This window comes from Filicampus tigris, chromosome 10, assembly GCF_054856515.1.
Source record: "Filicampus tigris isolate MCC_2025a chromosome 10, RoL_Ftig_1.0, whole genome shotgun sequence".
Classification (NCBI taxonomy): Eukaryota; Metazoa; Chordata; class Actinopteri; order Syngnathiformes; family Syngnathidae; genus Filicampus; species Filicampus tigris.
The window spans coordinates 11,994,177-12,112,112 of NC_141226.1; the positions used below are offsets into that span (position 1 = coordinate 11,994,177).

Sequence of the window (117,936 nt, forward strand, 5' to 3'; positions counted from 1 at the left end):
GCGTCGAGAAAAGGTGTCATTTTTCCTCAGCTGAAAGCATCGAAGTGTGTGCGCACAGCAGAAAGAGTGAGCGGCCTCTAATTTGCTGATCTCAGCTGATTGCGTTTTCCCGTCCAGACGGTAGACATTCCTGCAACCTGCGGCCGCAAGCATTGGGCCCCTCGCTTCCAGAAAACCTTGCTAGAGAAGCACATATAACACACACACACACACACACACGCACGCATACATACACAGGTGAAGATTTGTAAAGCTATGCGTTAAACCTCAGAAGTGTAAATTCAGACGGGCTAGATGATTCGAGCCAAGCCGTCAATTTGTCACTAAACAGTTCAGGTCGACGGATTCTCAGTAGAATTTAGTTGGAAATGCGACAAAAAAGGCCCACCGCAACACACGCCAAAATAAGGTCATTGCATTGAAATGATGAAGCAGTGAGAGGTGGATGTTTTGGCCATTTTATTTCTCAGTAATCCTCAGCAAATAAGGTAACAAAATTTTAAAATATGACGACTATTGCCGCAAAACACTCCGCAAAGATGGCCGACACGATACGATGAAAATGGGCGTGGCTTGATCACAATTTCAAAATTGCTGGTGAGTGCTGCCACAAGACACTTCACCAAGCTGGCCAACAAGCTCGGATGAAAATGATCAATCTTGCCAGATTATAATGTATGAACTATTTTGGCACATTTCATTGTGGCACGTAACTCAAAACACTCATACTATATATCAAATAATTTTTCCCCATTGTAAGGAACTGAAATGCCATTAATTCGTCCCAGCCTGATCCCCCCAAAAACTGTTTTGTAATGTGTTTTCAAATGAAACAAAGCACACTCTATAATGTTGCACTTTATGAAAACATACATTCATTCATTCATTCAATTGTGCTGCTCTTTCTGGTGTCCGCCCCTTGGGAGCAATATAAGACAAACATATGGAGATACTGTACTAGAAGCTCTGCTCATCTCTCTGCTTCTCAGTACGGCAGTGATATTAGTCATTCTTTGCAGAGGAGAAAGAATATATACCTGTAAGTATTATTACATGGTCCGTCTAAATGATTTGTCTAAATGTTGTGGAACCATTTGTGCTCAGATATCCGCTGTTTGAAGGGAACAACACCGCGACATGCATACCACAACCATTTGCCATCAAAACATTTGTACCTCAATTCAAAAGCAGATGTGAGCAATTTGGACATGTTATTATTGTCACACTAACTACAATGGAATTCAGTGGAATGCAGACCTCCGAAAAGGCCAACAATACCAAACTAATTTGGATTCTACATCATCATCGACACCATGCCTGACTTTTATTTTGTCACGTATTGTTAATAAATCAGGAAATTAAGATGAGAAATGCCCTAACTGTAATTTTTCATGTCATCTGGCATCACAATGAGAACACACAACGTCCTTGTTTGATGTAAAAATGATGTGCGACTTTCTTTTGGAACAAAATTGTACAACATTTCTCATGGGAACGGGCTCACGCCAGAATGTGAAACGTCAGGGTCTGCCATCATCATGGAGTCACATCCGTGTGTGTGACTCAGGCAGCTCCTTTCACCAAAACCTGTGTGGGTCAGACACAGACACACACACACACACACACACACACACACACACGCACACCCACAATGTCCAAGCACACACACATTTCAGCCGGACACCGACCATCATTTTTTCCAACACGAAGGTCCCAAAGGTTGCGGAAACAGCACCCCTGTGCTCCCCCCGCCTCCCTCCTCCATCCTTCATGTCCTCTGCTGCACGCTTACTATCAACAGGAAACATCTTTGGCGGCACAGGAAGTGTTACTCTCTAATTGGCCTGACGTGATTCGACAGGTTCTCGGCCAATAGGAGGGGGGCTTATTTTAGGAGGCGGTATAAAAGAGGCCTTCGGACAGCACAATGTTCTCACACTTTAGAGAAGAAGCATTAGTAAGCACATCTGCTTTCATTGCTGTTGTGAAAGCAAACTTTTGGACGGTGGTGGGAAGTAACAAAGTGTGTACACTTTTGTTACTGTGCCTAAACCTTAATATGGTTTGAGTCAAATTTGACCCATTTTGACGTTTGACAGTAATATAAACACCCTAGATGTCACTCTTTCACCCTGGAATTTGTTGACGCCTCCTAAAGTGATCCAAAATACACAAAACTATCTAAAAATGCCATTTTTTTCTACAGCTGCTACAAAGTTTGTGCACACCGTGTCTCTTCCAAGTCCACAGCTAAATCATGGTGGGATTCTTGAAACTGTAAAACTGTACATGCTACAACTTTATGTGTTTTATTATGGGACAGTGGTATCATTGTTCACGAGAGAGCTTGAAACTGTAAATTTTCCCGCCACATTTGCACAGATTCCCGCAGAAACATGCACCTGCTGGTCTTTGAAGGGCCATGGGGAAATCTTAAAGAGTCCAAGTCATGTACGTGTGTATTATTATGGGACAGTCCTGAGAAATGTCTGTGTACCCACCGCGTTTGCACGTTACTGCAGAAACATCCACCTGTTGGTCCTTGAAGGGTCATGGGGGAATCTCAAAACACTAAAAGACTCCAAATCATGTATGTGTGTTTTAGTAAGAAACAGTATTTGTGGGCTAATAGAAACAGTCCCGAGAACTGTCTGTGTTCACCCTTTACTTGCAGAAACAGCCGCCTGTTGGTCATTGCATCTTGAAAGAGTGAACGAGTAACAGAATCAGATGATCATAGATGAACATAAGGAGCACAAGTCATACAAAGGTCATAGGTGTCTTGAAACAGGTGTGACATCCACACCTGTAAAAGCAGGTACCTGCAAAAATACTCTTGCCCCTTTGTCCAAAACATCGATAAAGGATTGATCATCCATTCATTCATAATACACTTTGAACAGATCTCAAGTTTATCATTTGATCTAGACAATTATTATGAGGCTATTCTTGGTCTCAATCAAAACTGACTATATACAGTATACAGTATGTGTACATGGAAAAGTAAGAATATATAAGAGTTATGTAAGTAGATATTTCAAGTACCTATGGTTTATTTGTATAATTGAAAGTAAAAATATCTTTCTGTCCTTGCACTACATTTCAGAATCTGTACTCCCCCCACCTAAGGAGTTGAATCAGTACTTCTACATGTACCAGAGACTTGTTAAACACAACTATGTATTTCTACTTAGGTGCAGAGTGTGAGTACTTTTACCATCTTTTGGATTCCCACAACTTCCTCCTCACACGTTTTGAGGAGGCGTGAGAAGCCACCCGTGCAGTCCAGTCAGGCCACCATGCATCCACTCGTCAATCACACCGCAGTTAAAAGCAGAAAAAGACCCCGCAGAGGAGTTTTTTTTTTACTGTGTTATTACAGAAGTGGTCAGACGCCTCACACAGCTCCCCTTTTTTTTAATTGTTTGTCTTCACGGCCAAAAATATCATAACGGTGACGCTGTGTCGGAGCTCCCTGATTAGCGGCAGACAAAAGGAACGAGAGGGCCTCACAGGAAAGAGAACAATCAAAGCGCACATTCCAAGAAAAGCACGACACGCAACGCAACACGGCGGGGACACAAAGGCTTCACCGAGGAATGATATCAGCACGCTTGTGGCTGATTAAATCATAATGTCTCTGTTGGCATGAGGGAAGTAAAACACGATTACAGCATTTCACAAGCGGGCCTCTTAATCGGGGGATTCATCAAACAGGGCTCGATTGTTTTCCCCTAAATCTTAATTGAATACATTTTGGACAATGATTGTGTGAATAGCAGCAAGGTCCTCAAAGGCTGCTTGGATGAGTTTGGTTTAAAAAGTAAATATAATTAAAATAATAGAAAAAAAAAATATATATATATATATATTTTTTATTTTTTTATTTATTTTTTTAAATAGATGTATATTTTTATTTTCTTTTTTTGGGGAGGTATATTTAAAAATAAATAATTGTGAAATATTTGTATCTATTCTATTGATCATTTTGTCATTAAACTAACAATGAGTGCATACACATGACTATAAATGACATTTTGTGAATTAAAAAAAACCTAAATTAAAAATTAAAAGAAATATTCCGTTTGTACACTTCAGTGGTGCCTTTAGATAGGAGTTTCATTTGTTCCGTGTCTGTGCTCGTAATTCAAAACTCTTGTCTCAAATCTTTGAGGAAAATTATTGGACTTTATAAGAAATATACCATTATGGCATAAGTAATTAAATAGAATTTAAAAAGAAGTCAATAGTTTCTGTCACACTACATAAATTGAATGGCCTTTGTGCCATCTCTCTGGTGTGCCCACCTTGATCATCTGGGCCCAGTATGAGGCATACTGCTCAGTGAGATGGCTCAGCTTCTCTCAGCTCATCAGTATGGCAATAATATCATGTAAATAAATACATGATGTGTAATTGTCTTTGTTTTATGTTTAGTTTGACAGTGAACATCAACAGAGTTTGGCAGTAAACAGCTTTAAACCTCTTTTTTGAATAATTGATCACTATTTTATTCGTCAGTCAATCTTATTTGGGAAGAGTGTTAAGTTTGCTGCCACATACAACGTTCGTATCTCAAGTTTTAGCTGGTAAGTCAAAACAAAAACATTTTTTTAAATGAATTGGCCGTAGAGTGGATCGTATCTCGAAAAACATGTATGTCGAGTCACTCACGTCTCATACAATACAATAATTAATCATTCACATCCTAGTAGGTTTCATATATTACATTTCAAATGTTATCAAATAAAAGCATGCAAAATTCATATTATATTGAAAAGTATTTTAAAACTGTTTTTTTTTTATTATATATAGTATTTGGGAAATAATTCTATTGAATTTGAAAATGGACAATCCCAAAGCAGTTAGGATGAGATTTTTATTTTTGACTCCTCTCAAAAAGCATTCCACAAAGATGGCCGACATGCTACGAGGAAAATCCGGTATTAATTTGAATGCCGGGTTGTGGGCAAATTATTTTTTTTAGTCTCAGTACTTTTTTACCCGTCGAGTATCGTTTCCCTCAAATGTTACCAGTCCCCTTCCCCATGCGGTCACCACCTTTGACTAAACATATAATCACAAATCCAAATCTAAAAAAAAGCATCCCTGGATGAGAACAATTCCCCCCATAATTAGTGGGATTCTCCCACCAGGCCCCACCCCGCCATCCATCTCCATTACAGCCCCTCTATGATGATGAGGCTATTTCAGCATCGGGGTTTTAGGGGGGCTTCGCAAAATGTCTCCCATTCCTGCCGGAGCGTCGTCATGTGGCAGGTAAACGACAGGGTTTGGAGCAGCAACGTCGGTGGACGCGGTCACGCAAGCAGACGCTCAAGGAGATTTATTTCCAGCGGGATGACTTGTGGTGCATGTGTGGCTGCCTTTGCGACATCACATGATTCTGATCTGTATCCCCTCCACTAGGAGGGGAACGACTAAAGATTTTTTTGTAGTCTATAAAATGTGCTGAAAGTCGATTCCAAGTCGATGAATTGATGATGTCGCTGCTATTTTCGGATGAGTACAGCAGCCCCCAACCTTTTTTGCACCATGGACCAGTTTCATTGAAAGACATATTAATTAAATAATATTAGAAATAGTTAAAAACAAATAATTTAGAACTCACCATTTCGCTGAATCTAGTGGTTGTAAACAGTGGGATCTCGGTGTGATCTTGTGTTCCGTAATATAATGTGTTGTACGGCAGGACATCTTAGGTAAGCGCCACAATATTAAGCATTTTCTTTGTTTCGCTGTTTCTATTCCACTTCTGGTTGAGGTTATTTTTCAAGTGACTGTGATACCAGTGTCATTTTGTCATGATCACACACAGACATAATGTTTTGGCTAGGAAGACGGAACATCACTTTGCGCCACTGCCCTCGTTCCTCTGCGCTGGTCGGAATATATTAAGACTACCGGCGATCGGAACAGCTAAGCGAAGCTAAACGCTATCCTCATCCAAAACCAATTTATTTTTGTACTCTAGGGCTTGCGCAGATGTATGAAAATTGTTTCCCCTTGATGGTCAGACAGTTCGCTGCTCCGCGGATCGTGATATTCCGGCGACGGCAGCAGACGGACGTGTCGTAAATCCTCCGTAAATCGATCGGAGGGCGAGATGCCCAAAATACATGATTAACGGCTACTCAACCTCAAGCTTTAAACATTGATGCAGTGTAGTAAAATCAATGACTGGTCAACTAATTGCTTCAACCCCAAATTCGAGAAAACCTCGATTTATCAGACCGGAACCAACGAATCCTGCATTCAACGGTGAGAAAATTGTGTCCAGTACACTCAAAAAGCCCCTTTGTAGAGTGTCTTTGGCCGCATGTCATCACAGAGCCAGTAAATGGCGCTGTGGCCATCAACGGACTGGTCACATGCTTCCATCTTGCGCTGCTCTCTTGTCATAGGTATACCTGTACAGAAATTACAGTTGACTAGAGCAGGCTGAAAATCATGTCAATGTGGCAGCCATGTTAGTATGGGAGGGAGACCCTTCAAATGTAATAGAAATCATGGATGTTAGCTTAGCTTTATGGAAGGCATGCAACTCAAAACAAGCATGTTGTTTCAACATATTTATATAATGCATGTCATTATCCTCTCCCCAAAATTTTTCAAACAGTCGAGCGTTTACTTTGAAATATGTATTTACAATTTTGTACCGTACCGGGCATTTTTAGGCTAAGAAAAAAGTACAAGACAATAATTTTGTTCTCTATGAGTTTTCAGGCCATGAAAAAAGCACTTCCATGTAACGGAAAATTAGCTCTAACAGACGAGGCCTTCCCCCAATTAGTTCGTTAAATCGAGGTTTCGTTATATAGTACTTCTATCTGAGAACAGAGTGTGACTACTTCTGCCACCTCTGCTATGAACTGACAATTGAGACCTTTTTGCAATGTGTGCACAATATTGCAAACGCTTTACTTGCAGCAGAGAAGATCTGTGATTGCCTCCAGAGTGCACGCGGCACACCTCGGCTTGCGCGCACACATACACCACTCACCACATACCACACACACACATTTCAGGAAATAGTGGCCGAACTGCAGAGAAGATTCACTGTTCGAAAAACAGGAAGTGGTGAGCAGCTGCACGCGGCATCGGAGCGTAAAGAGTGGAGGACACCTGCATCTCAGCTTCCATTATGAGATGCACCATCCGCCACTCACGTCTTATTAAGTCTCAGAATGCGCTTCCTCAATGAGCGCATTAGAAAGTCGCCGCTCACAAACACAAAGGCCTTATCACGCAGGAATCTGCGAGGCGCGTAAAAAATGTCGAGCAGGTAGATTATCTTGGGATTATGCCTCTCCTCCAGGTGAAATGTGAAATGCGGCAGCTGCCATTTGGGGGGATCAAAGGGTTAGGGTTAAGTTAAACGCAACCCCATCCTATCGTTCCTCGCCTTGCCACCGGGTTGAAGTGCGCGACTTGAGCTTACCGGCATGCCAACACTCGCTGGAGAAGTTTAGATGGGAATGGAAGCAGGCGGGGCATGAATGAAGCGTCGTGACCCGAGGATAAAGCGGTCGTGACAGCTAGAGAAGATGGGAGGTGAATGGCACTTTTCAGACATCAAACTCGGAAAATTCCAAAAGTGCAATCAAACGCCGTTCTAAGTGAGAGTTCCCACTGGGATAGGGTCTAGAAATCAATACTGGATTCAAGACCGCTAGGAAATAGTTAAATTCCACTTAGCTCATGCGGTCCAACCTCAGTTCCCAAGCTAGCATTTGCTTTGATTGCATTTTCAACGTTGAATGCTGAATAAATAAAAGGAGCATGGTGAAATAGTGGTTAGCACGTCTGCCTAATCGTTCTGAGGTTCAGAGTTTGAATACGGCTCTCGGCCTTACTGTGTGAAGTTTGCATGCATGCTTATACTCAGGGTACTCTACCCACATTCCAAAAACATTTGATGTGAATTGAAGACGATACATTTTCCATTGGTGAGAATTAGAGATAGACCGATATGGTTTTTTAGGGCCAATACCGATACAAATTGCAGTAAAAATTGAAATATTTATGTCCAAATTTTGAATACTACAAACACAAACAATTGCCACACCGATGACTTGATCACCTTGGCTGGACGAAGCTCCAGAGCCACTTTCAAGCAACAGCTTGGGTTCCACCCAGAACTCCATGGAAGCCAGCCTTGCCATTGGCCCAGCAGGTGCGGTGAGGGCTGGCTCACTTGCATTAGACAGGCCCGCCCCGCCTCAAAACAGGCCAACTTCAACAAGGGTGTATCAAGTGTGACTATAACTAATGATCCTTAGGGTATTTGGACAAAGGCATGTCACAGACATGTTACTGAGAAACCTGTGACTGTTTTAAATTGGTAAGAAAAAACAACTCCTTTAGGGTACATCCCCCACACCTCTGTGCTGTAAAGTCAAATGATTGCACTCGGTGAGTTCATTTGCCCCAACTTTAAGTAATGTTCCAAAACGATCACCTACAAAATCAATGCCAGCTTATTATGGTTATCAACCATAGCGTTGTAACGTTCGTTATCAAACATGTTTAGGTTGGACCTCCAAGTAGAACATTTTAGACTTCAGAGCATCTCAAACACAGTGGTCAAGTTTGGGGAGGTGGCGGAGGGAGCGGGGTGGTGGTGCTTTCCAGTTTTACTTAGGTCAAAAAGTCAGGGACACTTTGACCTTCTAAGCAACCTGTGAGATACGCTCACAGCTGTGCGAATGACTGACATAGTTGTGTTGCATGAAAAACAGAGTTGTATGCATTCTAATCAAGCTGTCATTGTATCTAATCAAGTTTTCAGAAATGATAACAAGCATGACAAAGAGGGGACCATAAATCACGGTCCTGATCGACTTGGAGGAAGCCTGAAGAGAGACACGGGTTATTAAAGAGCAGCAGCAAGGAGTCCTCAGGGGACCGTCACAGCGACTTATCAGCCCCCCTCAGTTGAAGTGTTAAGTAGTGAAAGTAAATGCATCAATTAGCTGTGCATGCTACACCGACAGGCTTTTCTTCTCAATCTCGTGTGTGTGTGTGTGCACTCAAGCGAGAAAGCTGCAGCGATTTATTGTCAAATGTGTAATCAGGCCACATAACAAACTGACACGAGAGAGGAAATCACACTCTACTGATGCTACGTTAGCCACCGCACACGCCAGCTTCCTGCCACATCAGAATCCGAAACACCGCGTGCCGCCTTCCACGCCGCCATTCACGCAGCGCCGGATCTCGTTCACTGTTGCCGACCACTGATTGCGACCATTTTAGTCAGCGGTAGCTATGCATCGAGAGCCGCCCTTTAACTGATTTAACCGACCGAATGTCACTAAACAAGGTTGTTTTACTCCCAGAAATTGCTGACAGTTGATAGTGGTTCACGTTGATGACAAGAAAAACACGCTAAAACAAATCAAGATAGAAGCTAACACTGGCTCTGTGAAGCTGGCTAGCTCTATTTATACCACAGTTATTCAAAAGAAATAGACCTTTACAAACAACTAAGGCTCCTGTTCAGTAGAATGACATGGCTGTGTCCAAATTCCGTCTTTCACAGGCCGGATTTAACGGCAACATGAAGTAACTTCCGGCCCTCCTCGATCGCATGCCAGTGTCCAAATTCAGGCGGCCTTCAAATCCAGCCTTCATATCTGGCCTTCATTTCCATGGAGACGGTCCCTGAACAAAAGCTGCTTCCGAGCACACTACATTGCGCTGCTCTTCTTCTACGCTAGGCCTATCCAAATTTGCAACAGTTAATGCGGTCCACGGAGGCTACATGAGGAGGAGCCTTCGAAGAACCCAGCCTGTGAAGGGTCCTTGAGGACGCAGCCTACGAATTTGAACACAGCTGTACTGTAGTAGCATGACACAGTAGCATTTTGGCTAATGAGTCAACAACTGCATAGCATCATTTTGTTAGGCTGCTATCAAATCTCCCGTTTATTGTGAAAATTCTTGAAAAAGTCATGGCGCAACAGCTTAATGATTACATGGCTACTAGGAATCGATTTGAACTTCGTCAGCCAGGATTTGGAGCCGACCACTCTACTGCGACAGCTCTTCCTAAGTGACTAAGTAACTAACTTCTCCTAACATCTCATCGATACTACTCTTACTCAATCTTTGCGCTGCCTTGCTTTTGACACAGTCAATCATAACATATTAATAGAACACCTTGAAACGTGTGTTGGTATTTCAGGCTCAGCGCACTCTTGTCTTAATTCTTACCTCTGAGAGAGGTCGCACCATGTAATTCATGGCAATGTGATTTGTACGTTTTGTCCCGCTAGGATGGGTATTTGGACCTCTATTGTTTAGTATCTACATGCTTCCGCTAGGTGATATTATACGTAAAAATAGATCACTTTTCACTGTAATGCTGATGATACCCAATTATATATGACACTGGAAATAACAAACCCGCGTGATTGCTGTAATCTAGAGGCATGCCTTGCCGAGATTGAACATTGGATGTCTTTCAATTTTTTGCTTCTTAACTCAGCCTGATCATCCTGGAAGGGGGATTCCCCCATCTGCGGTCGCTTCTCAAGGTTTCTCATTTTTCCCCAGTTGTTTTTATTATTCGTTTTCCTTGCCCTCCTTTGGGTTAAAATCAGGGGATGTCATTCATATTTGTCAACTGCGGGTATGAGAAGCCCTTTGAGACTTTCTTGTGATTAAGGGCTATATAAATAAATGTCACTTGACTTGACTTGACTTGACTGAGCAACTGTGATGTCATTTTCAGTCGATAGTGAGTGAAAATGACGTGCGGGTGGTGGTATGCATGGTGAGCAGAGTGCGATCATACAAGTAAATAGCTTACCTTAGAGCAGATAAAATTGCACCCGTTAATTTTGATGGCTTCAAATAATTTTGTATACAGATTGCATATCTTTATCCAGAGCCTGTGTCAATCTAGAATCTGATAGCTGGATTTACATGATGGAAGCAGGTTTTTGATAGACGTCTGACGATGACTCCCTGATACTGAGTGCACTGAAGTAGATAGCATCATCTTTCTCACCCCGCACCCACCGCTAAATCATGGTATTTTACAACCTTTGGACAGGGTTGGGGGAGGTGGGGGTTGATGCGGCTGTGCTTCTTTGAGATAACATTAGCGATGTTCTGAGGAACCTGTCTGACCTTGTGGCTTCCATTCTGGAGCGACCGGCCCGGCAGACCTCGGCCGAGCGGCCTTCGGGGCACACTTGTCAATACCTCCGGATACGCAGAGGCCAACTTTATAGCTGTGTTATCTTAGATCAAAGGTAACATCAGTACATCAGAGCTCTAACAGATGCACTATTTGACCCATTTCCATTAAATGCTTGGGAGTTCTCTTTTTAGGGGTAGGAACACCATTCATTTTGAAGGAATAAAGACACTCTATTGAAGAAATAGCTGAGATCAAATGTAAGTCAGGTAAAACCAGCCAAATCAGAACTTCAGGGCTTAAACCCACCACTTAGCTCAACTGGTAAATGCTCGAAAATTTGGTTTTCTGAGCAACAGCATCAAGACAATTCAAGATAAAATCAGATGGAATCAGACAAAATCAGCTCTAACTGACACGCAACTTGACCCACCTCAACTAACGGGTTGGTATTTCTATTTCAGTGGAAGAATAATATTAATTTTGAATGAAAACCTGAGCTCAAAAGTAAAATCAGGAAAAATCAGCATGGCGGCACTGTAACAGACACACTACTCGACCCATCTCCATTGAATGCTTGGGGATTAACCACAGTATTTTGGGGCAAGAACGCTATTCGTTTTGAACAAATGAATGAGATGCAAGGTTAATTGGGCAAAATCAGCATGCCAGGGCTATTACAGACTCACTACTTGAACCCCTTCTGTCAAACGCTCAGGAATCATCTCTTTAGTTACAAGAATGCTATTCATTTTGAATTAAGACACTCTTTAGCTACAGCTACCATATCTGATAAAGTTAAGTCGGGTCAAATTAGATCAAATCAGCACATCTGAGCTGAGCTGTAACTTAACTGTCACGATTGAATCATATCCGTCTAGTTCTTGGGAATTCTCTTTTTTGGGGCAAAAATGCTATTCATCTTGAATGAAAAAAGACACTGTAGCTGTGGTTGCAGAGACCATAGTTAAAAGTAAAATGAGATAAAATCCTTCAAAATGAGCAGGTCAGCACTGTTACTTGGCTCATCTCTGGTAAACGTTTTATTGGAGTTCTTTTTTGGGGGCAGGGCAAGAACACAATTCATTTCAAACAAATTATGGCTCTATTACATATGCTATTGGTAAAATCCGGCTATATCAGGATGAATTAGCACTAGCTAGCTCTAACTGACACTACTTAACACATCTCCATTGAACGCTTAAAAATATCTTTTTCAGGACAGCAACACTGTTTATTTTGAAGGAATAAAGAGAGTCTTTGGCAGCAAAAGCCGAGATCAAAGTTAAAAGCAAATCAGCAGCACGTCGGGGTGCTTACATACTCAACATCTTCATGAAACACTTTCCCTCCCCGGGCAAGAACACAATTCATTTTGAATAAAGCTATTCTACAGCTTTGAGATCAAAGGTACGCATTTAGAACTGTACAAATAAACTTCCATTTCCCTCATGTTTCCATTCAGTTCTCCTTTTTTTAAGTCACAACAAGAAGACCGTGCCCCTCAAATTGGCCTCAAACACGGGGTCTCGTATTGAGCACAACATAACGCCATTGAGCGCGTAAAGCAGCAACAAGGCCTCTCTGACAGAGCGCAGTCCTGTGCAAACACACCAGTGCACTCAAGGAATCGTAACCAGGTGCAGGGGAGGAAATACCTGGAGCATTCCACACGGCAGGAATGTTTTTATTAGCCTCTTTTTATTTTTATTTTTTATTTTTTTTGCAAATGTCGCCATTCGGAGGTGTGTACACTATAAAGTGCACTGCAGGCCGGATCGCCCAATCAAGGGCATGCAACGGCTTCAATGGGGAACCTGTGTCCCGGGCCCTGGTGGCTTAAGCTATTTGGACAGCTGGCACAGTTTAGTTCGGCATGTTCAAATGTGGCCGTGAAAAGAAATATAACAGAATGGACTCCACTTTTATTGGACGCTGTCATTGCACTGCACTCAAGTTTGATCATAAATGACAGCTTTTTTTTTTTTTTTTTTTGATACAGTCACTTCGTTACTATTACACACAAAAATCAAAGCTGCATGTAGCAAAGAAGTGGCTCTTGAATCCTCATCTTTAAAGGGAATCCTTGAAATGATCATCAAACTTTGATGCCACGCTCCACCCGCATTAGATGTTGTAGGTAAGAATGATTTGCAATGTATTGCCGCCTATCCGTCTCGAATACCTGCTTCACTTTGAGGCTCATGTGGGCAAATTCCCTAGTAGGAGTTTGTCAAAGTATGTCAGAGCCCTGGAATTTGTCCATTCAAATCAAACTGAACGACTTTCTTTTCAATTTCAGGTGTGGGTCCTCGAGAATGTTTTGCAGCAAGTCATTAAACTTCACTGCCATGTTTCTGCTACACACAGAGATAAAAACTAAAATGTTTCTCTATTTAGCAGGGTAAAATTTGGTAAGAAATGAAAAAATGTCTAGGGGTAGTTTGTCTTTGAGGAACCCTTGGAAATTGCCAAAATAAACACAATATGGTCAATTTCCTGTGTCTCGTCAGGGATTGTTTCTAAAGACGTGTTTTGGGGTCTACTCCTGATAGATACCTCAACTAAATTTCATGCCACTAAATTAAACTGGCTTCAGGGGCTAAATTCTCCCAGAAATTCCACAGTATGCCTCAAACATAATTTTATACCAAAAAGACCTCAAATGGCTGCTTCAAAACAAAATGACAGACTTCCTGTATAATGTTTGAGCATGGGTTCTTGAGACTTTTTCGTGGGTTTACTCATGATACACACAGCGACCAAATGTCATGGTGCCAAATAAAACTGGCTTCGGAGCTGGCATTTTTGTCATTTTGGAGGGTTTTGTGTTTTAGCCTGTAACTCACTGAGCGGCGAAGTGTATGCGCATATAAGCAAATGTTTCTTGTCAGGGTTCGTTCAATGTTGCAAACATTTGCAAACACTTGCACACATTCGCTAGACATTCCCAAACAGCGTTAATGGCAAAGCCGGGCATTTTACTAAAATTTTCCAGTCAGTTTATTGCCTTGCGCCTGCAGCTGGGGTAGACTTCCGCCGTCCGTCTATTTGCCTTTTTGTCCGGCCGGAACAAATAGTAATCGCCTATAGGCAGGTCTGCCTATCATTTTAAACGGGCTTCCGCTTAGGTTTCCGTCTGCAAACTCCAAGCAATGTCCAGCTCTGGTTAATGGTCGCAAACAGTTGTTTTTCTTGTCGCCATCAAATTTTCAAATGTTCAAAATTTCTTTGCTACAGGAAAAACCGTTTGAGACCATTAAAATTGTTGGTGAACGTCTTTGCAACCGTTTATGATCTTGAACGAACCCTGACGACAAAACAACATTTGCTACATTCGCTGACACTGTTGCCTTTCTTTGTCAGGCTTGAGTCAGGAGTATCAGCTCCAAACCGTAGTAAGGGCGAAACTGACTGCAGTCAGCGTGGTAGACAGAAACAACGAGGTGTCAGGTTGCTTAGCATTTTACGAAAAATTGAGCATCTGTTATTCGTCTGCAGCGTGAGTACACTTCCGACATGCGTCATTCGCCTTTTTTTTCCAGGGGGGAAAAAAATAGTACCCGTTTCTTAAATTTAGCATCACCCATTTGTCATGCGTACATACTGAATGTAGTTCGAATATGACCTAGGAGTATTTTGTTATTGAAGGACACTTCAAATGGCCAAAATGACCCGTAAATGGCTGTTGCAAACCAAAATGGCAGACTTTCTATGTCATTTTAAGCATGGGTTCTTCACACATTTTTGCAGGTCTACTCATGATAGACAAGCGTAGCCTAGCATACAGCAACTGTACAATAACTTACACAGTGATGTGTTCAAAGACCTGTGTTTCAGAGAGAGAGAGAGAGAGAGAGAGGGAGAGGGAGAGGGAGAGAGTAGACCATTTCAAGACCCCAAGAAGCCGCCCACCCGTCTGCCAGTTCCGCTTTATCACATAAAAAGCGCCTTTCTTCTCACTTAGAAGAGAAAAAAAAAACATTTTTACAGTAAGTGGAGCTGTGTGTGCATTTGTGTGCGTGTGTGCGTGTGTGGGGGGTCGGTATGATTCCTAGTGTTAACAGCTAGTAAATTGGGGCCCCTGAAGTGCTTCACTGGCTCAATGATATCTGCACGCAAGCATCATTATTAGCAGCCACGCTTACCAGACAAGGTGCTGCATCCACAGTTTTCATCGTAGCTATTAACAGTTTTGATGGTATCTATCAATGGTTTTTATAGTCTCAGTTTTCTTTCGGCAGTTTTTACACACTAGTTTTTACCGTAGCGATCGTTTTTTTAAAATCATAAATATCGATGTTTCTTTACAGTATTATTTTTGTTAAGGGTTATCATGCATATTCACGTTTTTTGGGGGGTTTTCTTTTAGAGAGCCATTTTAAACAGGTGTGTTGCAGCAGGGAGAGATGGAAAACATGCAGTATAGGTGTCCTTGAGGACCGGACTTGGTAACCCCTGATCTAGACGTGTAATCTCATCTTTTATGGAATTATATAATATTTATCCATCTATCGGGCCATATTACTATTGGACCACCCTTCAAGGTGATAAAAATTCCTACTAGTACAAAATGTGAAAAGCAACAATTAGAAGGGTGTTACACATACAGTACACAATGTTAGTGTTGTATGCAGCACAATATAAATGATTAGCATGACTAAATGGCATACAGTGCTATAGGGATTTAATTGCACATAATTGTATTGTCTATGTGACAGTTTGTATACTGTATATAGTTAGAAAAAGGCCTGGGGCAATGCTGGTCTCACTGACAAGCCAGTCTGCTGTGAGCAGCTTTCATGATGGGATTTATGCAAATAAGCGCAATTAAGATAAAGGCTAGTTTCTGCTTGTTGGCGCTCATAGTGAAACTGTGCTCGTCTTTGGTGACATTAAAGAGCGACAGCGAGGCTTCCTTCAGAGAGTATCGGCATGTTACTTACGTCTTTTATCTACTCAAAAATTTTTAATTAGAAAGAAAAAAAAAAAAGGCCATTCCAGGGGGTAAATACAGAAGGCAATATGGAATTGCTCCCTGTAAACATTGTACATACAAACTGTATAGAATTCTGACTTTGTCATAATGAATTTATTTTGTTAGTTTTACGTAAGTAAAAAATATTCATTCATAATTACATAATGATTTGTTCCAATTTAAGTATGCAGGACCTAATTGTATTCTTATGTACAGATATGAAATTTATATATCTTCTATTAGGATTTGTGCAAAACTGAGGTGTCTAGGCCGACAATTAAGAGCCGACTTCAGGTCCCCATCCTGTCTGTTCAGAGTCTGTGTTTTCCCCCATTTTTTTTGTACCAAATGTTTTAGTGAAATTGGAGCGGTATTGGAATGTCAGACTGTTGGCACGTGCTTCATCTTTTAGGCTAAACATTCTCTTACTCCAAAGAGGAGGAGGAGGAGGAAGGGGGGGGGGGTACAAGAGGCTGAATGCTCTCATTCTCTGCCTGCGTTTGAATGTGGCCGCGTGCGAGCAGGAAAAGGAGCCAAACGTGCTTCCTGAGTGGGTCCGAGAAGGGGGAAATGGCTGTAATGAGCGAGGGGTGGGCGGATAAAAATAACTAGCTATATAAGCCCGAGCGTCGAGGCTCACTCGCTCTCAAACGCTCCATGCCCCTCGCTCCAGTCAAGATCCCGTATGCTCTCTCTCATACACACACGCACACACACACACTGATTTTCCATGGACGCTGTAGTAACGTAAGCAGGCCGGTCCCCCCGCCGAGGTGACGGAATGCTCCTTCTCGCAGACTTGACACAGACGTGATGCATGCTTGGCGTGAACCCCACGACAACAACAACATCGTCATGGAAATTGTGAGCCCTCCATCAAGTTTTCAACCTTCTTTTTGCGCCGATTCCTACAAGATGCTTCAATTGAAGTGGCGTCAAAATCACTTCACAAGTTTTAGGACACCCCTCTTAATAGAGGTGGGAGGTCAGGGGTCACTGAGGCCTTCTCTGCTAAAGACCATCAGCTACACTGACCGACATTTACAACCTAAATTCTAATTTGTTCCATGAAATGCAGTGCCAATGTACCGCTTCCAATAAATGCATGTTCGATTATTTTGGTCCAATCAGATTTCAGCTTCAAGCTGATGTCAGTTTGAGACCCACCGCGCAAAGCAGCCGAACCCGACTGGAATGGACTATTGCGATTTGATCCACCGCTGCCACAGAAAAGTGCAACCCTCTCTTGGGATTTGGGGCTCAGGCTGCTTTCGTTCGTTTTTTCTAACATAAAAATAATACAAATACATTAATATCATAAATAAAGTGCCAAACAACATCTCTGCAAGTTAAATTCATTAGTGGTTGAACTTGTGACTAGCCTAATTTTAAAGGGACATCAACCCTAAAACGTTCTTTATAATAATATGTTCTATTCCGGCCCAGTAGTTGAAACATGGCATTGTGATTAATATTGCGTTTGTGGAATACGAGTTGTGCAGTAAAATCCACTCCTATTCCACAAACGCAATATTAATTAGAAGGCCATGTTTAGACTCGCTCATAGAAGATATTCTTCCAAACAAACTAGGGATGCAACTAATCTATTGATTATTTTGGTGATTAATGAATGAATTGGATTAAAAAAAAAAAAAAAAAAAACATGTTTTAATTTCCATCCCTTTATTCAAAACCAGGACATTATTTCAAACTGAAAGTGCAGAAAACACAAAGAAAGTATGATTCAGTTACTGATTTGGTCCATAACGAAAGAAAATAGTCAAAAATACTGATCATTTTCCAAAGTAAAAGCAGATGTTTGACATTAATAAAAGAAAAAAAGATTCAACACAAAGATAATCAGGCTACTTTGATGGAGGACAACAGGAGAACATATAATCAGAGGCTGAATTATGAGGATGTGTACAATTTGAAACTCAACAAGGTCTGTAAATGGTTAACTGATCATCAAAAGTAGTCAATTAATTTGATCATTAGATAATCATTGCACCTCGAAAACAAACACAAATACAATTTAACAAAAGATCAAGTGTATCTAGCTATTCTTCAGTTCCTGACTGCAGATTTCTTTTTCCAAAATAGCAACTGATCAACATGAGCTGGCTACAAAGCTTTTCCCTGTGCGTTCAGCAGTACTAACAAATCTGACGGCATACTTGCGAGGGGAATGCATCGGTGCCGTACCGATGTTTTGCGTTTGTGAATGTAGCCCGCCGCACGCTATTGACTGTTAAGTGACAGTCAGTACTTGTGCTCTGCTACTTTCTTCTTAAAGTCTTATTGTACCACTTACTGGACCACAACGGGGGCTTGAGCATGCTGTTTTGTTGTCAACTGGCGTGACGCGACGTAACAGACAGACCAACTTGATCGAGCTATGAGTAACATTTTTATGAAATGTACTAAAACAAACACGCATGCACACACGCACCTCCATATAAAGTCTGCTGTTCTCAGATCAACTGTGCTATTTCCTAGTATTGATCAAATCGACTGATTGGCTTTCAAAATGATTTTAGACTGACAAACTGTATGTCATCTGAAAGGCCAACTTGCAGAGCACAGCCTCTTAAATATTTTCACTTCCTGCAGGTTGCCCAATACTTTTGTCAGTATAACTTTTTGGGGAAAATGTTGTTCTAAGGGGAGAGTTTCGTTGGCCGGTATGTCGGACGGTGAGTTGCGTAAGAACTCAATTAAAAATTTTACTTTTGAGAGGTCCAGGAACCTTTATGGTGGACATTTCAGCTCCAGGAAGTACATCTAAAGGTCAGAATTTGTTGCCAAGCAAGTCGGAAGTCATAAAATTAGCGACTTGAGTCGACTCGAGTCCAAGTCATGTGGTATGAGTCCACCACCTCTGGAGTTTAGTGGGAAAGAAAACAGAAGTTTGAGAGGTCCAAGAACCTTTGGAGCAAGTTTGTCATATCTCATTGGAACCTCTTAGTTCAGTAACTACAACTAAAGTTTGCTGGAACCTTTTCTGAACCTGTGACAACTTATAGGAAAGCCCACTGCACAAATAAAAGGGCCAAACAGGAATGTTGGGATGAGTTTGTTGTGGAAGAATGCCTTTGAAACACCTTTGGGATGAACTACAATGGATATAATTGAAACAAGCATCAAGAACTAAAATATTCCTGAGACTTTGGGTGGAAATGTGGAAAAGGTTGTGTGGAAGAGTTGGAGGAAGTCATAAAGGTCCATAAAAGGCATGTTTGGAGGAGTTTGGTGTGGAAGAACCCCCATGAAAAACGTTTCATTTTCACCCCCTGCTATGGCCAGGTGTCCCAATACCTTTGTCGAAGAAGTAATAGTACCCGTAACTTCGGTCAGCGACTTGAGGTCCATAAAATACTTGTACGAATGAGTTTGATTTCGAGCAGAGAGCGCGTTGGGCGGCCATCTGCCTCACCCAAATTCCTGAAAGCACGCCTCGGACAAATACAAAAAGCATTCGTGGGAAAGCGGGTGAACAAAGAAAACAACGCACCTCCAAGAAATGAACGGCTGCCGTGAAGAGCCGTCAGCGCCTTTGCGACTCGCTTATCCACGTGACAACGCGTTGATAGCGCGGACAAGTCAAAGGCTGTGCTTTTACAGTTGGGAAATATTAAAACACGCGCACACATGTATGCACACACAGACACATGTACAAATACAAAAACGTTCATTGAAAATACAAACCTCAGGAACAAAAAAATATAACAACAAAACCATTCAAAAGCAATACGAAATATTAGAAATATTTTATATTAGAAATAGTGATAGTAAACGGAAAATACAAAAATGTCTGACAAAAAAAAAAGAATTTATTACAAAAAAAAATCCAAAATTACAACAACAAAAACACATCAAACGCACGATACCAATTCATTACCATAAACAAAAGTATCAAAGAAATTTGAAAATAATACAAACTAATCGAAAATTATATACGGTAATTACTACTACAAAAAAACATTACACACATAGTCGTGTACCCCCCAACACACCCACACAGCCCCCCCTCCCACACACACACACGTGGGTTGCCCAACGACAAGACGATTGCGCAAAAGAGTGTTCGGGAAAGACATTCTCGGTATAGCTTCTGTAGAAATGTTGCTCATTGACCCTTTGCACGTTTGCAGCCATGGCTTCTGCTTTCTGCTGGGATGGCTGCACAGTGAAGGACGATCGGGTCAATAAGCCAAACTTGACACTCAATCCCTACAAGCTGTTTGTCTTGTTCCTAACCTCATGCATCTAGGCCGGTGCAAAAAAGAAAAAAATGCGAGAAAATGTCCAGGACGCATATATATATATATGTATATATATATATATATATATATACATACACACATATACATATATCCTCCGGGAACACCGGTTTCCTCCCATATTCCAAAGACATGCATGGTAAGTTGATTGGACTCTCTAAATTGCCCCTAGGTGTGATTGTGAGTGCGGATGTTTGTCTCTGTGTGCCCAGCGATTGGCTGGCAACCAGTTCAGGGTGTCCCCCGCCTACTGCCCAAAGACAGCTGGGATAGGCTCCAGCACGCCCCGCGACCCTTTTGAGGATAAGCAGTACAGATAATGGATGGATGGATATATATACATATATATATATATATATACATATATATATATACATATATATACACACATATATATATACATATATATACACACATATATATATACACACATATATATATACATATATATACACACATATATATACATACATATATATATATACATATATATATATACATATATATATATACATATATATATACACATACATATATATATACACACAATATTTGGAGGGGGAAAAAAAAATCTGAAAAAGATATCAGAAAATAAAACTAAATATATTTTAACTCATTCACTGACAAAGTCCAATTTTTTTTATCTTTTCACAGTCCAGACATTCAATGCCAGGAACTTGTTTTTTTTCAGACGTTAGGGTAAAAGAGAGTCTGAAAATGTCTGGCAGTGAATGATTTAAAAGCACCATTACAAAAAATGTCAGACGACAAATACAAAAACAACTGAACAAAATTGTAACATTAAAAAAACAAAACGAAAAACACAAAATATTGGATGAAAAAAAGAGAGAAATATTGGCCATGAACAGAAATATATTGGTTAAAAAAATGTATAAATAAATTGAAAAATAGCGCTCACCCTGGATCGTAACTTTATGCATCTGTAGGAGGAGCCTGGGAGTGCAGAAATATGAATTCTTCATCGGACATTTATGAGTGTTCTGACCTTTCCAAACACCTGACAAGAGGTTACCATAATTATGAACTGAGCAGCTGTTGAACTGACTAACAAAAGGAGTAAACACAAAATGAGTCATTATTAATGCTGTTTAAAAAGATTTGCGACTCATCGTTCAGCCATGCTACCGAACCACGTGCTGTTTCTCTGAGTGTTATGCAAAACAAAATGACAGAGGCACTTTCCATCATCTGATTTTACTGGATCCACGTGGAGTGATACGCTTTCCAATGAACACACGCACAGACAAACAAAGACACGCGCACACATACACACGCACACACCGAAAATGGTGTGGAAAGCTCACATGCTGATGGCTGAACATGACAGCTGGATGCTAGCTTGAGCTGTCCGTCTGTTTGCTTACATCATCACGCCGAGCGCTGACTTCTCTCAGCGCCGTGCAAAACTGAAAACCCCCTTCCCATCCTGACCGCAACCCCCCATCCCATGCTTGTGGAATAAGCCATTCAGAGGATCGACGGACGGATGCGCTATAACGGAGGCCTTTAAGCAACAAACATTTGGACACAGACAGTGGAGCAACACACATAGACACAAAGCATAATAATAACAGTCCTATACCATATTTTTGATTTGTATGAGCTAGCGGGCAAGACATGCTCTGTTGTAATATGATTTGCTGTGGCTGCAGCATCCAGACAGGAAAGTATCAATTGTCATTGCACTGCCCCCCAAGGTGGCCAAGGCGCGCAAACCAGAATGATCAGGACAATGTGCATTGAATTGAATGAGAAGCTGTGACAAAAAAACGCTAACTATTTTTAATTGTATTACATTATTTCATTTTTTTCATAAACTATAATATAAAAGAGAGACTTTTTTTCCATGATGAAAAAACATTGCAACATTTTTTTTCTGTTTAATGGGGTTCAGATTAATGGCATTTGCATTCATTTTAATGGGTAAATGTGATTTGAGATACAAGTGTTTTGAGTCACAACCGTGGTCACACAATAAATGAAATTCGTATTTCACGGCAATGCTGTACCATGTATTGTGCGTTACTTTTTTAAAATTTTGTAATATTTTAGATTAGATTTTGCAGGTGTACCTAATGAACTGGCCTGTACGGTCCTGTCTATCTAAAACAGAAAGGTAAAATAATCTGTTAATCTGACCAGTGTGTCACACAAAACATGCATTTCCACATTTTCATTGATATCATGTGTATCCCTACTGTATTGTGATATTTTTAAGTACTGGTATCAATATTTTGTCTAACTCATATATATTGTATACAGCTCTTAGCTGGTGTACTTAATGAAGTGGCCCATATCGTCTCTGTCCGACTGCCTGTCCAATGACAAGCATGCATCTCAAAAATGTGGGTTGATATCATGCATGTATCATACTACAAAAAGAAGTGATATGCATATTTATATAAATTGTATATATTTTAAACTACTGTACAAGTACACAGATCCCCACATTGATAAAACGTAAGAACTTCTCAAAGGTGTCAGTCAAAATTTAGCCAATGGGACACATTGTGGTTATCTGCTATCCGGTATTGCTAGCCTTTGTATTCATTAATTTCTTGATAAATCTTTATTACCTGTAGATTTTTTTTTAATGCGGTACTTCCATGAGATTGGGTAAGTGTACAAAAGAAGTGGCCCATAATCGTCACGTTACATGCCCAATGGGAAAAACACGCATTTCCAGATTGCAAAAAGATTTTTAAAAGTTCGTAGTTACACAGTAAAAATAAATAAGTCTACAGCTGTAACTCAACAATATTACACAAGCTCAAGGCTGTGTACTGCTATCACAACTACTAGTTTCGATCATGTTGAGAAAACACGCTCGAAAGCACAACTCGTTGCACTTGTGATGTAAATGTCATTTGGCCCCCGCTCCCCTTCCTCCCGTCATTAAAGAGACCACCTCCGGCCGCGCTATTAGCACCTGAATGGCATGTTACCTCAAATCGTATTTACATCGCGGCTGCTCTTTAGCACGCTGGCGCCTGTTTGGACAAGCCTGCTGGGTTACAACTCAACCAGCTTCCATTCGGGCTCACCACGCGCGCGCGCACGGTACCATGCGCATGAGACGCGTGGCCGTGCACGCGTACTCCCACCGGGCCACTTCATTAGGCACACCCACGGACAGATACGGGACATGTTTGATTCGGAAAATGTGTTGTGTCCATTTGGGAGCTGATTAAGGCAACAGTTACTAGAAACATCACTCCAAACTACACATTCATAATCATATACCTTTTAGTGGTCATATTTGCAAAATTACCGTATAATTATGGGACAAAACATAAGGCATCATGGTTATGTTTAATGTTGCGGTCGTGCATATACTGTGAACAACTCCTAATTTTTCTCTTCAGGACAAAATGTGAGCAAAACATGACATTGCCACGTTTATGATTGGTTGTGTTATTGCTGCTGAAACGATGCAATATTCCCCATAGGACGAATAAATGCAATTTTATACAGGTTCGAACTTTTGGCTAAGCTAATATTACAAACAAGAGTGTAAAATTTAAATTGTGGTCATCTAGCACCAAGCATTTCTGTTGTTTGTAAAGTCATACTTTCTTCATGCATTGAAAGTAATGCAGACCTGAACTTATGTGTGCGCGCCTACACTTATTCGAAATGTGCGTGGGCTTTTGAAAATGTTCAAATTTTCTTAAAAAGTGCATAAATCACAACGGTGATGTTCTGGCAGTACTGTTTTCTTCCCTGCGCCAAATTACGTAATCCTCTACGGTTGCTATATGAACCGCTTGTGTGTGTGTGTTTGACACTTTTTTTCCAGATCCAAAGTAGGCGTGGCCCGAGGAACGCGTGCGTCATTGCGCGTAGGCAGCCCCCACTCCCTCCCTAGCTCGCTTTTAAAGGAACCCCACTCTCTTCGTACACGGCGGCCTTCAGCACTGTAGTAGCGCGCGCGCGACTGGAAGAAGCGGCCCGAGAAAAGTTCCGCTTTATAAAGAGCTAAAATTACGCGACGTCGACGTGGTTTCCTGGGCGGCTAAGAAGACTTTCATAAAGAGCAGAGTACGGTGGGGGTGGAAACTCACTGCACTGAGAACACTTGTTGCGTGGCGGTGGAGCCACAGCCACTATATCGAGTAATCGAGGCGCACGGATTGCGCGCACCACTTTTGGAACTGAGTTATTTCAACAAGACGACACCAAAAACATGGCTTTATCGGGAGTGATGCTTCCTTCTTTCGCCACATTCACCAACCAAAGGGAGAAGAGCTGGGAAAACGTAAGTTAAATTGGAATATCCATTAAAAAAAAAAAAAAAGTTTTATAAAGTTGTAGCACATTTCAGCCTTCGTTAAAATGATAAATATTCTGTCTCGCAATCTATGTTACCGTCTCGTTGCATGACTATTCTACGTTTATTACGATGGAAGGTGTCTGAATGGCTTGTTTTGCCGTTCCAGAGGTGGAAATCAGAAAATGACAACAAGCTCCCCACCGGCAGCTGCTCCATGCTGGAGATGGTGCACGGCGTGGACAACCTATTCCCCAAGAAGGACGACGAGGATCTGAGCAACTACTTAGATCTGGATTTTATACTCGACGGAGCCTCAGCTTACGTGGCCCCGGCCGACCCCGGCGCGTACGCCGCGACGGACGCCGCTGTGCCCGCAGCCTTTCCGACCGGCGAGCACCGCTCGCCTCCTCCCCCGTACGGCGCCAGCAGCCTCATGACCGAGCTACTGCGCTGCGACGCCAGCTACGGAGTGACGCGCAACCCCCAACAAGCAGTGCAGGGCAGGTTTTATGCCACGCACTTCCCACGCCAGGACATCAAAGTTGAGCCCGCCATGGACAGTTACGGTCCAATGTTGGGCATGGTGCCCCAAAGCTGCAGCAAAATCAAGCAGGAGGGCAACGTTTCGTGTATGATGCCCTTCGAGCAGCCGCGTTTGGCCATCTCCCCGCGGGCTGCCAGCAGCAGCATGACGCCACCGCTCAGCCCGGACGAGCAGGTAGCGGCTTCGGACTTGTGCGCTCCTATGAGCTGCTTCGCCGGCCACAAGTACCACAACAACGCCTCCTTCCAGCAACAACAACAACAACAGCAGCAGCAGCAGCAGCAGCAGCAGCAGCAACACATGCACATGGCCTTCCACGGCACGCACCACCCGGCGTTCAGCGTTTACGACGATGCCTTGGGTCTGCAGCATGCCCCGCCGGGCGCGCAGAGGGCGATGCTGACGCCGCCCTCTTCGCCGCTGGAGCTGCTCGAGTCCAAACCCAAGCGCGGGCGCCGCACTTGGCCGCGCAAGCGCACCGCCACGCACACCTGCACATTCGCCGGATGCGGGAAGACGTACACCAAAAGCTCTCACCTCAAAGCTCACCTTCGGACGCATACGGGTAAGCTCACCTCAGCTTTTGCACGCTGCGTGATCACGCACGGTCATAACTCGCTCGTACCTTCCTCCCAGTGCAGGTTAATCAAGTTTTTCTTTCCCTTTGTCTTATCCTGACAGGTGAAAAGCCGTACCACTGCAGTTGGGAAGGTTGTGGCTGGAAGTTTGCACGCTCGGACGAGCTTACGCGTCACTTCCGCAAACATACCGGACACAGGCCCTTCCAGTGTCACCTGTGCGAGCGCGCCTTCTCCAGGTCTGACCACCTAGCGCTGCACATGAAGAGACACATGTAAAAGGAGCCTGGACGACAACAACAAAAGAGACTTGTTATGTGTGTGTGTGTGTTTTTTTATTTAAAGTGTTCTTCACATGACCAAAGGACCCCCCCCTCCCTTTTAAATCTATATAAATATTATTTTCTAATCATGTAGCTGGTACTACTTTGTTTATCTGAGAGCAGACCAATAAGGGGCTGGCCCTTGTACAGTGTATACTTACAACTGGAATGTCTTGGACACAAAAGTGCCTATGACTCTGCTACTGTTTAAACAACTCATGGTGACAACTATCACCACTTAGTAGACAATCATGTTGACAGGAGTGAAATGCACGCATAGTGTATAGACAATGTTTTTCTCCAAAGAAAACTGCCTCCAAGGATGAATTGAACAGCCCCTTCTGTACACTATCAGGGCTTGACGTCCTGTGCATTATTTTCTACTTAAAGTTATATAAATATGTACATGGATTTTATACTGTCAAATGTGTATTTATTGTAAATATTAAAAACAATGAAACTCAACATCCTCTCTGGCTTTGACTCTTTCCCTCCAAATAGCTTTTTCTATGGACCTGCAAGCCATCATGGCAGTGGCACTTAAGTGGGTTATACATGTTGCCATTGTGTAAGCACTTTAATTTTAAAATATGAGCACTTGATTTCCACTGCTGTGATGTTTTGCAGCTGCAAAAGGCGCGCACACACAAGCTGCAGCCACTTGCGGGATTTAGCCTATAAATACAAACACTCCATCTCTGTAATTACAGAGGGAGCCCGGAGCCGTCTGGACAAGGAGAGGGGGGTACAAGGCAAAAGCCTCATCAGGGAGCCCTTCTTCCACTCCAATTTCTGATGCCTCCCAATTATAGTCGCACATCAAAAAGGCCTCTTAATGCTACAATTACACAGTGCACTTTGAAACGCTGCTGAGTCCAGCGCATGCGATGTCTGCGCGGTGCGTGATGGTGTCATTTCAGACCAACTTCGCAAGCGTTAAGTGCACGCAAGCAGGGTACCAATTAGTATTTGGACAATGACAGAGTTGTCATGATTTTTCTTTTGGCCTTGATACGCCACCACGACAGATTTGAAATAAAACAAATCAATTTGGCATTGAAGGGTAGACTTTGAGCTTTCAATTAGGAAGTTAAAAAAAAAAAAAAAAGAGGAATGAGCCATTTTACATTGAGCATTTGGGTTTAGTTAGCATCTTAGGGGCCCAAGGTTGAGGCCCTCAACATCAGTGTTCCGCACTGACATTTTGTTTTATTTTCACCTCAACACTTTGTCTTTTGGAACCTGTTCAAGTTAAACGACATCTGAAGTTACCATAACCATTTTTCTATGCTCCCCCTGTGAATATTTATAACCAAAGACATTTTACATTACGATCGTCTATTAGCAAATGAAAAGTATGAATTTTAGATCACTCTATTTCCCGAGCTACATAAAATCTTCAAACTCCTTCTTGAAGATTTCTATCAACAAGTGAATAAACACTCTTTCAAGTAATAGATATGAACAATAATCAACATTTAGTTCACCATTTCCACCGCTTTGAAACTTACCTTTTGGTGATGCAAAGCCTCAATTGTATCACACTCCACTTCTCCAAAGCATTCTCATGGGGTGACCCTGACAACAACAGTGCTACACCCCACATATTAGCATCTTGCTCTCGTCACTGTCGGTAACTCACATTCGGTGTCTTTGTGTAAAAGATTGCAACCTTTCGTACTTTCAATAAACTGCTTGCTTTCTTCTCTACTTCTCTTTTTTCCCCTTTAACTACACTTCATAGTCACAAACCTCGCCAGCAAGTTTATTTTGCCATCGTCTTTCTGAATCAAGTCGGCATATGCGCAGCAAAATGTAGCAGTCGATTGTCTGAAAAGGGAAGGGCTAACCTCAAAATAATCAGGATAGTTTAAGCATTTAATGTGGTTTCAAGCATGTGAATTAAGACTAAAACAATGACTTTAAAATCGAAGAAACCCTTATTCATCAATTTCCATGAGACATTTGCGAATCCCTTGTCCACTCCTGTTTCCTGCAGGAGTTCAAAAGTATTCAAAGTGCTAAGATTGTAACTAAGTACGTTTAATACATTGATGGAAACCCTTTGACAGACTTTTTGTAGCAATCAATTGAAACCTGGGCAGACAGTAAGGCTCAATATTAGCAGCCAGACAATGCCCATTCCAGCAAACCTGCTCCGCCGCATGATGTGGTATGCCTTGGATCTGTTCCTTCTCCATCATTTTGATACAAGTTGATTTGTCCTTCTTCTGTCCAAAGTATCTGATGCCACAAAATTTATTTGATGTTTTCTGGCAGTCTAACCTGGCTTTCCTGTTTTTCAATGTTACCAGTGGTTTGCACTCTTTTGTAAACCCTCTATTAACATTCACAAAGGCGCCTCTTCATTGTAGATGCAGTAAATTTGATCTCTGCATTTAACACATCCCAGAGGAGCAGTGGGAAGCAACCGTGTCGAACCCCGGGCACCGAATCCGAATCTTGCGCCTGTGGTGTGGTCACTGGGACTGACTGGAAACTGACAGATGTTTTTTGGTTTCGCGGAAAACCGGAGAAACCGGAAACTCCACATAGAAAGGTTGAAGTAAGGTGTTAAGCTTGGTCCGAGGTAAAATTAAACAAGAGAAAAACAGGTCCCGGGTAAATTCATATAGTCACCAAAAATAAACTCAAATTACAGGGGAACATTTTACACTGATAGCTGGTTAAGAGAAAAAAAAAAAAGTCAAACATTTTCTTCACAATAATAAATTCTACGCAGCACCACTAGTCTAAACTTGGTATTCTGATTAATATTGTGTTCGTGGAATATGAATTAAGCAGCAAAATTCTCTCATTTTTATCCATCTAAGGGGGCGGCCATTTTGCCACTTGCTGTAGACTGAAAATGACATCAGTTGCTCAGGGCTCAGGTAACGACCAGAGATGGTCATTTTACTAAATTTTGCTGGTCCGTCATTCGTCATCAGCCAGGGTAGCCATCGGTCATTTGTCAGTCCGTCATTTTTTGTGTCAAACTGAATTGTAATCATCAGTCCGTCAAAAAACGGGCATCCACCAGTGATGGACTAACGGTCCATCAATGACGGACGCGGTTAGCGACCATTACGTTGACAGAAAACCCACTTCAGTCATTCGTCAGTCCGTGATTTTTAAACGATATTCCATCATTCATCAATCGTCTGACGGAATGCGCACCTCTGGTAGTGGCCGATCACAGCTCAGCTTGTGAACGTCACATGACCAAACAGAACACAGGTGAGCCAGTCGTTACCTGTGCCCTGAGCAAATGTGATGTCAGTTAAAGTCAACAGCAAGTAGCAAAATGTCTGACCCCTGAAATGGATTAAACACAGATTGATTGAGCTGCTTGATTCATATCCCACGAATGCAATGTTAATCAGAATACTGTGTTGAGGCTAAAGGGGGTGCATAGATCATATTGTAAAATATTTGTTTTTACTTACTTTACTTAGCAAAAGGGTAATGTTACGCAACCAATTTTAGGCCCAATTGCTATCCATTGCATGAGAACACCAGCTAAGCTAGTGAGGCTAGCGTCATTATGGCCGTTGTGACGTTTGTAGGCCCATTAATTTTGAATGATTGCAATAGTTAACACAGCTAGCCTGCTCCTTAAATGGTACTTTTCATCGAGTGTTTGTCAGTCTTGCATGGTAGTTTTGTGAAACCTCTTAAAAGTTTCAAGTCCACACATCAATCATATTGTTATTGTGGTGGAGTTTGTATGCAGTGGCAGTGCAATGACTATGCATTGACTAAATATCGTGTCTGCAGTACAACATCAAAAGGAGAAGGCCACTCACTCAGTTGTTTTGCATGTCAGTCTCATCCATTCCAAGATGTACCAGCTGGCCTGGAGTAGGACTGTACTATTCTGAAAGAACAAGACATTGTTCATATTAAAAAAGAGGGAAGTGCTCACAGGGTCCAAAAATATCTCAAGTGGTCGATGCAAATGTGTCGCTCTCATTTCACTTTTTTCTTTAGTTCCAATATGAAATCGTTGATGTGCACTTGGGCAACAAAATTGTGCTTTCACTCAAAAGCAATATTAAATAGCAGATTTATTATTAACGCGATAAACGTGACCTTCTTCCAGCATTAAATAAATCAGTTTCAAATTTCATTAGTTATCACATACATGTATGTATGTATATATTGATATGTTGATAGGTCAAGGAATTAACACCCTTATGTGCCAAATCATTGATTAGTGTCAAGAGCTTCAGAGGCATTGTTTTCAACATTGTCGAAAAAAAAAAAAGATTTCAAATAAACATGAACAGAAAAGGTAACCTTGTAACAGCGGTAGTGTGTAGCCCTTGAGATTAAAGTGATGAGAATCGGTGTAACAGTACCAGTGGTTTTACAAAATTTTTAGACGCAATAAAAAATGTATTAAAAAAAAATGAAGACAGTTTGGATTAGTGCTTCTTCATATAACTGACATTTCAGCTGCACTTTTAGGACTAAAAGGCAAGCAAATTGGCAAACAATCATTGCTGCTTTGGATTTAAGGCATTAAATAACAGATGCAAAGGCACAAATACATAGTGCAATGGCATTAAAAGGGGGAAAAAAAACAAAACGGTCACAATCTGATTATCCCAGTAAGAACACATACACGGGCCACTTCATTAGATACACCGGCACAATCTAGTGAGGTCCAATACAACAGCGGTATCGAAAATTGTGTCCCCACAAAACCAATAATGGCCACTTTTGATTGACAGTGTCAGAGTATTCATGCAGCAATGTGCTTAGAATTGAGGTTAGATCTTGCACTGGTAAAGGTGACAAAAATATGAGGACCTCTCAGAATACCACTGTAAAACATTTTGGAAACTACTCTTTTATTGGATCTCACCAAGAATGTGATTAAGTGTCATGTAACAATACGGTTCAAGTGGAAAGTGGAATATCTGACGCAAACAAGGAACCATCTTCGGTCATTAAACAGGAATTAAAAATTGTTGATTACATGCATTTCACACCCATTCATACCATTGCTTATAAATACAATAAAACAGTTTAAAAAAAAAAAAAAAGAAAAAAGGTTAGTTTCTGTGCAGGCTTTGGAATAAGGCAGCGTCTAGTACCCATCTGCTTCGTGTTTTCCCCTAAATCGCTACGTTGTGTCCAGATGAAGCCACATTTGACATCAAGAGGATCCATCCTGGCCATGATTATAGTTGCCTTGTCGTTTGGGAGCAATGAACATAGATTACATGCTAAATGTGGAGTCATTTGAGGCCAGCGCACGGTGGGGGCGTCACTGGGCTCATGCACAAAAAGGAGGGGGGGGGGGGTGCTTTTGGGAGTGTGGTTGGTGACAGTGCAAACGTCTGCAGGAAGGGCGCTTTTAGGTAGTGGGCTTGTGGGTGGGCTCTCAGGAGCTGGGAGCGTCGGCCCGGCTGAGCGCGATGGCCAGCTCCAGGTCCTGTTGTTCCTGGAGCCGCAGTCTCCGCAACCGGTCGTGCTCCTCGCGCTCGCTCTCCCGCTTGGCCCACTCCAGCTGCTGGCTTTCACTTCCAAACTGCAGGAGCCAAACAACGAGAGGTTAGCCGCGGAAACGAAGCAGAGGCTGAAAAGGCAAAGCTGACCCGGGGACAGGACTGAACACTGGATGCAAATTTGGCAGAAAAAGGACATCCAAAACACGGAACAGAATCGGAGGACGTTTAAATTGACGATACAGCAAAAAGCGAAGACATACAGCTGATAAAAGCACACCAGATGTTGCCCCGTGTACATGCCAACTCGAGAACATTTGTTTTGAACGGCTCGTGTTTGTGATCACGGCACATGCAAAAGCTTGGAGGCAGACTGTCTGACCGACCTTACCTGGTCATCTTCACATCCTGGCAGAAACATTAGAAACAAAACAAGACCTTTGACAACTCTTCATGCTGACACAAAGGGGGGAAAATGTTCATGAGAAAAAACAAAACAAAAATCAGAAGACAAAAGACAAGGCTGCCATGCATTATAATGCCGCTCAAAAACACTGAGTGCAATTAAGCACTTAAAGTTGACATGCAAGTCCCTTTTAGACACTTTAGATGCAAGATCCTGAGAAAAATGGGATGGATTAAGCTCACGTAAGCCACGTTTCCACCAAGCGTTGAGGCTCACCAACAGAATAGGGACCGTAAAACCCGGCTTCGCACGTCAGCTACAAAAAAACCAGCATGAAAACTTCTGAAGAAGTAGCCCACGAGGTCTATGGGACACCTGTTAAATCATTCAAATGTTTCCTTGTTGCAGTACACGTTTCCATGTTAGTGTTTTGGTATCAAAATTTGGGGTATACTTCAGGGTCTATTTATTATATAGGCTATATTCACTTTTAGACTTTTTTACAAGTCCCTTTTAGGGGAATGCCTATGTACAGACATTCTGAATATTAGATAAGTGACAAGAGCCAAACCTGCCTCATGATTTAAACAAATAAAGTGCAGCTCAGCCTATGGCTAGTTGGGCAGCACATCACTTGTTAACTCATTGGACACAGCATCACCCAAATGTGAATATCAGTGCGGCAAAGCATCCTGATTGATGTCTCCTCTGTGAGTGAAGTAAACTCACGAAACAAACACCAGAACTGTACTGCTTGGTGGAATCATAGACCGGACGGGATGGGAGCGTCAAGGTGCCCAGGTCAGACATGCAGGCGTTGATTCTCCTCCATAACAAACACAGACAATAAACAAGATGCGGCAAAGTCGCGCGCAGTGCTCCGGAGATGGTTAACGACGCCGGGCGGCCATCTTTTCAAACAATGGCAAAGCCGGTCCTCGGGCTCATGCAAAAAACCACAAACTTACAGAGGCAGGACCATCTGTGGGAGCTCTACCCGAGTCTGCCGGAGCAAAAGAGAGGACACTTGACACTCTGCTCTGGGGCGGCACTTTAAATCCAGATGTGCAATACTGCGTTACACAATTCTGACAGGAAGCAAAGTGCGGCGAGCTGACAGCAAGCACAAGCAAAAAAAACAACAGTCAGCGAGGGTTCGAATGAAAAGTGAATCAAGTAGATGAATTGCAACATTCTGAAAATCTGCGCCTGAAAAATACTGGTAGGCATTTAAGAAAAAAAAAAAAAAAAAAAGGGCTTATGTAGATAGCCTAAAGCAGCGAATCAGTCCTGCTTAAATAGAAAATGAATAAATGGATGTTCCTCTGATCACATTTTTGGGCCTTGGCAGATTTCTTTCTTGTCCCACGCCCCAACAATGCAGAGGGAAAAAGGCCATCTTGATCATTTGAGAGAAGACTATTATGAGTATTCTTTACAGTGGAACATCCAAACAGTTGCATGATGTCCCAAAATACTTAAATACTAAACAGACGCCATCTCAGTAAGCAAGCATCCAAAGGATTAACTACGCAAGTGTGTTTTGATATTTTCTGTTGCTCAAAATTCCAGTAACATATCTAAAAAAGTTTATGTTAAAATGCCGGAACAGTTGAAGACTTCAGGAGTTTGAGCTTGGAACCAGATGAATTCACTCCACATTGGGGGAAAAATTGGTTTGAACAGAGTGCGTTCAACTTAGGAGGTTGCCCTGTATTTATTATTAGTGGCCTACTATATTTTTTGTCGCCCACGACTTTGGGGCTCTCACTTCCCCATCGCGTACGAGGCCACGCACACCTCTGCCACTCTGCGTGGTCAAGCAAAAGGGAACGGCAACTTTCTCACGCTGCCACTTCTGCTTAAAAGCACAACTGCGAGGTCACAGCGGAAGGGCAGCCATGGGTACAGCCAAGGGTTTTGCATGACTAACACACACACACGCGCACACAGACACAGTGTGTGTGATTCTTAGACTTATCAAAGTGTTTAAAAATACATTTGCACAATTTCACCATTTAAAACCGTTCCCAGGTGTAAAGAAAATACGCTAAGGATCAATGAATTACAGGACACTGCCCCCATTTATTTTTTTCCCCCGCTAAACTTAGCCTGTTTTGAGGAGGCGGTCCTGTTTTATACAGATGAGCCACCTCTCACCTTGCACCCCCTCTACTGCCAGGCCAGCATTGAGAAAAGCTTTCGTTAACCAGTGGCACAATTAGGGGATTCGACGAAGCTGCCCAGTTACAATAGGCGTTTAGTGCAGCTGATCAGTGCATGTGGCACATGCAGCGGACACAACATCGCTCCCCCTTCACCAACCATTTATGAGTGTGCTGCTTATCAGAAGCCAATGTCAATAATGCGGTATGCTAAAAAGGCAGCTCTAATTAGCTTTTGGCTTTGACGTGTTTGTGTTTAGCCCGGGCATTGCTTTAAACTATCAAATCATCACCCAGCCCAGCTGCCAAGTCATGGCCAGAGAAACACTCCGTGGGTATGGAAAGTTATATAAATTGGATAGTGATGTCACAATCTGGCAGAATTCAGAAGGGCATTCACTTGATTGCTTGATTTCTCGAATGATTGGCAAGCATTCCAGAGACCCAACTATTTATTAAAAAAAAAAAAAAAAAAAAAAAAAAAGCCCGCCCAATATTGTGTCCAATGAACTAGAAGGTTATGTCAATCTGTCAGCTCATGAGTTATCACAAAGCTGCAGCTTTTCTGTTGACAACTTCAACATAAAAAACGACTTTTGTTGTATCTTGCACAGTAATTAGGGAAGTGGCACTTTTGGGGGGAGGGCATGCCATCCTGGCACACAGTTAGCTTGCTGTACTAAACCGTCACAATGGAACCCTCAGGCCAAGTGTGTGATGAGCTAACAAAAAGAGTGTATACTGTATTTGGAATGAACAACCGCTTGCGTGCAAGTAAGTCCTGCTCAGACAACACAAACTATGCTTACCGTAGGGCGGGGCAGGCCGGTTAGGTGCGCTTTTCTTTGATGGCAGAACAGGATTGTCAGACTTCTGTTAACACATATGGATAGCGATTTAAAAAACAATAATAATAAAATGAACAATGTTCATCCATGTAGTTGAGGCAGAAGAGAAATAAACCAGTGTGATGAGAGAGGCATGCTACATAAAGAAAGTTTAAATGGGAACAAACTGTAATTACTGTAAAGATGACCGTACTGTATTTCCTTTAACAGACTATGTCCCAATTAGTCACAGGGTGCAAAATAAATGCCACTACTCCAATAGACACCTCCCCCTTTTTTCCCACATTCATACAATTCTACTGTCGCACACAGTTACACACATGGACGAAATTGTGGCTTTCACACAGGGCAGAGTTTATTATTTACTGCTTTGTAAAAATAAAGTGTCAGTGCAAGAGAATTAGAAAAAAATAAAAAAATAAAAATTGAGTGGTAATTACCATCTTCTATTCTGTTACAAAGCAGTCGATATCATTGTCTACAAACATATCTTAACCATATATCACGATCGGCTGGTTTCACTGGTTCGAAGTCTACAAGTGCATCGTCTTTTTCACTGCCGTCACTTATTTCAGAGCTCCCGCGATCTTTTGAGTCCACCATTACTGCTAAAAAAAAATCCGGACGTCCTCCGAGTGCTCACGACACCGTCACATGTATCTTTTGACGCGTTTCATTGGCTAAGAGACCGAGATTTGGATTTAAAAGTAGAAAATAACATTGACCTGGCTTTAAGGGTAGAAGACACAAGAGCGCTCCCAGCTTTAGTGGTAGAAATGCGGTTATGCGCTCCCAGCCTTAATGGGTTAAAGGAAAACCCAGTGGTCACAGAAATAACTTGAACCAACCAAAACTAAGAAACAAACATGTAATGAAACTTAACCATTAAAAATCAGACATCGCTTTTGAATTGTGGTTCAACAGAATTTTGTTTAAAAAAAAAAAAAAACTCATGAAATAGGCCTGGACAAAAATTATAATGCCCTTAGAAAGTGTTGAAAATAATTTGACGATAGGGACATGTTAACCAAGGTGTGTCCTCTACTTAGAGTCACTGGTTTCTTCACACTCAGTCGGCCAATTTAAAAGGGTGACAAGTAGTCACTGTGCTGCTTGATGGCATGATGTGTACCACACTAAAAATGGAACAGAGAAAGCAAAAGAAAGAGTTGTCTCAGGAGATTACATTTTAACTACACAGGACAGTAGTCAACAGTAGTCAAGCTCCTTGAATGTGACAAGAGAAATAAATGACAAATTGAAGAGATGGACCATACGAATGGTTAAAAAAAAAAAAAAATAAAACGCTAGAACAACCTCAAAATAAATTAAAGGTCAAGGTACATCAGCGTCAGATTGCGCCATCTGACATTGTTTGAGTCCACGTGGACTTCATGGGAAATGACCAAGAACTTGAAAATAAATCATAAAAAAGCTAGACTGGAATTTTCCAAACTGCATGTTGACAGGCCACAAAGCTTCTGGGAGAATGTCCTATGGACAGTGGGGACAAACCTGGAACTTTATGGCAAGGCACATCAGTTCTATGTTCATAGATGCAAAAATGAAGCATAAGAAAAGAACACTGTCCCTACTGTGAAACATGGAGGAGGCTCTCATGTTCTAGGGCTGTTTTGCTGCATCTGGCACAGGGTGCCTTGAATCTCTGCAGGTTACAATGAAATCTCAAGACTACCAAGGTACGTTAGAGAGAAATGTGCTGCCCAGTGTCAGAGAGCTTGGACTTAGACCCAAAACACACAGCTAAAAACACCCACGAATGCCAGAGCAAAACATTGGACTATTCTGAAGTGACCTTCAATTAGCACTGATCTAAAGGGAGCTGAAACATCCATTATGTACAAAGTACCCTTCAAACCTGAGACAACTCAAGCAGTTCACTCAGGGTAGGCCAAATATACCTGCTGACAAGTGCAGAAGTTTCATGTTAAGTTACAAAACTTGTCTGATTGCAGTGATTGCCTTAAACGTTTGTGCAACACAATATTAGGGGTACAATGTTTCTTGATTTAAAAAAAAAAATAATTCTGTTGAAGCACAATTCAAAAGCAATGTCTAATTTTTCTTGGTTAATTTTAAGAAATTCTATTATTACATTTGTCAGATTAACTTCCTGCTCCATTCACAAAGGCGGGAAACTGGACGGACAAAGAAAACTTCAGCGCTTCAACAGCTAGAAAAAATGAGTACCGGCCAACCGGAAATGCGAGGGATACTTTTGCATTCCAGAAAACAAGTTAATGTCTGGCATACTACCATGCCAGACACTGGCGAGAGGAAGTGCGGTACGGTGCTGGTGTATGTAGTCTGTAGTCTTTTTGTCTTGAGTAAAACTAAAATTTCATGTGACGTATACATTGTAATAGATCGGCTAATATTTTTGAATATCACAAGAAATGCTCCCCCTGTTACTTTGTTTTTCAAATGTGTTATTAAGTTGGGTGTATACGAGTCACTGGTTGGTATATTTGGATGTCAGGTATGGGTGGGCGATCTGGCAAAAATATCATATCACGATTTTTAAAAAATAAAATCACGATCACGATTTTATCATTCTTTTTTTACATCATTTTTTTAAAAACTAATTTGCACATTTCTGACCATTTTCCTCATGTTAAACAGAAAACATATCTAAAATGTATATAAAACTCTAAAAGAAAAAACATGACATTTTAGGTCAGCTAAGCTATCTGAACAGGTTTTAATTTGAATAGTGACATTTTTTATAAAAATGCGCAGTGAATGTAAACAAAAGGTAACAATGTAAACATAAAAAACACAGCTCGTAACGCAGGTCTAGTACTTTGAAGAGTATTTTAAAGCCCTCGTTTTCCACTGTTTTAATGGGAATGATGTCTTCTGCAAGGTAATATAAGTCACTGCCTCAGTTACTTCTTTACACTGCTTGCTTGTTTTTTCATATGGAGCACTCTTGTTAAATGACTGTGTTACCATGGATTGCGTTAGCTTGGTGCTAGCGGCTCCCTCTGGCTACAATGTGTCTGATCTCCGTTTGCTTTGGCTGTCGGCGTAGTTTTTGGGGTGCTGTCTACGCAAGTGATTAAACAGGTTTGCCGCGTTGCCATCTGACGTCCGAACCGAGTCTCTGCAAACTTTGCAAATAACTGGTTTGTGCGTTCTCCTCCGAGGAAAAGCCAAACCAAATCGACACGGTGGATGTGGAGTTTCTTTTCGGGACCAACTCTGCTTCGTGGTGACTTTCCGCTATAGCTCCCCGCTACACAAACAAACAGGGAGGCGGGGAGTGTCACGTACGGTGCGTGCTGTGATTGGTTGGTCGGGTATACGCGTCAGCGGCTTTGCGCCGCCATAGAGCTAAACTGTTTAGAAGGTGCCATGTAGACGATCAAGCGATCTTTCGGCTTTATGAGATCGTGAACACGATCTAATATCGTCATATCGCCCACCCCTAATGTCAGGCTTGCTTTGATGGAGAACATCCAGTCATATTGGGGGACATTCAATAAACATGTTTTTATCTTTTATTTGTATAAGGCCCATTTCCGAGCTTCAGATAAGCAGTTCCTATTTTTTTTCTATTCTGTTGTGTATGTATGTTTGTGTGGGTATGTGTACTTTTCTGTGATGTATAATGTTTGTGTTTTTTGTGTACAGTCTGTGGAAACGAATTTCCCCACGGGGACCAATAAATCTAAATCTAAATATTTATGTATATATATATTTTGTTACTCACACCACAAAGTGTAAATCCATTAAGGTGATTGAAGCTCACCTTGGACAACTGGCTAAAATCTGGAAATCCAGCGTTGCTCCTCGGGTTGCCCGCAAAGAGGTGGTTCGGCACCCGCACCGACTCTGCAAAAGGAGCAGAGTGAAACACTTGTGGAAAAATTTCAAAAGTTAAAATAAAATTTACTTACAGACCACATGCTTTAAAATTACACTTTATTCCACTGAGGACCCGTGCGCTATTTTTAGGAACCCGCGGCTGCTAAACGTTCCATGACATTCGCCCAAATCCTAAAAAGCAGAGGGGGGTTCTGTTTAACCTGACGTATGCATCTGATTAGCTAATTAAAGGCGTCAGTTGAAGCACTGTTATACCAGAACTGTGCCTGGCTTGTTTTGAAGCTTTGTGGTATGCCGCTTAATGAAAAAGAGAGGGAAAAAAAAACGTAGAGATGATTACAGTGAAAAAACAAAACATTGTAAGTGAATATGTTTGTTGTGCGCGCGCAACCACAAGAGGGCCCATTCATGTGGAGGCTAGCCGTGTGTTTTCTTATTGGCACAGTAAGCCGACGCAGGTCCACAGATGCTTCTGTGTTGGTTTGATGACTGGCAACGCAGCGGTCAGCGACACAGCGCCCCCTTTTACCTTTTATCCCTGTCGCTGACTTAAATCAACTTCCGCACTGAATAATGAAAGTGAAGTGCAGCAAGCATGAAGGTGGGGGGAGCGCTTCAAGGAGTGACGGTGTGTCCTGGTACAGTCACAGACTTTCTGTTGTGTTAGGCTTCTGTCGACCTCCTGTTTTTCCAGGGTAGGTGAGTGAGGGGGGTATTTTTAGTTTGCCCGTAGTTAAATGAGTACGCTCTCATCTATAAATAGCCTCAAACCACAGGAATAGTGGATATGTGGTAAGTAAAAACACAATTTTGACATGTCACCCAAGGAGTGTTGCACAATGTTCCTTTACATGAATAAGAATAGTTACATTTCGAGACATTACTAACAGTTATTTCTATGTATGACATGTTTTTTTCTTCTGCTTTCACTAAGTGGTATTGTTCGGCATGGGTTATCCTGCGTTTCCAGTGGCCTCGAACAGAGCTCTCGCAAAATGTAAAGAGAACCCAGCAAATGTTGGATACTGGTTGCCAAACAACAGGCTGGGAGAAGTCAGCGTCAGGTGTTAAACTTCCCACCCTGGTCTGGCAACATAGAAACCCCTCACACACAGGAGGTGTCTCACCTCTAGTACAGAGGGTGCTAGGTTTATAACAAAATTCCATTTCTACACCAGCAATGTAACCCAAATGTGTATGCCAGTGGGAACACACTATAGTGAAATAAAAAAAAATCTGTGAACAAGTCAAAATTGCTACATATACGGCCCATACGTTCCCCCAAATATATTTTTTTCAAGAATATGTTCTTTGCAGACCCACTAGTTTAAAAAGGGCATTTTGATTAATAGTGTTTTAATGGAATATAGCAAAATCAGCCCGTTTTCAGGCATCTCAGGGGGTGGCCATTTTGTCACTTCTGTTGACTGAAAATGACATCACAGTGTCTCAGGGCTCAGGTAACGACCAATCAAACCTCACCTGTTTTATGAAGCTCAGCCATGATTGTCGTTATCTGAGCCCTGAGCAACTGTGATGTCATTTTCAGTTGACAGAAGTGACAAAATGGCTGCCCCCTGAGATGGCTAAAAAACAGCGGATTTTGCTGCTTAACTCATCATATTCCAAAAAAGCAATATTAATCAGAATGCCTTGTTTCAATTAGTGGGCCTAAATAGAACATATTCTTGAAAAAAATATGTTTGGGTTGACTTGCCCTCTAAACAGGATAGAGCTGAATTCAGTGCTGGGTTTTGATTTCTCAACAGGGAATGATCATTTCTGGAATGAACACAAAACAAAAACAAAAAATCAAGTAACCTTGGTTCAAAAAAATGCTTTTCTGCCTCAAGTACCCACTTTTTAGGAAGAAATAGTTAAGCTAACCGCAGCGACAATTGTTCATTCTGTACATGATAGTAATATGCCACCATCGCATTAAGAGGGTCAACTTCTGAATAAACCATCGTTGCCAAACAATATATGGACATAAATGCCTAGGTACGCTTTTATTTTGTTGTTGAATTGTTCCTGGCAGCATAACGGCTGACTTGACTCAGCTTCCAGATTCGGCATGGGGCCGTTTGATATCACAAACTGTTGTTACCACAACACAACATTGTCCTGCAATAATATTCAATCACTAATTAAGAGCGCAAATTAATCATTGCACATCTAGAGTGAACAGTGCTGTAATTCAAAATCCTTACGGTATATCAATGAAAGCCTGTTGTTAAGACATTTGGGAACTCGTTATCATTTTTAAGAAATGGAACTAGGCAGTTGTACATTTACTACAATGGTTCTGTGTGATGACATGCAGTGAGGATACCTGAATGCTTTGGTTTTGGGCTGTTGGATGAGAAGCCGAGACGAGCGCGGACTGAGCCGGGCTGAGAGGAAGAAAGCAAAAGTTCAGTGATGTCGCTCAAACCCACCGTAACGCCTCTATATTTTCCAATGTCACCTTGAATGGCGGCTTGGGTTTATCAGGGGATGCAAACAGATCTGAGTTGCCCGTGAAGGGATCGCTTTCTCTGAAAGGATCTACGAGAACATAAGACAGCTCGTGAGTATGGAAAATAGGTTGCACTTTACTGTCATTCTTCAAACGGACCATTGAAGGGGTCGGGTTTGAAGGGGTCCTCCGTCTGGAAGGGGTCTGCTGGAGCGCCCTTTGCAGCGTTGGTGTTGAACATGGCTAACCTTGATTTGAATGATTCATCCTGAAGCGGGCGGGGAAAAATAAATATGTACTGGATTGTATACCTCCAACAGATTTGGTAGCCGTACGACACATATACAGGAGGATGCCCACCGGTCCACTCCTGAAGGCGCCATTCTCCTTCTCTGAGAACAGTTGGCTCGTGTCTGCCGTGTTGTTTCCCCCAGTGAGGTCTCGCAGGGCGCTGTTGTACTGCTCAATGGTCTTGGTGAACTCCTTCTGGTTCTCCTGGATCAGCGACAGCTTGCTGCGAGCCTGAAAGCACCGCAGGGAGAAAAAACAAAAAAAAAACAAAAACAAAAAAAAAAAAAGAAAAGAAACTTTCATCCACATGGAAAAACATACAGGGTTATTGTTGTACCCACATAGCTGCGGGACTAGAAAGGATTTGACCTGGGTCAAGCCTGTTCTTCTTTTGCCATCTTTTACCCATTTTTACTCAAACCTTCACTGTTTATTATTTAGTCAGAGCAAAAGCCAGGAAACAGTCTTCTGCAAACTTTCAAAATGCAAAACGCAGGTGCTTTTCTTTCATGTAAACAGGAACAGGTTGGAGACTGATTTTTTATTTTATCCCACCAAAGAAGGCTAATGTAAAAGAGGATCACGGGCCGAAACATTTGTTTTGCCTTTTCAGCAAATCTCAGTGCTGTGCTCACCATTAGAGCAAGAACCCTACTGATTTTTTAATAAAAAGCAATACCCCACAAGGTGAATGAAACTTAAGTAAAAAAAAAAAAAAAAATAGTAAAAAAAAAATGGTAAAGAGCAAGATTTCATGTCACCACTCAGTGCTTTACTGCTCACAAATCTTGAGCTACCATCTAATCTATCTAGATTTTAGACCTCTTGGTTCATGTTATATTGCTGTGACCTTTACTCTTGCCAAGGCTATGTGTCAAATATATACATATACATATATATATACACATATATAAAACCATTTACAAACTATAAGCTTTTACATTACATGCCATATTCTTGACCTATTTGACTGCATTTCATGTCATCCATTGTTGATATTGACAATACATTTGCACCGTTTACAGTTAAGCAAATCTGTTTCTTTAATTGATAATGACTAAACGTGTAGCTTTGAAGGCTTCTTTATACTCCCGAGGGAGACGTCCAAGAGCACATTTTCACCCAAAGTCGGGGGGCGTCACTACGGCTGATAATGACGAGGACACCGCAGGGCGACATTTTCTCTGCCTTATATGGCCAACTCCGGTCTGAGTTTTTACTGCAGAGCAACAACAATGGATATTTTGCCTGCCACAACAAAGGGACCTCGATTACTAGACGATGCATTTAATTGTATTACGAAAACAATCAGGAAGGTGCGGCGAACGCGGTACTACGTGCGTGCGTAGGCTTCTTTACACACACACACCTGCGCACCCCTACACGTACACACAACAAGTGACACAACACTCACACGTTGCCAAACTAGTTTGCTTCGCAGCAACAACAAGTTGCGCGGTGGTTCCTCTCAGCTGGAAGACGTTACTGGGGAGAGGCAAGTCTGGGCTTCCCTACCGAAGCTGCTGCCTCCGCGACCCAACCTCGGATAAGCGGTAAACAATGGATGGATGGATGGTATCGAGCAGTGTTTGACGCCGAAAAATCACGGTATGGTACCGGTATCCCGTATAACACTAGTGTAAGTCCACTCTCACCTGGCTGATCTCTTCTTGGGTGGTCTTGAGAGACTTGACAATGCTGTCCAGCTGGACACGGCCCGTTAGCAGGCTCTGCTCCAGCTGCCCCTCCTCGTCCTGCAGGCGCCCGAGGTCCGCCTTGGTGCGGCTGACCTCTTTCTCCTGGCTCCGAAGGTCACCCTCCTGGGAGCGGATTTGGCTTTGCAAAGTGGAGATCTGCAACGGGATAGAGAGGATTTGGTATTTGACAACTAGTATTCTATGAAATCAGAAAAACTAAACAAAACAAAACAAACGCTAACCGTCTGCGACTCTTCCTGACACTTTTGCTTGATGTCGTTGAGCATCCCTTCCAGCTTTGAGCGCTGCTGGTCCATCTCGTCCAGACGCTGCTGGGCGTCATGCTTCTGGGACTCTATGTCCTGCAAACTGCCGCTCTCCCTGTCCAGGTCATGCTGCATGTTCTAAATACAAAACAATATTATACAGGAAATTTAGACATAAATTCATGCTTTTGCCCTAATACTAATCTCTCATACATATTTTTTAGGCTTTGTCTTACTTGAACAGCGTGATTTTGCCTTCTGATGTTTTCCTCCTTTTCTTTGAGCTCATGTTCCAGGATTAATTTCTCTCTACAGGGGAACCATGCAAGAGAGTTCATTCAGTGAATACAATTGATTACAGACTAATATACAGTATACTAGGGTTTAACCGTATTGTACCTTTATGTAAAATACATGTACAGGCCCTTGGTTTACGACAGAGCGGAGAGTTGGAACAGGAAGTAATCTACTGCTAACGCAGTATTGAAGTCATAATTATAAATAAATTATAATAATGTTCAAGGCCATAAACAAATAAACGTCTTGTTTTGTGTGAATTCTTTACTAGTTCATTGCGCACCATTCATAATCTCCAAACGCTAGGGATGCAACGATTAATTGAAAATCGCTTTAAAATTGATTTAAACTGCTTCAAATATGCATTGACGTAAAACGCAAAAGAATCGATTCGCAACACCATGTTAACCATAGCCACTTTCTCATGTCTCTGCTGTAAACAAACTGCATACGCACATTGTGTAAATTACTTGACACTGGAACTGCCAAGATTAGATTGTTAACATGATAACGTCGGCAATCAAAATTCTTGACAATTTTAATAGTCGATGCATCGTTTATTTATATATTTTATTATGTGGCACTGAGATTTTCTCTCGAAAATGCCTCGTTTCCCGCTGGCTGTATGCCTGTCTGCAAATGCGCAGTAGTTGTAATCCGGGTCATCCGTGATGTCAACAGAAGCATTGTGGGTAATCAATGTCATGGCTTACCCGACCGAGGTACCAACAGAGGTAGCAAAATTACTTGATACGATGTTAACGTCCCATTCATAGCAGCACAGCGGTGATAAATGAGCATGTAAAAAGAAAGCACATTGTGGCTGATACCCGATTTTATTTCTGATATTGGGACAGTCGTGTCTTGAAGCTAGCTGTAGTTAGCACACACAGGCTACTGTGTACATTACAAAATAATGATAAAAAGACGGTTGCATTAAGATGTCAGCATTGACCTTCATAAAGGCACAGTTTTCAAACAGCTCTTGTACTGCCTGACATGTGGCCACTGAAAACAGATACATGTGCAAGAGTATTGCAATGCTATGTTAGGGAACGAGCTCAAAGTGATTTTGAAGTATGCAAAAGAAAAAAAAAAGTTGGCTGATTAGACTTTGAAATGAAGCTGGAACCTGCTTTGCTTGGCAGCGTCTCTCTTATGAAACAGCTGATAGCAGCAGCAGCACGGCTCACAAATGTTGATATAATAAAAAATAATAAAAGCCTGCCGTTTCACGGAGCTCATTTCCCATCCCCTCCGCCTTCCCCCGAAAAAAAGAAGAAAAAAAGAAAAGCGAAACAAATCTCTCCTCGGCTGCTCACCTCTGCAGCTGACTTATTTCGTGACTGAGGTCATCCAGCTCTTTGATGCCCGTTACCTCTGCGGGCGCCAAGGCGGTGAGGTCCTGTGGTGGGTGGAAAGTCGGAAAAAATTAAGTGAGAGAAAAAAAAAATGAAGTTGGGAGAGCGAAGAAAACAGGTGATGAATTAGGGATTGGGATCAGTGAAGGAGCTCTCTGTTGATGTGTGCAGCAAAACAAAAGACAGGAAGGAAATGCATCTTGTGCGTCCTGAACAGCTGCACAATGCATGAAAAGCACTCTGACGAGACGACACAAAGGAATGCACAATTTTGAATCATGATGTCATTCCAAATGCAGCTCGAGGAACTTTGATGGAGATCATGGACCATTCCTTCATTTTACGTCCCTCTCGGGTTTAAAGGTATTAACAGAACTTCCACAATGAAAGTCCATCTTAGGAAAACAGATAAAACATCTGAACTATTATTAACAACTAAAGAGCTTTACATGACATTATTTCTTGTGCTCAATTTGCTTCCGGGGACTCCTCACCACTTGTCTGCCTCACACATACACACTCGCTCCACTTACAAAGCTATTCTGTAAAACCACTTTGGGCCTGGGTGGCTTAAATCATAAATAGCGGCTGGTGAATCGTTTGATCAATTAGGGCTGCACAATACAGTATATCGATAAAATATCGAAATCGCTATAATGGCCTTTGCAACATGCATATCGCTAAGACATGCAATAAGTTTCTTATGGGATGGCATGCTTTTATCTGAATTGGACCAGTCAGATGGAGACTTAAAGTGGAAGCCAACACCCCAGAAACCTTTGCAATAATATGTTCTATGCGCATTCACTAGTCTAAATATGGCATTCTGATTAATATTGTGCTTGTGGAATGAGGTAAGCAGGAAAATTCACCCGTTTTTAGCCATCTCAGGGGGGCGGCCATTTTGCCACTTGCTGTCGGTTGAAAACAAGATCACAGTTACTCAGGGCTCAGGTAACGACCAATCACGGCTCACTTGTTTTCTGAAGCCGAGCCATCACAATTGTTGTTGTTATTATTATTATTGTTTTTATAATATGATTGCTATTATTATTATAATTATTATTATTTCTACTATGCAACAGTTGGTAATCTGCTCTGGTAAAGGCCAGCACCAACTATCAAGACTTCTCCTTTATGACTGGGTCCAGACAGTTGATGCAACTTTGTGAAGCCATCTTCACCACTTGGAGTATTGTTCCCACTAGCTTCCTGGAAACACTCGCATCAAGCATGCCCAAACGAATTTTTGAAGTGATTCACAAGAATGGTGGAGCTACTCATTACTAAGTCTGATTACTGAGAATTTTTTTTTGTTCTGGTTTGGGGAGTTTTTTGTTATTTTTTGAGCGATGGTCTTAAACTTTTGATCAGCTAATGAACAGCCTATTTCGGTTTGATTGTTGTTTTCAATAAATTACTTTTTCAATTCTGCCCCAAGTGGAGGAGTTCAAGTATCTTGGGGTCTTGTTCACGAGTGAGGGTAAGATGGAACGGGAGATCGACAGGCGGATCGGTGCAGCGTCTGCTGTGATGCGGACCCTGTATCGGTCTGTCGTGGTGAAGAAGGAGCTTCGCAGAAAGGCGAAGCTCTCAATTTACCGGTCGATCTACGTTCCTACTCTCACCTATGGTCATGAGCTGTGGGTCATGACCGAAAGAACAAGATCTCGGATACAAGCGGCCGAAATGGGTTTCCTTCGCAGGGTGTCCGGGCTCTCCCTTAGAGATAGGGTGAGAAGTTCGGCCATCCGGGAGGGACTCAGAGTCGAGCCGCTGCTCCTCCGCGTCGAGAGGAGCCAGTTGAGGTGGCTCGGGCATCTGATTAGGATGCCTCCTGGACGCCTCCCTGGTGAGGTGTTCCAGGCATGTCCCACCGGCAGGAGACCCCGAGGACGACCCAGAACACGCTGGAGAGACTATGTCTCCCGGCTTGCCTGGGAACGCCTTGGGATCCTTCCGGAAGAGCTGGAGGATGTTGCTGGGGAGAGGGAAGTCTGGGCTTCCCTGCTGAAGCTGCTGCCTCCGCGACCCGACTTCGGATAAGCGGGAGATAATGGATGGATGGATGGATACTTTTTCAAAGTGCTTTTTGTCACACTGCCCCTTCTTGCTATTGTATATTGCAGCTGCACTTAAAACCTAACTAAGATCCAAATGTGCAAAAGGTAAATTCTATCAAATTTTTCAACTGGTCTTAAGATTTTGATCAGGTCTGTATCTACCTGGAGCAATAGCACCCCCTGGTGGGAAAAAAGCAAATACTCACAGTGGGAGCATGAGCCAGTGTAGCACACTCATAGTCAAGTCTACCAGCAGAAAAAAGCTCAGCAGAGCTCTGTCAAACAGGACGGAATGTATCACAAAGCAAACAAACAAAAAAAAACCAAACAAGCAAAAGGACAGCAGGACAATTTAGCCAGACAAGAGCCAGAAAGCACAAATCAATTAAAAACAAAAGCGAAACGAGTACTTCAACCCAGCAATCAACTAAAGTGCCATTCAAATCAAGACTTACAGGAAGCGTCGCTGAAGGCGCCACCATACTTGTCGCCCTCTCCGAGGGGGGAATCATGTCTGGTGTGAGAGTGGTTGGCGGGTCGATGCCTTTAGTGATCTTCTTCTGGATCAAATGCATGGCGAGGGAGAACTGCTCCTGGGTCAGCTTGCCCGTCTGTTTGGTGTCAGCGAGGCCCCTGCACATGACAAATATCATCAGTTATTGTAGGGAAACCACAGCACATTTTTTTTGAATATATAATGTACACATGCAGTTTTTATTTTTTTTTTTATAAATTTGCAAACAACATTGCAAACATTTCTGAAATTCGGTTTTCGTTTGGCCGTTACGGGGTACTTTGTGTAGCATTACAAAGGATTTTTAAAGATGTTTTAATGTTGGAATAAGGCTGGAAAAATAAGTAGAAATATGTAAAATAGGGGTCGGCACAGTGGGCGACTGGTTAGCACGTCCGCCTCACAGTTCAGAGGTCGTGGTTTCGATCCGGGCTCCGGCCTCCCTGTGTGGAGTTTGAATGTCCTCCCCGGGTTTTCTCCGGGTACTCTGGTTTCCTCCCACATTCCAAAAACATGCATGGTAAGTTGATTACACACTCTATATTGCCCCTAGGTGTGATTGTGAGTGCGGATGTTTGTTTCTCTCTGTGTGCCCTGTGATTGGCTGGCAACCAATTCGGGGTGTCCCCCGCCTACTGCCCGATGACAGCTGGGATAGGCTCCAGCACTCTAGCGACCCTTGTGAGGATAAGCGGTTTGGATAATGAATGGATGTAAAATAGGGCTTTATTTTGTTGTTAGTCATCTTGCAAACGGTTGGTGCCTTGTGACAGGTAGCACCCACTTTTAAAGATGAATTACCGCCACCTACTCACTGGACGGTAACAATACAGTACGACGACCTGTGTTAGGTTAGGACAGGTCTGTGCTCTTCACAATAGGCCCGAGCTTTTATTTATTTTTTTATTTTTATTTGAAACACCAGTGAGCCGAAAACGAGTCGTGGCCTCACCAGATTTGTGCCAGCATGGTCTGAGATAGACTGGAGTGCATGAAGATCTCGATGACCTCCGTTCCGTCGACCAGTCCGTCATTATCTGTGTCGGTTTTGTTGAAGATGTCGTTGTAACGCTCCCTGTCACCCGCCGGCACCACCCACTGCTGTTCCGGCTGGAATTCAGAGAAAATGTGACTTAAATTATCGGCACCCTCTTAAAATAATGGCCCAAGTCATTTTTTCCAGTTTTTTCAGAAAACACAAAAAAAACAGGAACATTTGGATTATCTTATATCCATTAATAATTTCATTTCAGGCATAGAATTGAATGAGCTGTTGAACTAAGGATGCAGATGACTTTAGCAGAGGTGTACAGCATGCTGAGATGTTTAAGGCAAAAAAAGAATCAAAATATGTCAAAATATGACTTAGGCCATTATTTTAAGAGGCTGAGGTTATCATTTTCATGAGTATGATTATGAGACATCTAAAAATGATTGAAAGAAATACCGTACAGGAAAATTTCCTTTAATTACTTCCAGACAGATGGATCTCTAGTGCCCACCCACTGATCAACTGAAATTAGCCTTACTGTGAGCGAGTGTTTCTGAATTTTGCCCAATTGCCAAAGTGTGTTTACCAAACACTCCCCCCACATCGAGCTCCCCCACCCATGACTTGGCAGCTCAGATACATGATTTTGGTATTAAAAATGCCGGAAATATGACTTTTAGGGATATATCTGCCCCGTCAAAGATAACACTGACAAAGTCATCATGTGACAAAATCAAAGTGACAAAAAGACAGAAAAGTGGGAAAAGGTTATCTGCAGGCCTCACTTCCTGTCCATGGTGAAACCTGTTTGTCAAAGTGTCACAAGTGAAAGAACCCTGAAGCAATAACAAGGTAACGAGTAAGCGGCAGGTGAGCAATGGTACAATGTGGCAAAACGAGTTGAGCCACTTGATGAGCAACTGAATAGAATTCTGATGCGCGAAATGTCAATTTTTGCGAGCCAAGCAATCTCTGCTCGAGGTATAGTTTCAACATATTTTACCTTGAAGCGCAACTTTGTTTGCAATTACTAATTTAAAGAATTTAAAATTCACTTCTTGGCAGCATGCATGTCTTAAATCAAAAGCCTTGACGGACTGACGGACCGTCACTCACGGACGCCGTTAGTGACGATTAAGGCCCTGATAGACCAAACCGATGTCGGAGGTCGTGAAGCGTCGTGGCGTCTGAATGCGCCGTCTGATTGGTCTTGTGACCACCGTCGTAGTGTCGTAACCCGTCTGTAAGCGTATCGGGGGCCTTTACGTATGTTGAATCGGCGTCGCCAGTCGTGACATCGCTCACTCTGATTGGCTGTTAGCTAGCAAAGCAGCGCTCGGAGCACTAACGGGAAGTGACAAATGCGGAAAAACAGTGAGCATGCCTCCGCTGCCTTAATCTTCTTACAAGTACAAGAGCGAGGGTTGACAATGTAAGTATTTCACAATACCGTGTCAAGAACATGATGGTTTACTTCGCGTGGGAGTTCATCGTGAGCGAAGAATGTAGCTGAATGCGTTGTTTACGTTTTTATAATCCGCCCCCGGCCAACAGCTTTCCGGTTGGATTTTTCTAACCATGAGAAATGGTGACTATCGCCGTCGATGGTATGGAAGGGTATTACATCTTATGCATGCGCAGAAGGTACTTTAATGGTCAGCGTCGCGGTCTGTCGTTGCGGTGTATTCGTCCAGCGTGACGTGTTGATAGCTGGCCGGACGCCACAGGGGGTAAGGGTCTGTCACTGTTGGCCAGGGTCTTTTTGGTCTATCTAGGCCTTTACACTGACGGATGAAAACCCACTTGAGTCATTCGTCTGTCTGTCGTTTTTAAAAGGTGTCCCGTCATTTGCCAACAAAACAGGGGTCAGTGACGGACTGGTCTGTCAGTCTGACGGAATGCTCACCTCTGCCAGTTACTTTACTTCTTAAAGCCATTAAAAAGTACATTTTCCATAAGAGGTCCTTTAAGCTTCACTGTATAGTCACCGTGCCAACACATATATGCACTGTAGGTAGACGACATACCTGTTTGGTGGCTTTAAAGGAGGGCTTCGGGCTTAGCTTGGCCGTCAGGCTGGCGAAGGGAGATGCGCTTGCGAGGGGGGAGACGCTTCTCGTGCTGTCCTTGAGAGAAAAGGAGGCGGACTTGGAGGGCAGCACGGGCACGGCGCCGGGCATTGTGCCTGCCACCTTTTTCCTTTTGGAGGGTGGGATGAGAGATGCGGGCAGGGCGGCCGGCACTGGCTCCTTCTCCATTGCTCGGTACACAAGATGCATGACCTAAAAGGTTAAAGTGAAAGTCAATGAAAAAAATGTTCTTTACAATAATATGTTCTATGCACCTCCACTAGTCTAAGCACAGAATTCTGATTAATATTGTGTTTGTGGAATATGAGTTAAGCAGCAAGATCCACCCGTTTTTAGCCATCTCAGGGGGCGGCTATTTTGCCACTTGCTGTCAACGGTAAATGACATCACAGTTTCAAGGCTCAGGTAATGACCAATCACATCTCACCTGTTTTCTGAAGCTGAGCCATGCCATGATTGGTTATTACCTGAGCAACTGTGATGTCGTTTTAAGTCGACAGCAAGTCGGCAGACTGTGGCAGTCTGGCAGTCCAAAATGGCTGCCCCCTGAGATGAACAACAACCGGTGGATTTTCCTGCTTAACTCATCTTCCAAAAACGTAATAATAATAATAATCAGAATGCTGCATTTAGAGTAGTGGGACTGCATAGAACATATTATTGTAAGGAAATTTGTTGGGTTGACTTCCTCTTGAAGATAAGTTGTGTTAAGAAGAGAACACATGCAAATTTGCGTTCATTGAGAAGTGGGCAAGTTACCACAATGAATTCCTCTTTGTCCAAGTAGCCATCTTTGTCAGCGTCGCCAAGGTCCCAAATCTGCATGACAACAAAGGCATTCAGTAACTTAGAGCTTTAGGCCTTTTCTTCATGTCACAGGAACTTCCGGTTGGCAGGAGACATTCTCTGATGTCATCACAAGTAAACACACCTTTAAATGTGATTTGGCCAAGTCAGAGCGATTGAGAAACAGAGTGAATAGCTTGAATGATAATTTCAGCCTTTTTGTATAGGCTGAAAGTGTGAAGTGTCATCCACTTGATTTACTCCCCTCGCACTCAGGTTCTGCTTGATTAATTTACATTTAATTTTTTAACTCATTCTATCCCAATTATGTATTTATATGTCATTCCACAGAGGATATGAAAAAGACTGCTACTGAATGAGTTAAGGAAATCGATTAAAAAAAAAAAAAAAAGCGGAGCCTTTTAGAGTGTATTTGGGAGCGAAATTCATTTCAGTTCAGGCTAGTTGTAAGAAATTACTTTTTTGCCCCCCGGAAGTAGAGCTGGGACTCCCATTTTGTGGAGGGTTAAGGCAACCCTAACCCTTTAGACCGTAAAAATCTTTTCTAGCATATACAATCATACGCCCCCGAAGTGCAAGTCTTTGTTTCCTCTTAAAATAACGTAGTTTTTTTGCAATAATTATTTTTATAAAAATTGAAAACTTCTTGTGTTAAAACGCAAAAAGATTTACATGTTGGAGATGCGGTGATGGCGGGGCCAACCATTTCCACATATTTTGGGAATGTGCTATTATCCAAAAATAGTGGTTGGACATTCATTATCATTTGCAATCGTCGGAGGACGATTATTTTTATGATTAAGGACAGAGGGATGAGGACGGAAGGGTACCCAGGTTGGAGGACGGACCGCAAAAAAGTGCCCAGCTCTGGAAATGGTCTATGGCAAGAGTTGTCATTTTAACTAGGTAACCTTACCTTCCCCAACACATCCAGAGGTAGTTTGGAGTTGATTAAGACGGGCTTGACTTTATCGCCGGAGAGGAGGCCCTTCACAGGGGTCAGACTCTCAAAAATGCCCTCAAATTTCCCCTTTTCATCCGGCTGAAATCAAAACAGAGCTGAGTAAAAAGGAGCAAGGGGAGAGGAGATACAGCAAAATAGTGTCATATATTGGGGGAATGTTGACATTTTAAACAACTCACCCTTATGGCCCAATGCGAGTCAGGCGCTGGAGTGCTTAATAATGGGCTGCTTGTGTCTCGCTGGAGGAAACAAAATCAATTTCAGTAAGTTTATGGTGAGAAAGGTAATTTTAAGTTAAGTGAAACTACTAACCAATATTTTAGGCAGACTAAATTCTCATTAAAAACAAATTTAGCGTACAAATGTTTTTTGTGATAGTATGTTTTTAAGGCAAGCAAAAAATATGTCATATTCCTGTTTTGCTTCTTTCATACACCGGAAATCCCCATGGCTCAATGTGACACGCAGTATGTTTAATAGTTGAAAATGATCTAAATGAATTAATAACCATTGCAACACCATTACTAAATATAGTCAATTTTTATTGCAGGAATGTTTGATCACCAAAAATGCTCGGGTCAATTTGAACGCAACATAACAGCAGTACAGCACTACTGCAAACTACAATATTAACAGTCTGCAGTGTTGACTACATCTTAACATCTGATAAAAGTCAGCATTATTAGCTTTGTAAATGGAAAATTTTTGATTCTCATTCATCAGTTTTCTATAGCACATGTCCTCATCAGGGTTGTAGGTGAGCTGGAATCAGTCCCAGCTGACCTTTGGGCGAGAGTCGGGGTAAACCCTGGACTGTTTGCCAGCCAATTGCAGGGCACATGTTGACAAACAAGCATTCACACTCACATTCACACTTATGGACAATATAAATGCACCCTAACGTGCATGTTTTTTTGTTTTGTTTTTTTAACGAGTGAGGAAACCGGAGTATTTATGCGTTATGCATTTATCAATATCCATCTTGTGATTTATTCTCAAGTGTGGACATCATTATTTTTGCTACTCACAAATTTAGGGGGTGGCACTGTTTGGCTGAGGTTGCTGATGCTAACGTCGTGCCCTGCCTGCGCCGAGGCGACCAGCCTCAATGCGATGAAGAAACCCTGAAGGAGAAGATGATGGCAGGGGAAGAAGAGAGAGAACAACCCAGTGACTGGCGCTAATGTCGGCATACACAATGACATCACATTTTGTACAAAAGAAAGTCTGTGCTTTACCCGCTTGTCCAAATAACCTTTCCGCTCTGAGTCGGCCAAATCCCATATCTTTTGAGGGGAAAAAAGTCACATTAAACATTAGAAACACATATGTGTAAAGTATAGCAGTGATTCCCAACCACTGCGTAGTGGGCGTGCTGAACATTTTTTTAAATTTATTTACAACATATAAAGTATCTTTGGTCATCGATGTACGACAGCAATGTACAGTGACAGGCAGAACAATTAAATTATCTTTACCTAGATAACAGAAGGTACAATCAAGCTGTGTATCTACCGGTTGCCATTCATACAACAGAATAAGTCATTGCTTCCAGCAAGTTCATCAACCTAATAGGCCAAAATTTGTTGTTCTTGTTTCTGTTTTTTGTGCTCTGGTTGCATAATGGTTTGTGTTTGGCTGTGCCACTTTTGGATCATTGAAAGCCTATTTTTGATTATTGCTGCATAGGAAGGATGTATTTGGGAATGATTATATCACCTTAGCGACTTTTCTTTTATTACATTTTGGGATGCGTAAAATGGTATGAATGATCTGTTGTTGTTAAGAAATAACCCTTAAAATATAAGTTAAAAAAAAAAAAAGGCAGGCACTTGGGACTTTCTTTGGCCCCATGGTAGCTTATTGAACCACGGTCCTACGTTAAGCCTTTTTGGTTGAGCCATGTTGTGGTGGCCTTGCCAGAACCGCCAATGGCCCTGTATATTCATGATATAATAAGTTGCATTTCAATAATTATTTCATATTTACTTTATACTGTATTATTTAACTCTTTAAGAAAACATTACTTCTGTGTAGTTACTTTTTTTTTGCATGATTTTAGTAGCAAAACAATAACAAAATATTAAACATTTGCAATTTTTTGGGCTTTATACCTTGTTCAACCCATTCCTTATGGAAGGATTTAACCTGGCGCGTGAAAAAATAAAATAAAAGAATGTGCGCAACGCAAGAAAAACGATGATGATTGATCAATTTAAGTCGAAACACTGAATATTAGAAAAGCAAGAATGTGTTCATTCATCACATTTATGTATTAAATTTGTACTAGCCCAGTCAGAACAGCATCAGTGAACTTTGGTTGGCCCGACACAGTCACATAGTGGTCCAGGGCCACTCTTAATTTTGAACCCTAAGTATGCACACACACAGACACCCCCCCCCCACCCCACACACACAAACTTTCAAAATGCTTCTGATCAATGTGCATACACGCAATAAAGTTGCACATGCATGTGCATGGGATGCCGTGAACAGGTGCTCAATTCCATGAATTGAGGGGCTGAGTCAAGCAGTCAGGCTGATGAGTTGGTTGGAGACATTTTTAACTGTACGAAAGCCAAGCAGCTGTACTAAAACTGAGACAAGATTTCAGCAAATTTAAATCTTCTGTAAACAAAGGTTCCACTGTACAGTCAAATGAGACGTTGTCATCATTTACTTTGGTGGTGTGATATGACACATTTTCTTATGTAAAATATGTGCCTCAGTTCAATTAAGTTGTGAAACACTGCAGTATATTATGGATGTCAAACCTTTCCGAGCGTGATGTCTGACAGCCCGGACTTTTTCAGGAACTGAGCTGCATCCACAGCTGATATCTTGCCATTGTTCACTGGATCAAGCTACAAAAAATCGTGATGAATTTGTAGCACGCAAAAACTTTTTTTCCCCAAGTTTCTTGATAAAAAGGACGCCATGGCAGTAAGTACCTGTCTGTAGTAGCTCTCGTAGGCTGGGTTGCCACTCGATAACTGGGGGAAAGCAGAACAAAGTCGATTAAATAGGAACTCATCTTATTATATTGGGCTGCCGTGGCTTTTAGTTGTGCTTTGTCTGTTCTTGTCCGTCATCGATGTGAACATTAAAATCGTGGCGAAGGGAAGTTAAGCGGCTATTCACACTAACACAACTAGCGAACTACTTGGCTTAGACGAGGAAAGTAACAAAGACATGTCCGACTACAATGCTGTATGTAGACTTAACGGTGGCGCCAAAGTGGCGGTCGATATAAGCGAGAAAAAAACCCCGACTTTTTCGAAACTAGTTGTTAAGTTGTTACCTGGTTGAGAGTCATGAGCGCCGCCATGTTTCCTGGTGTCTCGGGAGCGCGCGTCCATCCGCCCCTTTAGTGCGCGGACACAAACGTCCCGAGCTGAAATAAACTAGTACACAGTTGCGTAACATTGCCGATTCAGTTTCCATTGTTCTGAATATTTCATCTAAATTGCGATTTATTTAAATCATATTTTTGCAGTTAATTTTTAGTCTCAAACTTAAAGGACATGGTTTTTAAGTTAACGTGACTAATTTTTTCACACGTCACAAGTTCTTTTTTTTCTTTTTTTTTCAACAGCATTTGTGGCATGTATCATATCACATCAATTCAAGATAGGAAGTACACTTTCCTGAAGTTCACGAAAGGTTCAAGGATGCAGGTTACAAGTGCACAAAAATTGCAGACCCAGGATACTTCGGTGACGTAATTGACATATGCCCCCGCGTCGGCGAGCTGTTTGAATTTATATTAAAACGTCAGTAAAGTAGTATTAAAGTAAAACTCGATCTTGGTCTTTCAGTCGATGGGAGCTATGGCTCCATTATTTGGACTATTTGAGGCTCCTGCACGATATGTAGCGCATGCGCAGAAGGTTGCTAAATACGGCAGTTAAATTAAGACAAAATTCGTAGGTAAACGGTGATTAACAAAACATCAAATGAATTGCACATATACCTTTGATGAAGTATGTCAATTGGATACTTACACTTGAATAAACATTTTTTTGGTCACAGGTACAGAAATTCCACCGAATGTTGTCAGTTTCCCGCTATTTTGGTCAAATCTGCAATGAATTGTGGGTAACGTTCTCCGGCTCGGGGCCGTGGATGCTACGCCGAAGTGCGGAGCAAGGGCGCTAACGAGGCGGGCGACAGTCCTCTGCGAATTGGGACGCCTTACGCACTCGTACCATTCGCATGAACGCGCATTTGAAGGGCACAAAGGTGCAAGTGCGGGTATTGGGATTGGGCCAAATTCTCTCAGCGAGTGGGAACACCTCCTGCTTGAAATTGATTTCAACCAGTGGGCGGGTTTCAAAATGGGGGACGCGGAAATTACACTAACATAAATGTCCATTTCCTTGTTTTTTCTCTTAAATATAGGTAAAAGGTGTCAGAATTTCTACTGCCAAAAGTAAATAGGCATAAATATCCTTGTGCCAAAGAAACCGTGATCCGTGACCATGAATCGATTCCACGCCGGCGCGCGGAGGCCGTGGAGATTTTAGACGGCCCTTAACCGATTTCCATTCATGTATGCTGTATGCTTAGCGAAAATCACTACCGATGCGTTATTTTTGGGGCCGCTACGTCTTGTCGTGGGGCCGCAGGCACGTCTTTTAAGTTCAGGAGGCGGCCTATTTGTAAAATGTATTTCGTAAATAGATGTCTTGCACTTATTACAGGCTATGCAGCGGTGTTTGTCATTTCTACTTAAAACATCCCATTTTAAAGCGATACGATGGTAGTTTGTCATCAATGAACATTGGTTTAATATATTTTGTTTTCTATAGTTTCATGTCCATGAGCTATTTTAAACACAGAAATTTGGGAGGTACAAAAATAGGCAATTCCTTGGGGTAATTTGAATGTAAATCTCGCATATTTGATGAGAATGGTTCGGTGGTGACTGGCTGTCAAAGCACCCAATCCTAACCACCAGGGCTGCACAGGACAAAACCAGCACCTAATGTTCTTGTCTATGAAAGTGCATAAATCGTAAATAAGACAGACAAAATCAGTTAAACATTTAATAAAAACTTTGGTATAATCATTTATTCAGACCACTAGAAATAAGCAATGCCTTATTTTAGTCACATCGGGCAAGGGATTGAGAGGTTGCTTTACCAGACAGCTTTGATCACACTAGAATTACAACATAGACAGTGATTTCACATCATTTGAAGGCATCATATTCGGGCAATTCCTATTCGCACTGTAGGGTGGGCGAATGTGAAACATTACAATAGCATCCTTGGTTATTTTGGGTGATTTGAATGTGACACAATCGTTTTCCACAGCAAAAGTCGTTACCACTTAAATATGAATGACTTGCTACAAATGTGACATGTTTACCATTTACTCCGACCCACATGCGATAAAGAAATGACAGGAGATAAGATACCTCCTTAATCGAAGATGGAAATTCAGAAAAATGATTGCAATTCTGCATCCAGCGACTAAAATAGAGACGCAATGGTGACATAGGTCCCAATGTGAAGTTTATCCTCCATTGTTGACAAATTTGATATTTTTTAGGACGAGGATGCACAGCAGCCACAATATTCCTGGAATGTACAGTTTTCTCTTTCTGCAAAGCAGACCTCATCAAAGCTCATCTTTGGGCTTTGCGTCATCCTCGTCATCCTCATCCTCATTATCGTCCTCGTCCTCATCTTCATCTTCATCTTCATCCTCCTCCGCGTGGCTGTCCTGCTCTTTGTTTTTTTCCTCCTCTTCCTTGCGTTTTAGCTCATCTTGTTCCTGTTTCATTTTACTCTCAGGTTCCTGTGGATGAATGCGGGAGATAATTAGGATAAGCATCTTGTAATTTCATTTTCCACGAGAATACGCCGAATACCTTTGTGACACCCCACGTCTCATTTCCGATGTCCTCGGCTTCCTTCACGTCATCCGTGATCAGGAAGTTGTCAAAGATGGTGCCAGATTTGACCTGAGCGAAAAATTGAGCTTCAGCTTGGCGTCAATGTGACATTAGCAGTACATCCACATTTGTCTCTCTTACCTGCCAGAGGTCGAGACCAATCACACCGATATTGTCAAACTTGTAGATGGTTGAGTCAGGGCTGTATTCGGGATTGTCAATCTCAGGGTGCACCCAGGTTCCTTTGTAGTCGGGATTGTCCATCTGCTTGGGTTTCCAGTCTCCCTGCAACATAAAACGTATAGTTTTGCTCAAAACAGCATCATTAAGTCTCATAATGGGGACATATGGAAAATTGACAACAGCAGGATTGATTGATTGATACATTGATTGTACAAATGTATTGACATTACATTAGTTGCTTTGGTGCCATCTTGTAGCATCTTGGCACCTAGAAATTATGTTGAAGTGAGGGGATGAGACTCATTTAGACAGACCAAAGCGCTGTCCAATATAAATATGCGCTTTGCTGCCATTTTATGGCATCTGTGGGTAATTAGAATTGACAGTGGTAGTCAAAATAATTGTGGATCCTTGGGAGTAAGCCCTGGCTGCAGAGCGCAGTTCGAGTCGTGGCCCTAAATGTTGGAGTCTTCTTTTTTTGTTTTGTGTTCAACTTTTTCCTGTAAAGATGCACTGTATTATGATGTCACATTTTTAAAAGACGTAATTTCACAATGAAAATTAAAAACTATCAACTGACTGAAACCCAAATACTAACCTCATCCACACAGGGAGTGTGCCGTCTGCTGGGGACATGGGGTAATACGCATCCCACTCATTTGAGGACATTTTATAACTACAACCTTTGAACCAAATGGCCTAGATAATCAGAACTAACATCACCGACCCCATTTTCATCAACTCCCCCTGAACATGCCTTACAAGCTTTCGTGGCTCCGCAACCCTCTTTTCACGCAGAATGGACGTCAAACGGCCGTTTTGACCACTTGCGTCCAACAGTTCATAGCTCGTCTAACAGTTCATAGCTCCGCCCCGACTTTGAGTTTGTAGTTGTCATGTTCAATAAAGTGTTAAAAGGTACTTGTGACATCATAAAGCGGTGCATCATTAAAACCACCTAGGAAATAGTTTAACAAAAAAGAATAAAGGAAGTTAGAATCAGTGTGGGTGGGGACAAATGTTAAGGTCCACCCCACTATGACTCACGCCTTGAACTGCGCACTGTAGCCAGGGCTACTCGGACCCTTTGGGTATTTCAGACACATGGGAATTGTTTTAAAGAGTGAAAAAATGTCCAAGTTTCCAATAAGGCAGCCATTGCATTGGTTAAAAAAGATGTTTTTAATCACCTACCTTGTATTCTGGGTTGGGGATCATGGGAGGCTCCCACTCTCCGTCCATGTCTTCATCCCAGTCGTCTGGCTTTTTGGCATCAGGATCAGGGATGTTTTCAGGCTTGTCCCAGTCCTGAAGAGTTAACACATTTCCAACATCAAAGTTAATTTAAGCATTTCTTGGTATTGAAGCCATTATGCGTCATCCAATGTAGTTTTACTTTATAGTTGCACTGTAATTTATTTTCACACATGCATGACAGTTTTGCAACCTTTTTCTTTCTTACCTCGGGCTTGGTGTCGTCAGGGTCGTCGATTTTGGCGCGGTCATCCCAGTCCTCAGGCTTCTTGGCTTCGGGGTCCTTGATCTTCTTTGGGGGCAGCAAGTCCCAGTCCTCCTCCAGACTGCCGGACTCCACCTTCTTGTTGTCGATCTTCACCTCATATGTTTGGTCGGGATTTAGGATCAGTGTGTAGAGGTGGCTGAGCTCGTCGTCCTGAGAGGAACATAGATGGGCAAGGGGATTCGATGAGAAATCTATGTTTTAGGGTTTTGGAGCAAGTCAGCACCTAAATGTAAATTTATGAATTACCATGCACTTAATTTCCTTCTTGATGAGGTGATTCTGGCCCTTGTAACTGAAAATGACATGGACCTTTTTGGTGCTGTAGCCACAAATGTCTGGGCCTGTGTGAAGCAAATAATTACATTCACTAAAGATTTCAAGTGTGACACTTACATTCAATGCTGGGGCTTGCCTGACTGTGACTTACCAAACATAATGTAGTATGAGGAATCCCCGTGCATGGCACTCTGATCCATATCTGCCGGAAAGACCTTGATGTAGCCGCCACCACAGTCTATCTTCTGCTCGTGCTTGACAGTGAACTGGACGACCAGACTCTTGCCTTCGTTGCTGAACGGCTCAAAGCGGGCTGAGGACGCGTAAAATCGGGCATCCTGGCTTGTCTGGAGACCTAAAAACACGAGGAGAACACAATAGTTACACACAAAATGCTAAACTTTGAGGCTTTTATATGAATCCATCTTTTTTTATGCTGATCCTCAACAGGGTGACGGATTACCTCTGTTTTAGATCAGGGGTCTCAAATTCTGGTCCTCGAGGGCCACTATTATGCATGTTTCTTTTTCCAGTACACCCGATTCAAATGATCATCTTATCAGCAAGCTCTACAGGAGCCTAATAATGATCCTGATCATTTGAGTGAGTTGTGTTGGGAGGAGGGAAACATCTAAAATTTGATGTTCATCAAACATTGGTTGCCATAGCATTCATCAAGTCATGGAATTAATTAATTGTACACGATAACCTTAACGTGCACCTACATTTTTATTGTTATTACTGTATTGATTTTTTCCCCTCTTTAGTCAATACCCAATGGATTAAGTGAGAAATAATTTCATGTTTTGTATGTTTTATTACACTTTTATGTTCTCGGAGCCTATGAAAAAGTAGTTTTGCTTTCTCCTTGTTCAACTGAAAGATAAGGCACAAAGCCAACAGTCGCTAGAGCACCTTTATCGCTATCATTTTATACACAGTCAAAACATCAAAACCATATTGCTCACCTATGTCCTTTTCGGCGTCCCCATAGAAGTTGCCAGCCGTCAGTTTCCACTTGCCGTAGTCAGACTTGTGTTTGGAGTCCACCCAACGACTTCTCCATTCATCTGAACAACAAACACAACACATTGTAATCTGACAGATTAATATCAAATCTCTTACAACCATTTATGAGGCGACGCCTCTTTAACCAACATGGTAGCAAAACCTTTATAAGGTTTAGCAGGTTTAGAAGAACACTGTCAAATAAGCGCCATAAGCTAATTCGACATTCGATTTAATAGCTGGGCATTAACTTTCGGTTTTGCTTCAACCTTACCGCCATCAGAGAACTCTTCTCGAAAATACACCTTGGCTTGTACGCAATATGTCACTAGAAGCACTGCAAAAGCAGCTAAAAGTTGCATTTTGCCCATCTTTACTCGTCGCAGACTTGATGTCCTTCTCGGGGTCTTTTCGGAGAGACTTGACGCTGGAGTGGAGTGTCTTTCCAGAAGCTGCTCAAGCTAACAGATGTCCGCACGCCATAGGACGAGCACACGGGGCGGCTACACCAATCACAGTGGACCACGAAACAGCGGTTGCTTCAAAGGACTGATCCAGGATCAGTGTTTCCTTATGACACGATCTCACGCTGTACGTCAGTGCATTAATAGAGGTCGCAATTTCTCATCTCAACATGACTCAAACATGTTGGTTTATTACGATCTGGGTCAAATTGTGCTCTTTCTTGTTACAAAAGTGCATACGACTATACAATCTGTGTAACGACATCACACAAACATGAACGTAGTTTTGTGACGGTATATTAACGACAGCAATTTTCGTAATGCTACGTTCAAGGTAGAGTAAAGTAGGAAATCTCGGACTCTAAGTTTACCAGACTCGACTGTTTATAGGAAACAACAACAAAAACACTTGAAGAAAAAGTACATTAAAGTAATTTCATTCATTCATTAAAGTCATTATTACAAAAATAAAATCACGCAACTTTATGTACAGATGATGTAGTGATGAACGTTGATTTACATGAAGAGCACGCAGGATAGTTGTGGTGAAAGGTAAAATATAGTACAGAAAATAAATACGGATAAATATGTTTTATATAGTGTTTCAAATGACTTTACATCCACAACAGGTGCCGAAAACTGTGGACAGTAATATATTTATCTTTGGGTTTAATATATCCAACTTCCCGGTGTCTTTGAACGCACCATTAGTACAGGTAGGCCACGGTTATGGGGATTACCGTAATAGCACCGATGGGGGGAAAACGTAAAATGACGTAAGTGTAATTTATGACGTTAAACACGCCACACAATCACACTTTCCGAAACATCAACAACAAAGTACGCGCGCGTACAATGCACAAGTCAAAATTAGCACATTCCAAATATAGACAAAAAAAAAACAAGCATGACGTGTGAAGCAAGTACTGGGATGAAGCGTGGCCGAATTTAGAAAAAGAAACACGTTTTTTCCCCCGGATTGATTTACACAAGCATATATTACTCGAACTAATGTGCTAATTAAAACAATTGGCTTTTCTAGGGTTTAGAAAGGCTATGATACGGAACGTTAGTGTGAGGCTAACGCAACATGCTCCAGGTTATAACTTAATTTGATCTGATAAATGCTATTTTTTCTAATTGTCAGTAAAATGCTTTTTTTGTGTGTGTTTTTTTTTTTAAATGTTTTTTATTGATGTGAAGGGAGTTCTTGTATAGTTTAATTAGAATAGAATATTTATGATGTTTTATTGTGTTGATTTGATATCTGTCCTGTCACACTTTGTTAGTCACGGTTGGTCTTTTTGAGATTAGTTGGAAATTGTATTGGCTTTTGATTAAATTCATGTCAGTTGTGTTCTTGCTCTGTATTAGTACAAGTGTAAGTGATGTGCTAATGTGTCAGCCCTGGGTAGGAACCAGTTGGGTCTTGATCTTAATTTGAAAATCATGTGTATACTAATGATGAGTAGCTAATTATTGTTAATCCTGTTCAATTATCCAGGCAGAAACTGGAGAACCTTACCTGCAAAATCATAATTCTGTTTGAGCTCTAAATAATGGAGTCCCCAGAAAAGATAAGTCAGGTACCGAGCAGCGCAACTATGACCAGTTTATTTAGTGTTTACCGTTACTTAAATGTACTTAACGTGATGGTTGTTATCCTCAGGAAAATCACAAGCATGCAAGGAAGGAGCGAAAGGATCACTTGGGCCCTGCACACCGCTATGTGATCAACATGCTGGCCCTCAGGCTGGGCTTGACACCGTCAGCAGTGGAACAATTCATTCTGGACTTCTCGGTGAGGCTAAGCAAGATATTGCACGATATTGTCAATGCAGAGCAGATAATAGTAGCACTGTAGAAGAGCAGCTGTAATTACAAATGTCAGTCCTTTGTCCTGCGTCCTTGACAACTTCCATCCTCGTCCCTTCGTCCTTATTCATAAAAATCCGACCCCATCCGTCATCGTCTTTTTAAAGTGCTTGCATCCTTACATTCTGTCAATCCGTATTCCTCGCCGCCCAAAAGAAAAAAATAAAAGCGTCCATGCATGCCTTAGGAGAGATGCTAACAGCAGAGGTTTCATAATTCTAAACCAATATTTAAAGCTCATTAACTGGCTAATTTCCTATTCACATCCACCTACCAGCTGGGAGTATCGTGAGTGGATTGAATTGTTTACAACTGTTTAACCAAGATAGCCTTTAGCTGCCAACACATCCACGTTGGTCACTAGACTGGAGATATCCACAAAAAATGATATCCATCTTTTTCCTACACACAACATATACCTTATTCTGGATTCCACACACAAAACAGACAGGGTGTGTTTCTGGAAGTCAGTGAAATGTCCTGCGGCATAATCCATGGTATTATTTGTGTTGAACCACTAGAATGCAGACTATGCCTGTGCAATGTTACTGAAGGGAATGCACATGAAAAGTGCTGTGCGTGCATTTCATAATGGCGGCTCTGTGGTATTGCAGAAGAGAACAGTGGTCTTGCTTTTTATAAGAACCCAACACAATACTTGACCTGGTTAGGGACGATTAGAGGGATGGACGAAAACCCATCATCCTTGCTTGCCTTGCTCGTTTTGGTGAAGACTGAAGCCCGCTATTTTACTGTATTTTATTATTGGTCATTTGGAAATCCAATTATTGTTGTATGTGAAACTTGGAAATACAGAGTTTTAGAATACATCTCAATATGTTTGCAAGTGGATTACCCAACAATTCTGGTGCTTTCTCTAGGTTTGTCTTTTTTTCATGCAATAAAACATCCTACTGATCTTACCCAATTAAAAGGCCACAACAAACCACTCTCTTGGAGAAGAGGAAACAGGAGCAAGTTTTACCAAACATAACATGTGGTAAAATTTGCCTTTGTTTACCACAAAAGGACACAGACAAGCACTAGCACTCTACAATTGCTTGTAGATAACCACAATGTGATAATAGATAACAGAAATCTTCCATATTTTAGTATGTATTCAAGTGGATGAGTGCACAATTATGGTGCTCTTGTAGCAGTAATGAACTCTCTCCCTCTCTCTATTTTTTAACTTGATTTGTCTTGCTATAGTATTGCGAAAAAAAGTCACTAAAATAGTACCAAAAAAATGTAGTACCAAAAAAGTGTGTGACATCAAACCGTGTGACGTTGTTTTCTGATCAGTTGTTAAAACAGAAAACTACTGTACTGCAACACACAGCAAAATTAGCCTTCTAATCACTTTAATATGTTCATTTCATTTTTTATCTTTGTGTGGATGGGTTGATGTGTTTTTGCTGTCTTTGCATGTAGCTGGCTCCTTTTGAAGATTTTTTCGCCATGAATGGAAGCGCTACCCTTGCCTTTGTGTATCAAGAGGCAAAACATCCTGGGATAGGTAGGTACCATCCTTGAAAGATGATCATTCTTTCATTTGCATTTATCTCATTAGAACTAATTTGGAATTTAACCTCAGAGTGTGGCCGAGCAATTCCTGGGCCCCGGAAAGCATTGCGACTCGTCCACGCAAATTTATCAAAGAAGCGCCTTACAGGCATATATTGTGCCTTCATTCGGGTCCGAGTGAATGTCGCTGTGACTCCAGACAACGTACATCAGGTAGGACAGAATCAGAAATATAAAAATATCTGTTTACAACATGTGGATGTGAATGTGAACAGCAGCAAAAAATAGTCATCAGCAAAACAGCTGACCGGGTCGGGGAGCCTTATTTTGAAGGTTTCCCCGACCCGGTCAGCTGTTTGATCAAGGCTGCGCTTCAACCCCCCGCCGCCATTGGAGGATGGTGTCCCAGGTGTGTGGAAGCATCTTGGCCCCCTCATCTCTGTTCATGGTTCCATCTCCACGTCTCCTTATTTCAATTGCCTCCTTGAGCCATCTTTTGAATTTATTGGTGTCTGATGTTATGACTGCCCTTCTCCCAGTCCTTCGTATGATTATTTCTTCTGCAGTGGTCTGTTATGGCTGACTTCTTGTTTTATTGTCCAGCTTTTGTTTTGGGGTTCTGGTGTAATGTCCTGTTGTTTGCATTCTGTTTGATGCTTTTTTGCGGGTGCTGAATGTTCATCCAGTTTCTCCAAAAAAGAAACCTCAAACCTAATTAATTAATAAGAAGACAAGATGAACATCATTGCATTATTATCATCAGTATATTGACAGCTACATACAATGCTGCTGCCTGTTCTGGCTATCAGCAAATCAATCCTTCGCATTATTTCCACTTTTCAGGAGACATTTTTTTCCATGTTTGATGCCCGGGAGGGCTTCCATAAAGCCATCAAGAACAGCTTCAACAACTTGCTGCCCACTTTCCAAGGACTGCTAAAAATTGACAAGTTCAAGCAGGGAGCCAGGATTAAGCCAAACTTTGAGCACATCTTCAAGCACAGTGTGTTGGGCTTAGATGGTAAGGTTCCCATTCAGTGGTATGATTAAAATAGTCCTAAATGGTTTATTTGCTGCAGTTTTTGTCTTGTTTCCACGCCAGTGATACAGATGAGCTATCAGAATGTTAAACTAGCAGAAGCCAAGAACATTGACTTCAGTAAACTGGCAACGTTTCAAGATATGACCTTGGCAGCAGAAAACACTGACGTGGTTAAACAGCTTGAGGACATCCTGATACAGTGGTATAAGCAAATTGACCAGGTAGGGTCGAAAAGACTGCTAACACAAGGTGTAGAGAGGGTCTCAGTGTAGCAAACACGGTCCAATTTGTTTGCGATGAGTAGGTCCTGCTGGAGACTCAAGCACTGAAGCAAGGTCTTGTGTCGGACGGGCCGCTGAGCGAGCTAGATTACTGGCGGCAGGCACTCTTGAAGTTCCATTCCATCCTCAGCCACATCAACGGCACACAGTGCGAGGCAGTCATAAATGTGCTCAAACTTAACCGTTCCAAAGCACTGAAGGTATGGACGCTCTCTTAGTAACCACAGTGATCATTCTACAGCGTAAGGTCAGAAATGTTGCACCTTCGAATCCGAATAATGTTTTAGGTCATCCTTGGATGATCTGTTAGAAATATCCATATTTGATAGCAGTGTTTCATTTTATTTTATTTTTGTGTGGATTTTTATCATAACGTCGTGGGAACCTTGAAGAATGCCTACACATAGTTTTATGAATTCATATTTGATAGGAATATCAAAGTAACAAAGATACTTATGAGTGACCCAATTTACAAGTTAATGAACGTACAGTACATGCCATCGCTCTGCCAAGTTTTTTGCCTCTACTTGTGAGCAAAAAGATTAGATACGAGTGCTAGATGGTGGCAGTGAACTCTCAGCTCAACTTTCTGGAGCACTTTAACAACAACAGCTGTAACAAAGTGCTATACATAAAACAAAAAATGACAAGAATGAAATTAAAAATACAATAATGAATAAATAAATAAAATATTATTTTTTATTTAAAATAACCAAGCACATGTGGTGCAGTTTTATTCCCTTTTTAAGATTGAGGTCTTCAATGACCAATTTAAGGGCACAAGGATCATAGATGTCTTTGGCTGAGATTCTGAAATTCATCTCGGAATCACAGCGTGCATAACGTCACTCAAATCACTTCAAAACAAGCAGCAGATTGGCAGATAGTGAACTTAAGAAACACAAGCGTGAAGTTGAATTTTTCTGTCAAACACTCTAAATGGAAAACAAGAGAATGACATACAGTATTGTATTGTACAGCACTTTGTTTAAACCGTATAGCAACTGATATTTGAACACAACATGTGTGGACAGACAATATAGCAGTCCTTCCAGGCTTATGTAGGTTATCCTCTGCGAGAAATGACAAATTTTACCGCATCTTACTGAGTCAGTAAAACTATTTTTCAATGGTGTTTGTTCATATGTTTGTATTATACTGCACCCTGCACACCAGAAGGAGGAAAATGTGGGGCTGTGACAACTTAATGGCATCATTTTTTTCTGAGTGCATTCGCATCATGTTGTCTTGGTTAGTTGTGGCCCATGCTGGAATCTAGGGTGACGGACAACTACAACGAGGCCAAGGACAATGTCAAGTTCCTGGACGCACTGGAGAAAGTATGCCAGCCTCTGTATATCAGTGACCCGGTATGAACTCTCATTTATTTTCATCAGTAGGTAGCTTTTGCAAAGATCAGTGGAAGATGATTTCATTGTACTTGTCAGGCCACCATTGTGAAAAGCGTGCAGAACATCATTAACGCGGTTCAGATGATCCACACGGTGTCACGGTATTACCATACCAGTCAAAAGATATCGTCCATCTTCATCAAAGTACGTGAATCCAGTTGGGCTACACGCACATAACGTATGCTGTATACAAGGAGTGCAATTGCAAGTATTAATCTGATATGATATGCAATCAGGTTACAAATCAGATGATCATAGCATGCCGGCGGTACATTTCCAACAATGGCGCAGCAATCTGGGACCAAGATTGTAAAAATGTTGTGATGAAAATACAGGTAAGGGAGACAACCATGCCAATTATATTGAGTAAGATATGCAGTAAGCATTTGGCTTGTTTTTTCTAAATTGATCTTTTGATAGGAGTGTCTTGGTTTGTATGGGGAGTATGAATCTTGCTTGGAGAAAACACAGGAAAAAGCAAAGGAAATGCCAGGACACAGGCCCTTTGGGTTCTCAGAGATGCACGTGTTGAGGAAGTTTGAGGTCTTCTGCAAGCGCCTCGAACATGTACGTTTTATCTTTGATATGCTGCCATTCATCCACATACACTGCTCTTCATATATATTGGTACTCTTGGTTGCAATGTGTTCTTTAGCTTCTAATATATATCTTTAGCCCCTAAGTAATAATACAAAAGATAAAAATCCAATCTTCAAGTCAAATGCATTTATTCAGTTGGAAAAAGTCCTAGAAACTAATACAATAAAATCTAGATTGTTCTGGTTTTAGTTCTCAAAATAAAGATGGGATTTGGCTGTTTTTTAGTGCAGGGGTGGCCCTATTCTAATGGGATAGAGGGCTGGGCCACCCCAATATTTTGGAAACAATTGTAATTTTCCCCTGAGGTCTGATAGGTTTTAAAATTAACTTTAGAAAATTTTTAAATGAGAGATAATTGCTGAAACACTAACATTCTAACATTTGGTAATCTCACATATTCCTTTTATAGATCACCAAAATAATGTCAGTGTTCAAGACATTCGAGTGCCTGGCAAAATCCAACATCGAGGGCATGGAGACTCTGGCCGGTCAGTTCCGCAAAGTCTCCACCGAACTGAAGAACAAGCAGGCGGACGTGTTTGCCTCGAGGACGGTGGCATTCGAAGCAGATTACGAGACCTTCATGTCTCATATAAGTAATCTGGAGGTACGTAGCCTCGAGACGAGTCCACAGAGAACTGTGTACATATTTTAGTGCTTTTGCCTCATAGTTAACTTCTTTTTACATTTGTTTGCCAGCAACCTGAGAACAGAAAGGCAGCTCGGTTATGATATTACATTTTCCCATGTAGTAGGGGCCTTGTAGTAGGATGCTATTCCAAATGAGGATTGCAAAAATGCTAACGTGCTAACTAGTGATGAGACGATACCACTTTTTTTTTCAGACCGGCAATGAATAAAAGTATTTACATTTGAGTACTCACCGATAATGAGTAGCAGTACTCGTTAATGCTATTACACAGAGATAGACACTTGACCCTTTTTTGCCGGTCCGTCCTCCGTCCGTGACCTGGGTACCCTTCCGTCCTCGTCCCTCCATCCTTACTTACTTTCTGGGTTGTTTTTGCTGAAAACAACCCCCAAAATGGGTAGTTTTTTTGCAAAACAAGCCTAATATTTGGGCTGTTTTGTACAAAACAATCTATGATCTACAGTGGCTTTTGTAGATCATAGACTGAAAAGAGGAAGCACTAAAGTAGATTGATTAATTAACATCTTGTCTGTGATTGTGTACTATTTCAAATCAGAATTGCTATAATGCTAACATGAAGCGAAATATTAACATGAGTACAGAAAGCGCAAAGATACGGTAGATTTTATTGATTTTACATCACGGTTCTTTTTACACTTGTATGACAGTTTAGAACGGTAAAACATTACCTGAAAAACATTACCTGTTCAAATCAAAGTTTCAAGGCGGTGTCAGTTTGAAGTTCATTATGTTCTGTGTGGCAAATTGTTTCTTTCATTCCTTTCGTTTGCAGGAGCAGCTAAAGGGATTCATGAACTCAAGCTTTGCCAGGTTCGACTCATCCCAGCAAGCTCTCGGTGTAATACAGCGGTGAGTCCAAACCAGACAATACACAATGTTTTTTTGATTATCATATTTTTAAAGCACAATTTTTTTAAACATTTTTTGTTTTTGTTGTTGCAGTTTTCAGAAACTAAATATTCCCTGTCTAAAGGCGGAAATACCCATTGCTCTGGGTTCTATTCTCCAGCTCTATGTCTCGGAAGTTGAGGCTGTGTCAAAGGTAATGTACTTATTGCTCTGGCGATGTCATTCTCCTATCATATATTCATTCATTTTGTCGCAGCTCTTTGAGAAGCAAAACGAGGACCCGCCGTTGGGTCGAAACATGCCGCCTGTCTCTGGCAGGCTTCGCTGGGCCAGGCACCTCTACAAGAAAATACACGAGCCCATATCGTACATACGTGTAAGATAGAATGAGCTCCAATACAAGAGCTATACATTCCAAAATCCTGCCTGTACGAGGACAAGGTCATTTAATTTTCTCTCTAAACAGGAGAACTCCGACATCCTGACCACCACTGAAGGGCGCGCTGTGGTCAAATTGTACAATCAGACTACAGCAGCATTGCAACGCTTCGAGTCGGACCACCACAAAGCTTGGACGACGGACGTATCTAAGCTGGATTTTGGTTTGTTCTCTGGCATTTGTGTTAAGGGAACCGAATGGGAGATAGAAGCCCCTTTCTACACATGGTCAAATCAGTCTGTTAGCATCAACAAATGGCAGAAAGTTTGCTGCTCAAACCCACCACTTGTTGCCAAGCAAAATCAGTCTGAAAGGACTCCAAGCACACCCGTGGCCCGAATGAGGTACAGAGGATGGATGGATAGGTCGCCACAGTGATGATATACACTATTTGGCACAGATTTTACAACTGATAACCTTCCTTAAGTATTATTGCGATGGTGAAGCCACACTTCCTAGCATGCTTGTAAGTAGTTGTATATAGTTGGATTAAGTTAAAAGTTGCTCTTTATCTGCTTTGTTATGTGATGTGTGTATGTGATGTCTTTGAGATGGAAGGGCAAAAGAACAGAAGCAACAGATCAAATGAACATCGCAGATGAAAGGGTAGGAGTGCAATATAAGCTTGAAGGTTGGCTTAAACAGGCAGTTAGTTTGTTGGGTGACTGAGTGTGAGCTGTGGGCTATAGCAGCTCCTGAATGAATGCGCATTCTGGTGCCACTTGAGGGAATAAAGAACTGAAGAGCATCAGCAACTGTTTTGTCCTTTAAACACAAACAAGGGCGTTAAAGTAGTTTAAAAGAAATAAAGTGGGAATTGATTTTCAATCATTTATTGTAGCAAACCTTCAGTTGTGTTACATGGATTGTTGCAAGCGTTTATGAGATAAAACTGTCTGACCTTGAAGGGCTCCAAGCAGACAAGAATGCAATCCCATCGCTCTCCTCGTACTGGCACACTCCCGCCTACAGTCTGACAGAGAGAGAAACACCAGTTGGATGTTTTGTTTGATGGCATCAAGCATTCATTTTATAACAGTTACTGATGGTTTCTTTCTGTTTCATTGTGGAAGCAGACGCTACGATATATTGTCTGTCTTTTTACTGTAACAGGGTGTTTGGTGAATTTGCTCACAGCTGACGTGAGGTTTTACGGCTGCTCGTTGGGTAGCGTTAGCGGGTGCCCTTTCTAATTGGCGTGCGCAGCACTTCTGCGTTTGTTATACTTGAGGATAGACTTTCATATTTGGCAAGTGACCGTGACACGGTCTCATTTTTTATCAAATATCACACACACACTTGAGGCCCCACTGCTCGTTTGCTGTGCGAACCTATTACCTGTTGATTTCAGCGAGGTGTCTGTGTCTAGAACACGAGTGGCAATTAGTCAACCTCAACCTATAACCGTCACTGCGAAGTGCTAAAGTCGACTAAGCGACTTGTTGTCTAGTCGGCCAGTGTGCACACATGAAATCTGTGAAATTCATGATTTCCTCCTGAAAGGCATTGGCATTATAAATCTCCGGTGTGCCGATTTGCTGGAAATTCTGTGTGAAAGGGGCTAGGGGTAAACAGACTCAATTAATAAATATGTGGTGGCACACAGTACATTGGGTAAAATTTTGCATTTCATATATGTTTTGTATTTCGTCAGCCTTGAATACGACACTGTTGATTCGCTGCACTGTCACGGGAAAGTACTTGGTCAACTTTGATCCTAAAATAAGTGAGGCCATTCAGGAAGCCAGCTGTTTGGTGAAGATGGGCCTGGATGTTCCCAAGCAGGCACTGCATTTCCTCAAGGTACAGGGCCAGCTGAAGACCTATCACCACCGTCTTCACGTAAGTCTATTTTCCATCATTTGCTCCTCGCTGTTCATTGAAAACAACCTAACTGTCCTTGTGTTTCCTCATGTAGACCATTTTAATGAACTACAAGCAAACTTGTGACAGCATACCAGCTGACTTTATCAACCTAATGACAACAAAGACAACCCAAGTAAGCTCTTTTTTTTAATGCAACTCAATCGACTCAGAATTGACCGAAAATAAAAAAGGACAGTTACGAATGTAACTACGGTTCAATGAGTCCCGAATGACTGCCAGAGGCGGTGCCTAACAGCACAAAATGTCCCTTCGCGGAAGCGCAGTTTGAGAATGCAGACCAACGACCAGAGCTGGGCACTTGACCCTTTTTTGCCGGTCTGTCCTCCTTCCACCGTCCGCGACCTGGGTACCCTTCCGGCCTCGTCCCTCCGTCCTTAATCATGTGGCTCTGAAACCACAGAGGCCGCCGGAGAAATGTCGTCATCGTCCCGGGCAAGCACTGGCATGGGCGGGGTTGACAGACCCACCACCTCAGTAAAAGCTGGAGGGAGACGGTTCAGAAAAAGGGACTTTAACCTCTGCCAAGTCAACATGCATATGTTCCATCGCCAAGAAAGGCTATTGCTCCATAAACACGATCCTCTTGGAGGGACCAGACGCACTAACCGAAGCAGGGGGACAGGGGCTCCCCACCTCAACAGACGTAGCCATTTAGACCATACACAGATTGCCAGACAGGCAACGAGCAAATGCGGGCAGACTTGCGACACCTCTGGGAGCGGTCATCATGGTCATCCGCGGCCACAACCCACAAGAACGGGCACGGACGCCTGGCACATCAAGCAGCCACGAGGTGACAAGTCCAGGCGTGAGCGCGAGGACAACCACCCCAGCATCAACAGTTACATCGCGGCACACACGGTCGGTAACCATCAAAGTAAGACAAACAAACAAAGCAAACAGCCTCACGCCTGAAGAGGACAGACCAAATGACCACACAGAGCCGCAAACAAAGAACAGCTCAGCGGCAGTAATCCTGCAACGGGGTCCCACAGAGAAACCGAAACACGGTCACGAGGCTCTATTCCTTTGACGAGCAGGAAAGAGCGGAACCCAGTGAAACTACACGCGAGAAGGAAGAGGGGCTGACTATCTGGTGACAAGGGCTCCACTACCTGCCCTGGGTTACCCAGGGCCACTGATGATTTTGTTGGCATGTGTTCTCAAACTGTGTGTGTGCGAAGGGACATTCCGTGCTGTTAGGCACTGCCTTCTGGCAGTCAGAAGAGACCAAATAGAAATACAATTTTGCTGTCTTTGGAGAGTTACTGATGAGTGATAATGTATGTTTGTGTCCAATTACAAGATGGAGTCCCTGCTTCGCTACGGGTCAGTGATGGTCATGTGGTCATCACTGCTTCTGGACAAGTACTTTACAAGTATTGACAATGGCTTGTCTGAACTCAAGTTCATCTTGAATAAGGTATGTACCGAATGTACCTCAAGTTTAAATTATGATTTCTGAGTGAGGGTTTCAAGCCAGTGTTAGGGTTTCAATTTAGCGTTTCAATAGTGTCAGGGATTCAAACTAGGGTTTTTTAAGACTGGATAGAGTTTAAAACAAGGTTTAGGTTTTCAAATTAGAGTTTCAAGACAAGATTGGTGTTTGACGTTATGGTTTCAAATCAAGGTTTCAAGCCTGGGTTAGACTTTCAAAGTAGGGTTAGGGTTTCAAATTTCATCATATTTACTCAATCAGATGTGGTGGAAATGTGCGTGACTGCAGCTAATCTGAGTCCAGCTGTTCCTTGTTACTTTGGTTTACAAATTGTAAACAGAATCCACCAATAAATGAAAGAAGAAGCTGTAAACAGAAAGTAATGGTAGCAATGGCGGAACATGCAGCGAAACGCGCAGCTGATGGGCAGCCATGACTTGGCGTCATCTTCCGACGATTATTTTGACACGAGGGTTCCTTACCATTGCTTGTGTGACAGTATTTTCCGAGCGATGTGGAGTAGGCTAAATGTAGCCGTTGTGCAAGGTACAGTATGTCAAAAACAAAGCAACACAACAAACTTGTTGAATCATTTGAATAAGTAGCGCCCAAGTGATGAAGTGGAAAGCATGAAAATGCGAGTCGAGTTTGCACAGCCTGCCCGCATGCACATTAGCAGTTTAGCCGCTACTAAATAGCCGTTCAGCCACCAGACCAAAGCAGCAATCAATTGTGTTGTCTTTTGATCATGCACATTTGCAAGTAGCAAGGATGTTAACCGCTGATGTTCATAACTTAAAAATTATTATGTTCACATTTTAAGGCATGGGGGACCATTTATAATAGTTCACTACACTATTTTCTGTATTATGTTCTACATTTGTGGTATTGTTGAATAAAAATGTTTAAAATGAATGAAAACATAATCATTGTGTTTTTTTAATTTACTGCCTATGTTATTAAAATGTTGTGTTATGTTACATTTTAAAATGTAAAACATGGTTCTATTTGTTTTCAGTGCCAATGTTTTAAAACGGACAATTTAAAAGCAATAATTTAAAGTCGCTTCAAGGCGGTCCGGGGGACAGCCGATAATCACTTACGTCTCCGCTTATTCTATCAGTGTTTCAAAGCTACCGTCAGTGGTCAGTCCACCAGCAAAAACGTTAGTCCGTGATTGGCAGACTGACGTAACTTATGTCGGTCTCAAACAACTGCAGAGCCCCATCCCCTCCTTATCAGAGGAGTCATCTTAAAACAGCACTGAGACCAGTGGAGCAGATCCTATGTTACTTACCGTAAGCCAATTTGCGGCCTGTCCGTCCGTCTCTGGTGTTTGGTCAAAAAAGGCACAAAATAATTTATGACTATTGTATGTATGTAGGGTGATGTTTTAGAAACACTAACCAAATTTGGTGAAGAACAGTGGCTTACATTTGGCTTCTACAGGCTTTAAAAGCAGTTGGCGGGGTGTGACCGACTCAGAGTTGCCCACTCATTGACTGCACCTCTCTCAAATGCTGCAGAATTTTATTCAGATATTTGGTAGCTGTGAATACATTTGTCTTGTCTTGGAGAGGCGAGTCTGTGGCTCAGGGTTTGAAAGTAGGGTTTCGAGTCAGGGTTATTGTTTTTAGGTTTGTGAGATCAAATGATGTTTCCACTTTTTCCAGGTGCAAGACATCTGTAAGTTTCACATTGAAGATTACCTTAAAGAAATCTCAGAGACTGTTCTCATTGAGCTTCCTGAAGATCACGCCTCTGCAATCGAGCCCCTGGTTCACCTCACTGAGGTAAAAGGCCACCATCACAAACCATTCCTTAATGAATATAGCTGCATTAAGTTTTTTTGTGAAAGAGTTAAACTTTTTTTTTTTTTAAAGAGTCTTTGCCTTAAGGGCGTCTCAAGACTAGAACACATGTGCTATCACGTAAAGGGAGCAGTGAACGAGTTGGGCAAAGTGTTCAATTCCATTTACAAGTCCAAGCAAACTAAAAAGGCCACAGATGGACTCAGCTCTGGTACTCGCACATTTGTTTTTTCTCCCCAAATGATTGTACAGTAAAGATAACGTTTTTGTTTTACATCGTAGCACCGAAGGAGACCCAGAGAACCTCTGACGCGACATCAGAGAGCCAAGAGAAGTATAAAGCGACACGCTTTGAAAAGGTTTGTGTGCTAACAAGTAACATGACAATAGTACACTTTTTAAGTCAACAGGGGCATTATTGGACAAAATCTCTTTGAAGGATCCTTGAAGATCTCCAAATGGACCCTATAATGCCTGTTTCAAACCAAAATGGCAAACTTACTATGTCCATCCTGTCATTAGTTTTTGGGACTCTTTCAGTGGTTCTACTTCTAAATGTCATGATGCTAAGTGAAACAATTTTCAATACATCGGTGGGGGATGCTACCAAGTATGACTTTTCACCACATGAAATGCTCACAAAATGTCATTATGCTAAGTGCTAAGTGATATATATATATATATATATATATATATATATATATATATATATATATATATATATATAGTGCTATTAAAGCTTGAAACAAAAAAATTCAGGAATTCACAAAGCAGTATGACTCCTTCGGCACGAGGATTTTGGATGCACTGGTGGAAATGACCAAGTTGTCCCTGAAAACCTTGGAGAGGCGAGTCTGTGGCTATGAGTAAGTCTTCTTCTGTCTCTGTTACTGTTAAACACACAACATGGATTGCTGATGTTGAAGTTAACATTGGGTCTTGCAGCTCTTTCCAGAAGAGAGCTGACTCCGGCTGGGTCCCCATGATGAAATCTGAAGTGCATCTGAATGCACCGAATGTGGTGAGTAACCCACAGGAAACGTAAGCAATCCACCTGTAGCAATTCTCAACTGATATTTAAATATCTAGGGCAGGGGTCACCAACCGTTTTAAAACTGAGAGCTACTTCTTGGGTATTGATTAATGCAAAGGGCTACCAGTTAGATAAACACTTCCTAAGTAGCAAATTTGCTCAAATTGTTTGGAAGTAAATCATCTCCATGTTGTCGTTTTGCCCGCTTGCTTTTTCTCTAGCAACACTATGATTTGGCCATGCGCTTCAATGCTGACCTCTGACCTATACTATCTTACTGATAGGTGGAGCAAATAGAAACAGTAACACACACTCAAAAAACAATTGTTGCGTGTCACTGGTGAGCTATTTTTAGGACAGGCCTGCAGGCTACTCACCTGGTCCTTGAGGGCTACTTGTTGCACATGGTCGACAGCTTATCATCATGATTTTGAATGATGTCTAGGTGATATAGCTGTGATCGATGCAACGGGATTTCATTGACATCTGATTGTGAAAAGTTGGCTTGAAACCCAGGCTTAACGGTTAATTTCAAGACCTAATTTGAAACATTAACTTGACTCTTGTAACGCTTGTTTGAAATCCTAATTTGAAACAACAACCCTGCCTTGAAACACTGATTTGGATCCCTAACCCTTTGTTTAAAATCCCAGTTTTCAACCCCAACCCTACCTTAAAACCCTAATTAGAAATGCTAAACCTCGCTTGAAAACCTCATTTGAAATCCTGTTTGGAATCCTAACCCTACCTTAAAACCCTACCACAACATGTTTTTGATAATGACAGCAAATATTGTGTGATTTGTGATTGTCCACAGGTGATGGTCCCCACTGTAGATCAGATTCATCACGCCATACGTGAAATTATTGAATTTATCTTGGAAGTCAGCAAGGGCATTCAATGCTGGGAGGTTGAGTACAGACATGAGCTCACACCGACTGAAGGTGAGTCACCATGGACTGAAACAATACTGCATTCAGTTGGAGTGATGCTCATCTCCCTCACAGGTCGAGAGAAATTGGACTTCTACAGTCGCGTCAATAAGCACGAGGATATCAAAGCAGTCATTTTCGCCTTGAAGTCGGCCCTGAAATTACAGAGGGACAATGCTGCCACCGTTCTGGATCGCTTTAAGAAATTCAAGGAGCTGTGGGGCGAGGACAAGGAGCGCGTCATCAAGGTATTGGAACGTACATCAGCAAGAGCATGAGTCCGGTGGGGAAAAAGGACGATCTGTGGGCATCACAAATGTTAGGGTCCCATGTGATCCCCCCCCATCTTAACCCTACATTTTCTATTGGTTAAATATCTGTAACCCCCCCCATACCCCTACCCCACCCCTGTCGACAAAGGCGGCAGGTGTGCCCTTCCTGATACGTACATAACGTAATATGTGTCATATATGATAATATGTGTCATAACCCTAACCCTCAGTGTCTTCTCGTGGTGAGTTTGAATGACACTTGTGCTTGCTTTTAAAGGAATTCATTGACAGCAAACCAACCTTGATTGAGATCAAAAGTAAATTGCAGCATTACGACTTGTTTGAGAGCCAAATTGAGGAAATCCAGAACGTCATCGTTGTTGGGATGATTGAACTGTCAACAAGTAAGATAACACGTATTCTGATGTGGTTTTAACAGCTAAACTGAGTGGATTGGACTGCAATTCAAACTCTTAAAAGATAACCCTGTCTTAAACCTTAACGTGAAATCCTAACTTTGGTTTAAACCCTAACATTGGTTTGAGAACTCGGTTAAACTCTCAAGATAATGCTAGTACTGTATCTCAAAGTAGAATTTTAATAACAATTTCATAGTTAGGCTTTCAAATTTGAGGCCGACCCCGGCTCGAAACGCTGATTGTATCTTGAGAACCTAACCTTAGTTTGATACTCTAATGCAGGCTTGATACCCTAACATGAAACCCTGAACTCTTGTCAATTGGAAACCATAACTGTGGCTGTCAACCCTAATTAAGGGGATTAAGCCGCAAGATCCACTCATTTTTTTATCCATCTCAGGAGGGCGACTATTTTGCCACTTGCTATTAAATGAAAATGACATCACAGTTCTTCGGAGCTTAGGTAACGACCAACCTAATTTTAGAATCAGATTGGCACATGACAATCTGGTACCTGAAAGTAGACTAAACTTTAGACCAGCTGAAAGCAGGTCTAAATTCTGGCGCAGGTGGTGTAAGATGATTTTGGTGGATTTGATTGAGGTGCAGGCAGACAGATTCTGGTCTCTGCGAACGTGTGTGGTGGATGTCATTTGATTTCATCAAACCCTCTGAATCATTGTAGAAATAAATTCATTGAGTGCATTATTATTATTAATATTTTTAATATATTTTTAAAATCACGGAATCATGGATTAGTGGCATTTTCATTAATTTCACTGGTGAAAGATGAGTGATTTTGAGTTACAAGTGTGGTCAGGAATGAATTAAACTTACTAAAGTAACTGTCGTTATTCGTGTAGGGTAAATGAATTGACATCGATGCAAGCTGTATTTTTCTTGATCAGATAATTTAAAGGAGTCCCTCAGGATTGAGGCTAAGGCCTGGAAGAGGCTCCTGTGCAAATACCTGCGCATAGAGTGCCGGAAGAACATCATCGACATCAGCCTGCACACTCACAAGAGCTTCACACAGCTGTCACATCCCATTACAAATCTGGATGACGTCCGATGTTCCATGAAAACGCTGGCCAACCTGCGGGATTCTGAAATAGACACCGACATAACGCTGATTTCCACTCAAGTACGAATACTGTAGCGATCTGTTTGCATTTTTCTTTTACACTAGATACGACAAGTCATGTTTTCCCCTATTTTTAGGATGCCTATGAAGTGTTGATCCTTTATGAAGCTGAAATGACTGAGAAGGAACCGGGAGAGGTGTACGGACTGGGCCGTTTCTTCACCAGGCTTCTGTCTAAGGCTGTAAGTAGGGTTACAAAAATGCAGGACTTTTCAAAGTTATAACTTTTCCATGGGAATTTATGGGAATAATCAAGAATAAATCATTTACAAAACTGAAGGTTGACTCCTAATAGGTAACTTAGAATATAATTGGGGAAAATATATTTGTGCTCACTTCAACCTCCGAAAATATAAGAAAAATGGCCCTTTAATACTTATTAATACTATTCTACCGGTATATTTGATGGATATAATTTTTTATTATAATATTTTATTATATTTAGTATAAGTTTAATATCGAGGTCCAGTAAGCGAGGTCCAATTCGTTGCTGCTTTAATTATGTTTTACCCCTCTATACACTGTATCCACTGTACAACAATTTTCCCTCCCAGATGTCCGTTCAGGATCAGCTTTTCCGCATGCAGCCCAGCCTCAAGCAGGACCTGCTGGAGCGTGTCGGCATCTTTGAAAAAGATGTCTGCACTTTCATGGATGACTACGATATTGTAAGCTGCATTCGCCAATCCATCCGTTTAGCGATCAATGACGTACATGCATATTTATGTTGATTGCTAAATGCACTGCAGGAAGGCCCCATGGTTGAAGGAATAGAGCCAAAAGAAGCCAGCCGCAGGCTCCAGAACTTCCAGGTACTTATGCTAGTTAATTATCATTACCGTATTTATTGTTATTTTTGTTGAAAAAAAGAGGACTATGATGACATAATATTGATGCTTTGTCTTTTTCCTAAGTAAAAAATAACCCCCAAAATATTTTATTTCTGTAATAGTAAAACAAAAGCTTGACTTTTTTTCAAGTAGCAATTGCTTCATTAATGACATTTTGATAACATTTATATTCACATTACAATACATCCTTCTGGCAAAAATATAACTATATTCTTGTATAATTCTGCAATTTATCTCTAGAAAAAAAAACATTATTTTCCATTGGGAGTTTCAATACAATTCTATTAAGTATTTATTTGATGAATTGCCATTGCTTTGTATTCATTTGTATATTATAATTTTATTTTTTTCATTTGACGACACACATTTCATTGTATTTTTTTTTATACAACAACAGACATTTTGTTGTATTCTAGAGTTGTTGAATAGAATCATTTAGGGCTCTATTTTCAAAGACATTGCGTATGCATTGGGTGTAAAAACTGGGGCATCTTGATTTTCATTCCGGGGCAAATCCAGTTCACATATGGATGCGAAACATCAGGGTGGAAGGGAGTCTCCAAATGTGCACTTCACAGCGATGTTCTGTGATTGCCCTGGCCAACTTTACACTATCTGCCTGTGGAGGTCTCCTTGCAGTTCCTAGGCCATAAATGCACTTTGAGCACCTCGGTCTTGGACATGGACTCCAGCGATTTCTGCTTCCAGAATGCGAGAGGGGCCGCATCCATTTGTCGCGAAGCAAGACAAATGTGATCACTCCCACAATGGCACAAGCACCCCTTTTTAACTGCGCCCATCTTTGAAAATACCAAAAGAAAAAAAACGCCACTAATTCAGCGCTAGACATGCGCTCGGAACGAAAACAGGGTCCTTAGTGTTACAACTATTTTTGTTGTTATTTAAATTCATAGTACTATCATTCCAATTTAGTTATTTGCAATTATTTTAATTGTGTGTGTATTTGTCCCGTTCAAGGCCAGGTTTTCCGAGCTGTGGCGAAATTTCACCACTTACAACTCGGGCGAACAGCTCCTCGGCCTGCCTGTCTCTGATTATGAGTGCCTTCAAAATAAAAAGTACAAAGGCTCAGCACTTAAAGTCCTCAAAAGATAAGGATTTCCTTATGTTAAAACGTGTACATTCCCCCCCTAGGAAAGAGCTGGACCTGCTTCAGAAGCTCTATGGCCTGTACGACACTGTGATGAAGACCATCAGTGGTCACTCCAAGCTCCTGTGGACACAAGTGGATATCGAGAAGATTAATAATGAGCTTATGGACTTCCAGAACAGGTTCCACTTGTGTTTCTCATTTTAGCGCATGTAGCGCATACAACACACAATGAGCATAGTAGAAATGACTTATATTTCCAATTAATGGAGCTTGAATGAATGAAGTTAAGAAGCGCAAAATACAACTAAAATAAAGTAAAATATCTTGCCCGAAAGATGCCTGACAGACATTAAAATGATACAGATAGGTTGTTCTTCCTCAGTGTGGTGGTTTCATTCAAGAAAACCCCCCAAAATCTGCAAACACTCCTCTGAGTAAAACACATATTCCTAAAAAATCTACTCAAGTACACTAACAAAGTATTTGTTACGGCTCATCACTGAATATAAAACCTACCTGTACAAGGTGTTACTACCTCCATGTAAAATCTCTACCATACCTGCAGCAAGTGTAATGTCTACTTCCAGGTGCCGACGTCTTCCCAAGGCCCTGAAGGAGTGGCAGGCTTTCATGGACCTAAAGCAGACCATCGACGACTTCAGCGAGCTGTGTCCTCTGCTCGAGATGATGACCAACAAGTCGATGATCCGCAGGCACTGGGATCAGATCGCCAACCTGACTGGCCACAAATTCGAGGTTGAGTCTCCCACCTGCACGCTGGACAACATTATGGAGGCACCGCTGTTGAAGTACAAGGACGACATTGAGGTTAGCAGTCGACGATCTCTTCTCTCATTGCCTCACCCTTGCCCCGCCGAGGTTGCAGTTTAATTCGCTCTACTCTTCGCATCGTCCAGGACATCTGCATATCCGCCGTGAAAGAGAGAGACATCGAGGCCAAGTTGTCGGGTGTTAAGGCGGTGTGGCATGACCAAAACCTGACACTGATGGACTTCAAGGATAGGGGGGAGCTCATGCTGCGAGGCGGCGACACCACAGAGATCCTCACCTCTCTGGAGGACAGTCTTATGGTGCTGGGATCGCTGCTCAGCAACCGGTGAGGAGATAGTCATGTCATCAACTTTTTTTAAACCATCTTTCATGCAGAAAGACTCCTGCAAAATTATAGCATCAGAGTCCAAATGTAAATACAGTTCATGTACGTACGTACGTAATGTACGTTTGGCGCACAAATTTGTGCGACCGCACGGTCGGTGAATGAAGCCCAGTGACACTTGATTTATACAGTAATGCGTTTCTTAAACACAACTGAGCCAGTTAGACTGTTCTTTTGGAGTGTGGTTTTGCACCAAAATTGCAATAAAAGCATAATATAGTGATATTTTATACCTATATACAGATACTGCACGTTCTACAAAGCAGATATCCAGGACTGGGTCTCCAAGCTGTCGACGTCAACAGACGTCATTGAGCAGTGGGTCATTGTGCAAAATCTTTGGATTTACTTAGAGGCCGTGTTTGTTGGGGGTGACATCGCTAAAGACCTGCCTCAGGTAAAGTTGCCTGTCACTCTTAATCTGAAAATGACGATAAATGATTTAAAATATTTAGGTAATACATGTAAAGTACCTGATTTAAATAAAAGAGTATTCAATCATTCTCATTGTAAAAGTGGTATTATTCATTTTCAATTATGATTATCGAACCAATTATGCATTAAAATAGAATGATGAAAATACTATAATACAAGTAGGAATAGATAATTAATTCAGCTGTATTTTGCATTCCTAGGAAGCAGAGCGCTTTCAGCAAATTGACTCAACGTGGATCAACATCATGCAGCGAGCGCGGGACGTCCCGAACGTGGTTGAATGCTGTGTCGGGGATCCAATGTTGGGGGAGGTCCTGCCAGATCTTCAGAAGCAACTGGACTTTTGTCAGAAGTCACTCACAGGGTAAATGTTTACTTGTTAAGTTCATTTTTTGAACTCGTTAGTTACTCCCAAAAACTGGTACAGTGAACGCCCAATATTAGCAGGGGACAGGGACAGAGCCCTACCACGAGTGGTGGTTCAGCTGCTAGATGCTACAAGATGGCAGCAAAGCACTTTTGTTTCTGTTACACAAGCAGTCCTATCCTCAGTTCAACACCAAGATGCCACCAAATAGTGCCTAAGCCTTATTTTTATGTTAGACAGCTTTTGCCTGATCATAAAAGCAAAACAAATAGATGAGTTTTTCACTGAATAACAGAGGATCGTTTTCCCCTGAAAAAGTCTTTAAATTCACAAATGCTGTACCGCGAATATGCAAATGAAACATTGTGTAATGGTGACAGATAGGCCATTACATTTTTGGGCAGATCTGAACAAAAGTGTGAATCAAATCAAGCTCGTCACTGTTCCTGACAGTCGTTAACACTCACTTTGTAAAAGCACATGACCACAACGTAAATGACATGATTTTGCATTGGAAACAGTCTTCTAGTGATAAATAACAAGCGCAAACACTGCAGGTACCTCGAGAAAAAACGTCTCCTGTTCCCACGGTTCTTCTTCGTGTCTGATCCCGCCCTCCTGGAAATCCTTGGGCAAGCGAGTGATTCTCACACGATCCAAGTGAGTGCATTTAGTTTACAATAAAACCTCAATTGTCTTCCTGCAGTATATGGTGATTCATTTATAATGGATGATATAGAGTGGCAAACACAAATGGCAATATTATCAAAAATTAATGAAATAAAACAGATTTTTGTTCTGTATCCCACCCAGTCGCATCTTCTTGGAGTGTTTGACAATGTGAATGAAGTTGAGTTTGATGCCAATGAGTACGACAGTATTTTGGCTGTATTGTCTCAAGAATCTGAGAAACTACCGGTACGTATGCTAATCGTTGATATGGACCTTGTCTTTAGTCATGGGTTACCTCACCTGAAACCATTGACAATGTACTGCAAATGCTCACATGCATTTTCTAATTGGTTTTGTGTTGTGTGTTTGTGCTGTTTCAGCTGGACAAACCCGTGCTAGCTCAAGGTCCTGTTGAGCTCTGGCTAGGGAAGTTATTGCAGGAGCAGCAGTCGTCATTGCACACAGTCATCAAAGCGGCTGATGACGTGATCAATGATGAAGAATTTGAGCTCATACCTTTTCTTGACAAGTTCCAAGCGCAGGTACGTTATCTGGAGAAATATGTGTCACTCCAGTCCACTAACACATATGCGCAAGTGAATTGCGGAACCAATTCACTTGCGCATATGTGTTAGTGGATATGTGGAACCAGTGGCGTTTTATTCTTGTGGCGTTCACCCAACTTGTGGATAGAACCTGCGCCGTCAATCCATCTCTGGTTTTTGAGCGCAGAGCGCTGACCAGTGAGCTAAAATTCCGGGCTACCGCATCAGCTCAGCTAATAGAAAGCCATTCATATAGATTTAGATCCTTCACACACTCTTTCGCCCTCATAATGTGAAGGATCTAAATCTATATGAATGGCTTTATATTAGCCAACAGGTTAACCAAAAACCAAAATGGGAATTACACATCGCATAATCAGTTAAAAGTCTCAGAGTCAGCGTGGCCTGATCTGAGCACAGGACCAGCTGGTGAAGATCAGCCCCATTGGCAGGGCCAGCCCAGATTATGTTTAGATTTTGAAGAAAGTATAAATGTGGGGTCTGCATGTTAGACCGCGCCCCTTTTCTGCCCTCGCCCATCTTGGGTGAGAGCATTCGCGAGGATGGAAAAGCTGCCCGGATCTGATCATTCATTGTATGATTCCTGAACTTCAGAGATGGTAAAGAAAACAGATGAGAAAATTCAATCGACTTGTGTGAGTCTTTATTTAGATTGGATACATTCTTGAAAGAATAAACGAACACGCATTGAGTAAGTAGTTGTTTTGTAAATTGCTAATTGGGCTTATGGACTCCAGACCTACAACACATTCCAACAACATATTTTAGGAGAGCGGGCTGTCACAAGCTCATTGCTTCTGCTGGTGAATGTATGTGTTTTTGGTAGTTAATCCAGAATCCACTTCCTGTTTTAGGTGGGCCTGCTTGGAATCCAAATGCTCTGGACAAGGGACTCAGAGGAGGCCCTTGAAAATGCCGAATTCAGCAAAGAGGAGATGATCATGACCAAGAAGAAATTCTTGAACCTCCTCCGAACTCTCATCAAGCAGACCACCTATGACTTGACTAAATTTGACAGGGTCAAGTATGAGACTCTAGTCACCATCCACGTACACCAGAGTGACATCTTTGAAGAGCTGGTAGGCTCACTCTTGCTTCAATGCGATAATTTGTTGTTTTTATGCCTTTGTGTACCACGTTCATGTTGCTTTCTCTTCAGGTGGCAAAATCTGTCAAATCTACCAATGACTTTGAGTGGCTGAAGCAAAGCAGGTTTTACTACAATGATGGCATTGATAAGGTTATCGTGTCCATCACAAATGTCGACTTTGTTTATCAGAACGAGTTCCTCGGCTGCACTGATCGTCTGGTCATCACCCCACTGACTGACAGGCAAGACAACAAACAAGTGTCGTCGTTGTCATCATTTTCTATACGCTTCTTGTGTCTGATTTTGTTCATAAGTGTAATTTTGGCCCGTGGACAGGTGTTACATTACACTGTCTCAGGCCCTGGGCATGAGCATGGGAGGAGCACCTGCTGGGCCAGCAGGCACAGGAAAGACAGAGACCACGAAAGACATGGGTCGGTGCTTGGGAAAGTATGTGGTGGTCTTCAACTGCTCTGACCAAATGGATTTCAGGGGACTTGGCAGGATTTACAAAGGTATTCAATGTGACCCCCTGGAGGTTTCGGCCTGACACTAGAGATTTAGTAGACATGGCTATCAGTAGTTGACCCAGAAAAAAGTCTCAAGAAACCATGGCCTGAATGACAGGAAGATGGCAATTTTGGATTGAGGAAGTCATTTAATAGTCACTACTGGCAGATTCAAATATTGTTGTTTCTTTTTGGGGTTTTTTTCAGGCCTTGCACAGTCTGGCTCGTGGGGCTGCTTTGACGAATTCAACAGGATCGACCTGCCAGTGTTGTCTGTGGCCGCTCAGCAAATTTACATCGTTCTTGTGGCTCGCAAAACGCACAAAACAACTTTTATCTTCACGGATGGTGATGTTGTTGACCTGAATCCAGAGTTTGGCCTTTTCATCACTATGGTAATACATCGAAATGAATTTAAATGGCAGGGTTAAGAGCATTAAAGTATGCACCAACATGTCATCGTTCCCTGCCTAGAACCCCGGTTATGCCGGTCGTCAGGAACTTCCTGAAAACTTAAAAGTGCAGTTCAGGACCGTCTCCATGATGGTTCCTGATCGACAGGTACACTCAAGATGATTATTTTTTAAATGGCAGCGCTTCCCACTTGCTGTATTTGTTCTCGTATAACAGTCTTGTTGCCTCTGGTCTTTGGCAGATCATCATGAGGGTCAAGCTGGCTAGTTGTGGATTCAACGAGAATGTCCTCTTAGCCCAGAAATTCTTTGTCCTTTATAAACTGTGTGAAGAGCAACTCACAAAACAGGTGCGACAAAGCAACAGGAATAAGGCGATTAGAGGTCCCCTTAAAATGGCTCTAAAACTGGAAATTGAGAATGTTGCCGATGTTTTAAAAGTTAATTTTTTTTCATTTAGTGCACTACAAAGTAGAGATTGCGTTACTGCCTTTACTTTTCTGTTTCAGGTGCACTATGACTTTGGCTTGAGGAACATTCTGTCCGTGTTGAGGACACTGGGGGCCTGCAAGAGAGCACGGCCCGATGACTCAGAGTCCAGCACGGTCATGAGAGTGTTGCGTGACATGAATCTTTCTAAACTGGTATCACATGGACGCAACGGATCAAAACAGGGGTGCACATAATGCTTTTTTTTTGTCTTCTCAGAAGAGGACCTGGGCTTAGTCATGTCATCTTCCAAACCGCTTATCCTATACAGGGTCGCGGGGAGGTGCTGGAGCCTATCCCAGCCGTCAACAGGCGAAGGCAGACTACACCCCGAACTGGTCGCCAGCTAGTTGCAGGGCAGACCTGGGCTTAGTGTTAGAGCTTAATAAATTTTAGTTTACTTTTTTTTCTTTTCTTTTAATTGCTACAGTTTTGTCAAGGGGTCAAAATCATTGTAAAATTATGTTTCAGAAAGAGCACAGAAAATAGGAATAGTTAGGTTTTAACACGATTAAGTGAATTTGTGAATAGTTGTATAAACGTAAATATACGGGAATTACTGTATTTGCAAAAGTATAGCTAGATGTGGGGGAGGGGGGGTGGGTGGAGTGAGCACCGCTAAAGACAATAAAGCATTATAACGGAAGCAGCACTACTAAAGGTTGACATTTTTCCGAGAATGCCGTGGGTCACAGGAATCAGTGGGATTCCCACAAGATGGGTTTCGACTTTACCTTTAATCACGGGATTGGGACAGTACACCTGACGGTAAAATAAAAAGCTCACAGGTGCAGGAAAAAAACAAAAACATTACAAACATTAAAAACAGCCATTTTTAATGTAGCTGACCTCCATAATGGGAGCGATACAGGAGTGGGAATCATTCTGAACGGGAGCAAGATGGGACTGTGAGTTCTTTTCACCGGGAGCAAGAGGGGACAGGATTTTATTTTTTTTACTATGGGTTGAAACTAGGACAAGACAGGATTTTTTTCAGTCGCAGTGGTATGGGACAGGAGTGAAAATCCACTCCCATGTCACCCTCTACAAATCCTCTGTGCATGTAACCAAACACAAATGCACCCCACTTATGTGCACCCCTGCATGTAATAGTTTTTTTCAAATAGTTTTATAGACACCGACTATAAATGGGAACACTGTTTCAGGTGGATGAGGATGAGCCTCTCTTCCTCAGTCTCATCAATGACTTGTTCCCTGGAATCAAGCTGGACAACAGCACCTACAATGAACTGCAGGCTGCCGTGAAGAATCAAGTTGACCTTGCTGCTTTGGTTAACCACCCCAACTGGAACCTAAAACTAGTTCAGGTACCACAAAACATAGTGCTGCTCAGTACTGAACTGCTTTGACGTTAATCCTGACACATGGCAACAGCTGTACGAGGCGTCCCTTGTGCGCCACGGCCTCATGACGCTGGGGCCGAGTGGGGCGGGTAAGACGGCTGTCATCAACATCCTTATGCGAGCGCTGACAGAGTGTGGAACACCACACAGGGAGATGCGCATGAACCCTAAGGCCATCACCGCACCACAGATGTTTGGCCGTCTCGATGCTGCCACCAACGACTGGACTGACGGTATCTTCTCCACTCTGTGGAGGAGGACGCTAAAGGCCAAGAAAGGTGAGGTGCATATTGAAATAGATGTCCTAAATTAAAATAGGCTGACATTACATTTTCATTAGCCCGCTAACAGACAGAATGAACATTTCACAATTATAGTGAACAAAATGCTAACGCTATTAGTATCACATTTTGCTAAAAGGAATATGTCAGATTTGCTAATGGGTGTGTGACAAAGCAAATTTATAAGGTACAGTATGGTTGCAAAATCTGATGAAGCCAAAGTAAAAAATTGCAGGGTGTATTTTTAATTGACTATGGTGCTTTTCGAGTTGAGTACAAATTTGGGTTATGTCGCCACAGTAGGAGCAGTCAATCAAATACGTAATGTGCATCCCAGGTTGGAGTTGCCTTTTATTTGTAAAATAACATTATTTTGACTGGCATGCAGCAGAAACATTACTTGGGATGTAAAAAAAATTTACAGTTTTGATAGCATAATAATCCAGACTGTGAAAACTTTTATGGTTGCCGTGGTCTGCGTCCTTCGTTTCCTAAAAAGACGATAAACTATCGATGTTGCACTTTCCGGAAAAGAAGAGACCAGCTCAAGATACTCTTTCTTGTAAATGAAGTTGTCATGTTTAGCATCAGGTTCAGTGAAAAGCATGTTGAACGTGTAAGCTAATGACTATATAAGAGAAAATTCTGATCTGTTTTCAAAGGCTATTTTTGAACAATTTTTTTTCTTCATCAATTAAAGTGGGTCGCAACTTAGTGAGAATAGGAAAATGTGGATCAGGTCTAATAACAGTTGAGAACCAATGTTGTGGTATGTCGTCTTCTTTCTCCATACGAGAAGCCAACAGATAGTCACTACTCTCAGAAACTCTAAATACAGTAGTAATGATAATTACCATTTGAAGAGAAATGCTCAAAGTTTGACATTTTTAGCATGGTTTTATTGGTTGAAAAGAACCATCCCAAAATGACAGAAGATGTTGAATACTTAAATAGTTTTGCATGCGCTAGTTTCACAGATAGTTTGCGGTAATGGGTTGCAAAAATGATGAATTTCGCCTACAGGGGAGATCATATGGATCGTGTTGGATGGTCCTGTGGACGCCATCTGGATTGAAAACCTCAACTCCGTGCTGGATGACAACAAAACCCTCACACTGGCAAACGGTGACCGTATCACCATGTCACCAGCATGCAAGCTGGTGTTTGAGGTGCACAATATTGAGAATGCCTCTCCAGCCACCGTATCCCGTGTCGGTATGGTCTTCATGAGCTCCTCGGCCCTGAGCTGGGAACCCATCCTCAAGGTACAGTTGTCATCCAGCAAAGGCAGAGTGCCTTAATGCTATAATCCTGTTTATTTCCACATTTGTAAGGAACATCCATTTGTTGAATGAACAGCTCAAATAAGTATGCCACATATTCCAAGTTAGAAATAAATGTAGACCTGACCTCAATTTAAATTTCATTCCTCAGCAGTGTGTGACTGCTGCTACCAGTGGTAATCCCAAAGTCCGGAACGGAACTGTATCCTTCAAGATGACAATGCTTGCTAGGTAGTGGAGTAAAAAGAATGTGGACCTGACCTTATACCAAAGATTGTCCCACAGCAGTGTGTCAACACTGCTTTCTTTGGCAATCCTGTATTTCCGCAGTCTGGGACTGAAGTCCTTCCTCCAAGACACTCACATACGTCATAAACTACCTCCGGAATTTCCAAGTAGAAAGAATGTCGATCTGACCTCAACCAAAATTCTGTCCCACAGCAGTGTGTGGCCATTGCTACCACTGGTCATTCAGTTTTATTGTAATCTGTGACCGAAGTCCATCTTGCATGATTACAGTGCTTGACTTAACAGAGTAGTGTTTATCAGAGACTTCCTCCGAAATATGGGTAGAAAGAATTTAGACCTGATTTTTTCCCAAATAAATTCCCAGAGCAGTGCGTGACCATTGCTGGCAATCCAGTATTTCCACAGTCTGGGGCCAAAATAATATCCGACAAGCGGCTTAGCCCAACAGAGTGGTGTATATCAGATACTACTGCCAGAATTTGGTACTGTAGGAAGAATGTCAACCTTTAAAACCCAAATGCCATGCCACAACAGTGTGTGACCACTGATAAAAGTGGTTATCCCCATATTTCGACAGAACTCCATCCTTCAAGATGATATTGCTCTCCCCCCCACCAGTAATGTTTATCAGAGAATATTTCCACATTTTGGAAGGATAAAGAATAGAAAGACACATTGTTGAGGAGAGGAGTACGTGTCACCTCGCAGCCAGTAGTGTGTGACATGGCCTAACATGTTTTGGGAAAGTCTGATCTAATCTAGCAAATAACACAAGAAAACAAGACTCATTTGGCACATTTGAAATCTCCTCTGTGTTTTGTTAGGGATGGACAAATAAGCGTAACGCCGAAGAAGCCGAGAACATCATTAATTTGTACGGCAGGATATTTTGGGACGCGTATTCATACATGAGGCAGAACCTCAAACCCAAGATGCCATTTTTGGAGTGTAACTACATCATGCAGGTACGGAATGCAAAGTAAGCACCTCCACAACACACTGATTCTGATTCATTTGTATTCCTGCAGTCTTGCAATCTGCTGGAGGGCCTCATTCCAACCAAGCAGATGGGGGGCCTGGTCAACGACAAGCACTTGGAGCGCCTCTTTGTCTTTGGCTTAATGTGGAGTCTGGGGGCCCTTTTGGAGTTGGACGACCGGGACAAAATGGAGACTTTTATCCGAGAGCACAGCAGCAACATTGATCTGCCTCGCACACAGGAGGGAGAGACCATGTTTGAATACATGGTTGGGACCGATGGTATGAAGGCTCTTGGTTTGTGTCAATCTAAATGCTCACAAAAAAATGAACAGCTTTTATACATAGTTGATTGTCTTGAGTGCCTGTCCACCCATCAAGCGAAAGCCATCCAGCCTTTTTCTATACTGCTTATACTCAGGTACATCGTGGACTGGTCACTAGCCATTTGCAGCCATTTAGTGAAATATTTGATGAAAAATAATAAAACATTTGGGGAAAAAAATACAAAAACATTAGACAATATATTGACTCATATTTGGGAAGAATAACAAAAATAATACAAGAAATACAAAATTACAATAAAATTGTTACATAGCCAGATAAATGTTTTGTTTGTTGCCTGTTTTTTTTTTTTTTGTGCTTGTTTGCATGAAACAAACAGGTCCTCAAAAATAGACTGACTGGACCAAAAGAGGATTCAAATGGACTTTAACGTAATTCTTGATCTTGATTCGATGAAACCTTGTCACAGACATGTAAATCAAACTTTTTCAAAACATGTGAAAAAGATATGTGCGCGTGTCTGTGTGTGCCTGTGTGTTTTTTTTCAGTTGCAACTCAGACTTTAAGGCTAATGTCCAAGAGATGCTTCAACTGTTTGCATTGCTCTTCCAGGTCAGTGGTGTCACTGGAACGACCATGTAGGGGAGTACGAATATCCCACAGATCACGTACCAGACTACGCTTCCATCCTTGTGCCCAATGTAGATAACACCAGGACCGCTTTTTTGCTGGAAACTATTGCTAAGCAGTACAAGGTGGGTTGTGGTTTGTTTAAAAAAATGTAAATATGAGTACTATATGTATTCATTTTAAAAACTCCACAGGCCGTCTTGCTCATCGGTGAGCAAGGGACGGCTAAGACGGTGATGATCAAAAGCCACGCTAAGAAGTTTGACCCCGAGACGGACCTATTTAAGTCACTCAACTTCTCCTCTGCCACAGAGCCCATCATGTTTCAGGTAAAATGGCACAGAGACTCCCTGAACTGAAAAAAAAATATACAAAATTAACTAATGATAAGAACTCAAAAAAATAACACCGTACTTGAATGTGCTTTTTTAATTAGGTGGATATTTTTTGAATGGTGGTTTTTAGGCTGGCACATGACACACTACAATCGCCAGGAATAATTCTGGTAGCCGATAAGATCACACAATTCTCTTGGTCATAGTTACTGCATAGTTAAACATGTAACTGCTGTCCCTGCTCTTTCTGCCTTATAAGACGGCAAGGTCTCCATCAATCAATGTCTAACCACGGTTGACATGGCCTCTCTTTATGTATTTGTTTTTTTACATCATGTCATCGTCCTTTGAGTTCTAATAAAGTAACAAGCCTATTTTGACAAATTAAGGAGTAGAAAGCACATCTCTGTTTTCAACTGTAGAGTTAAAGTCAAAAGTCATCAGAAAAATAAATGCTTAAAGCAGCACTAGGCAGGAAATCGACCTTAATAAAAAATGTTTACAACTCTTTTGATGAAACATTGACTTACAAGTAGTTGAATGGGACTTTAGTCATGCCCTGGGGGGGGGGGGTCTGTATCGTTTTTACTGGCACAAAGCAACTTTGAGGAGGATGGGAGCAACCCTGGCACACAAAAAAATACAAATGTCCTGAATTGCTTTATGGTATACTGACTTCCTCCTTTTGCTATAAGGACGGAAGTCGATTCAAACTATACTTCGCGCTATTACTGGTGTCATGGCAGAAGCCCCGAAACAAACAAAAAAAATAAAAGTATTATTTAAGAAAAATAGCTTCATTACCTCATCGCTAGTCGTCTTTGACACAGCCACTAGAAATCGAACTGCAATTCAGTGCAGCTTGCAGGCCAACGAGAGCTCAGGATTTCACGACACTACGGGCTGGCGCGCATGGGAAATGCAGTTGACTTTTGTCAAAACACTACCGCTTTTGTCCACATGGCACCGCCATAATCAACAAAAAAAACGGACATATGACACTGTGTTGCTTTAAATTCAGCACAGCTACCCAAGTACAGTAACTATTTTTTCTTTGCATGTTTACATGTGGTTTACCAAGGTATAAACCAAGACAGAAAACATGCATTTGTCGGATTTGTTTTATTACTGTGTGGATGTAAGTGTGGTAACCCACCCCTGCCCTCTCTGAACCTCAAAAATTAAAAAAAAGTAAAAAAAAAAAATAAACTAAACAAACATAAATCAGTGCACTTGTATTTCTTTACTTTTCAAGCACAAACCGATCTTATCCACAAATACGCCATGATATGGCCTACATGAATTGACAAAGTGCTTGTATTTGTGCGTTGTTACTTTCCGCCACTGGAAAGTGCACCTGCACAATGAGCTGTGTCAAATGTTGGAGGTGGCAGTGATGTATTTTACACTTATAACGTAAACAATAGTGTTAACACCACCATCTCTAGGTAAGAGACAGTGGATGAGGACACCATTGCAAATAAATATTATTTTTGTATTGTGAAATTGTAAGGTAGATGTTTGGTTAACAATTGTGTGTCGCAACAGCGAACTGTGGAGAGCTATATTGAGAAGAGAATCGGCAGTACGTACGGACCGCCAGGCGGGCGCAGGATGTCAGTCTTCGTTGATGACATTAATATGCCTCTTGTCAACGAATGGGGAGATCAGGTGTGTGTCTACATATTTAGGGGTTAGGTGATGTGTGTATGGATTCATGTCACGCTCAATAACACCTCTGTTAAGCATCTTGACATCCAAACTCAAACGTTTAAAGATTCTCTTAGTCTAGATTTTGTTATAAACAGTACGTGTGGATTCCTCGCAGATCACCAATGAGATAGTCCGGCAAATGATGGAAATGGGCGGCATGTACAATCTGGACAAACCGGGCGACTTCATCACAATTGTGGATGTGCAAATGCTGGGGGCCATGATTCACCCTGGCGGCGGGCGAAATGACATCCCGCAGAGACTTAAGAGGCAGTTTACTGTCTTCAATTGCACGCTGCCGTCCAATACTTCCATTGACAAAATCTTTGGTAACTATCGGTCATCAAAATGATACCTTTAAAATGACATCTTTTACAAATTGTCACGTTTGCTGTGACGCACAGGTGTGGTCGGCTGCGGCTATTTCCACGAGTGCAGGAAGTTCAAGGCACAGATAACAGCCATGGTGAAGAAGCTTGTGTCAGCCGGGAGGGTTTTATGGCAGTGGACCAAGGTATTTTTTTGGGGAAATACTCTGTTATTTTGTGTGGAAACAAAATGAAGTAATGATGTACTCATCCCATCATATCACGGCTCACTTTTTGCAACTTCATTGCATTTTAGATTTTTATTTATCATACTTAGATTGCAGATTCTTCGCTAGATCGCGAGATTTTGAGGCAGTATTTTTTTTTACTGCAACGCAATAAGCATGGGTCAAGAGGGAGGAGTGCTTAAAAGACAAGAGAGTTTGGGATGATTTCACATTTCATATAAAGGCATATAAAGGGAACTGTTGTTCATTAATTCCATCGACATTTTACAGACTATTTTTGACTCTCACGATAGTACGGGACAAAGTGTGTATCTTTACAACAATACGGAACCCTTACTTACATTTCTAAATACCGGACGATTCTGTTTTTCAAGAGACGGTTGGCAACCCTATCTACAGATGGCAACCGCAAGTAACAAATATAAAACCTGCACATCACATGCATATAGTATTGGTATACGTAACACATAAACCTTTAGTTGTAGTTCTCCCCACCCCCCAAAAAATACTTTTTAACTTTTATGTTCAACACATTATAATTGAATCGTTATTTATTAATAAATACAGTGTGTCATTTCTTATTCTAAAGTGCAGTTTTAATGTTCAAACTATGCAACAGTGTCTTACACAAATATCATGTACTTATTAAGTATAAAAACTCCTGCCTTGTTTTGATGAACACTTGGGGCTACTACACTACTGCCCTGTCATTATGATGGTACTTGGAGAGTTGAGATTTTTTGAGGTGGGAGTTGGTATAAAAAGTTTGAAGACAACGGATGTACTGTATATATCTACATTAGGTAAAGATGCTTCCCACACCTTCCAAGTTCCACTACATCTTCAACTTGCGAGACTTGTCCAGGATCTGGCAAGGAATGCTGAAGGTGGAGGCAGAGCAGTGCAATGACTTCAAGACCCTTGTGGCCCTCTTCAAGAGCGAATGCACACGCGTCATCGCTGACAGGTAGACAGATAAACCGGGACATGCTCACACTAGGATGTTCGGACCGTCCGCACGTTTGGCTTGCATGAGTGCACTGATGCGTAGTCAAGATTGGGACACTTCTCCACGTCCGACAGGCTTGGAAGATTTCATGATAACTGCCACCTTGCACAATAGGAAGAAAACAGAATGATGAGAAATAATCCAGTCAAAATGTGCGCCGCTTGCTCAGTTGTGCAAGGGATCATCCGCACGTAATATGTACTCCTCGTCCCAGTTATTCACGATAATCCGATTTTACGATTTACCAACTAACCCCATGAATCGTTTCTTAGATATTCTGTTTCAAAAGATAATTTTTCGAATACAGTAAATACTTGGTTGATTTAAGTAAACAGCAGTTGATAATGACGATAATGATAATATGCTTTGACATCTTGGGTTTAGTTCCCCTTTAGACCAAAGCTTGCAAAGTAGAAACAGACAGGCTCTAAATAATTTGAAGGGTAAGAAAACAAAAAGTCCACCACATATACTGTGATGGCTCCTCTCGCCAGTTATTAATAACAGCCACCTTGCTCAATAGAAATAAACACAGCACATAAAAATAATGCAATGATTTGAAGAAGTCCTTTTCATGTTAGCTCACATGTGGGATGTGAGTGACTATCATTGTTGACAAGCACAACCTTGCATGATACAATAAACACAATGACTTGAAATAATCCATAGATTTAAAAAAAAAAAAAAAAAAGCCAAGGCTAGCACAATCAGTCCCGCACAATGTACTTGTCAATGCACTAGTTGTAAATAATGCCATCATTCCTCTCACTATTAGTAATGATAATTGACACTTAACAGCAGGGGTCCCCAACCACAGGGACCAGATGAAAGAAAGAAAAAAGAAAAAAGTACAGTACTTCCGGTTTATTTATTATCCGAGGCTGAAAAACATTTTATCTTGAAAAGTGGCTGGATTCTCTCCGTTACATCCATCTATGAATGACTCTTAACGCATGTCACCTTGTCTCCGTTGCGTAACGGTAATATTAAATGCACAAGGTAGCAAATGAATCAAATAAACAGACGTATTTGGAAGGTTTCTTTCCTCCCGCTGGGGAATAGTTACAGGGTATAGACTTGGATGAACCAGTCCGTGGCAGAAAAAAGTTTGGCAACCACTGCTTAGCAGAATTGAAATAAACGGAACAAGTAGAAATAATGCCTCAACACAACGTATCCCGCAAGACATCTTTTGACACATGTCATGTATTCCAATACAAAACATAAGGAAAATTTTCATTTTGAACGTTAAATCAGGCCTTCCCTTTCGAAAGTCAGGTTAAAATGTTTTTATTATTGCTTGTCTTTTTAGGTTCATTTGCTCCGAGGACAAAGACTGGTTTGAGATCTCTATAAGCCGCGTGGTCAAAGAGCACGTCGACGCCAGCCTCGTCGCGTCCATCCATAAGGAACCGTACTTTGTTGACTTTCTGAGAGAGGCGCCCGAACCGACTGGCGAGGAAGACGAAAACGCCTGTTTCGACGCCCCCAAAATTTACGAGCTTGTATGAAAAACTCACCTATTAAGAATGCTTTGTGTTCTCCACTTTACCGTCCTCAATTTGAGTAATCGTTCTGTCAGGTCCCCTCTTTTGAATTCCTAGAGGAGAAGCTAAGGTTCTATCAGGCGAAGCACAATGATGAAGTGAGGGGCTCTCACATGGATTTAGTGTTCTTCGCAGATGCCATGACTCACCTTGTCAAGGTCAGATTAAATCCACACGCAGAGGTAGCCAAAATCCTTGCACTCTTTACTTGAGTAGAACTACAGATAGAGTTCTTGTGTAAAAAAGACAAAGTAAACAAACCTGAGATCAATGTTCCCTCCAAGCTGCGCGCGTTAGTAACTGAAAATGACATCACAAATGCTCACAACGACCAATCACGGCTGACCTGTTTTCTGAATCTGAGCCGTGATTGGTCATTGTGTGCAGCTGTGATGTCATTTTCAGTCGACAGAAGACAAAATGGCTGCCCCCAGAGATGGCTAAAAACGAGTGCATTTTGCTGCTTAACTTATATTCCACAAACTAAAAATTCATCAGAATGCCGTGTTTCAACTAGTGGGCCTGCTGGGAACATATTCTTGAAAAAAATATGTTTGGGTTGACTTCCACTTTAAGTACAGAAACAATCTGTATATTCTTGCTTCTCGCCACTTTCCATAGATCTCACGCATCATTCGCACGGATACTGGAAACGCCCTACTAGTGGGCGTAGGAGGATCAGGGAAGCAGAGTTTGACTCGTCTTGCCTCATACATTGCTGGATATGAAGTGAACCAGATCACACTCACCAAGTAAGGAGAATATAGTCAACTTTTTAACTTTTAGCTGGAGAGTACTTTATGTTATTGCCATACTTTATTCTAAAAATAACATGTTTTCCCCCTTAAAATTCTGCACATACTCCTCCATCATGACACAGTGCGGGATTTTTATTTTTTTTATTTTTTATTAATTTATTAAAAATGGGGGGAAAAACTCAAATGATGCATTTGCATAAGTACACCCCACTTATTTTGTGTAGAGAAGTATTCCATCATGGATTGCATATATTTTTCTTTAAAATTATACGATAAGACCCCATCATGGCGAAGTGATGAATTGCTTTTTCAATTTTTCACTAATTTACTAAGGATGAAAAGAAAAAAAAATGCACATATCACATGTACATGTGTATTCAATGTCTTTATTATGAATATGGAGCATTTTCTGTCTTCCCCTTCAGGTCTTACAATATATATAATTTCATGGAAGATCTAAAAAAGTTGTACAAATCAAGTGGGGCCGATGGCCGCGGCATCACGTTCCTTTTTACAGACAATGAAATAAAACAGGAGGCCTTCCTCGAGTACCTGAACAATGTTCTGTCATCTGGAGAAGTGATTACCCATTTTAATGAAATTTGACACTATACAGTATATGATGATGTGGTTGAAATGCCTTCATTACCAATCGTCTTTGTGCAGGTCTCCAACCTTTTTGCAAAGGACGAGATCCAAGAGATTACCCAAAACCTGGTACCGGTAATGAAAAAGGAATTTCCTCGCATCCCACCCACTTTCGACAACCTCTACGACTACTTCATTTCACGTGCGCGGAAGAATCTCCACGTTGTCTTGTGCTTCTCGCCGGTAAGTGGAACGTAAAAAAAAAGTAAAAATGACAAATTCCAATTAAATTTAAATTTAAAGGTGAAGTCAACCCCCAAATTTTCTCTACAATAATATGTTCTTTGCGCCTAGCGTATTAGCCTAAGCACGGCATTCTGATGATAGTACATTTGTAGGACATAAGTTAAAAAGCAAAATCCACCCATTTTTAGCCATCTCTCGGGGCGACCATTTTGTCACTTACTGTCTACTGAAAATGACACCACAGTTGCTCACCGCTCAGGTAACAACCAATCACGGCTCACCTGTTTTCTGAATCTGAGCCATAATTGTTAGTTACCTGAGCCTTGAGCAACTGTGATGTCACAAAATGGCTGCTCCCTGAGATGGACAAAAATGGGTGTATTTTACTATCATATTCCACAAACACAATATCAATCAGAATGCTGTGTTTGGACTAGTGGGGCTGCATAGAACATATTATTAAAAAAGTTGAGGGTTAACTTCCCCTTTAAAAAAAGTCCTAACCCTAAAATGCTCAAATGACATCCATTATCTATACTGCTTATCCTCACAAGTGTCGCGGGGAGTGCTGGAGCTTATCCCAGCAGTCTTCGGGCAGTAGGCAGGGGACACCCTGAATTGGTTGCCAGCCAATCACAGGGCACAAAGAGACAAACAAACATCCGCACTCACAATCACACCTAGGGGCAATTTAGAGTGTCCAATTAACCTACCAAGCATGTTTTTGGAATGTGGGAGGAAACCGGAGTACCCGGAGGAAACCCACGCAGGCACGGGGAGAACATGCAAACTCCACACTGGGAGGCCGGAGCCGGGATCAAACCTACGACCTCTGAACTGTGAGGCAAACGTGCTAACCAGTCGACCACCGTGCCGCCGCTCAAATGACATGAATCGTAAATATTATGTATATGTGTATGTCAATGTAAAACTATATCGGGGCTCACCAACTTGCCCGCAGGCCTGTTGCGACTATACAGTTGCTCACCAGTTAAATTAAACTAGTGATATCATAACAATGACAAAATAACTGTTGATAATAGAGAAATCATAAACATCATCAGTGTTTTCACATAGATGAATATCATTCATTTTTAGTACCCTATGTTTCACTTCGAGAGCTGCAGCCATCTAACTCGTTACTCCCGTACAACTAATTGTTCCAGACATTGAAAAAAAGGTGGGCATTTTACTCAAATTTGCCGGTCTCTCAATCATATCTTACAGGTGGGACCAAAGTTTCGCTCTAGGTCTCTGAAGTTCCCGGGCTTGATATCCGGCTGCACAATGGACTGGTTTGCCCCATGGCCCGAAGAGGCTCTGGTGGCGGTGGCTCACCATTTCCTATCAGAGTTTCCCGTGGTTTGTTCCTCCGAGGTGAAAGCTTCCATGGTGACCACCATGGGTGTGTACCATCGCAAAGTGTCGGAGACATGCGAAAGCTACTTTGAACGGTAACAACCATTTTGACGCGATTCAAACAATAACTTCTTGGTTCTCATGTTGAGGAGTGGAGAGGTTGAAACCGTGCATTGGTTTGTGTTTTACAGATTCAGGAGAAGAACTCACGTCACCCCCAAGTCGTACCTCTCATTCATCAACGGCTACAAGACGCTCTATCATCAAAACCACGAGCACATTAACACGCTTGCCCAGCGCATGAATGTCGGTAAGGAAAATTAAAAAGACAGAAACACATTTTGGTTCCCGAAACAGAAAGTAACAAGGACCAAAACTGCCTGGGATTTTAGGTTGAAATAACAGCTACAGACCCAATGGGTACAGTACTTTCAGTTTCAGGGGCATTTAAGTCCTTGGAACCAAAAGTGCCATGAACCAAAACATCCCAGAACTTTACATGGGAAGGTATACAGTATGCAGACAATGGGCACTGCAGGTTCTAGAAACGTTTTAGTCTCTAAAATCTCAAAGTACAGTAGTAGTTGGAAATGTAGGTGGAAATGATTTAGTTGCACTCCCTGCAAGCCATGTAAACTTGAAAGCTCGAATAACACACACACATGAACGCAAAAGTCATATATGCTTAAGGCACTTGCAGTAAATTATAGAGATGAACACATTGACTTTAGGGCCTTTTCTACTGGCTGGGTGTGTATCGATGGCATCCAGAAAAGTCCTGGGCCGTGTCCGAATGTGCACACTATTCCCCATATTGTGCACTATTAAGGGGTTCAGCCATTCTGGAGGGGTGTCTGAATATCCAAAAGAAAAAAAATGTAGTGCACTCAAAATGACCCACAATTCACTTGGAAAAGAAGTGAGCATCGATGGTCCCTCAACAGGTTAATATACACCACAAGGCTTTGCGAGCAGGAAAACAACATGGCGCAATCGCGAATATCAAAGCAATACAGTAACTATTCACCACGGAAATAATTAATACATTTTATTTAATTGAAAATATGTACGACAGTGGAAATAAAGTGCAGTTGAATGATGAAATGATTTTTAAAATTTTTTTAGATAAAATGAATGGCAAAAAAGTCCCAAGGATCTCTTATTAAGGTTATTTTACTTCTGTATGTCAGGGTTGAACAAACTGATGGAGGCCAGCGTGTCTGTAGCTAAGCTCTCCAAAGAGTTGGAAGTCAGTGAGAAAGAGTTGGTGGTGGCCTCCGCCAAAGCTGACAAGGTAAAATAAAAACAACACTCCTCAAGAGAGGGAAATACAGGTTCTGCCATTCCAAAACAATAACATGAAATGTACTCTTTAGGTGTTAGCCGAGGTGATGGTCCGAACCGAAGCGGCCACTATAATCAAGAATGAGGTCCAGACCGTGAGCGATAAAGCCCAGATGATCGTGGATGAAATCACGCAGGAGAGGGCCATCGCCGAGGAAAAACTGGAGGCGGCTAAGCCGGCATTAATGGAGGCCGAAAATGCACTGAATGTGAGGTTTTTTTTTTTAATCTTTTCAAGTAGTGCTGAGCTATTAATCGATTACATCGACCGCAGTGTTTTATATTTATGATTTGGGACTTTTGGAATTCTCTGAATGACATGCACACTCTAACGGCCGTCAGTGAGGCAGCAACGAGTCTACGCCAGTGGACTATCCTAAGGGAAAATGTCATTTCAGAGTTTAGGCATAGCTAGCTAGCTAATTGCATGTCGTAATTGCGCCAAATAGCCGCTAATGAACAAAGGCATTCAAGTTCTTACATAGTAGAACCGAATCATGCCAGACTCCAAAGTAGGGATGAAATGATATCCAAACATCACGATACGATATTCTCACAAGATGAACCTCATTATTCGATAAATATTACTATATTGTGGGGAGAATGGCGATATAATAAATATTCGCAAAACTGTAAGAAAACTCATGACTTGTTTAAAAAAAAAAGCACAATGTAATGTTATTGCACATAATAACACGAGGTACAAAGAAATAGGATTGGCCAATCATTTTATTGTCATGACATTTCATGATTGTCTTTGGAGGTCTACTTTATCCAAGTTTTGAATAATATCTTTGTCATTTACTCTTTGTTTAACTTGAAAGGGAAATGAATCAGTAATATATTTTTTAGGACCATTGCGCCCAGTCCTAAGTTTCAAGACGTATTTTGAGAACATTGCTTGTTGGTGTGTTAAAAATAATAAACATCTAACAGACCATCAAGCCTGCTGATATCGCCACTGTGAGGAAACTGGCCAAGCCACCACACCTGATCATGAGGATCATGGACTGCTGCCTGCTCTTGTTCCAAAGAAAATTGGAGACCATCACGGTGGATCCCAACTTGCCCTGTCTCAAGCCATCATGGCCGGATGCTCTCAGGGTGCGTCTGATCCCAGTCACTGTTTCTTTGTTCGGCCAACGTGTCCAGTGTCCATGTTACTCACCTTCATCTGTCTTGGTGTCTGCTTCAGCTAATGGGCAGCACAGGCTTCTTGGCGTCGCTGCAGCAGTTCGTCAAGGACAAGATCAACGAGGAGACGGTGGAACTGTTGCAGCCCTACTTTGAGATGGAGGACTACACCATGGAAAACGCCAAGAAGGTGTGCGGCAGTGTGGCCGGTCTGCTCGCATGGACAAGGGCCATGGCCACCTTCTATGACATCAACAAGGAAGTGCTGCCGCTCAAGGTAAGCAACAACAGTCAAAAATAATTCAGGGAGGACGTGCATGATTTGGCCATTCGAATTGTGCCTGAGGTTGGCTGTGATGCAAACAACTTGCACAAATGAAATTAAGAAAATTATAAGACAGTCAAAAATGTGCACTGCATGCCCATCATCATCATGAATTCAACAGAACAAGAAGGAGTATTTCACACAAGTGTGCACTGCACGCACGGTCACGCATTGGTACATGTGCGTATGTAGTTAACAATCTTGCAATGAATGCAATTGCGCCTCTCATTAGTTTTTTGTGGTACCCTCCACTAGGTGCAATAAAAGTTAACAAAATGGCTTTGCTGTTCCAGCTAGTTATTCATGATAACTATTATCTTACACTATTTTAACAACCGCTTAGCACAATAGAAACAAACAGAACGAAGTGATTTCATTTTCTGAAAAAAATATATGTAGTCGTTTGTGGTTAGGCTAATCTGGCGGTTCAGGAAGTCCGCTACAAAAAAGCCAGTGCTGAGCAAATGGCAGCCCAGGCCACGCTGGCCGAAAAGGAAGCCGAGCTGGCCCTGGTGCAAGCGAAGAGTGACGCCGCTAGCAAAGAGAAGCAGGTAGGCTACTTGATTGATGGACGTAATGGTAGAGGAATTGCATGCTGCTAATAACTCTTGGAACAATTTCTCTCAGGAATTGCTGGACCGTTCTGAGATGTGTAAGAACAAAATGCAGGCTGCCTCAGATCTTATCGGCGGGCTGAGTAACGAGAAAGTTCGCTGGACTCAACAAAGCAAAGAATTTAAATCTCAGATCAAGAGGTAGGTGGAAATGTTTTGTTTAGCTTTTTTTTTGTTTTACCCAAAACACACACAATATATATATATATATATATATATATATATATATATATATATATATATATATATATATATATATATATATATATATATATATATATATATATATATATATATATATATAATCTATTTTCGTAATTTTTCAGTTTCAGTTTCTCTTCAATTTTTGTTTTAAATTGTATCCAAATGTTTCTCTCCAAGTGTTGTACTAAATTTTCATTTGGTTATTTAACTTGCAATTTTTGTGATTACATTTTTTTAATCAAAAACCAAAGAAAAATCAGTTTTTTGTTTGATTCCCTACAAATTTTCTATGTTCTGGTTTTATTTTTACCTGAACACATTGAAAAAATATATATATATTTTTTTTCGTTTTTTCAGGTGTTTCTCTTCCGATTTTTTGTGAACCTTTTTTAAATCCATCCATTATCTACACCGCTTATCCTCACAAAGGTTGCGGGAGATGCTGGAGCCTATCCCAGCTGTCTTGGTTGCCAGTCAATCGCATTTTTTTTTCAAATCCAAAATACAGAAAATAATGCAATTTTTCCATTGTTTTCTTCCAAATACTGGATGATTTGTATTTGACACATCAAACACAAAGAGATATATTTTTGTTTTCTGCATGTTTCTTTCCCAATTGTAGTGAATTTTCTTGAATTTTTATAGTAAACACAATGACATATTTTGGTTGTTTCCCTCCAAATATTTTTACATTGCTTGTTTGTTGTTTTCACTTTTCTCCTAATTGACCTAATTTACCTGAAATACTACTTAAAAAAGTATAGGAAAAGCAAAACATTAGCCCCCCTCACATTTAGCAGGACTCTCGAAAAAGAGTTTTAACCTCAGGTTGTTTTTGTCGGTTAGACTGGTGGGCGACGTCCTGCAGCTCACCGGTTTCCTGTCATACTGCGGCCCTTTCAACCAGAATTTCCGCGACATGTTGCTGGAAATGTGGAAGAGCGAGCTTATAACCAACAAAATCCCATTCACGGAAAACCTCAACCTGATCTCTACATTGGTGGACGCTCCCACAGTAAGAACAATAAAAACGAGCCAACAGTTGGATTCATGCGTGTTTTGGGTGCGGAAGAATGGGTATGTTTGTCTGTTCTAGATCAGCGAGTGGAATCTTCAAGGGCTGCCCGGAGATGACTTGTCGGTGCAGAATGGCATCATCGTCACCAAAGCGTCAAGGTATCCTCTCCTGGTCGATCCCCAGACTCAGGGAAAGACTTGGATCACCGCAAAAGAAAAGGCCAATTCCCTGCAGGTAGTTCATTCACCACAATTGAAATGAAACTCCAAAATCTCACGGCTTGTGTCGTCTCGCTTCCAGCTGACGTCCCTCAACCACAAGTTCTTTCGTACGCATTTAGAGGACTCCATATCCTTGGGGAGGCCGCTACTTATTGAAGATGTGGGCGAGGAGCTCGACCCTGCTCTCGACAACGTCCTGGAGAAAAACTTCTTCAAATCTGGCTCCAACTTCAAGGTAATTCTATGTAATGCCAGCTAGATGAGCGTTTTGAGGGGGTTTATTTTTCTCTGACACCCCATGAGATACTATATACTTGTTTTGTTTTTTTGTTGACAATTAATGAAATATTTTGGTAATTTTTCAGTTGTCTCCAAATATTGACACGTTTTATCATTTTTATCCAAACCACCCCCCAAAAAATGTTTTTTCGTTTTTTTTCTGTCAAGTTTTTAAAGTTTTTTACTTTTCATTAATTCATTCAATTAGGTACTGTACTCTTGCCGTTGGTAGTTCAAAAACTGTGCAAGCCCCTTCTTAATTAATCGGGTTTTTTTTTTTCCATGGAGGTGAAAGTAGGAGACAAGGATGTGGACGTGTCCAACAAGTTCCGGCTTTACATTACCACCAAACTGCCAAATCCGTCGTACACTCCGGAGGTGAGCGCCAAGACGTCCATCATTGACTTCACTGTTAACATGAAAGGTCTGGAGGACCAGCTGCTGGGCCGCGTCATCCTCGCTGAGAAGAAGGTTTGTCCATATACAATCAATTTGTGTTGCTTTTTGCTTGTTTCTACTGTCAAACTAAACATAAAACAAAGAATTACACATTGGATATGTACTGCATGTTTTTTTTAATAAACCACCATATTTTAAGTACTATTTTCCTTATTCCAGATTTCATTGTTGTTGGGTTTTTTTTTGTGAGGCTGGAATGGATTAACGACATTTCTATTCTTTCAAAGACAAAAGCTGATTTGAGATACAAGTCGTTTTTTTGTTTGTTTTGTTTTAATTCTTGTACTGTATCTCAAGACACCACTGTAGGTGAGTTTTTCAGTGGTAGCTTAAGATAGTTCCTCAGAACAAAAAACACGAATAGGTGAATTAGTGAATAGGCAGGTTTTTTTGGGGCAAGGGGGATTATTTCTTGCCAGATACTGCAGAGTTTTTCCATTTCAGACCACAAAGAAAAGATACATACAGTAATTTTTGCTCGACAAATCTTTTTATTCTAGTTTTTGTCTTTTGGTTGTTTCTTTTGAAAACTTTTTATTGTTGTTTTCTATATTTAATTCTCCATACTAGTAAAGTACGCTTAATATCCTTTTGTGATTTGCCTTTAATTCTTGCAATGCATTTGTCAGGAACTAGAGAATGAGAGACTGAAGCTCATTGAGGATGTGACCTCCAACAAGAGGAAGATGCAGGAGCTGGAGGACAACTTGCTGTACAAGCTGAGCACCACAAAAGGTCCAAAATCACTCCCGCGGGCTCCTGTTTGTAAGGGTTGCAGTATGTTCGGGAGTTTCTCCTTCCGTCCGGCCCGCAGGTTCCTTGGTGGATGACGACTCCATGATCGGCATTTTGAGCACCACCAAGCAAACGGCTGCCGAGGTTAGCATCAAGCTGAACATTGCGGCTGAGGCGGAGGAGAAAATCAAGGCTGCTCAGTCCGAATATCGTCCGGTGGCGTGCCGAGGTAGCATCCTTTACTTCCTCATCACAGAGATGAGCATGGTCAACGTCATGTACCAGACCTCCCTCAGTCAGTTTCTCAAAATATTCGACATTTCGCTGGCCAGGTAAAGTCGCTCATGTCGGTTCCGGGGTTTCTGGGTTGGGGTGGGATGGTAGAGGGCCAATGTTGTCCCCCTTTTTGCCCAGCGTTTGTTACTCTTTCTTATCATAAATGTGAATTTTGCAGGTCGGAAAAGTCGGCCAAAACGTCGAAACGAATCGCCAACATCATCGAATACTTGACTTATGAAGTCTTCAGGTACACGGTGCGTGGTCTGTATGAAAACCACAAGTTCATCTTCACGATGCTCATGGCCCTTAAGATCGACCTGCAGAATGGCAGGATACAACACAGCCAATTTCAGATTCTTATCAAAGGTATGGTTCTTAAAAAAAGATGTCATTATTTAAAAAAAAAAAAAAAAACTAAAGTGGTTTCTCTCCAAACACGCAAATCACATTTTTGTTGTTTTCCCATTGTTTTCATCAACATTTTTTTTTACTCAGACAGAATGAAATATTTTGGTGGATATTTAAAAATAATATCCAACACGCTCCAAAATAATGGATATTTTGGAGTTTTTGGATGTTTCTCTCCAAGTTTAGCACATTTTAAATATGAAACTAGCATCAGGACAGGATTTCACAAAAAATGAAAATCTCTCAAAATTCTTTTTGGAAAGGCCACTTCAACCTGAGTACAACGTAACAAGAATATTGAAAATCGAACAAAGGTTTCCGTACAAATTGAGCTTTTTGTGTGGGGGGAAAAAAACTTGCCTTTTTGGGAAATGTGTGTTATTTTTCCTATTAAAATCTGGTCAGAAAAACACTTAAATTTAAGTTAAACGGCATACCTTCATTATTTCTCAAAATATCTGTACAAAAATTGACAAATCAATGTATTTTGAAGTGCTGAATTCTGTTTTGAACTTATTTCTTATGGTGATGCTCATTTGAATAATAACTAACCTTGCCAATAGTTATCATTATTATTTTACTCACACTTAGACGCTCATATGATCTCACAAATGCAATACACGTCTCTATCAATGCTGCGAAGCTTGCCCTCTGCGGGTGGACTGCAATCTTCACCCCTGACACTCCTCACCCCACCTCCACATGTGCTAGCCTGTATGTCGTGTATTAATGTATGCCTGTTTGCTGAGTTTTATTTTCCAAATCCAAATGCCTTCAGCATTTATGACTTCCTCTGTCTAGGTCTGGGGAGGAGGCATTTGTTTTTAAGATGAAAAAGTAAATCTAAAAGCATTTAATGAAGTGCTTTTCCTGCAGGCGGTGCTGCACTGGACCTGAAGGCGTGCCCCCCGAAGCCCTTCAACTGGGTCCTCGACATTGCGTGGCTGAACCTAGTGGAACTCAGTAAACTTCCTCAGTTTGCAAACATCCTCAATCAGGTGGATTTTCGTGGATTTCATAGCTTCCGATTCCACGAGTGTGTCGTCACACTGTGTTGCTCGTCCTGTGCTGCAGGTGGGTAAAAGTGGAAAACACTGGAAAGTGTGGGCCAACGGCGATGCCCCGGAGGAAGCTGTCATCCCAGATGGTTACAACAACCTGGACGTCTTCAATAAACTCATGCTTATCAGGCACTGCAATCCTTTAAGTTTTCATTTTAACAGTTACCGGATATTTAAACAGTAGAATACGTTCACTTATTTGTTATCTTTAAATCCACATATTGAAGAAGTGTCTCGGTTCCCTCGGCAGGTCCTGGTGTCCAGATCGGACCTTGGCTCAGGCCAGGAAGTATGTGGGTGATTCCATGGGCGCCAGGTTTGCTGAGCCTGTCCTGCTGAACCTGCTGGGCACGTGGGAGGAGAGCGACATCCGCACGCCGCTCATCTGCTTCCTCTCAATGGGCTCGGATCCTACCAACCAAATAGAAGCGCTCGCTAAGAAGCTCAATATCGGTGAGTCCGCTGAGCCGTGACCAATATGTATTTAGTTTTTCAGCCATGCTCCTGTGTCACAGTCCTCTTGTGTCTCCCAGGATGTAGGTCTATCTCCATGGGGCAAGGGCAAGAGGTGCATGCGAGGAAGCTTGTTAATATCTCAATGGCGGAGGTTTGTGTTTTACACTGAAAATGATACTTTAGACCAACTTCAAAAAAAATACTCTCAGTTGTATATTACTTTGTCACAAATATTTATGATTTAGTTCAAAGATTTGATCTTAATAGAAAATAGTACTAATTACTAATGAATATTAATTTACATTTACATAAAGTAAAAAATTGATCGATTATCAATGTCATTTGGGCGTTTTCTTCCATTTATTATTTTTCAATTCTAATTCTCGATTGCTTCCCGAGCCAGGATTCTTATCTTCATTTTTGTATATTCATATGCAGGCATTATACTGCCCTTGGTGGGCAAGGCTGTACACCAGAAGGAGCCCTACAATGAATACAATACAATACAATACAATTTTATTTATATAGCGCATTTCATAACAGCTAGATCTGTAACAAAGCACTTTACAAACAGTACAATAAATAGAACAAAAACAATAGATATAAATAATATATAAAATAAAAATATAAATAATACATGAAATAAAACTGTTGTGCAAACTGTTTATTTATTTACATTATTTTTAATGATGCTTTTGAATGTTTTGAATGAATTGTAACTGGGAGCTGTTGGCAGTGAGCAAAAAAAGATGGGCCTCTTAGCGGAGCTGAACATTTTACTAAAAATTTGTGGTCCGTTTAATCGCCTACAGCCAGGGTACCCTTCCACCATCCTGTCTATCCGCCTTTTTGCCCATCCGGAAAAAATAGTAATCGCCTATAGGCCGGTCCGCCTATGATATTAAATGGGCTTCCGTTAGTGTTTCCGACTACCAACCTCGACAAACTACGACTACCAACCTCGACAAACTACAACTCGCGCAACACCCCCACCCCCAGCCGCTGGGTGATATTTGAAACTAAAAGATTGACTCATTACGGCATGGAAGCCTCATCAATCCGTCTCCTCTTAGCACCTTCCAGGACCTTTTTGGAGCTTTAAGTTCCTTTAAAGACCTCGAAAGCCTCGCCGCATTTAAAGCAGACGCATTTAGTCCAGCCCTCAGTTTCGTAACGCAGGGAAAATTCACTTCCTCTCCCCTGTTCCCTCACTCAAATCTGTCCCCCAAACAACAACAACTCAATGTAACAATACTATTCTTACAGAAACCTCGCCTCACCGCGAAAATAGACGATTACATAGACGGATAAAAATGGGCTTCCAACTATGCTTAGTCCGACTATTTTTTTTTAAGTTTCCCGTTTATCGCCTACAACCGGTCCGTCACGTAGGCGGAAGGCCCAACTCTGCCTCTCTTGAACTCTTGAGCAACAAACATTTTTTCTTTTCACCCCACATTGTCACGTACCACAAGAACCTTCGGTTTAAAGTGAAAATGCTATTTACGTAAAACAATTGAGGGAAGTTTTCTTTCGTTCATGTGAGCAGGTATAAACCAGATGAATGATTCACTTTTTTTCAGTGTTCTCTTATTTACGGTAGTCATGTTTTCAATGGCTCATGCATTCCTACATTGGTGCCCGCAGGGTGGCTGGGTGCTCCTGCAGAACTGTCACTTGGGCCTGGAGTTCATGGATGAGTTGTTGGAGACCGTCACAGTCACAGAGACTGTCCACAAAACCTTCAGGGTGTGGGTCACCACCGAACCGCATGACCTCTTCTCAATCACGCTCCTACAGGTTGCCATTTTATTTGAAATGACAACATTTTTACAAAAAAGTGTAATTAGGGGATAAATGACAACATGAAATCATTATTGGTTTTAATATAGAGACTATTGGCACAATACTACCCTTACTTAGGAATCTGTGTCCTTCTAGTCCTCCATCAAGTTTACAAACGACCCACCGCAGGGACTTCGTGCCAGCTTGAAGCGAACCTTCGTAAGCATTTCGCAAAACCAGCTGGAAGTCAGCAACCTGCCGACATGGAAGCCGCTGCTGTACGGCGTGGCCTTTCTCCACTCTGCCGTTCAGGTACCACACTCGGTTGCAGGATTACGCAAGACCATATAACAATGCTCCAAGGCCAATATTCCTTATAGACTTTGCGCCGATTTGATCATCTGGGTCAGATCGGCCGATGTATTCCTTTTTAAGTAAAATCTGTGATTGGCTGTAATATATAATAATGTGCCAATTGCTCAATGATGTGATTGATCAAATCCGTGAAATAAGACATTACAGCAAACGCAATCTCGTTCAACCCGGAGATGTGTATGTGTGAGCCCTAAAACTACCGTAAAGTCATGTGAATGTCACAAAATTTTGTGCTAAAATCTGTCAAACAAGGAGCCCCTCCTCTTCTCTGTTGTGGAGTGGCGTAAATGAAGCAGGCAAGTTCGTTTGCTCTTGATTAACCGACCCAAAAAATGAGAAAGCTCTTGTTGGTGATAGTGTGACAGAGGCAATCAAAAATGATAACTGTGATTCAAGGGAATGTGCAGCAACTTGCCCAACAGAGGAATTCATATTTTAAAAGACAAATGTGACATCAGACGAGTTTCCCTGGATCGGTTTGTTGTACCAAAATCAACCGATGAGTTACCAAAGTAACGGACAAAACAAAAGAAGACCTGAATGGGAATTTCAACACGTTATTATGGGAACAATTGAATAACAATTTAATTTAACCATTTTTTTTTTAGTTAATGATCCAAGGTTCGACAGCCTACACAGTCAAACTGGCATACTTGCGGTTTGGCACCCTTCATAGGATTTTCAATTAGGGGAATGGTCAGCCACTCGAAATACTAATACAGAAAAGTGCAACAGTCAATTATTATGCTGTAAAAAAATAAAAATAAAAAAATGGCATTTGGTATTGATTTGACTCTCTCTGAAGGGCCAATGTCACTGGAAGCTGCATTTGTACAAACAAACAAAAAAACGTATGTCTGGCTATGACGTTTTGCAGCCAGAAGTCTTTGTAATTTGACTGTGTGGCCTGTAATTTGATCACGGGGCATTTTCACTTCTTGCCCCTTACCTAATAAATTTTCTGTACGAACATTATAATCATCCCTTCATTTTACATCATTCGTTGACTTGTTGAGTTCATGGTCCCAGGAACGGCGTAAATTTGGACCGCTGGGATGGAACATACCGTACGAGTTCAACTCTGCAGACTTCACAGCCAGCGTGGAGTTTGTAGAGAGACACTTGGATGACTGTGGGCCCAGAAAGGTGACCGCACACACACACACACACACACACACACACATAGGGCACACTTTTGTTTCCTTCTTTTCCTAACTGTCCACCCTCACTAAGGATGTCTCCTGGGTGACTCTGCGCTACATGCTAGCTGAAGTGCAGTACGGAGGCAGGGTCACTGACGACTATGACAAACGCCTGCTCAAATGTTTTGCCCGGGTACGGACCTCTTTTACTTTTGACCTTATCTGTAAATACTTTGGGTAGTCATAATAATCGATCCGTCCATTAACTGAATGTCATTGAGGCAAAATGAAATGCTGTCTAAAGAAGTACATAACCTCACTTGTGCTATTTATTAAATGTCATTTACTGTTGAATATCAATTCCAGGTGTGGTTCAGTAAGAAAATGTTGGACCCGTCCTTCTGCTTTTACACGGAGTACCAAATCCCTATATGCAAGACCATCGAGGAGTATGTGGACTACATTCAGGGCTTGCCCGCTGTGGACTCCACACAAGCACTGGGCTTGCATCCCAACGCTGACATTGTGTAAGAAATGGGCGAAATGAAATCCCAAATTAATATACTGTATAATGAATAATATATAAAATAAAAATGTATAATATTAAAGTTAAAAGGAATGCAATTGAAATACAACCAATCAAATGCAATTGAAAAATAAAATGAATACATTTGAAATAATTCAATAAAAGGATTAAAAATAAGTGACATTAAACATTTTAAATCACAATCAAAAACAAAATTAAAAAAATATACATTTTTTTTTTTTTTTTTTAAATGAATCCTTTGTGTTTTTCTTTACTCAGCTACCAGAGAAATACGTCTGCCGAGGTTCTCGACACCATCACCAACATCCAGCCCAAGGAGAGCGGCGGCGGTTCGGGGGCCACCCGAGAGAGCATCGTGTACAGCATGGCGGAGGACATGCTGGACAAGCTGCCGCGCGACTACATACCTCACGAGGTCGGGCTTGCTTTTCATCGCGGGCGTCGCCGCCCGAGCGGATGTTGTCATTCAAGCGTGCGTCTTTGCCGGTGTCAGGTCAGAGCCAATCTGAAGAAGATGGGGGCTCTCAACCCCATGAACATCTTCCTCCGCCAGGAGGTGGACCGCATGCAGAGGATTATCTCTGTGGTGCGCAGCACTCTTTTGGATCTCAAGCTGGCCATCGAGGGGACCATCATCATGAGCGAGGTTGGCCCACAATGTTGGTTATACGTTTTGCCTTTTTACACTGCAAATGGGGTGGCCGTCCTTTAGCCATAATTAATTGATTGAGTTAACGGTCTTTGTTATTGTATGACTAATTTTTACTCCATGTACAGCACTTTGTTTGGAGAATTTTTTTAAGTGCTTTATAAATAAAGCCGAGTTGCGGTGAGTGTGAGAATTGTTACTGTTTCTGTCTACATGTGATGCTGCATTATTTGTATTCATTCCATTGCTTCAAGGGTTGCAGCATTTTTTTTTTTAGTTATGAAAAATTAGGAATACTTTTTATGTCACCGATTTTACTAAAACAAAACATGGGAAATTACTGGAACAAATATTAAAGGACTCTTGACAATGTAAAGAACGGTGGCCCACGGTCCACACTTTGCCCACCCCTGGTCTTCTGAAAGGTGATTCGTGATTGTAGGTGCTGCTGTTTTCATGAACGAAGTGCGCTCAGCAGTTAAAAGGTTGTTGTGAAAACACCACATACTGTAGCTTGACATCATCTTGAGTAAATGCAGAGTAGCCAACGCTAGACGGTTTCTTCAAATCGTATGGCGAACATGTCTGCCACTGTCTTTGCTGCGTTTTCCTCGTAGACCCTGCGTGACGCCCTGGATAACATCTTTGATGCTCGCGTGCCCAATCTGTGGAGGAAGCTCTCGTGGGAGTCCACCACACTCGGGTTCTGGTTCACTGAGCTCCTGGACAGGAACAGACAGTTTCACAGCTGGGTGTTTTCCCGGCGGCCCAAAACCTTTTGGATGACAGGTTTCTTCAACCCTCAGGGTGAGTAATAAAGTTCCAACGACTGATGTAAACTACACATTAGGATTTTTTTTTTTTTTTTTAATTATGAAATGACATTCACATTTCATGTATGAATCACGTCATTTGTCTTATTCTTGGTTTTAAAATGATAACATTTTCCTTTTGTTTTGGTCAAATTAAAATAAAAGGGAAAATCTTGGGAGATGCAGTAACAATAATCAGCAAAGAATCAACACCATAAATCGAGAATGTACAGAATCATGAACCCATGTTAAATAATTGACTCTAATAGTTGAATTATTCAACACAAACAATCCACCTTCAAATAAGGCTTATCAATATTATCGTACATACTAGCCTAAATAATACACAAGCACAAACTGGCATGACATCACACATGAGGTGGTTAGTGCAGTGGCACTTTACATAGTGTATGCCATTAAACTCACCTTTAGGCATTCACACATAGTAATAAATGTTACATAATACAGACAAATTGGAATGCCAAAGTAGATTATACGGGCTATTAACTAATTCACTGCCGGACATTTTCAGACCCTCTTTTACACTAACGTGTGAAAAAATTTGAAAAGAAAATATGAATAAATTCTTGGGATTGAAAGGCTGGACTGTGAAAAGTCAAGTAAATTTGTCAATGGCAGTGAATGAGTTAAAGGCTAAAGACAAAGATTTAAAAAAAAAACTTTGAATGTTCCTTCGCTCAAGGTGCATTCAAACACGGCCAGTAAAACAGGATATCTCAAAAGCAGACAAAAAAAATATATCAATGAAATAAACCCAACAAGAACATTACCAAAATGGCACCAAAGTAATATAAAGTCAATACAAAATCTACTTTAGTGCACTGATGAAATTGAATAGTGTCAATGATGCGACAGTTTTGTCTGTGCTCTGTCTCTGATGCTTCAAAAGATTGACTTTCTGATAAATGGATTCAAATTCACGTTGGCTGACGTGCGGTACAGGTTTCCTCACTGCCATGAGACAAGAAGTGACGAGGGCAAACAAAGGCTGGGCTCTCGACTCGGTCACCCTGAACAACAAAGTCCTGAAGAAGACCAAGGAGGAGATCAAGGCCGATCCAGACGTGAGCTACGCAGTCACAAACACATGGCGAACAAACAGGGTTGCAAAAGTAAGGAAAATGTCTCTAAAGAAATATAAAAAAATTGGTAACTTTCCATTGTAATTATGGGAATTGGTAGTATTTCAATTCATGGTTTATTCCTGTTAATTCAAATAAATTCCCATTCGAATTTTCTAATTTTCCCGGAATTTTGCAACCCTACGATCAACACATTTGCTCGTAACCACTACATGACCCACACTGTGGCGCTGTTTTTTTTTTCTGCACGCACTCACACTCACGCCAATTGCCTTTGCTCAACAGGAAGGCGTGTACGTTCACGGCCTGTTCCTGGAGGGCGCCGACTGGGACAAGAAGCACTCGGTCCTCTGCGAGTCGGCGCCCAAAGTGCTCTTTACGCCCTTGCCTGTCATCCACATGTTCGCCATCAACTCCACTGCCCCCCCTGACCCCAAATACTACGTTTGTCCCATTTATAAGAAACCCAAGCGCACCGACCTCAATTACATCACCGCCGTGATATTGGGCACCAGTCACCCGCCCGACCACTGGATCATGCGAGGCGTCGCCCTCCTCTGCGATGTCAAATGAGCGCATATCGGTGTCAATTCTTCATTGTCTCACTGTTTGTTGTTAGCTTGTTTTATTAAATATAGTTTATATTCATCCAACTGCTCATCCGTCTGACACATTTTGTGTGCAGAGCACAGTGCATGCTTTTCCCTGTTTATCACAGCACTTGACATCTCAAATTAGGATTGTTTCTATGGGCATAGTCCTTACTGTTCTTTGAGGAATTAAGATTGTTTTGATTTTGTTTTTCATTTTTAACCCCCCAAAACTCTGATTCAGATAAAAACAAGCTCCCAGAAATTATAGAGACATTTTGCTTTGTTTATGAGATTCAAATACCTAGTACTGTTTTTTCAATTTTAAGGTGTTGTCTAGGTCTCATGATGTCAGACTTCAATGTTGCTGTTCATCTTGAAAAACATTTCACAGCTGGACATAAGACACAAAATTAAGTTCCAGTGAAAAGGGTTTAAGTTCAAACAGATTTCACCTATAATCCTCAACTTTTTGTGATTAGTGTACAGGTCTATACCGGTAGTATTTTAAAAATGCACTAATACAAACTTATAAAATTTGGAGGTATACGCATATCATCAGTCACAAAAAAAAACAACAAATTTGTGAGTTTTATACAAAACTGTTTTTTTTTTTTCAAATGAACTACAAAATCACACATTATTTATCAAAAATGACAACAAACTAAATACTTAGGAAGTTTGGGGATACATGCATATCATTATTGTCCCCGCTGCAACCCCACAATTTTTATTTTATTTTAGCATAAACAAAAAAAAATACAAATGCAGGGCCGCAAACTGCCCTGAAATGGTGATATTTTGCTCCTAAAATCTGAGACAGCGCAAGTAAATGTTTCATCGACACGCGCATCTGTGACCAGTAAATTTGCTAACTTTTTTTGTTTGTTTAATTCTTGAATATTTATTTTGTTGCTGACAAACCTCTGCTCCACACTTCATCCCATTTATCAGAAATAGAGTACCGGTAAATTTACACAATTTAACCCTTTTTATTGTATTGTATGTAAAGTGCTTTGTTACAGCTCAAGCTGTTATGAAATGCGCTATATAAATAAAATTGTGTTGTGTTGTATTGTATTTACAGTGTTCGCCCCTACATTTTCTATTTGCACCCCTAAAATTTAAGGTTAGGAGCCACTGTTCTCATAGTAAAATAAAAAAGTTTGTCTGGAGAGCTGAAATACTATTTTTTGCTTCAGATAAAATTATAGGAGAAAAAAAAATCATAAAATTTGTGTGTAGAATCCAAAACCTAATCAAAAAAGTATGACTGTTGTGGTTTTTGTTTGCAGTGATGTAGAAATGCACTTCATCATACTTAGAGCTATTTCGTTTCTCTGATAGCGTAATTGCCAAAGTCATTTTTTAATGTTTTCGGAAAACAACGAATCCAATAAACAAGAAGAGTCCAGTTGCCTCGATTCAACCCTTAAGAGTCACAATGAATGACCGGGATGAAGAACAATCTACACAGACACAAAGTAAAAACCCAAGTATTATCAAGCACATTTGTATTTTTATTGATGTTGTGACAATAAGTAAAAAACAGTGGGCAATTATGCTATTAAGATAATTGCCAACTCAATGCTATACCTCTTACAGCCACTAGAGGGCTTCTTTGTCGATTGCTCTGCTGTATAGTATTGTAACAACCTCGTTTTTGTCCTAATTTCCCTTTTTTTTTTTTTTTTTTTGAGCATTTCAACTGCAACAGCAGAAATGCAAGCGGTGCCAGCCATCAAGCACTCCCCGCCCTCCTGAGTAATCCCCGATTATGTCAACCGGTGTCCCCCTTTGAGAAGTGCTCCGCATCAAACCTCATTAATTCCGCTCTTTTCCCT

General features: G+C 41.6%; 5 protein-coding genes across 9 annotated transcripts; 3 read left to right on the plus strand and 2 right to left on the minus strand.

Annotated features, from left to right (window-relative positions):
• Nucleotides 1-24,342: 24,342 nt before the first annotated feature.
• Nucleotides 24,343-26,635, plus strand: klf2b (Kruppel like factor 2b). Of its 2 annotated transcripts, none has more exons than XM_086044020.1 (3): nt 24,343-24,710; nt 24,862-25,834; nt 25,951-26,635. In XM_086044020.1, exons 1-3 carry the CDS (start codon nt 24,639-24,641, stop codon nt 26,124-26,126), a joined length of 1,221 nt encoding a protein of 406 aa, XP_085900146.1. In that variant the 5' UTR covers nt 24,343-24,638; the 3' UTR covers nt 26,127-26,635. The 2 variants fall into 2 exon arrangements, with proteins under 2 accessions (XP_085900146.1, XP_085900147.1); XM_086044021.1 differs by having other exon boundaries at nt 24,892-25,834.
• Nucleotides 26,636-31,423: 4,788 nt separating this feature from the next.
• On the minus strand, nt 31,424-56,877 carry LOC147140833 (epidermal growth factor receptor substrate 15-like 1). Of its 4 annotated transcripts, XM_086043450.1 has the most exons (24): nt 56,704-56,877; nt 56,001-56,103; nt 55,651-55,692; nt 55,474-55,563; nt 53,938-53,985; nt 53,728-53,823; nt 52,879-52,938; nt 52,652-52,777; nt 51,688-51,747; nt 50,866-51,120; nt 48,800-48,957; nt 47,789-47,966; nt 45,232-45,314; nt 43,849-43,921; nt 43,589-43,750; nt 43,305-43,502; nt 41,719-41,880; nt 41,518-41,626; nt 41,368-41,447; nt 41,233-41,293; nt 38,824-38,906; nt 35,010-35,073; nt 33,004-33,038; nt 31,424-31,712 (listed from the first exon to the last, which is right to left on the minus strand). In XM_086043450.1, exons 2-24 carry the CDS (start codon nt 56,025-56,027, stop codon nt 31,566-31,568), a joined length of 2,397 nt encoding a protein of 798 aa, XP_085899576.1. In that variant the 5' UTR covers nt 56,028-56,103; nt 56,704-56,877; the 3' UTR covers nt 31,424-31,565. The 4 variants fall into 4 exon arrangements, with proteins under 4 accessions (XP_085899576.1, XP_085899575.1, XP_085899580.1 ...); XM_086043449.1 differs by lacking the exon at nt 56,704-56,877 and having other exon boundaries at nt 56,001-56,560; XM_086043454.1 differs by lacking the exons at nt 33,004-33,038; nt 56,704-56,877 and having other exon boundaries at nt 31,561-31,712; nt 56,001-56,559.
• An 856-nt stretch (nt 56,878-57,733) lies between these two features.
• Nucleotides 57,734-62,155, minus strand: LOC147140834 (calreticulin-like). The gene is made up of 9 exons (XM_086043499.1): nt 61,865-62,155; nt 61,551-61,652; nt 60,734-60,937; nt 60,553-60,647; nt 60,247-60,456; nt 59,979-60,092; nt 58,743-58,886; nt 58,578-58,670; nt 57,734-58,504 (listed from the first exon to the last, which is right to left on the minus strand). Exons 1-9 carry the CDS (start codon nt 61,959-61,961, stop codon nt 58,325-58,327), a joined length of 1,239 nt encoding a protein of 412 aa, XP_085899625.1. The 5' UTR covers nt 61,962-62,155; the 3' UTR covers nt 57,734-58,324.
• Nucleotides 62,156-63,139: 984 nt separating this feature from the next.
• On the plus strand, nt 63,140-66,506 carry LOC147140835 (dynein axonemal heavy chain 8-like). The gene is made up of 6 exons (XM_086043174.1): nt 63,140-63,153; nt 63,563-63,640; nt 63,724-63,855; nt 65,364-65,448; nt 65,527-65,669; nt 66,300-66,506. The coding sequence occupies exons 2-6, from the start codon at nt 63,614-63,616 to the stop codon at nt 66,504-66,506; spliced, it is 594 nt and encodes a 197-aa protein (XP_085899300.1). The 5' UTR covers nt 63,140-63,153; nt 63,563-63,613.
• Nucleotides 66,316-117,172, plus strand: LOC147140836 (dynein axonemal heavy chain 8-like). The gene is made up of 88 exons (XM_086043445.1): nt 66,316-66,477; nt 66,559-66,719; nt 66,803-66,979; nt 68,036-68,149; nt 68,228-68,335; nt 68,428-68,526; nt 68,612-68,758; nt 69,201-69,398; nt 70,237-70,313; nt 70,407-70,506; nt 70,570-70,689; nt 70,780-70,915; nt 72,407-72,594; nt 72,671-72,751; nt 73,946-74,062; nt 75,751-75,870; nt 75,961-76,099; nt 76,171-76,247; nt 76,648-76,754; nt 76,834-76,909; nt 77,739-77,865; nt 77,929-78,101; nt 78,403-78,529; nt 79,453-79,688; nt 79,766-79,870; nt 80,243-80,356; nt 80,438-80,500; nt 81,518-81,618; nt 81,695-81,832; nt 82,241-82,481; nt 82,571-82,770; nt 83,074-83,227; nt 83,466-83,629; nt 84,190-84,292; nt 84,446-84,550; nt 84,685-84,846; nt 85,725-85,949; nt 86,030-86,202; nt 86,297-86,475; nt 86,677-86,864; nt 86,944-87,030; nt 87,125-87,232; nt 87,392-87,526; nt 88,538-88,699; nt 88,767-89,013; nt 90,040-90,281; nt 91,373-91,513; nt 91,577-91,808; nt 92,424-92,566; nt 92,636-92,770; nt 94,325-94,447; nt 94,605-94,818; nt 94,894-95,003; nt 95,849-96,012; nt 97,367-97,559; nt 97,637-97,759; nt 98,223-98,353; nt 98,785-98,938; nt 99,026-99,190; nt 100,421-100,647; nt 100,744-100,862; nt 101,743-101,846; nt 101,929-102,105; nt 102,833-103,000; nt 103,092-103,307; nt 103,769-103,906; nt 103,983-104,110; nt 105,020-105,188; nt 105,270-105,425; nt 105,492-105,647; nt 105,980-106,162; nt 106,780-106,885; nt 106,965-107,217; nt 107,340-107,530; nt 108,449-108,570; nt 108,647-108,762; nt 108,884-109,086; nt 109,167-109,240; nt 110,737-110,889; nt 111,031-111,186; nt 112,279-112,395; nt 112,483-112,584; nt 112,758-112,918; nt 113,197-113,353; nt 113,432-113,584; nt 114,205-114,394; nt 115,363-115,484; nt 115,788-117,172. Exons 2-88 carry the CDS (start codon nt 66,567-66,569, stop codon nt 116,073-116,075), a joined length of 13,026 nt encoding a protein of 4,341 aa, XP_085899571.1. The 5' UTR covers nt 66,316-66,477; nt 66,559-66,566; the 3' UTR covers nt 116,076-117,172.
• The last annotated feature ends 764 nt before the right edge of the window (nt 117,173-117,936 follow it).

Excerpts from the sequence above, each read along its gene's own strand:
- klf2b (XM_086044020.1), top strand. The coding sequence starts at position 24,639 with ATGGCTTTATCGGGAGTGATGCTTCCTTCTTTCGCCACATTCACCAAC. Across the intron at positions 24,711-24,861 it reads GGGAGAAGAGCTGGGAAAAC|GTGTCTGAATGGCTTGTTTT; the intron begins GTAAGTTAAATT and ends TTACGATGGAAG. Across the intron at positions 25,835-25,950 it reads TCACCTTCGGACGCATACGG|GTGAAAAGCCGTACCACTGC; the intron begins GTAAGCTCACCT and ends TTATCCTGACAG.
- LOC147140834 (XM_086043499.1), bottom strand. The coding sequence starts at position 61,961 with ATGGGCAAAATGCAACTTTTAGCTGCTTTTGCAGTGCTTCTAGTGACA. Across the intron at positions 60,457-60,552 it reads AGAAGGAAATTAAGTGCATG|GACGACGAGCTCAGCCACCT; the intron begins GTAATTCATAAA and ends TGTTCCTCTCAG. Across the intron at positions 60,093-60,246 it reads CTGACGACACCAAGCCCGAG|GACTGGGACAAGCCTGAAAA; the intron begins GTAAGAAAGAAA and ends TTAACTCTTCAG.
- LOC147140836 (XM_086043445.1), top strand. The coding sequence starts at position 66,567 with ATGAGCTATCAGAATGTTAAACTAGCAGAAGCCAAGAACATTGACTTC. Across the intron at positions 68,150-68,227 it reads CTCTGTATATCAGTGACCCG|GCCACCATTGTGAAAAGCGT; the intron begins GTATGAACTCTC and ends TGTACTTGTCAG. Across the intron at positions 98,354-98,784 it reads AACCAGATCACACTCACCAA|GTCTTACAATATATATAATT; the intron begins GTAAGGAGAATA and ends CTTCCCCTTCAG.
- LOC147140835 (XM_086043174.1), top strand. The coding sequence starts at position 63,614 with ATGGAGTCCCCAGAAAAGATAAGTCAG. Across the intron at positions 63,856-65,363 it reads AATTCATTCTGGACTTCTCG|CTGGCTCCTTTTGAAGATTT; the intron begins GTGAGGCTAAGC and ends CTTTGCATGTAG. Across the intron at positions 65,449-65,526 it reads GGCAAAACATCCTGGGATAG|AGTGTGGCCGAGCAATTCCT; the intron begins GTAGGTACCATC and ends ATTTAACCTCAG.
- LOC147140833 (XM_086043450.1), bottom strand. The coding sequence starts at position 56,027 with ATGGCGGCGCTCATGACTCTCAACCAG. Across the intron at positions 55,564-55,650 it reads ACGAGAGCTACTACAGACAG|CTTGATCCAGTGAACAATGG; the intron begins GTACTTACTGCC and ends GATTTTTTGTAG. Across the intron at positions 53,824-53,937 it reads AAGGTTATTTGGACAAGCGG|GGTTTCTTCATCGCATTGAG; the intron begins GTAAAGCACAGA and ends CTTCTCCTTCAG.